At 39.4% G+C, this 134,627-nt stretch overlaps 8 protein-coding genes and 1 long non-coding RNA gene across 10 annotated transcripts; 7 read left to right on the forward strand and 2 right to left on the reverse strand.

Moving 5' to 3' along the window:
• Positions 1-23,260: 23,260 nt before the first annotated feature.
• On the forward strand, positions 23,261-44,040 carry LOC139940490 (uncharacterized). Its single transcript, XM_071936772.1, has 16 exons — positions 23,261-23,342; positions 24,920-25,200; positions 26,076-26,246; positions 33,063-33,153; positions 34,077-34,160; positions 34,682-34,783; positions 35,256-35,393; positions 36,197-36,415; positions 36,751-36,822; positions 37,471-37,545; positions 37,788-38,009; positions 38,331-38,546; positions 38,965-39,124; positions 40,227-40,561; positions 41,318-41,476; positions 41,837-44,040. Exons 2-16 carry the CDS (start codon positions 24,965-24,967, stop codon positions 44,030-44,032), a joined length of 4,476 nt encoding a protein of 1,491 aa, XP_071792873.1. The 5' UTR covers positions 23,261-23,342; positions 24,920-24,964; the 3' UTR covers positions 44,033-44,040.
• Positions 26,687-32,736, reverse strand: LOC139940920 (monocarboxylate transporter 2-like). Its single transcript, XM_071937314.1, has 4 exons — positions 32,526-32,736; positions 31,495-31,638; positions 28,919-29,734; positions 26,687-27,841 (listed from the first exon to the last, which is right to left on the reverse strand). Exons 1-4 carry the CDS (start codon positions 32,734-32,736, stop codon positions 27,711-27,713), a joined length of 1,302 nt encoding a protein of 433 aa, XP_071793415.1. The 3' UTR covers positions 26,687-27,710.
• An 8,583-nt stretch (positions 44,041-52,623) lies between the features above and the next one.
• LOC139940599 (uncharacterized) lies at positions 52,624-65,877 on the forward strand. Its single transcript, XM_071936935.1, has 3 exons — positions 52,624-54,652; positions 64,209-64,255; positions 64,628-65,877. The coding sequence occupies exons 1-2, from the start codon at positions 53,597-53,599 to the stop codon at positions 64,221-64,223; spliced, it is 1,071 nt and encodes a 356-aa protein (XP_071793036.1). The 5' UTR covers positions 52,624-53,596; the 3' UTR covers positions 64,224-64,255; positions 64,628-65,877.
• An 864-nt stretch (positions 65,878-66,741) lies between these two features.
• Positions 66,742-72,345, forward strand: LOC139940584 (aqualysin-1-like). The gene is made up of 8 exons (XM_071936915.1): positions 66,742-67,108; positions 67,980-68,123; positions 68,748-68,907; positions 69,270-69,376; positions 69,475-69,616; positions 69,998-70,182; positions 70,617-70,788; positions 71,004-72,345. Exons 1-8 carry the CDS (start codon positions 66,971-66,973, stop codon positions 71,138-71,140), a joined length of 1,185 nt encoding a protein of 394 aa, XP_071793016.1. The 5' UTR covers positions 66,742-66,970; the 3' UTR covers positions 71,141-72,345.
• Positions 72,346-72,913: 568 nt separating this feature from the next.
• Positions 72,914-89,529, forward strand: LOC139940585 (nucleolar protein 14-like). 2 transcript variants are annotated; one of them, XM_071936916.1, is made up of 20 exons: positions 72,914-73,012; positions 73,837-74,057; positions 74,920-75,054; positions 75,527-75,668; positions 76,320-76,390; positions 77,036-77,101; positions 77,884-77,979; positions 78,798-78,884; positions 79,809-79,972; positions 80,821-80,906; positions 81,389-81,606; positions 81,965-82,019; positions 82,620-82,839; positions 83,506-83,641; positions 84,640-84,804; positions 85,395-85,570; positions 86,180-86,411; positions 86,997-87,118; positions 87,850-88,011; positions 88,163-89,529. In XM_071936916.1, the coding sequence occupies exons 2-20, from the start codon at positions 73,869-73,871 to the stop codon at positions 88,269-88,271; spliced, it is 2,631 nt and encodes an 876-aa protein (XP_071793017.1). In that variant the 5' UTR covers positions 72,914-73,012; positions 73,837-73,868; the 3' UTR covers positions 88,272-89,529. The 2 variants fall into 2 exon arrangements, with proteins under 2 accessions (XP_071793017.1, XP_071793018.1); XM_071936917.1 differs by having other exon boundaries at positions 72,952-73,012; positions 73,842-74,057.
• Positions 89,530-93,487: 3,958 nt separating this feature from the next.
• On the forward strand, positions 93,488-98,365 carry LOC139940825 (metabotropic glutamate receptor 3-like). The gene is made up of 2 exons (XM_071937208.1): positions 93,488-95,509; positions 95,865-98,365. The coding sequence occupies exons 1-2, from the start codon at positions 93,488-93,490 to the stop codon at positions 96,363-96,365; spliced, it is 2,523 nt and encodes an 840-aa protein (XP_071793309.1). The 3' UTR covers positions 96,366-98,365.
• Positions 98,366-106,044: 7,679 nt separating this feature from the next.
• LOC139940587 (metabotropic glutamate receptor 1-like) lies at positions 106,045-112,428 on the forward strand. The gene is made up of 2 exons (XM_071936918.1): positions 106,045-108,063; positions 110,686-112,428. The coding sequence occupies exons 1-2, from the start codon at positions 106,045-106,047 to the stop codon at positions 111,250-111,252; spliced, it is 2,586 nt and encodes an 861-aa protein (XP_071793019.1). The 3' UTR covers positions 111,253-112,428.
• A 2,283-nt stretch (positions 112,429-114,711) lies between these two features.
• On the reverse strand, positions 114,712-116,637 carry LOC139940714 (uncharacterized). Its single transcript, XR_011786496.1, has 3 exons — positions 116,548-116,637; positions 115,637-115,691; positions 114,712-114,768 (listed from the first exon to the last, which is right to left on the reverse strand). It is a non-coding gene; the product is annotated as an uncharacterized lncRNA (long non-coding RNA).
• Positions 116,638-116,811: 174 nt separating this feature from the next.
• LOC139940712 (glycerol-3-phosphate acyltransferase 3-like) lies at positions 116,812-132,479 on the forward strand. The gene is made up of 15 exons (XM_071937077.1): positions 116,812-117,367; positions 118,461-118,527; positions 119,455-119,588; positions 120,298-120,340; positions 123,991-124,045; positions 124,277-124,342; positions 125,063-125,137; positions 125,479-125,568; positions 126,183-126,273; positions 127,135-127,253; positions 128,381-128,436; positions 128,834-128,919; positions 130,018-130,146; positions 130,736-130,815; positions 131,352-132,479. The coding sequence occupies exons 1-15, from the start codon at positions 117,155-117,157 to the stop codon at positions 131,437-131,439; spliced, it is 1,392 nt and encodes a 463-aa protein (XP_071793178.1). The 5' UTR covers positions 116,812-117,154; the 3' UTR covers positions 131,440-132,479.
• The last annotated feature ends 2,148 nt before the right edge of the window (positions 132,480-134,627 follow it).

The raw sequence follows: 134,627 nt of genomic DNA on the forward strand, positions 1-134,627 counted from the left end.
TCTTGTGGAATTTTTGAATAAAAATTGGATAAAAACGCAAGGCTATAGTCTGGTGGAATTTGAGCGAAATTGGATAAAAACGCAAAGCTATAGTCTTGTGAAATTTTTGAGAAAAATTTGAGCCAAGTTGGATAAAAACGCAAGGCTATAGTCTTGTGGAATTTTTGAATAAAAATTGGATAAAAACGCAAGGCTATAGTCTGGTGGAATTTTGAGCAAAATTGGATAAAAACGCAAAGCTATAGTTTTGTGAAATTTTTGAGCAAAATTTGAGCCAAGTTGGATAAAAACGCAAGGCTATAGTCTTATAGACTTTTGGGCAAAATTTGAGCAAAGTTGGATAAAAACGCAAGGTTATAGTCTTGTGGAATTTTTGGCAAAATTTGAGTCAAGTTGGATAAAAACGCAAGGTCTTGTGGATTTTTTTGAGCAAAATTGGATAAAAACGCAACGTTTGGGCAAAATTTGAGCAAAGTTTGATAAAGACGCAAGGCTATATAGTCTTGTGGATTTTTTTGAGCAAAATTGGATAAAAACGCAAGGCTATATAGTCTTGTGGAATTTTTGGAAAAAATTTGAGCAAAGTTGGATAAAAACGCAAGGTTATAGTCTTATGGAATTTTGGGCAAAATTTGAGCAAAATTGGATAAAAACGCAAGGCTATAGTCTTGTGGAATTTTGGGCAAAATTTGAGCAAAGTCGGATAAAAACGCAAGGCTATAGTCTTGTGGAATTTTTGAATGAAAATTTGATAAAAACGCAAGGTTATATAGTCTTGTGGAATTTTGGGGCAAAAGTTGAGCAAAGTTGGATAAAGACGCAAGGCTATAGTCTTGTGGATTTTTTGAGCAAAATTGGATAAAAACGCAAGGTTATATAGTCTTGTGGAATTTTGGGCAAAATTTGAGCAAAGTCGGATAAAAACGCAAGGCTATAGTCTTGTGGAATTTTTGAATGAAAATTGGATAAAAACGCAAGACTATAGTCTGGTGGAACTTTGAGCGAAATTGGATAAAAACGCAAGGCTATAGTCTTTTGGAGTTTTTGAGCGAAATTTGAGCCAAGTTGGATTAAAATGCAAGGCTATAGTCTTGTGGAATTTTGGGAAAAATTTGAGCAAAGTTGGATAAAAATGCAAGGTTATAGTCTCGTGGAATTTTGGGAAATATTTGAGCAAAGTTGGATAAAAACGCAAGGCTATAGTCTTGTGGAATTTTGGGCAAAAGTTGAGCAAAATTGGATAAATACATTATTTTATATAGCCTTGTTGATTTTTTGAGAAATATTTGATAAACATGCAATATGTTCATAGTCCTGAGGCTACAAAAGGTGTAAGCCTTCCATTCTGTTGAGCTTGAATATCCCTGGGTTCGTTCATTCAGGCCTCGCTTATGAACTGACACTGTTGACTTTGTGGCTGTCTCATGGATGACAATCGGTCCTGAGGAGATGCAGTTGTACCGCCACCTCGCAGTTGGTTCACATGTAAAACAAAGCAAATATTCTTGCATTAGTCTTGTTTTAATAATCTGACTGAACAAAATACGATTGTATGGCAATCTTGTAGCTAAGTACACCCATACAAGCAATATATTTCAGTTTCAAATTTGGCCTATTCATCCTGGTAAGGTTCGTCAAAAACAGGGCTACCACGTGAAGGTCCCAGGATACCTGCCCCACACGGTTTCCAGATCATCAGGGCCTTTGCACCATCCTGTCGGATGGGTCAGGTCCGCCGTCCCAGAAGGAGGGACAGTCCCCTACTGTACTAGCGCGGTCCCTAGTTGGAAAGAACTTAGGGACTACTTCCGTTGGTCAACCATTTGTGATAACACCGGCACCATCCTAGCAGATGAGGAGCCCGAATGCACCTTTAAGATCAACCACCCAGTGGCCCGAGCCGGAAGTAGGACCCCACATGCCACGTGCACGTGTCCAGGTCCCTTTAGTCTGATTCGAAATTGTCTGTGCTGTACCGTTTTTATCCGCACGCACCACCATTTTTTTCGATCCGCACGCACCACCATTTATTTCGATCCGCACGCACCACAAAGTTAGCGCAAAAAAAGGCGTATACGCTTGCTTGCTTGCAATGGTGTATTTATTTACAAGATGCCAACTGTATAGTGAGCTGTCAAAACAATCCACTACATGTAAAGCATCAAACATCAATACATGTAAAGCCCGGTTCATACTTCCTGCGAGTGCGATGCGAATTTGACGTCAGAACCCTCTTTTTTCAACAATATTCACAAGTGAGTTATATAGATTTGAACTGCTGCGAGTTATTCGTTGAGAATTTATGATGTCAACATTCGCATTCGCAGAAAGCATGAACCGGGCTTTACTCATCTAAAAAGAATATCTTACTTTTGTTCTTTCATGATCCACAGATGAGCTGCTAGGATGTCTTGATGATACTGATGTTTTCCAAGGCAGTTGATTTCCTTTTTATCCTGCAGCCTTTAATGTGTCAGTAGGGGAGACTCCACATCCGTACTTGGTTTCAGGAACTACTGGCCATGAAAGGTCAAGTTAACAGATATAATTATGCAGTTGTGAGCCAATATTTTGTCATCAAAACTCTTGCATTGGTAATTTAAACCACCTCTTTATATAATAATAACAATAATGGTGGCGTCTTAAAGCGCTCAGGTCTGTAACGCAGCGACGCTCATGGTGCAACATTATGACCCCCGGTCACTGGGCCTTAAATCATTCCTTAACCACCTCAGCTCCCTGGCGAGTATACAGTCAGTGCCCCCATATATGTAAGTTAATCAATCGCAAGAACCAACTCTGCCCTCACAGGTACCCATTTACCTCTGGATGGAAGCTTATGGTGACGTGAATAACCACCTAGATATTTCTTTGTGTATCTTGCACATGCATGCCCCTGTGGTGATACACTTTTCACCCATTAAAAGAGGGACAGAAAGTACTAGAAATAATGCAACACTTATCCCCCTTTTGCCTTACCCCCCCCCCCAGTTCCCCACCCCACAGTAGTTTGCGGCGAGATCCGCGGCAAATTGGAGGATGAAGCGCCTCAAAGCCACGAAAAAAAAAATCTGAAAAAGCCTAACGCCCCGCCTAAGGCCGTGAGTAACAAGGCGAGGAAACAACCATCGCGGACAAGATTCGCGGCAAATTGGAGGACGAAGCCCCTCAAAGCCACGGACAAAATAAATCTGAAAAAGCCTAATGCCCCGCCTAAGGCCGTGAGTAACAAGGCGAGGAAACAACCATCCTTCATCATTCCCCGTCGCCGCCCACAAAAGGCGGCCTTTGGCAGTTTTCGTGGCCGCGCCGATAACACAGCGGGCTCACGTTACCCACAAACTCAATCTGGCCAACCACGCACCCAGTCGGGTCATGGCACCCGCCCCCCGATATACCGGGGCATGGCGCAAGTGGCTTGACAAACTCCGAGCGGCCTCCCACCGACAAACCCGTGGGGGGCCGCCTCCGGAATTTTCTGGGGTCCTGGGGGCAAGTGACCTCCGACCGGTGGGTCCTCAAAACAATCGGTCACTGTTACGCGCTCGAGTTTAAGAGGACCCCCCCCCCATCGGACGTAGGGACATAAGTACTGTCCGACTTAGCAAAGCGCCGCTCCCTCGAGGGGGAAATAAACACCCTCTTCCTCAAGGGGGCGGTGTGTATCGTCCCCCGTTCTGGGACTCAGACGGGCTTCATGTCAACCTTATTCTTGACTCCCAAGAAGGAGGCTGGCATGTGGCGCCCGATTTTGAACCCCTCGACAAGTTCATCCGTCCGAAGCCTTTCCGCATGGAGACGCTCAGGACTATACTGAGTTCTATAGTGAGGCCCGCATGGGCGGCGAGTCTCGACCTGAAGGACGCACACCTACACGTCCGAGTCAGTCCGAAGCACCACAAATTCCTACGATTCCTATACAACGATACCCTTTACAAATATGTGGTGCTCCCATTCGGACTCTCTACCGCACCTCGGGTGTTCACCCAGATTGTAAAGACAATCGGCGGGGCATCATGATATTTGTATTTTGGACGACTGATATTTTAGACGACTGGTTGGTCGTGGGCGGCTCTCGGGAGGAGACGGAGGCAGCGCTCCAATATACCTGGCGCCTGACCACCGACCTCCGATTTATAATCAATACCACCTTATCCCCTCGCAGGTTCATTTCTATGTGCGTCCCTCAACCTGCGCAGGGGATTGGCCCGCCCTTCAGAGGATCGCTACTGAACCGTGGGTATGGCGTTTCTCTCTTCCTCCCGGCAGTGGTGGCCCCGGTGCTGGCCTGGCTCAGGCTGTTGGGCCTTATGGCCAGCATGGTGGATTTGGTGGACTTCTGCAGGTTGAGGATGAGGCCCATTCAACTTCACCTGCTCTCCTTTTACAGGCCAATCCGGCACCGAATCCACCACCCGGTGCTGACCACCTTCGCTGGTGGCTAGCTGATGCGAACATCTCGCAGGACCGGGCTTTTCGTCCACCCCCACCGTCGGTGACCGTCACGACCGACGCGTCACTCCTCGGTTGGGGGCAACCCTCCACCTGCGTCAAATCGCAGGCGTGTGGGGTTCCAAACACCGATCGGCCCACATCAACGTCCTCGAAATGTTGGCAGTCTCCAACGCACTACAGCATTTCCAGTCGGACGTCAGGGGCCGTGTTGTCCTGGTGAGATGCGACAACGCCACAGTCATGGTCTACATCAATCACTAGGGGGGCACCCGGTCAGGACGCCTGTGTGCACTGGCCTGGGGTCTCATCCACTGGTGCACACAGCAGGGAACAGCACTATCAGCAGTCCACATTCCGGGCGTAGGGAACGTCACAGCCGACGCTCTCTCAAGGGGCTGGATTGCCCCCACGGAGTGGTCCCTTCTCCCACAGGTGGCTCGGTCGCTCTTCCACCTGATCGATCGGCCACACGTGGACCTGTTGTCGATATACTGCGCAAGGGACCCAGATCCACACCGGATTCCCAGACGGTTCCTCCGTCTCAAGACAATGGGGCCCTAATAGCCAATTGATCAAGGGGATGTTTGTCACCCGCCCCCCCAGAACGCAAGCTTTTCCTGTCTTGGGACCTGTTTGATGTTCTGTCAACATTAGCAAGGCCTCCCTACGAGCCTATGGATTGCTCCACACTACTACAGCACCCTGTCAAAGTGGCATTTCTCCTGGCTGTCGCTACTTCGCGACGGCGCAGTGAGCTGCATGCCCTGTGGGTAGAGACCAGACATATCCGATAGGAACCAGGCGGCGTCCGCCTGGTCCCCATGTGGGGCTTCTTAACCAAGAACCAGTCAAGTTCCTTCACGCCCCCGGACATTTTTGTCTCGGACATTAAGTCCTTTTCATCAGAGGCGAAGGACAAACTGTGGTGCCCCGTCCGGGCACTAAAGTGGTACTTGAATCGTTTGAAGTCGCTTCGTACGGACCATCAGAAGCTGTTCGTGACAACAACACCGCCCTTTCGGTCAGCGTCACAGTACACCATCTCACGCTTGATCGTGACCGCCAACCTTTCCGTGCCGGACGGCTGGCCGGCGACCGAGAATCCGATTCGGGCGCATGATAATAGGGGGGTAGCCGCCTCTTGGGCCTTCTTTAAACAGGCCTGTGAGCGAGTCTTAAAAAAAAAAGCGGAAACTTGTTGTCTGGATTTTTGGTCAAAATTACGAACGTAATAAAAGGCTTTAATTAAAAACTGAAGCGTAGACAACACATTCACAGAAACAGTAGGCCACAATTCTTACATGTAACAACGTGTTGTGCATCCTCATTTTCAATATGATTTTGTAGCATTCCTTAAGAAATAAATCCACAAGCGCGTCGTCAACTGCCATTATGCATTACTTGTAGAAAAACAAAAACACTGTACACACAACGTACGGTACGTACGGACATCGCATGGGGGAAAACCATGTGTGCCTAATCTGTCTCAAGGTGTTGGCTTTTAGTAAAGCGCCCTCTGTTGGTGCAGTTGAATAATGACATTGAAGTACATCTAAAATAGACATCGCGCTGAACGAAAAATTAACAACAACGGCTCCAATGCAAGACCAAGACGGAGCATTTTACTGGGTCTAGCCCCCGCCTCATGTCAAAATCAAAAGTGCTTCCCGATTCCAGGTTTGTGCTGCTTGACGATCTATTTTGGATGTAAAAAAAAGAAAAAGCGGAGCTCACAAGAAAAACAAGGAATGGAAAAAAAGCGGAACCCACGAAAAATGCGGACTGGGAAAATTGAAAAGAGCGGAAATCCGCTTTAAAGCGGAGATTTCACAGGCCTGTTTAAAGGGGTTCCCTTAGCAGACATCACCAAGGCGGCCTGCTGGAAGTGCCCCAACACCTTCAGCGAGCTCTACCTGAAGGATGTCCTCCAGGCAGACGACAGAGCCGGGAGAGAAGTGCTGAAGACGGCCAGTCAAGTTTCCCAGAAACGCTAACTGGTGAGTCCACTTTCCTCTCTTATGCATGTAATAATTTATATATTACCTATGTGCATTGGACATTTACGAGGTGTACCTATTATGTTTTTACCCCATAATGGCGATACCCCACTAAGGTCTTGCGCACAATTCGCGGGCCCCCAGGGCCGCGTGCGTCGTTCTCGTGGTTCCACGCGCCTGGACCGACCTGTTAATCATGGTCCGGCCCTCTGTTGCGTAGCCCGCCTCTGGCCCCTTGGCACCCGCTTACCGGCGGGCGAGCTAGGGCCCTCCATTGGGGTTCTTAGGCACACCCCGTGTCCTACGCACCTGTAGACATACGATAGCCTGCGTATACCCACCGCCTACTCACTGCGAGTCTATGCAATTGTAGTATTCGCTCTACAGGTAATTAGAGTGAAGTAGACCCCCACCCCACAGTAGTGTGGGTGGGTCTACGAGCGAATACTTACCTGTAGAGCACCCTCCCTCCTACCCCACTATACGAGTGGTTTCTTGAGTACTTAGGCGCGTAACACTTGACAAAAAAGAGGAAGCCGACGCGGTGCGCATGTCACAGGGCGTTGGGGATAGGACTCTTGAGGGCGCTTTTGTGTGTAAAACTCTTAGCTTTTTGCCTGCCGGCATAGGGATCAATGCAACTGTAGTATCCGCTCTACAGGTAAGTATTCGCTCTACAGGCAAGTATTCGCTCTACAGGCAAGTATTCGCTCTACAGGTAAGTATTCGCTCTATAGGCAAGTATTCGCTCTACAGGCAAGTATTCGCTCTACAGGTAAGTATTCGCTCTACAGGCAAGTATTCGCTCTACAGGCAAGTATTCGCTCTACAGGCAAGTATTCGCTCTACAGGCAAGTATTCGCTCTACAGGCAAGTATTCGCTCTACAGGTAAGTATTCGCTCTACAGGCAAGTATTCGCTCTACAGGCAAGTATTCGCTCTACAGGCAAGTATTCGCTCTACAGGTAAGTATTCGCTCTACAGGTAAGTATTCGCTCTACAGGCAAGTATTCGCTCTACAGGTAAGTATTCGCTCTACAGGCAAGTATTCGCTCTACAGGCAAGTATTCACTCTAAAGGTAAGTATTCGCTCGTAGACCCAGAACTTATCTTGTCCGTTTGTTATACAAACGTGGCAGACAAGATAGGTTGCACCATAGTTTATCATTGTATTTGGGTATTTGGCTAGATGGAAATTAAAGCATTCTGGGTTTTCTACACTATACCCTGGCAGATTATTTATCTGCTGTGGCTAACGGCGGAGGTTCTGCGATTCATTGTCGGTGCCTTACTCATATTTCTCACAAGACAACAACAAATCCAAGTGTAAGAATGTTTTGCTGTCTTTCCTTTTGTCAAGTCAAGGTTTTATTGGTCAATTATATGTTCAAAGGCAATCCCTCAAATGTGCAAGATAATTTGGGTGGAACACTGACCTAAGGGGGGTTTTAATGGGGGGGGATGATACAGATGACCCACCATTCCCAGAAATGCAGCCACTGTTATAAATCAGCCCAATGTTTGGATGGTGTATTGTTTATAAATCAGACCTCGCTTTTATGACAGATTTTGTGCTGGTACAACACTCAGTGTGACCTTCAAACTACCTCAGTTTTGACTTAGTTGGGTGTACCAATTGTCTCTGGTCATACTTGATAGAACCTTTATATGTGAATTTAAAAACAATTGTAGTTATTGCATGGTGATTGGCCTTGAGCTAAATGAGTTTCATCTGGGCGCTAGTTCCATTTGATTTGTATACACATCCTTCAAACAGTCGTTACAAATTTTGTGTTTACCTTTTTAGTTAAAGGCCAACATCTTGTTCAGATCATTATGAGCTTTACTGGTGATCTCTTGACATCTTCATGATTGTGGCACACACACACTTCAAAGAAAAACATTTTAAAGGACAAAATAAGTTTGCATCTAAAACTGGAAAAAAATACAAGGGGTAAGTCTAGCATTTTGTCAAATTTGGGCCTAAAATTGAAAAAATCACATGAGGTTACTCCAGCAGTTTTATCAAATATTGGCGTAACAAAAAAATCACAAGGGGTAAGTGCAGCAGTTTTATCAAATTTGGGCCTTAAATTAAAAAACCACAAGGGGTAAGCCCAGCAGTTTAATAATCCTTTGGGCATTTATTATTTGAGGCTTAAAGGCAGTGGACACTTTTGGTAATTGTCAAAGACCAGTCTTCTCACCTGATGTGTATCTCAACATATGCATAAAATACCAAACCTGTGAAAATTTGAGCTCAATTGGTCGTCGAAGTTGCGAGATAATAACGAAAGAAAAAAGCACCCTTGTCACACGAAGTTGTGTGCTTTTAGATGGTTGATTTCGAGACCTCAAATTCTAAAACTGAGGTCTCAAAATCAAATTCGTGGAAAATTACTTCTATCTCGACAACTATGTCACTTCAGAGGGAGCCTTTTCTCACAGTGCTTTATATTGTCAACCTCTCCCCATTACTCGTCACCAAGTAAGGTTTTATGCTAATAAATATTTTGAGTAATTACCAATAGTGTCCACTGCCTTTAAAATGCATAGCATTACAAGGTGATTAGCTAGATGAGTTTAAACTGGGAGCTACTTCTATTTGATGTGAAGCTCCATTTGCAAACACATACTTCAAAGGCCAACAAAAAACAGTTGTTTTTAGAATTGTGTTTACCTTTTTAGTTATAGGCCTACATCATAGTCAGATCATTATGAGCTTTGTTACTGGTGATCTCTTGACATCTTGATGACAATGGCGGACAAACACTACAAAGAAAAACATTTTAAAAGACAAAAAAAAGTTTGCATCTTAAATTGGAAAGAATCACAAGGGGCAAGGTCAGCAGTCTTATCAAATTTAGGCCTTAAATTTAATAACTAACAAGGGGCAAGGTCAGCAGTTTTATCAAAATTAGGCCTTAAATTTAATAACTAACAAGGGGGTAAGTCCAGCAGTTTCATCAAATTTAGGCCTTAAATTTAATAACTAACAAGGGGTGAGTCCAGCCGTTTTATCGAATTTAGGCTTAAAATAAAACAAATCACAAGGGGTAATAATAAGTCAAGCATTTGTATAAACATAAGTCCAGCCGTTTTATCAATTTTGGACATAAAATTGAAAAAATCACAAGGCAGGTATGTAAGCCCAGTAGTTTTATCAAATTTGGGCCTAAAATTGATAAAAACACGTGAGGTAAGTCCAGCAGTTTTATCAAATCTGGGCATTAAATTTATAAAAATTAAAAGTCCAGCAGTTTTATCATATTTGGGCCTAAATTGAAAAAATCACAAGGGGTAAGTCCAGCATTGTATCCATAAGGGCCTAAAAAAACACTCAGCAGTTTAGTCATACTTGGGTCATTAATTATTTGAGGCTTAAAATGCATGACCTCACAATTTGATGAGCCTTGAGCTAGATGAGTTTAATTTGGGTGCTAGTTCTATTTGATGTGAAACTCCTTTTGCTAACTCGTACTTCAAGGGCAAAAAAAAAGTTGTTAAGAATTATGTGCTGCTTAACCAGCTGCGTTCTCTAGGAGTCTGTGGGACAGCCCTGTCTTGGTTTGGGCCTTATCTGACAAATCGGATCCAGTGTAAGGGCATCAGTGATGCCATGTCTCAAGGATTGGTAGGAGGACCCCTCTTATTTTCGCTTCGTCTCCAGCCGGAACACACAACATCAGATATCACTGTTACGCAGATGACATACAGCTGTAAGTGTTGTTTCCACCAACCTGTGCTGCAATGTCAGCGGCTAAAAAGCAAATGGACACGCGCATCAAGGACATCAACAGACTCAGCTGGTCTGAAACTCACGTACAGAAGTGAGAGTTCATCATCCTGGGCTCAAGGCAAATGCTGAACAAAGTCACCACAAAGGACTCTTGCATCCGTGTAGCGAACAACTCAGTCTACCTATCTTTCAAAACTCAACATCTTGGGTTATCTTTGACACCAGCATGTCCTTCAATGATCATGTTTCTCGCATATCCAGGTTTTTAAGATTCCAACTTCCCAACCTAAGCGTTGTCTGCAAGTACCTCACTCGAGATGCAACTGAACAGCTAGTCCACGCCCTTATCTCTTCTAGTCTTGATTTCTGCAACTCCCTCTTTTTCTGCCTTTCCCAACAACAACTGTCTAAACTTCAACGCCTTCAGAACTCTGCAGCTAGACTGGTACCCTCACCAAGAAACACCTGTTCTTCAGTCTCTTCACTGGTTACCTGTTGAAAAGCGAATCACATGTAAAGTTTTGATGCTGGTCTACCACGCAGTCCATGGCTTCTCACCAACCTACTCGCAGAACTCTATTCAGGCAATATTAACCATCTTGCAGACTACGGTCATCTCACTCTTTGCTTCTTCAAGTTTCCCGATCACAGCACTCTTGGGGTGACCACAGCTTTTCCCACGCAGGCGTATCTCTCTGGAACAATCTTAATTCTTGTTCATTGAACTGATTACCCTGCATCTCTACATACTGTCTTTGTTGTATTGATATAATTATTGTATTTTCTTTTGTTTGTATTTGTTAATTTTTTTGTTTGTACAGCGCCATGAGTGTCATGCTTGACAGACCTGAGCGCTCCATAATAGGCCACTATTATTATAATCACAAGAGTCCAGCAGTTTTCTCAAATTTGGGCCTTAAATTTAATAACTTACAATGGGTCAGTATGTCCAGCAGTTTTACCCAAGTAGGTAAGCCCATCAGTTTATTGGGTCATTAAATATTTAGGGCTTAAAATGCAGGGCACTATAAGGTGATGAGCCTATAGCTAGATGAGTTTAATCTGGGTGCTAGTTCTATTTGATGTGTAGCTCCTTATGCCAACACATACTTCAAAGGCCAACAAAAAAAAACCAGTTGTTTACAATTATGTGCTTACCTTTTTAGTTATAGGCCTACATCATACTCAGATCGTTATGAGCTTTGTTACTGGTGATCTCGTGACATCTTCCGGACGATGGATGACAAACACTGCAAAGAAAACATTTCAAAGGAAATAGTAGGTTTGCATCTAAAAATGAAGAAAAAAAATCACAAAGGGGTGTCCGGCAGTTTAAGTAAGTGTGGGTCTTAAAGCAGTGGACACTATTGGTAATTACTCAAAATAATTTTCAGCATAAAACTCACTTGCTAACTAGTTGTGAGAAATGGCTCCCTCTGAAGTGACATAGTTTTCGAGAAAGAAGTCATTTTCCACGAATTTGATTTCGAGACCTCAAGTTTAGAATTTGAGGTCTCGAAATCAAGCATCTGAAAGCACACCACTACGTGTGACAGGGGTGTTTTTTTCGTTCATAGCTATCCCGCAACTCTGACAACCAATCAAGCTCAGATTTTCACAGGATTGTTGTTTTCTGCATATGTTGAGTTACATTATTTTCTGCATATGTTGAGATACATTAAGTGAGAAGACTGGTCTTTGACAATTACTATTAGTGTCCACTGTCTTTTAATTGAAAACAATCTCAAGGGGTAATACAAGTCCAGCAGTTGCATCAAATGTAGGCCTAGAATAATTGGGCCATTAATTATTTGAGGCTTGGAATGCATGACATCACAATTTAATGAGCCTATAGCTAGCTGAGTTAATTTGGGTGCTAGTTCTATTTGATGTGAAGCTCCATTTGCCAACACATACTTCAAAGGCCAAAACAAAACAGTTTTGTTACCTTTTTAGTTATAGGCCTACATCATATTCAGATCAGTATGAGCTTTGTTACTGGTGATCTCTTGACATCTTCATGATGTTGGCAGACAAACACTGCAAAGAAAAACATTTTTAAAAGACAAAATAAGTTTGCATCTAAAATTCGAAAAAATCACAAAGGGGTATGTCCAGCAGTTTTATTGAATTTAGGCCTAAACTTGAAAAATTTACAAAGAGCAATTTGGGCAGTTATATCAAATGAGGGCCATCAATTATTTTTAGCTTAAATGCTCAGTATCTAAAGGTGATTAGCGTTTAGCTAGATGAGTTTAATCTGGGTGCTAGTTCTATTTGATGTGGAGCTCCAATAGCCAACACACCCCTTAAAGGCCAACAAAAAACGATTGTTAAGAATGATGTGTTAAGAAGGATATGCTTGATGAACCAGCTCCTATTTCTAATCATAAACACGGCCTGGACACAAGACAAAGTTCCGAAGGACTGGAGTGCGGGTCTGATCACGCCTGTATTTAAGAAAGGTGACAAGCTAGACCCAGGTATCTACAGAGCCATCTTTCTTCTCTCCATCCCGGGTAAGGTTTTCTGTAGGATGATTCTCAATGGGATCTAAGATACTATTGAAGCACACCTAACAGAAGAGCAGATGGGTTTCAGAAGAGCCCGAGGAACATCTGATGCAGTGTTTATTGCAAGACAAATATTTGAGAAAGCCAAAGAGCGACGAGTGCCCATTCACTGGAACTTAATGGACTTCAAAGCAGCTTTCATGTATGAGCAGACTAAGTGTGCACTAATCGTCAATGGCAACATTTTAGCGTGGTTTAAGGTTGGAGTTGGGGTAGGTATGGATGCCTCCTATCAACAGACAACTTGATTCAGGAGTACAAATGGGAGATACCTGCATAAACAACATCAAATATGCAGACGACACCACCCTACCGGATCTTGGTTTCGAGAAACTCCCAAGTGGCAACAGATGAACTGGACAAAGCCTGCAAGAAATGGGGCGTGAACATCAACCCAGCCAAATGCAAAATTATGACAGATGACCCAAGAGACATCACCGTCAACGGCATTCCCATAGAAAAAGTACAGGAGTTTGTATTCCTAGGAAGCAATGTTCCATCTGTGGAAGAAGACGTGAAGAGGCGCACTAGGCTTGCAGCCTGGTCATTTGGTCGTCTGAAAAACACCATCTTGTCAAACCATGAAATCTCAGTAGTCAAGATCACTTAAGACCAGAGTTTACAAATCGCTCATCCTCCCAATAGCAACATTCGGTTCGGAATCCTGGACTCTCAAAAAGGCCACCAAACAAAAACTGGAAGTCTTTGAGACGAGATGCCTCCGCTCCATACTAGGTGTCTCAATAAGAGACAAAATGAGAGATCAAGAAATCTGCAGGGAGCTCAGAACACAACAATAACGGATGTAGTGACCAGACGCCACCTGAAATGGTTTGGCCATGCCATCAGAATGCCAGCCTACAGGCTACCCAACCTGGTCTACTACAATGACTTCCACACTCCACGCCAACGAGGAATCCCGCCATTGCGCTGGAAGGTGCAAATTCAGGATGATCCCAACATTCCACTTCATGAGGCAGAGCATTCAGCTAAAAATAGAAATGAATGGGGACGGTTTTCCAAGGAGACCAAGGGACACCCAGTCCTAAGCAGCAATAAGTAAATAAGTTAGTTACCTTTTTAGTTATAGGCCTACATCAAATTCAGATCATTATGAGCTTTGTTACTGGTGATCACTTGACATCTTCATGACAATGGCTGACAAACACTACAAAGAAAAACAAGGTTTGCATATAAAATTTTTAAATCACAGGGGGTAATGCGAGCCGGGGTAGTACCAGCTATTTTAACAAATTTGGGACAAAAATGAAATAAATCACAAGAGGAAAGTCCAGCAGTTTTTTTAAATTTGGGCCTAAAGTTACAAAACAAATCACAAGGGGTAAGGTCCAGCCGTTTTATTGAATTTGAATTTAATTTGATTGAATTTGGGCCTTAAAGTTTTATCAAAATGGGCCTAAAATTGAAAAAATCACAAGGAGCAAGCAAGTCCAGCAGTTTTATCGCATTTGACCTACAATTGAAAAAATCACAAGGGGCAAATTGAGCAGTGATATCAAATTTTGGCCATTAATTATTTTTAACTTAAAACTCTTGGCATTGGAAGATGATCAGCCTATTTAGATAGATGAGTTTAAACTGGGCACTAGTCCTATTTGATTGTGAAGCGTCATTCGCCAACACACACTTCAAAGGCCAACAAAAAACAGTTGTTAAGAATTGTGTGTTTACCTTTTTAGTTATAGGCCTACATCATAGTCAGATCATTATGAGCTTTGTTACTGGTGATCTCCTGACATCTTCATGATGTTGGCTGACAAACACTAGAGAGAAAAACAGTTTAACAGACAAAAATATTTATCAATGGAATCAGTGGCGAAACTACAGGGTAACATTTAGTTGCTGAAGTGGTGGTTTGCATTTTTTGTGCCATTTTATATTTTTGTATCCCGAGAAGATGTCAGGAGGTAAAAACAAATACAAGTGAAAAAAAAAACACAAATTGAAATGGAGGGGGGGGGGTCTCAAATGTCCAGATAAATGTATCTGAATTTCCAGACTTCAAGGGGGAGGGGGTCATGGATAATTTATTGGGGTACCATATTATTGTTAAAACCAGATATCATCAGGAATGTTGCCTGCATGTATTGGTACGAAACCCTACTTGCATTCGCAAATTCATGTACATGATGATGTGGAGAACCAGCCATAGCTCTAGCAATAGATACTAACTCAGACAAAGCATATACACAGCATTAGGCCTGGGCGAATTATTCGAATATCCGGTTAATGGCGAATAGGTTTTGCTATCCGTAACCGCGAATGCCATTTTTTTCTTAACCGGATATCCGCATAGGGCGCGAATACCTATTTACAAACCGGATAATTCTGTAATTACAACCGAGTAACCGGATATTCTTTAATATCCGAATATCCACGGACGTCGGGCGACAACTGATATGAATGTTTTGTCTGAATCCTTATGAAACTTCTATTAAGAGAGCATAAAACAGCATATATTTAAGTATTTAGCTATGCTCACCTCCGTGAAGAGTTAAAACAATGACATTTCTGACGTAATTTGTTCAAAGATTACAAAAGTTTTCCTTCACGTAGAGTCAATCACGATCAAAAGAAAAAGCAAATCGCCATCTTTAAATTAGATCCGGTTATTTTTATGAATGAACCGAGTGACACTGTCTAAAACTAATATCAATCCACCCATAAGATCTCATTCACAAACGAACAGCGCCCTCTAGCGGCAAAAACAAAATATTTTTTAATTTATTTTTTTACTTTTTTTTTTAAATAGCGCCCTCTAGCGGCGAAAAAACTATTCGAATATCCGGTTAATTTCGGATAGTTGGCCAGCGGTATCCGAATAACAAAATTTCACTATTCGCCCAGCACTACACAGCATGGGTTGAGCTAGCAGATATAATTATAACTTGAGATAATAGAAATAGCATTGAAAACTGATTTCCAACCAGAAGCTCTACATGCACGATTACAAAAACAAACAGTTAATGGCCTGAAGTTTCGAGCCAAGCAGATTAGAAAAACTCTCTGGAGTGGAACGTCAGACCATAAAGTGTTTTTTTCAGATATAATTAAGCTTACCTTTTGAACATTATGAGCTTGTTACTGTTGATCTCTTGACCTCTTCATGACGATGGCAGACAAACACTACAAAGAAAAACATTTTGAAGGGCAAAATAAATTTGGATCTAAAATTTTTAAAAAGTACAATGGGTATAAGTCCAGCAGTTTTATAAAGTTGCCTAAACTTGAAAAAAATCGTCAAAAAAAGGAATCCTACTGTAAAGGGTTTTTATGGCCAGACTCAGGAAAAAATTGCTGCCGAACAACATCAACTGATTGTCCACCCATGGGAGCCGAGTGTAAGACGGAATGGTGTTGGACTGAGCCACACTACTTTTAATTGAATCACTCGTCTGGACCTTTTTCCATCTGTTCCACATCCACAACCATCATTAACTTCTGCCTACTGATCTTGCAAGAAGACATACTTTTTGTGAGTGACTTCCTGAGTCATTAGCAGTGTGATAGAGATCCAAGGTTTCTGGTGGTTCTCAGTTTGGGAATGTGTTCACCAAAGGCATCCCATGAAGCCTGCAAACTTCTGGTTTCATACCATTTCTTGAACACAAAGATTCTGTTCTGCCGTTAGCTGATCCATTGTGACACTGTCCTACCTCCATGCATGCTCTCAAGGCCAAATGACATGGGTTCAAAAGTGTACAACTTCAAGACGGTGGTGCGTCATGATGCGTGACCCTGGAATGAAACCAAAGGTATCATTCAAAACCACAAGGCTTTGGCTTTAAGATGATGCCATGCTTTGTGCTGGAGAACATGGTATGGCCATAAAAACCATTTACAATAGGATTATCTTTTTTTTACGACACCCTGTATAATAGATATCAAATTGGCATCGGGGATAAAGAATATATAATTTTGTTTTTTACCCATACACCGATGTGCGTCAGCACTGTACTCGATACTGAGTACGCTAACACGCATCAGTGTATGGGTAAAAAAAAAAACTATACTCTTCATCCCGATGCAAATTTGACAACTATTATACATCCTTGCTAACAAATACAATTGTTAAGAATTATGTATTTACCTTTTTAGTTATAGGCCTACATCATATTCAGATCATTATGAGCTTTGTTACTGTGATCTCTTGACATCTTGATGACAATGGCGGACAAACACTACAAAGAAAAAAAATAAGTTTACATCGAAAATCAAAAAAATCACAATGGGTTATTCAAGCAGTTTTAGCCAGTTTGGGCCTTTAATATCACAAGAGGCAAGTCATCAAGTAGTTTTTATAAATTTTGGGCCTAAAAATGCAAAAATCACAAGTGGTAAGTCTAGAAGTTTTATCAGATCTATGCCTAAAGTTGAAAACATTGCAAGGGGCAAGGAGAGCAGTTTTATCGAAGCTGTGCCTTTAATAATGCAAGATGATTCACCTTTTTAGCTGATCAGTTTAATCTGGGTGCTAATCTTTAAATACACTGGACACTATTGGTAATTGTCAAAGACTTGGTGTATCTAAACATATGCATCAAATAACAAACCTGTGAAAATTTGCCGTCAATTGGCCGTCAAACTTGCAAGATAATAACGAGGAAAAAAAATACCCTTGTCACACGAAGTTGTGTGCTTGCAAATGCTTGATATCGAGACTTCAAATTCTAAATCTGAGGTCTCAAAATCAAATTAGTGGAAAATTACTTCTTTCTCGAAAAACTATGTTACCTCACAGTGTATTATACTATCAACAGCTTCCCATTACTTGTTACAAAGTGAGGTTTTAAGCTGATAATTATTTTGAGAAATTACCACTAGTGTCTTCTGCTTTTCAGATTTTGCGTTTATAAGCTTTGGCTTACTGTGAAATGCCTGAACTTATTAGTTTTATTGTATCAATTCTTTTGTTTTTCTAAAGTGATTGGTGGAAATAAATGTTGATGAATTGAATTGAATTTGGGTCACGTCAACAGTTAACAGTTAACTAAGGTTTCAGTGCCATACATCTCCATCGTTGATGCTCGAATAGCTCCCTCGCTGAAAGCTCCGAACTTGGGGGTTATTTTTGATTCATCGATGACACTTCAGCCACACATCAACAACATTGTTCGTTTATCATCATATCACATCAGGAATATAGGTAAGATTCGCAAGTACTTGGACAAAAGTGCCACTGAAAAGGTCATTCACGCATTTGTTACTTCTCGTCTTGACAACGGCAATGCTCTTCTCTACAGTCTTCCTAGCAACCAGATTTCCCCACTTCAACAGCTCCAACATACTGCTGCCCGCATTGTGACACTGTCTAGAAAATCCTGTTATATCACCACCACTCTGAAACAACTACACTGGCTCTAGGCCTGGGCGAATTATTCGAATATCCGGTTAATGGCGAATAGGTTTTCCTATCCGTAACCGCGATTGCCTTTTTTTTCTTAACCGATTATCCGCATAGGGCGCGAATACCTATTTACAAACCGGATAATTCTGTAATTACAACCGAGTAACCGGATATTCTTTAATATCCGAATATCCGCGGACGTCGGGCGACAACTGATATGAATGTTTTGTCTGAATCCTTATGAAACTTCTATTAAGACAGCATAAAACAGCATATATTAAGTATTTAACTATGCTCACCTCCGTGAAGAGTTAAAACAATGACATTTCTGACGTAATTTGTTCAAAGATTACAAAAGTTTTCTTTCACGTAGAGTCAATCACGATCAAAAGAAAAAGCAAATCGCCATCTTAAAATTAGATCCGGTCATTTTTATGAATGAACCGAGTGACACTGTCTAAAACTAATATCAATCCGCCCAAAAGATCTCATTCACAAACGAACAGCGCCCTCTAGCGGCAAAAAAAAAATATTTGTAAAAAAAAGTTAATTTTTTTTTTTTAAACAGCGCCTTCTAGCGGCGAAAAAACTATTCGAATATCCGGTTAATTTCGGATAGTTGGCCAGCGGTATCCGAATAACAAAGTTTCACTATTCGCCCAGCACTAACTGGCTCCCTATCTCTCAACGAATCATCTTCAAGCTGTTGCTCATTGTCCACAAAGCTCTAAATGGCAAGGCTCCCCACTATATTTCTGAACTGCTTCAAGTTTACACTCCATCAAGGAATCGTCGATCAAGTTCCATGCTTCTCCTCATTGAACCCAAGTCTCAACACTATGGGGTGACAGGTCTTTTTCTCCAGCCGCGCCACGCATCTGGAACTCTCTACCACTTAATCTTCGATCTTGTCTTTGTACTGCAAAATTCAAGTCTCTTCTCAAAACTTATCTTATGTCACAGGTTTTCAATGACTAATTTTGTTGTGTCTGTTTTTCTTTGTGTTGTGTTTTGTTTTTGTTTTGTTTTTGGTTTTGTTTTTGGTTTTACTGCGCCTTGAACACCCAGCAGGGTGGATATGTGCGCATTACAAGTCTTATTATTATTATTATTATTATTATTAATGAATTTGACGTGGAGCTCTTTTTGCCAACTAATCCAACAAAGGGCAACAAAAAGAATTGTTCAGAATTATTTATTTACCTTCTTAGGTATAGGCTTACATCATATTCAGATCATTTTGAGCTATTACTGGTGATCTCTCGACAGCTTCCTGATAGTGGTGGACGAACACTACAAAGGACAAAAATAAGTTTGCATCAACAATAAAAAAAAAAATCAAGGGTAAGTCCAGCAGTTTGATCAAATTTGGACCTTTGATTAAAATAACCGCAAGGGGTAAGTCGCAGATTTATTAAAATTTGGGCCTTAAATTGTTCAAATCACAAGGAGCAAGTTGAGCGATTTTATCAAAGTTATGCCACTAATTATTTGAGGCCTTAAAATAATGGCATTGGAAGGTGATTAGCGTTTATAGCTTGATGAGTTTAATCTGGGCATTTGATGTGGAGCTCCATTAGCAAACACACCCTTTAAAGACCAACAAAAACAATTGTTGAGAAGTATGTTATTACCTTCTTAGTTAAAGGCCTACATCATACTCAGATCATTATAAGCTTGTTACAGGTGATCTCTTGACATCTTCATGACGATGAAACACTACAAAGAAAAACATTTTAAAGGACAAAAAGAATTATCAACGGAATCTGTGGCGAAAATAGTGTAACATTTTGTTGCTAAAACGGCGGTTTACACTTTTGTGCTATTTAATATTTTTGTATCCCGAGAAGATCTCAGGAGGTAAAGACAAATAAGTGAGCAAAAAGTTGAATGGAGGGGGGAAGGGGTTCTCGAATGTCCAATAAATGTATCTGAATTTCCAGATTTCAAGGGGGGGGGGGGGCTGTGTCATGGATAATTTGTTGGGGGTGCCATGTTATTAGGGACTTTTCATTTTCGACGACGGATGGTTCTGCGACGGTAAAAATGACATTTGACGTCATCTGCGCATGCGTCGGCTTTGAGGACGGTCGTCCCTCAATTTCTTCGACAGTGCTTGGGATGAATCTTCATTGTGCTGAAAATGACAACGTTTAGCTGAACAACCATCGCAGAACCATCCTTTGTCGAAAACGAAAAGTCCGTATTATCAAAACCAGATAGCATCAGGAATATAAATGTTACCTGCTTGAATTATTATTTATTATTATTATTATAAATCCTTCACATGATGATGTTGAGAGCCCTATATAGCCCTATCCTAGCCCAGGTTGGACTCCTCTGTAGCAGGCAACCCTACGGAGTCCAGGGTATATAAAGGTCTCGTACCATTGTGAACAAATAAACAAAATTAAAAAAAAAAATTATTAGCGTGAAGCTGAATTTATCTATGTTCCTTGTTGCTGAAACTCAAAGAACGCGTTTTTTAAAAATTGTTTGGTGTTAAAGGAACACGTTGCCTTGGAACGGACGAGTTGGTCAAAACAAAAGCGTTTGTAACCGTTTTTTATATAATGCATATGGTTGGAAAGATGTTTTAAAAGTAGAATACAATGATCCACACAAGTTTGCCTCGAAATTGCGTGGTTTTTCTTCTACTGTGCGAACTAACACGTTCAGCCATTTATGGGAGTCCAAATTTTGATCCCCATAAATGGCCGACGTGTTAGTCGTCGAGGTAAAAGGAAAAACACGCAATTTCGTGGCATGTTTGTGTGGATCATTGTATTCTACTTTTACAACATCTTTCTACCTATATGCATTTTACAAAAAACGGTTACAAACACTTTCAAAGACCAACTCAACCGATCCAAGGCAACGTGTTCCCTTAATATTTTGGTGAAAAGAAAATTTAAATTGTATTTCCCTCAAGCAAATTGTGCACTAGCCAAGGTTGAACTCCGCCGTTACAGGCAACGCGACGGAGTCCAGGGTATAAAGGTTCCGTACCATTGCAAAAAAATTTTTTATACCCATAAAAAGTTTTATACCCATAAGTTGAAAGCTGAACTTTTACTCACATGTTCCTTGTAGTAGGAAATTCAATCGCGCAGTGTTTAAAATTAAAAAAAAATCTTTTTTGATGTTGATATTTTTAGAAAAGAAAATTAAAATTAACGTTTACGCACATCGTAAACAGACTAGTTGTAAACACTTTCTTGCATTGATCACTATCGCCCTCTTGTTGCCGCTGGAGATGTGACAGTTTTTTTAATTTGCGGAGCTGCAATTTTGTAAATTAGATACTATATTATTTCATATTGAGTGAAAAAGTGGTGGCGCCATACAGAAACTTTTCCAAGGATTCAGCTATCCTTGGCCATTTTCTTTATACCCGATTTGAGAAGTTGAAATTCCGTTCATATATTCATAGTGTCCCTCACTATATATTCTCAAAGAGTTCACAGCTAACAAATATATCCATGGAAGAAAGTATATCCGAAAATATGTCAAAGTTCTGCACTAGCGATGTTGATCATCGTGTACCAATTGATGGTGTGAGCCAGCCCAAGTGCGCATGGCTTTGAGAACAGTGCATTATCTTGCCTCTATTCGCCGTCAAAACAGGGTAGGTGCCATTAACTCGCCTTCAACTCCTCTAATATACATTTTAAAATCCAGAAGGCATAAAATCTTCCAGCTAGTTTTTTTTCTTGCAAAAAAAATTAAAAATTCTAAGCGTGCAGCAAAAATGTCGCCGTCTTGCTTTTTCACATTGCTTCTTGTTCATGTGCGGACAACAGAGGGTGCTTTCCTGCGTGCGTATATATTTTTTTTCTTGGGATGGTTAGCATGCACTAATTTATTGCAAAAAGTGGCCTCATTTGTCCTAGGAAAAAAAATATGCTTCCGGCACATGGAGTCTTGGCACAAGACGTCAATGCTTGGTATCGCATAGTTCGGACTTCTGCGCTTTGTGTAAACTGCTCACTGACTATTATCCATCTGTCTTGTGTTTGGTTAACGCAGGTTGACAGCGATTTGGCTGCAAATAGTAGGCGAGAAAGTGTTTACACGGAAGTAAGTTCACGACGTGGGATCGAAACACGCTAATTTCAATTTTCTTTTTCATAAAATATTAACACCAAAGGAGGAAATTAAACAGTTTTAAATAATGCGATCTTTGAGTTTCAACTACAAGGAACATGCGAGTAAAAGTTCAGACTCCCGAGTTAGGTAGAAATATTTTTAATTTTTAATTTTATAGGGCCACCGCCAATATAGGGCTAGATAGCTCATTTGGTAGAGCGCCGGCACGTCGGAGGTCGTTGGTTTGAATCCCACTCTAGTCAATTCTTTGTTCAACCTCCAAAATCATTTAAAAATATTTTTAACAGATTTTTGAAATTTTGTACGGGACCTTTATACCGTGGACTCTGTCGCGTTGCATGCAACGGAGGAGTCTAACCTGGGCTCATGCCTGTCCTACTCCTGCCGATAGGGGGCGCTATCTAATGAGGCAGTTCAAGTCAATACATACCCCGGGCCTGTTGGAAACCTCGTGGTTTTTAAAATCAGCGCCCCTGGGAAAAACCCAACAGTAAAAGTACAGATTTTACATTGAAAAAAACACATTTTCAAATAAAATACTCAACCAAGGTAATGAGAAACTTACCTTACAAATTTTGACATGCTTTTTGCCCGGATTTGTTTCGATTAAAACGGATAAATTTATCGAAAGAAAGGAGTGAAAACTGGAGTTGTTCTTGTCGACGTCGTGAAATTTTCTCGAAAGGAAGAAGAGTGAAGGCGCTTGCGCGGCTAGTCTTGGCCCAAGACTATGGTGCTTGATTCTGGATAGTGCCAAAGCGCGCCCGCCAGCCACGGTATGATTTAGTTAATTGGACGGCTTGAAATCTAGACTACACTGGCAAGCCACCAGCAATGTGGCGGCAGCCCACCATTGGCGGCGCCCTTGCTTGAACGAGCAAAGCATTTTTAGTGGGAAATGGCATGGCGAGATACATGACTGAGGGCTAGTAAAGAATTGTGCATACTAGCGGTATGGACGGTCGTGTGTGTGATAACAAGTAGGTTCCCTCACCAAGTACATATACACCTACCATGTGTGTACACATGGAATCACACCGATCGCGTTGTTTTGGAAGGATGTGTAAAAAAGCGTAGTGTGATATCAACGTTTTCGAGAGGTAAATATTGTGTATATTAAAGATAATTACGATATTGTTTGTTGTCCAAGTAAACTGAAGAACATTACCACGATCAGGCTTGTTTTTCGTTGACGAACGAAAGCTGTCCCCAGCCAGTCAATCAACATGATCAAACCAACTGAACTTCTCGTAGACGAAAACGAGTTGCCTTGCTGATTGCTCATAATAAATGCTTGTGTTGGATCCGGATGGCATGGCCATGGATGGGAAGATCATCGGAAACAAACAAACAAAGAAACAAACTTAAAATGGTGTAAATAAACTAACTAGGTTGTTAGCATAAACCATGGAGTTATTTCATTGTTTTAGTTACTCTATTTCTTCCTCCATGCTCTTAGTCTTATACATTGATTGTTTTTAGTGAACTGGAAAGTGCAAAATGTAAAATACCCCATCAATCATGACCATCAATCACGACCATTATTATATGTCCATTGATTAATACGACTGAGTACTTCTACCTAGAGTTTTTAGAGGTTCGTTCTGCTAATGAGAAACGATAGCAGAGTTCTAGGAGTACTATAGTATATATTAGACCCAGTAACTGGGGCGCTGTACTCCTTTTAAAACAATTTTTGACTTCATCTGTCGACGACAGATGAAGTCAAAAATTGTTTTAAAAGGAGTACAGCGCCCCAGTTACTGGGTCTATGTATATATGAGGTATTCTACAATACAACTGTAGAGCTATCCTATGGGATAACTTTCCGTACGGCGCCACCACTTTTTCACTCATTTTTACAAAAAGAGATATCTCATTGAGGTAAATTAGATACTGTATTATATCATATCGAATGAAAAAGTGGTGGCGCCATACAGAAACTTTTCTGAGCTATGACGATTATGAGGGTTCGGGGACAATCCAATAGCGGAACGAACCCTATACTGCACTGGGGATACACTACATGTAGCTGAGTACTAAACTTAGGAACCCTAGATGACACTAGGGATACACTACGTGTAGCTTAGGAGTACTACATAGTACTGATAACGTTGGACTCTGAATCTGTTGGTTGCGTGATCAACAGATTCAGAGCCCAATATTAATAGACCTTATGCATTGACATCATCCAGCCGCCATCTTTGAGGTCAAACGATGACGAAACAATCGAAACGCACATCGATTGGCCAATGAATAACCTCCTTTTGACCTCAATGCGGGGGCGCCGTACTGAAATGACGTCATGTGCATAAGGTCTATAGTACTATACTACTTAGTTGTACTCCGGAGTACTCTCCTATCCTAAGCTACATGTAGTTTTTTTCCCAGTAACGATCTTCCTCCATGGAGGAACACAGTACACACAAACATGTGAAATACTTACTGTGGTTGATTACTCAGTACTAGTACTACTCATAATAGTCGTAGTCCAACGTATGTACATCAAGAGTTGCGAAAAACGTTACCCTCTATCCTCCTGACAGCGGGATGAATTACACTAGGTAGGCACCACTGAGGTCATGGTCTTTGTTGCCCCTGGTTGTAGTGTGTGTTATGGTCCATTTATAAGCTCCCATAATAATAGTTTTGAAACATGTTTTTCTTGTCGTTACAGTTATACACAAGGGTTGTTGTTTCTTGTGTTGTGTTCAATAAAGACATGGCGTACAGTGCCAGAATGGCCAACAGTGGCCTGGACCCTGGTCAGAGAGCTCGTACTATGTCTTCATTCCTGTATCAGCTATCTGCGAGGGATAGGGAGTTGGACTTAGTTCATCTGGATCATTGCTACTCTAAGTCTTGGAATGCGCATCCAGATGCTAGCCATGCTAAACCAGCAAGGATGCTGTTTGTTCCTAGAACTCTAAGGTTACGATCAGACAGGCACAATGTCATGTAAGTTTCATTTTTAATACTGAACATGTATTGAATTTTGTTTAAAGGCAGTGGACACTATTGGTAATTACTCAAAATAATTGGCATAAAACCTTACTAGGTAAAAAGTCATGGGGAGAAGCTGATAGTATAAAACATTGTGAGAAACAGCTCCCTCTAAAGTAACCTAGTTTTGGAGAAAGAAGTAATTTTCCACGAATTTGATTTCGAGACCTCAATTTTAGAACTTAAGGTCTCAAAATCAACCGTCTGAAAGCACACAACTTCGTGTGACAAGGGTGTTTATTTCTTTCATAGTTATCTCGCAACTCGACGACCGATCGAGCTCAAATTTGAACAGGTTTGTTATTTTATGCATATATGTTGAGATACACCAAGTGAGAAGATTGGTCTTTGACAATTACCAAAAGTGTACTATAAAGGTAATTGTCATAGACCAGTCTTGCCACCTGGTGTATGTCAACGTGTGCATAAAATTTGAGTTTAATCGGTCGTTGAAGTTGCGAGATACTAATGAAAAAAAAAACACCCTTGTCACACAAAATTGTATGCTTTTAGATGCTTGATTTTGCCACCTCAAAATCTAAATCAGGCCTGCACAACCACAACATGTAAGAAATGAAGCTGCTACAATTCATATAAAGCAGGTGTAACATTATTTTTGCTTAATTTAAAAAGAAACCATTTTTATCCATCAAAGTTTTGTTTGTATTTCAAAGAGTCATTTTATCCAATCAAGATCTTGTGCTATGTGGGTAACCATCGCATGATTTTACAGGATCAAGAACTCTTTCTTTGATACTGCTGTAGACGGTCTTCATCTAAACACAATTTGCATTTTATAAACCCTGTGCATAATTGATTTTCTATTTTAGAGAGCCGGATGTACGAGTTGATGTGTTGACCCCATTCCAGGCCAATGCTGTACCATATGACAGTGGCAGAGCGCACTCTGTTATGAATGAATGCGAGAGACATGTCAACTTTGCTCGTTCCAGCACAGCTGAGGAACATTCTGATGAAGAATGGGAGAAAAACTTGACGAGGTATGAATGTTATAATAATTAATAATAATTACAATATTTATAGAGCGCTAAATACGGATGTTTCTAAGCGCTAAAACCAGATTGACAAAACAGATGGGTTTCAAGTTGAGATTTGAAAGTGTCCAGTGAAGGAGCTGCTTGAATGTGGGTGGGTAGCTTGTTCCAAAGTGTTGGAGCTATGACTGAAAAGGCCCGATCGCCATAGCGTGTCATGGTGCAGGGTCCTGGGGAAAGCTGGAAGTGAGCAATTGAATAAGAGCGAAGGCGTCGTGTAGCTGATGAAAGTGAAGAAGAACGAAGGGCTATGAGGTCTTGGAGATATACCTTGGAGGTATGTTTGTGTATTGTTTTGAGGAAAAACTGAATTGTATTATGAATTGCAATCGTTTCTTTACAATAGTTAACTTCAGTCAACTTTGCTCAAACCCCAGTATCATGCTTTGGTGACTTTAAACATCCAAGCTCACACACACACAAACACGCAAGCCAAAAACAATGGTCTTTTGTTATAAGCTCTGGGCAAATCCCTTTATATTTATTGACCAAACCAACAGCTGACAAGCCGCCAAATACAGGAAAGGATAATATTAGCGATATGTGTAACTGAGTTCATTTGCGTGCATTACACAACACATGGGACCAATAGCTATAATGTTCCATCCAAAGGACGAAGCAGTAATGGTTGAGTGTCTTTCCGAAGGGCACAAGTGTCAAGACCAGAACTCAAACCCACACTCGGCTGATCAGAAACACAAGAGCATGAGTCCAGAGATCTACAGTGCAATTTTGTCAACAGAGCTGAGTTTAACGGTTAACCGTTTAGAAAAATGTTGTTTATTGATAGTTAAATAACCGTTAAGTCACCAGCTTAGTATTTATAAATAATAGTTTATAATTTACAAATTATTCACAGCGCAAAATTCCAATGCATTTGTGTTCAAAAGCGCTGAACATTAATGGCAGTGGACACTATTGGTAATTACTCAAAATAATTATCATCATAAAACCTTTCTTGGTTACGAGTAATGGGGAGAGGTTGATAGTATAAAACATTGTGAGAAACTGCTCCCTTTGAAGTGACGTAGTTTTAGAAAAGAAGTAATTTTCCACGAGGTTGATTTCAAGACCTCAAGTTTAGAATTTGAGGTCTCGCAATCAAGCATCAGAAAGCTCACAACTTCGTGTGACAAGGGTGTTTTCTCTTTCATTATTATCTTGCAACTTCGGCGACCGATTGAGCTCAAATTTTCACAGGTTTGTTATTTTATGGATATGTTGAGATACACCAACTGTGAAGACTAGTCTTTGACAATTACCAATAGTGTCCAGTGTCTGGATTGCATTGTTCTTAAATCGCTATAGATAGCATTCCAAAGACATGGACAAGGCACCGGAAGGTAACATGGCCATGCTTTGTTTATTGACCAATGAGTGGTCCCAAATGGTGTCACATGGGGAGCGGTTTCATTCATCACGTTGACCAATTAAACGAAGCCGAATCAAATCCACAAGCAAACAGACACTTGTAACAACTGAAGTGCCACAAAACATGACGAAAGTTGCTTGAAAACTTCCAGTTGCTTCATACAGCCATCCTGAAATGATACAGCAAATGATTTATTACTTTCGAATAGTTTGATTTATATAAAAAAGGGGAAAAAGAACATCTCAAGGAAAAGCAAGATTTCTTTTGAAACACGCTTATAAGTATAATAATTTTGCTGACTGAATTGTTATTATTTTTATTTAAAAATTATCCAAAGAACTTTCAAACTGTTGCTTGCATTTTGATGCTTTGATGACTGTTTTATGTAAAACATAGGACTTTTATAAACCACATGCCTGTAGCTACCGGGCAACGGTAGTCTAGTTGGTAGTCTAGTTGGTAAGACACTGCTCTGGAATTCCAAGGGTCGTGGGTATTAGCTTGGGCGATATCCAATATTATCGTATATCGCGATACTAATTTGGAAACGATTTCGATATCGGATTTATTTGGTTTTAATCACAATATCGATTAAGTATCGCAATATCGCGATGTATTTCCTAGCTGAGACACCTTGCACCCCATAGGTTTGGAGTAAAACCAGAAGAATAGGTCATTAGAACACCTCTCGTATGCTATGACTGTCTCCTCTACAACTTTCACTGGGAGTTTTAAGACTGATGATGTCAAATTTAATTAATCGCGATTATATTGAATATCGCGATATATTGTCGGCGATATATCGTGAATAAAATAAATCAATACCGCCCAAGCTTAGTCGTGGGTTCGAATCCCACCCTAGTAATATGCCTGATATATTTTTTCACAAGACTCAGGAAAGTACCGAGTATACAGTGCTAACACACATCAGTGTATGATGGGTAAAAACCAAAATTAATATTCTTTATCTCTGATGCAAATTTGTACATTATATATCGTTGCGGTACCCGCTGCCCTAACATAGGATTCAACTGCCTCTAGCTACCGGGCAATCTCGGTAGTAAAGTTGTCGAGACACTGCTATAGAGTTGCAAGGGTCGTGGGGATCGAATCCCACCCGAGTAATATGATTGTGATGTTTTTTCACAGGACTCGGGAAAGTACTGAGTATACAATGCTGACACACATCGGTGTATGGGTAAAAAAAAAAAAAATGAATAAACCACATGTTGTTTAGTTATATCACCTGCTATAATATTGCCGATTGTGCAGGATATACCAACCAGGAAACATTGCCAGCCCTGGACGTTAAACTGACGATCGTCACTAAACGGCAGGTTTCTAGTGCTCACTGCCAACGTCTGAGCTACACCTTCTGCACCGACGCCTAAAAGCGATATAATGAGAAACTGACACGTGACAGTGGTAAGGAACGGAGTTGCTGCAAAACATACGGCAGTTATCAACCCTGATATGGCTGCAGTAAGACGATTTGAGATGAATTTCCGTTGAGTGATAAATGCTGATAGAGAGAGTCCGATGATGCTGCCAAAACCCCATGCCGAAGTCAGAAACGACGCCTGAGTTGTGTTCAGTCCCAGAGATAGCCCATCTGGTACCATGTAGATAATCACTCCTGCATGTCCAATATTGATGGCCATTCTTGCACAAGACAGAATCAGAAATTCTACATTTCGAAAAACATCCAAGCCAGCAATCATCAAGAAATCATGAAAGCAGTTCACAGGACTAGATGTGCCTCGCTCGGGATGTTTTACATCGTCATTATCATTTAGTGAGACCTTGTTGTAATCTTTAACGCTATGTTTGCCTGGCCTAATAAGCAGACCACAAACGACAACGTGGAAACTAACCCCACCAAGAAGGAGCATCGTGCCTCGCCAGCCGTAGGTATCCAGAAGAACTTGCGTTAACGGCCCATACACCATCATCCCAATCGGGCCTCCAATTGTGAGAAGAACATATGCTATGGGAAACTTATCATGAAAGTAGAAAACCAGTTCAACCCTGCATGTTTCATACGCGCATCCTGCACCCAGTCCTGAAAATGATGGACATAAAATAAACTAAAATTAAAAATTACTGAAAAATAAATTTTAACATATTACGAAAGCCAGTAAGTTTGCTAAAATATTTTAAATTATAATGTTGGAGCAAAGCATTATTTTTATAACAGCTGATGAATCACTTCAATCTAATAATAATTGCACATGTGCAAAATAAATCATTTTCTATTAATTTTGGTTTTTACCCATACACCGATGTGTGTTAGCACTGTATACTCAGTACTTTCCCGAGTCCTGTGAAAAAATATCACAAGCATGTTACTCGGGTGGGATTCGAACCCACGACCCTTGCAATTCTAGAGCAGTGTCTTACCAACTAGAGTACCGAGGTTGCCCGGCAGCTAGAGGCAATTCGAATCCTATGTTTTGGCAGCGGGTACCGCAATGATATAATAGATGTTAAATTTGCATCGGGGATAAAGAATACTAATTTTGGTTTTTACCCATACACCGATGTGTGTTAGCACTGTATACTCAGTACTGTATACTCAATCATTTTCTGTTGCAATTGTTTCCACCGTTATTTTACACAAATTTACAATAGGCACTAGAAACCTTTTGGTTATTGTCAAAGACGGCCACGTGCCGCTGGTGCCAGTGGATTTTGGTCGATGGCCCAAATGGGTTAAGTGTAGCCCTCACCTTGAAGTCGCTGTCTGGCCTTGAGATTTGAGTTAAAGGAACACGTTGCCTTGGAACGGACGAGTTGGTCAAAACAAAAGCGTTTGTAACCGTTTTTTATATAATGCATATGGTTGGAAAGATGTTTTAAAAGTAGAATACAATGATCCACACAAGTTTGCCTCGAAATTGCGTGGTTTTTCTTCTACTGTGCGAACTAACACGGTCAGCCATTTATGGGAGTCAAAATTTTGACCCCCATAAATGGCCGACGTGTTAGTCGACGAGGTAAAAGGAAAATCACGTAATTTCGAGGCATGTTTGTGTGGATCATTGTATTCTACTTTTACAACATCTTTCTACCCATATGCATTTTATAAAAAACGGTTACAAACGCTTTTCAAAGACCAACTCGACCGATCCAAGGCAATGTGTCCCTTTAAGTAAGGTCTCTCCCGAGCCAATGTGGCTCATCAGGCCAGTGTGTATATCCGATTTCCTTGGCATTGAACAACTAAAGCCCGGTTCATACTTTCTGCGAAGGCGAATGCAATACAAATGATAACGTCACAAGCTGGCAACACAATTTGCGCTGAGTTGAGTTGACTCTCTGGCGAATATCACAGCGAAAGAGGGGTTGTGACGTCAAATTCACATCAAATTCGCATTCCCAGGAAGTATGAACCAGGCTTAAGACTATTTCTATTCCTCCTGGACAGGATGCTAGTTTATCAAAGAATACTCTCCAGCTCTCACCAGAAACCCATTTGTACTTCTGGGTGGAGAGAAGCAATTATGATAAAGTGCCTTGCTCAAGGACACAGGCGTCGCAACTAACCAGCCCATGAATCAAACCCACATTCTATAAATTACAATTTATAAGTCCACCAACCTACGTAGACCGGTCAGCCAGGACAAAAAAAACTTTAATGGGAGACTTTTAAAAGCTAGGTAGCAGCAGACTTACCAGGCAAATTCCCCTTGTTTACTTAGTTCTGAGCATGCACACATTACCAAGAACAATGGATTTACCTGGTCTGCTGCCACCTAGTGTTCCAAAAAGTCTGCTAGTGGAAATCGTTAGAAATTGACAAATGAAATGACATTGACATACCAGCCATCACAATGAGTGACACACCAAACAGAATGACACTGTTTGCCGTCGAAGCAAGTGTCAAACCAAGTCCATAGATCATTCCGCCAAAGACAACCAAATAACGGCTTCCTATTCGACGAGCTACTGCTCCGGCCATGGGCCCTGTTTTAAAAGTAGAAAGACAACACTGATAATAAGGTGACGATTCGACCTTGGTCCAAAGCACAGTACATGTATTTTCAAATGTATAAACGTAGGCAAGAAAGGGTAATGCTTCAAGCCTTTGCCTAAAAATAATAAAATTTCTTCCTAATGTCAAAACAAACATGTAACTTTCATCAATCAAATGAATTCCAAATGTGTACACGAGTCGTCTTTGTCTTATGAGTCATGGCTGACCCTTTGTGACCCTGGGTATGATGGAGTTCCACTTCTGTCTATCCAGTGCAGATCGATATGTACGTTTATTGATAAGCCCGTGAGTTCTACGATTCCGTCTGTCCAACAAAGTTTTTGACGGCCACGTCGGCGACTACCTGCAACTAAGCTTGGGCGATATCACGATATTATCGAATATTGCGATACTAATTTGGAAACGAGTTCAATATCGGATCGCTTTGGATTTAATCGAAATATCGCTTAAGTATCGCAATGTTGCGATGTTTTTCCTAGCTGAGACATCTTGCACCCCATAGGTTTGGAGTAAAACCAGAAGAATAGGTCATTAGAACACCTCTCTTATGATTGTCTCCGTTACAACTTTCACTTGGAGTTTGAAGACTGATGATGTCAAATTTAATTAATCGTGATTATATCGAATATCGCGATATATTGTCAGCGATATATCGTGAATAAAATAAATCGATATCCCCCAAGCTTACCTGCAACACATCCTTGCACAAAGATCTTCTCAAGGTTGTCCCCCTCTCTTCTGGATATAATACCAAAGTATGGAAGCTTGTTTTTGTCAATCTTTGACGCGTGTATGGAATGATGATCATACAAAAATTCACCCCCACCCTAACAAAATGTATTCTTTTTTTACTTACCCATCGCGTAGAATAATCCATAATGAAGAAAGCCCAGTGAACCTATCATCCACAAATCGGTGTCGAAGTCATCCTTTATTGTTATTAGAAGAACCCCAAATGCTTTCAAGGTGCCATTGAAAATAAACATGATAGTGAACCCTCCGAAAACAATGGTCCAACCCCAGCCTCCTTCACTGTAGGTTCCAATGGGCTGAGGTCTACACGCCATACTAAAAACCGCCCTGAAGCACATCCAGACTTGAACTTACTACTGTCCTGTTGCAACTGTTTAGTGTAAACCACAATGTTTCTGGATCTTTAGTAGGTTAGGGTCAATGAAATTCAATGTACAATGAAAGTAAACCCAATGAAAGAGAACCTATTCTCTCTCTGCAACTGTAGTTTTCTATGAAATCATTCACAGAGAGTTCTCGAATTCATTTTCAGGTACATAAAGCATAAGTACTGGAGTCCCCACCGCCCACAAGGTGGCCGTGTTTTGTCTGCAAAAACTCTAGTTAATTGTTTTTTTGATATTTTGTTTTCTCATTTTAGAATTGGATGGACCAGCCACCAAAACAAATTGTTTGATAAGATTATCAAGCATCTGCAGTCAGACCGGTTAGCACGATTAGCGTACGAAGGAGTGAGTACAGAGTTTTGTGCTGACATTTCAGTCGTCTTGTTATTTCATTCATCACTGGCTCAAATAGCTTTTCTTTTCAATTCCCAGAGTTTGATGATCGATTGACAAGTTTGTAATTTTATGCATACATGTATGTTGAGATACATCAAGTGAGAAGAACGGTCTTTGACAAGTACCAATAGTGTCCACTGTCTTTAACTTTTAAACCAATATAGATTTTAGTTTTGGGAAATTTGAAGTCTAGCATTTTTAATCAGCAGGCCTCACAACACAAAAAAGTACTGTCCGTACGCTAACTCATGTATTCTGGAATGGGCCTTTCAGTTTGAGTAGTACATGAATGTCTATCTCATGCTTAACTATGAGAAAACTAATTTGGCTTACCATGCTACTGTTTCATGAAATATCAAACTGATGAATTGATATGTTCATACGTGTACAAAAATCTATATGTACCAAAGAAGTGACCAATACCTTCAATTTTCATTCATTCATTCATTCATTTTTATTAAAAAACCAACTGGCAGCACGAAGCTGAATAATGTGGCATTACTAGATAATAATATTGATAAAAATAGCATAGATAAAACACACAGAAATTGCACCACCGCGGGGTACAAACGAACATTATATAAGAACACGACAATAGGTAAAAATAAATATTAGATACACCACTAAAAGACACTTAAAAATGCACAGGGTGTTGGGGAACCCTCTTATACATTGAAATCCCACTATGGAATAAACAAGCTAACCCTAGCAGTTAAAAACTGAACATATGACAAAAACAATGGAAAAGGGAAAACGAATTTGATAAAACAGAAAAGACAACAAGTAACAACACAAGTAAATGCTTAGCCAAGAACAGGAAACTCTCATTCTCATTGTTTCTTTGAATTTCTATTTATCTATTGATTGTTTAGAATCCTAACGAGCCAGTCTTAAGAAGAATTCATCTTGATAAATGCGCCAAGAAAGTACGCAGAACTCTAGCCTCCATTGGTTGGGTAAGTGGATCATACATACTTGTTAAAGGGCGACTCTAAAGTGCTCTAAAATATATTTAGTTATTATATTTTTCCCAAAACAGGAAGTTATTCTTATGAGTTTCTTAACCTTACAGGATAAAACGGACTTGTCTCTAAAACACTTAGTTGAAAGTTGAAAAACGCACGCTCAAGAAAACCACTTGACAATTGATTGATGGCTGTTTGATTTGGATCTGCCCTTATACTAATACAGAACTAACCCAAATACACTCCTGAACTTCACCATTTCCAATCAACCTGGCTGTGAAAGTGACTCTTTAAATGACAATCCACATGCTCATAAACAGCAAGGCGTTTGCCAGCGGATCATGGGTTTTTGGATTTCTTTACTTGCTTTAGGGGCAAGGCGAGTTCACAGCTTGGCTTTATGCAGTTCTTTGGTATACGTGAAGCGCTGTATACACGACAATGCAAACAAATGATTTTCTTTATACCATTTTGTATCATATAATTGTTTGTATTTTTTATTTTGTTTGCAGGATGGCAAGTTAACACAATGGTTACACAGCGTTTTGATAGATAGCCTAAGCTCATCTCTCCTGTCCATTTATCTGGATGTTTTACAGACCCTTAAATCAAAGGTAGGGTTGAATGGCAGTTACATGTACAATAATAGTAATAATAACATTGAATATAACATCCATCTTCAACTGTCCAATGGTCCACGCACGAATACCCGCTATGGTGGTAGAGCTTTCTCAGTAGTTGTTCCAACTTGCTGGAACAAGCTCCATCTTAACATCCCTGACTCGTCCTCAATCAGATCATTCAAGACTCGGCTAAAAACACAATGCTAAAGCGCTTTGAAACGCCTGTGGAAAGCGCTATATAAATGTTATTTATTATTATTATATTATAAAATATCACACCCGAGCATGTATCATAACTGAGGTTAAGTGGCAGTTACAGGTTAAGTTGGATCGGACTGGCACCCCAGAACTAAGGTGTTGACAAAGCAGGGCTAGAAAGCTCTTTTTGTAGAGCGTCAGCAAAAAATATTCATCTCATTGTCACATCACACTAGTATAATAATGATTGTTTTTCCATTCCAAGGTGCCTGGCTTGATTGATAAGATGATAAGTCTGTCCACATCTTCAAGTCGTTGTAGTGCAGCAAGCTCGGAGGCGTTGATGCTACTCCTCAAGAGGCCATGGGATCCTGCTGTGGGTGTATTGAGTCAGCATAAACCCGTAAGTTTTAAGATGCTATGTCAGATTTTTGGCCGATTTGACCTAAAAATTTTGATTTAAAATTCAATAGATATTTTTGATGGGGGTCGAGAAAGTTACAAGCTTTCATTTGAGCCATTGCTCGAAAAAGTCCGCCAATCATTAGTAGAAATAAAGTGCTCAAAATCCCGACGATATATCAAGGACCAATTCTTATGTGTTTTATAAGAAACGTTTTAAATTGTTGTCATGGTTCCTGACCATTAAAAGTAAAAGTTAAACTTTTTTTTCGTTAGAGGGGGTGATTTGAACATATTGTCATCAAAAGTTTCCTTGGACTTTTAGATTTTTCAATGGAAGTGCCCTTAGCAAAATAAAAATGGCCTTGCCCTTTAAAAGATGAAATTCCAGGCCTTTAAAACAAGTAAGTATTGACTATAGACCTTCTCTCACTCTTATCCTGCAAAGTATCGGTAATTATTCTAATCATGACGATCTTATACCTGACGATGACTAGAGCAAGCTAGTCGAAACGTTGAGACCAATTCCGAACTGACTCCGCGGCAGTACAGTCATTACGATCCTATAAGCTAAAGTAGTAGTCCAGTCAAATTTCTATACCATCCGCCCTGGTAATAGTTATAAAGCAGGACAGTTCTTTTCAGAACTGAGAAGTCTCCCGAACCTCCGCTTTATCTACTCCACGGCAGTGGAATAAAGCAAAACAGTTCCCTAAGAACAACTCTACCTGGCAAGTAGATATAAACACATGGTGTTACCGCAAACTAATATATATATTCTTATCATGTTTTCTTCTTATGTAGAAAAAGCTACCGGGTTCCCCTCTCCTTGTGATCACCCCAAACAGTCCCTCGTTCCCGTCTGCTCCGACTGCCCGCCGTGTCCGCTTCTGGAATGCTCAACTGGCAAACCTTGGTAAGGTGATTCCAGTCACTATGCACACTGTGAGTGGAGGGAGTGGCGTCAGTGTTGCTCAAAGCCTAGAGCACATGGTAGGCGCTGTACGCACTAAAGTCATGGAGGTAAGTAAGCTAAGCTTAGCTCTTACAAACTAGGAACACAAACCCAATATGAATATCACTCTAAGCCCTGACGCTAAGGGCCAAATTCCTAAAGCTGTTTAGCAGAAAATACTTCTCGGCAAATTTTTTTTCTAAGCAAAAATGAGTGGGGCATCAGCCACAACAATGCAAACTAAATGTAATTTTGGCTGGTAACCTGCTTCTACTGAGCGATACTGTTCTGAGATTAGCAATTTTGTGTGCTTATAGACTTGGCCCTGTAACAGCATATTGTCCAATCTTGAATGATTTGAATCTAAATTAAACCATTGGATATGACTTCTTTATTTCACCAGCTGAAGAGTCACTTTCCAAACCGCCAGATTGTTCTCATAGGTTGGTCTGTTGGAGCTCTCATTGCATGCCATGTAAGTTACTCATGTTATTTACATTTTAAAGGTTCTCTGTATTGCATCAAAGATTCAACATAATTAAATTTCATACTCTCTGTGTATAATTAACTTATTTGAAATTGTCCTTAATTATGAGGTTATTTTGCAATGTTTATCTTTCTCTGCCAAGTTTCAAGGGAAATGGGAAATCCCCTCCTGTGATTGTTTCCATCTGAATTTCTCATTTGCTAAATTTGTCTTCACTACTTATTAATGTTTTTGTTTTGTGTTGAATGTGTTGGCTTCACTGGTGAAACATGTAAAAGCGGTTGTGTGTACCAAGTCGTAGTCAACGTATCCCCCCCCCCCCCGTATTGGTTGCCAGGGGTGATGAAACGTGTATGCGTAAAAGGCTATTACTGGCTGGGAGTCGTGCTTAGTGAGTTCATGTTTCCATTGTTTGTCATCAAAGATTGTAGTCGGTGACATCATGTGCAATCCAACTATTACCCAAAGATGTTGTCTACTTTGACAGTATTTTATTTTGTATTAACTTTGTAGGTTTCATTGGTTGAGCATGTAACAGCGGTTGTGTGTGTTACTTTACATGTTGTCTAGGTATAAGTCAAAGATCTTGTCTATAATTATGTTGACAATACTCTTTGTATTATGTTCACTTTGTAGGTTTCATTGGTTGAGCATGTAACAGCGGTTGTGTGTCTTGGTTTTCCTGTCACTGGCATCAATGGAGCAAGGGGGGTAAGTCACAGAATGCTGGCCCAGTTTGTAATAATAATATTAAGAATATTTATAATGCCCTGGTATTCATCACAAGTGACACTCACGGCGCCAAACATGAAGATAACCCATGAATAAGAAAGTCGAGCTTCAAGTGCAGTACTACACATATCAAATTTTAGGTAAGCTGTAGGAGGATCTCAGACAAATGGGATGAAATCTTTGTAAGCTTGAAAAATTGACAAGAGTTTGTTTTTGTGTAGGGAGTCGATGAGCCACTTCTAGACAGCAAGACCCCCACCCTCTTTGTGACCGGCCAGGAGTCTAGTGTCTGTACACAAGATGATATTGAGAATCTAAGGGAGCATATGAGAGCTGAGACTGGCTTGGTGGTAGTGGGAGGAGCAGATGAACATCTTAGGATGTCTAAGATGAAGAAGAAGATGGAAGGAGTGACTCAGAGTATGGTGGATAGATGCATTCAGGTAAACCAAGACTTGTCTTAGCCTTCAATACTTTTCACATGTTTTAATAGATGTTTAATTTGCATCCGGGTTATAGAATCTAAATTTTTGCTTTTTACCTGTATACACCGATGTGTGTTAGCATTGTGTACTCAGTACTTTCCAAAGTTCTGTGAAAAAAATCACAAGCATATTACTTCAGTGGGATTCGAACCCATAGCCTTTGCAATTCTAGAGTAGTGTCATACATGTACCAACGAGACAGCTTACTTTTATTTGTTATGGGGAGCTATGGATAATGTGTTTACATTGGTATAACTTAAGATATGTTTTGACCATCAGGATGAAATCAGTGACTTCCTTTGCACCGTTCTCACCACATCAGTTTCGGAAAGTTTTGATCGATCTGAATTTGATGTTGACCATCGTAAGAAGAAAGAGAAGGATAAAGACCGCAAGAAACGAGTCCATCGAGATTTATCCTTGGAGCTGAAAGGGCGCAAGACTCCTCCAGCTGGCCGGGGAAGACGTAGCAGTCTGCCGACAACCCCTGGCGAGGTACGTATATTGATCATCTCTATTCCCAATAATTGGTTTAGCTGTTTTTCTGTGGTTGAGGTATCCTGTTCGTGTCTTAAAATTCATTCATCTTCAACCTAATGTTATGGTGTTGCTACTTTTGTTATGATGATTACCTAACCATTAAGATACATCCACATTTATTATTGACTTTTGCTTAAACCCTACCCCTACACTCTACCCCCCCCACCCTACCCCCAACACTCTACCCCAACACCCTGCCTTAGCAAAAAGATTTGTTTTGTAGGAGTCTTCTTTTTTCTAGGAAAGCCTTGTTCAATTTATTTCACCTTAATTTACGAAAAAAATGAGACGCACATTCTGATTCCATGTCTAAAAATACATCATCAAGGCAGAATCCAAATATTTATAGATTTTCTTTTGACTATTCCTCTAGAATCTTGCAAAGCCGGGGAAACTCTCTCAAGTCAACCCAGGATCTAGTTTCAGTGAGCAGTATGCGCGCTACATGGCCACTATGGCCATAAGTAAGAGGGAATCAAAGCTTGATTCAATACTGAAGAAAGAAGGAGGGGATGGAAACCAGACTAAAGCGGGTAAGAATTACAAGATCGAGTCATAAGCCATCAGTCTCTCTCTCTCTAGTCGACCGGGGTCGGAATCATGCTAAGTTTTGCCCATCCCTGTCGATCTCTCATTAAGTTGGGAAGATCAGCTGGAAGCACCCCGATGTCCCTGGCAACTACATCTGTATAACTGAGCCTTTGTTTTCCCCTGTTTCTCCTTCCATCAAGCCATCAGTAAGAAGATTTTAACCACTCCGCTATTCTGAAAAGATTTAAATAATAAATAAATAAATAATAAGAACACTTATAGTGCGCCGGTATCCACCACAAGTGATGCTCATGGCGCAAGGAAGAAACACAAAATTAATGAAAAGCAGCTGTGAAAAAAGGGGTTTTGAGGGCCTCTTTGAATTCATGAATGGAAGACATTCCTGTGCCTACTCGTGGTATTATTGTTTAAAGCTCTTTGAGTAATCTATTTCCTTTGTAAATGTTGTTGCCAATGAAACACTACCTTAAAACAAATAAACAATGACATAGGTTCTCATAATTAGCTCTGGGATTTGATGGAAAAATGAATAAATAACGTCTACCTTGAAGGCACTGGACACTGGTGTTAATTACTGAAAATAATTGTAAGCATAAAAAGTTACTTGGTGACGAGTAATGGACAGCTTTTGAGCTTGTTAGAAATTGCTCCCTCTGAAGTAACAGAGTTTTTGAGAAAGTAGTAACTTCTCACCAAAGTATTTGAATTTAATTTTGAAACCTCAAAGTTCGACTTTAAAGTCCCATTATCAAGCATCTGAAAGCACACATCTTCATGTGACAAGGTTTATTTTTCTTCTATCATTATCTGGCAAATTCTACGACCAAATGAGTTCAAATTTTCACTGGTTTGTTCTTTTGTGTATATGTTGAGATACACCAAGTGAGAACACTGGTCTTTGACAACTACCAAAGGTGTCCAGTGTCTTTAAGTCAGTTAAGAAAACCTTGGCCGAAAACATGCCACCCTTTGTGAAGTTGTTAAAACAACTTAATTGTTAAAGTTGCTGGTATTATCAATATTTATGAAAAGTACTCAAAAGTTATAAAGTATTGAATGTCTCTCTTTTATTGTCTCTGCCAGGTAAAACTGCAACTCCTAGTTCATACAAACGCAAAAGAAGTAAGAGCCCAAACACTCTCAAGCGCAAACAGATGAAACTATCTTCTCTAGTTGCCATGGCAAGTTTACCATCCAATCAAAGCCAAGAGAAACTAGGAGCTGCTCCAAGTGAACCTTCTGGGCTTTCGGTAGAAGCGTCTGATTTACCTTCGTCAACGTCCTCATCAGTGACAACGTCGTTGTCGTTGACTGCAACATCCCCCCAGCTTTCTGATCTCTTACAGAAATCAATGAGCAAAACCGGAATGATTAGCAGTAAGAGTAATCCAGCCACTCCATCCAGCATTGGAGAAATGGTAAGTGACAACAGTGTGCCAAGCGTGTCATGGCCGACCTGTTAAGAGCACCGGATTCAAGCTCTGGTGTTTGAACAGTAGAGTGTGGGTTCAAATCCCGGTCATGGCACTTGCTTTGTCAAATTGAGCAGGTAGTGCTTTCTGCTCTACCGGCCAGGCTTCTGATTGATGATACCCAAGCCTACATCCGTATGGACTGTAAAAGGGGTAACCCTGTTTCAGCCCTAGGAGTAGGTGGCAACGGCCTCAGGAAAAAAATAATTTTAGCCCACACCTTGAAGTGGCCATCAGGCCTTGTGAGTCTGGGGACTTGCAAAAAAAATTTTTTGTTTAAAGAGTTGAAGCAGTTAACGTGAAATAATATTGTGGTGCAAGAAAAGAGAGTCAAAGTTTTATTGTTGTTTCGTTGCCAGTTAGTTTATCTTATTCTACAGGCATGCAACTTTGAAAGTGATGAGCTAATTTCATATTATTATTAAGTAGTATTTATACAGGGTAGCCCCATCAGTGTAAAAACACTGTTCTCTCTGGGGGCCCTGTAGTAAAAGCAAAACACAGAACAAGAGAGAATCAAATACATGTATATAAAACCAACCCTACAAAAGCAACAACAGCACTCTATACCACCAGGAACAAAATCAGAGAAAAACAAGGCAACAAATTGCCAATTACACTTGCCTGTACTAACCCAGATTTACTCCAGCAATAACTTCGGGTGAATTGGTCAATAAATCTCTTTTCAAATTTCTCTTTCAGCCTCTTACCGTGACATCTTCTGGAACTATGGTCAGCCCATCAGTCTCCATGGCCCTGTCTGTTGGTGCAGAGGGAACGGCAAAAACTAGCATGACGTTTGCTCAGCTACAGCAGTTGGGACTACTTTCATCTCACATGGCACCGAGCACACTTCTCCAGGTAAACAAAATATTTTACTTTACGAGATTTGTTGTATAAGCCTATTCGAAATTGCAGCTGCGCATGTCCGTTACTGCTGACAAGACAATTTATCTATCTCCCGTGACCTTTTGATAATACCCACTGGTATTGTCTAAAGGTCACATGAGAAAGACAAATTGCGATGTCAGCAGTAACAGACATGCGCAGCTGCAATTCCGATTAGGCTTATTAAGAAAAAAAAAAAAAATTTGGTTTGATTTTATTTGTTTTTAAATCTGCGATGCTATATTAATACTTGTTTACATATCTATGAAAATTCTTAAGAAAGATGATTTCTCTATTGAAATCCTATTAATTATAATACTATTGTATCAACAGGGATTGAACTTCAACATCCAAAGAGGTTCCACAAAGATGTCTGTCTCTAATCGGTCTGCTTCAACAACTCTTGAAGGCTATAAGATGAATTCCAAAGTATCTACAGCCTCATCCACAGGAACAAAACACAAACCACCGAGAGCGCCCTCCGCACAGAAAGCCCCTCTGACTACAAGTACAATCCAAAAGCCTCCACTCTCTACTAGTGGCACAGCTTCGTCATTAGAGCAGAGTTTAAACACAAGTCAGCTTCAGGCGGCTGTACAACAGGCTGCTATGGCAATAGCTGGCAAAATGCTTTCCAATTATGGCCAAACTACAAGTTCTTCGGAACCTGTTAGCAGTGCTCCGTCGAATGCAAAACAAGTGGCTTCAATTGCAGGTCTCCTCAATATCCCACAGCTTGTGTCAGCCGCCTTGAAAAGTGTTCCGCCTGCAACATCCGATGTTCCAGGACGCGCCACTCTGAAGGCTCTTGAAAGCCTTGCTCAAGGGAAACTTGAAACCACATCTGGTAGTCTGGATCCTGGACTCTCCTTAGCCCAAATGGTTTCACCAGACGTTGCATTACAAGGGCTCTTTGCTGCTCAGGGTGGTCCTACAAGAGTCAAACCAAAAATGACTACAACCGCAACAACGTCTGGCCCTGACAAAAAGATGAACATTGATAAGGAACATGAGCAAGCAATCCAAAAGCTTCAGTTTCATGACTTTCCACTCACCACCGTGTCGTTAACCTCCTCATCGCGCGTACCAGGTACAGTCACCAAGGCTAAAATTCTGAAAGATCTTGAAAAGGGAAACATGTCTGGCATACCATTGACAACGCTGAGTAAGTCAGGGCCCCAACAAGCTATGCCACAGCTGGTCACTTCACAAGTATCTGCTTCAGCAATGTTCAACCAGATTACCAGCTCCTCTTCTTTGGTGTCGACGGGGATTTCTTCAAGCCTGCACAGTCTTCAGAAGGTTCAGCTTATTGACAGCATAGCTAGTCCCAAGACAGACTCCAAGCAAGCAGCAGGATCCACCAACACAACGTTTTCCTCACTGGGTAAAAGTCTCATGAGTTCTCATTTGCCATCTAGCACTACTATCTCAGTTCGCTCTCTTCAAGCAAACCAAAGTACTTCCAAAACTGCAGGCTCTAGTATTTTTGGAAAAGGGGTGTCCCAGTTCTCCACCTTAGGTAGCAAACCCGTTTCTACAACAGCAGCAAACATAGACCTTTCTGTAAAGTCTACAACTGACAAAGTAATAACTAGTAAACAACACGTTCCGCATGTCCAGCTAGCCAGAGTGAAGCTACCAGTGGGAAGAGGTGCATCCTTCGGAGATAGATCTGGAAGGTCTACATTTACGGGTCGAGCCTCACCTAACGTCATCCAGTCAGACCCTTGTAATATCAAGAAACCAGAGAGTCAATCCTCGGCATTTAAACCAGCTCCAGTAACCAAAGTTATCTCTGTTAGCAAATCAGCCGTTAAACCTTCTCCAAATCCAATCATACTGGCTGAGGTCAAAGCAATTGGCAAACAAACCTCCTTAAATACAAGTCTTAAAGTTGGCAGTACCCTCCCTAAACTACAGGCACCTGTGGTCACTGATGCCACATCTCAACAAACAAAAACTGCTACCAAGATTTTGGATCCTGTTTCCATGGATACAGAAAGGAAGATGAAACCACAGACCTCATCATCATCATCTTCATCTACATCAAGTTTTGATGATGAGAGTTCTAAGACAATAAAACCGCATGAGTCTTCATCCTCAGCTAAGATAGATGTAGGGCCAAGTGGTGATGCAGGACCAGGTGGTGATGCAGGCCCAGGCAGTGACGTAGGACCAGGCAGTGACGTGGGAGCAAGCCGTGATGCAGGACCAGGTGGTGATGCAGGCCCAGGTAGTGTTGCAGGCCCAGATGGTGATGCAGGCCCAGATGGTGATGCAGGACCAGGTGGTGATGCAGGCCCAGGTGGTGATGCAGGCCCAGGTGGTGATGCAGGCCCAGGTGGTGATGCAGGCCCAGGTGGTGATGCAGGCCCAGGTGGTGATGCAGGCCCAGGTGGTGATGCAGGCCCAGGTGGTGATGGAGAATGTGATGATAAAGGAACTCCGCTCCACCCTTCTGTGTACACGTCGACTCGGACCAGAAGAGTGCGTACTCCAAGGCAGTATTCTGACTATTTTGAGTGATCAAAGGTAAGCCCTTTTCACACTACTCAATTCCCGAGGTTTCCCCGGGGAATTATGGCCGACCTTTTCACACTATGGTCGCTTTACCCTTGCCTGCCCCTGGCATACCCTGGGGAATAGACAACGCAGCTCCTATCTGGAGTAGGGGTAAGCGGTAAAAGCCCAGGGTAATCCTGAAACTTGCAGCTGGAACCCCATGGAACACTGGCCTACATGTAAGCAGGGACAGTGTAACCGAGGGGTAAACAAACTCTCGAGGGGCCTCCCCAGGACTGTATTCCACGGAGATACAGTGTGAAAAGGGCTGTTCTGTAAATAGCTTCTTTTTTTTTGTATCATGCTTAAACCTGGAGATATTGTATGAAGTTTAACTTTGGTTTCTTAAAACAGACATATTATGTTATCATCATTTTTTTATCGTTTACGGGGAAAGTAATTTTAATCCTCCTCCAATCGGTGTTCCAAACCGCAAAAAATATGCTAAAACTTTATTAAAGTAGGAGGAAATACTTTTTTTTATATATGGAAGAGGGTGATTATGCTTTTTCCAGGGATTTTAATGCATGAACATAGTTACATATAAACATGTATTGTATGCCCAAGTTGATTCTGCAACTAAGAGCACTGAGCACTTGGGCACAAATGTCTTTGTTATGTTTTACATATTTGGAAATATGTTCCTATTTGATCATGTGTTAAGATGCCTTCCATTGCTATGATGTGTTTGTTTTAATAAGCATTACTGCTAAGTAGCTAAGTATTATTTCTGTGTGAAGGGTGTGTACATAATTTTGTATTCAGTTTTGTATAAGCCCTATGTAAGAATTTATAAGCAGCATTTTTACTGATGTCTTACAATCAGTGGTATCAGAAAATGTGATGTACACGCTTAAAGGCAGTGGACACTAGTGGCAATTACTCAAAATATTTATTAGCATAAAACCTTACTTGGTAACAAGTAATGATGACAGGTTGATAGTTTAAAACATTGTGAGAAACGGCTCCCTCTGAAGTAACACAGTTTTTTAGAAAGAAGTAATTTTCCACGAATTTGATTTCGAGACTTCGGATTTAGAATTTGAGGTCTCAAAATCAACCATCTAAAAGCACACAACTTCTTGTGACAAGGGTGTTTTTTCTTTCATTATTATCTCGCATTTTCCACGACCAATTGAGCTTAAATTTTCACAGTTTTTTTATTATTAAATGCATATGTTGAGATACACGAAGCATAGAGAATTTCTCTATGCACTAAGTGAGAAGACTGGTCTTTGGCAATTACCAATAGTGTCGAGTATCTTTAACCAGAAAACTAAATCAAACTGAATTTATATCTATACACAAATACCAAGACCTTGCAACATGGCATTTTTCTTGGTTGATAAAGTGACTCCTTTATTCCGTGACACATCTTCCATACTTCATTCTCAATCTATCTTGCCTCGTAGCGTTCTACTCTCTCCGTCCTGACTAAACCCTACAGCCAGGCAGGTGTCCTGTACACATACACAACTTGCCGTAAGGACACAACAGGAAAAAATATACATGTATGAAAACACACCATCCTTAAAGGGAAGGTACACGTTTGGTAATTACTCAAAAATTACTCAAAAACAAATATTATCTTGAAAACTTACTTGGGAACAAGCATTAGAGAGCTGTTGATAAAATAAAACATTGTGGGAAACGACTCCCTCTGAAGTAACGTAGTTTTTGAGAAAGAGGTTATTTCTCACTAAAATGATAAAAGACTTCTAGCTAGAAGTCTTTTATTCCTATCTGAAAGCACACAAATTCGTCCAACAAGGGTGTTTTTTCTTTCATCATTTTCTCGCAACTTTGATGACCGATTGAGCCCAAATTTTCACAGGCTTGTTATTTTATGCTTATGATGGGATACACCAAGTGAGAACACTGGGCATTGACAATTACCAATAGTGTCCACTGCCTTTAACGTTGGTACTGGGGGGAAAAAACCTTGAGATACAGGAATGGTTTCAATATTGACTCCCCTTAATGTTTATACAAAGAGATTGTGTGAAACTCAATTTATGTTCATTTCATTGTCTGCAATAGCAGGCATGCAGGTGTTTGATATTGCATTGCGGACATGTCCTCTGGTAATGTGCAGTGTGAATTGAGAAAGCAATTATTACTAGATGGAACTAGGAGAGTGACCGCTTCAACATTGATTCGGCCTACTCTAAATTCTGTTTTCAATTTCAATGTAACATCTTGTGTTAAATAAGGACTGTTATTGGTACCAGTTGCTTTTTAAATGATGTACATTGATGATGGCGTCATCGCACCCACTAGTGACATACAGTTGTACTTGTACTTAAAATCCATATGTTCACTCTCATACTCGACTTATCATATTGTGTCAAAATTGTATTAATATTTGTTTTTTATAATTTGGGGGGAGCAATTTCACACAAACAGTACTGGGTTGTTTTGCTACATGGATGAAACTCTAAACACATTACCATACTTTACACAAATTCAAAATGTTTGTAGCCTACATGGATAGGGTTGGCTTTTAATAAAAAATCACATGAGACATTTTGCACATTGTAAGAACCCTAATATTGCTTTCTGGGACCAATTTCATAAAGCCTGCAAGCACAGAAAAACTTGCTAAGCACATAAAAATATTGCTAAGCAGAAACAGATTAACAGCTAAAAGTCCATAGAGTTTACACTGTTTTGACTGGTGCCCCATCCATCTTTTGCTTGGCATATAAGTTTGCTAAGCTGTATTTTCTGCTTAGCAGCTTTATGAAATTGGGCCCTGGTGTCAATTTGTTAAAAGTACAGTTTTATACATTTTCAATGAAAACAAAAACATTTCTATTATATATTAATTTGAAGTGAAGTTACCAGTTTTGTTGTTGTAAGATACTGCATCCAGATGCGAATCAATGGTTGACAAAGTTGTAGTATTTATTGATGGCCTGTAGCCCGTCACCTATAATCCCTTGAGGTTTGCACAGCGCTCAATGGCAGCCGGATTGCCGTAAAATGACTTCAGAAAGCCAACATGTAAAAAGTCTGAAAACATTGCCCTTTCTGTGACAACGTGCCCGTGTCACGTCAGGAGTTATCTTTCATTTCTGAGTCGTTGGAATAATAATGATGCATGATAAATATTACATGAAGGCTTTGGTTGAAACACACCTCCTAGAGCAGGGAAATCTCAGCAATCCGTGGGGACAAAGTGACTAGGAGACAGGGGGAAGGTGTGACTCGCACATCCAGCCCTTTGATTGCGTACCTGTTTAACTTTCACAGTTGTGGCCGCACCAGAGCTTGTGTAGAATATATTATACATACATACAGGCCTGCATGTATAAGACCAATTTCAAGGTTCATTGTTCATTTATTTCAAAGCATAGTACAATCGGGGAGAAAAATTGCAGGAATCACAAGTATAGACCTTTATCACGTGTGGTCATCTTGATTTTACTCCATTCCAACTCATTGGAACCAAACTGAGGCTGGGCGAAATAATAGTCTGGTGCCATGCGCAATGAATGAAATAATAGTCTGGTGCCATGCGCAATGAATGAAATAATAGTCTGGTGCCATGCGCAATGAATGAAATAATAGTCGGGTGCCATGCGCAATGAATGAAATTACAATCTGGTGTCATGCGCAAAGAAAGAAATAATAGTCTGGTGCCATGCGCAATGAATGTTAGCATTCATTACTGTAATGGGACAAAGGGAACATGACCAAGATGGTGACAGCGTGATAAAGGTCTTTAGATGGAGAATATAAATATTAAAGGTACTGGACACGTTTGGTAAATACTCAAAATATATGTTAGCATACACAACTTGCTGCAGGCTGTTGTTGGCAGTTCAAGGAAGTAAACCCTGTTTTTGATTTTTTTTATATGATAAATGGCTTCTGTAAATTGAGGTTGAGTGCGTATTTAAAGACACTGGACACTATTGGTTATTGTCAAAGACCATTCTTCTCACTTGGTGTATCTCAATACATAAAACACCAACCTGTGAATATTTGAGCTCAATCGGTCGAATATAGTTGATCTCAAAAGTTTGCGAGATATTATTGAAAGAAAATACACCCTAGTCGCACCATGGTCACACGAAGTTGTGTGCTTCCAGATGCTTGATTTCGAGACCTCAAATTCAAAATCTGAGGTCTCGAAATCAAAATCGTAGAAAAATACTTCTTTCTGGAAAACTAGGTCACTTCAGAGGAACTGTTTCTCACCATGTTTTTTTTACTATCAACCTCTCCCCATTACTTGTAATAAAGAAAGGTTTTATGATAATAATTATTTTTTAGTAACTACCAATAGTGTCCACTGCCTTTAAGCTGCGATGCCATCCAGACAAAGATTGCAGTAGATACATTATTACCTTCTGATGCAACCCTGTGACATAACAAATACTACTCAAGTAGACAAACCCATAGGCTCATCACTGTGAGTTTTAGGACAAGAACCAGCAATTTGATCCATTATTGCTTCAAGCTAGCTTCCTCAAAACACAGCGAGCTTTAAAGGCAGTGGACACTATTGGTAATTGTCAAAGACTAGCCTTCACAGTGGGTACATCTCAGCATATGCATAAAATAACAAACCTGTGAAAATTTGAGCTCAATCAGTCATCGAACTTGCGAGATAATAATGAAAGAAAAAACACCCTTGCCACACGAAGTTGTGTGCGTTTAGATGGTTGATTTCGAGATCTCAAGTTCTAAATGTGAGGTCTCGAGATCAAATTCGGGGAAAATTACTTCTTTCTCGAAAACTATGGCACTTCAGAGGGAGCCGTTTCTCACAATGTTTTATACCATCAAACTCTCCCCATGACTCATCACCAAGAAAGGTTTTATGCTAATAATTTGTTTGAGTAATTACCAAAAGTGTCCACTGCCTTTAAGTTAGCTACCTCAACTACCTAGCTAGTCAATTGATTTGCTCTTGTTTCTTGCACTTGTCGCCCATGAATTTCAAAGAATATCGGCATCTGGAGATTTTGTTCTTTAGGGGCTTTCGATATTTGGATTGTCGTGCGATGGACAACATCAGGCTCCCTGGATACTATGCTTAAAATGAGCCAAGACCCAAGTTAGTTATTATATGCATTTATTCATGACGGAGGGGTTCGGTGGTTGAGGCATAGTTTAGTTTAGCATCACACAACTTTAGCTGTTAAAATAGACAAGGAAGCTGTGTGATAAGCTTTCCCAGTTTTAAATTTGATCCCAATATTATTTCTTGCTAATCAAGAATGTAAGTAAATTAAATGAACTGTGGGTTTTTTGTGTAAATTATTGGCAACTTTAATTGAATTAATTATAGATGAGTATTTATAGATTTAGAAACAATGCTTGGGAAGAGTGCAAGAGGTAATGATGTACAATTATTTCTGTCTCCTTTTAACTTCAGGGTGGATTTCACAAAGAGTTAAGACTAGTATTATCTCGAACTTAGGACGAGTTACTCGTCCTAACTTAGGACTACCCATACGTTTATAATATCTCCTAGGACTAGTCCTAAAGTCCCAACTCTTTGTGAAATCGACCCCAGTAGGCGTACTAAGGATTTCAAGATGTTCATTGGTCTTTCTGCTATTGAGACATGCATATTTTGATGGTTTAGCTTTTGTATAACAATAGTGAGATGTCTTGCCAACTAAACCACCGAGATTCTGCTGTAAAATGGCAAAGGTCGTGGGTTTGAATCCCACCGGAGTAAAAATGCCTGTGACTTTTTTATTCAAAGAACGGTCGGGAAAGCATGTTTTACTCACTTGTATCTGTGTATTTATGTAACCAAACTATATTCTTTATCCTGATGCAAATTTAACTTGCTAATTAGAGTTATTACGTGATTTAATTGAGGTTTATCTGTCCTCAGCATGGTAACCATTATCTTCAAAACCCTTTATGCTGAGAGTACAATCAGGAGTACCTCACCAAACCCCTACGGTAGTTCTGAAATGACACCTCGCCGTATTGCACTCGTACTTGGTTAAACTCCAACGCACAGATCCTATTTCATTTTCATGCGTGTGTATTTTACCCCGACTTCATTATTGAAGTCACAGATGGACACCTGCAAGGAAAACGAGGCACAACTCTGGTATTTTCTTGCATGTCCCAACGATATCACATTGCATCTATAACGTTGGAGTGGGCTGACTTTTAGTATTGATTTAGGATTAGGTTTTCCCGGTGTTGTATCAAAGATGAAATTCAAAGATGTATTTATCAACAACTGGCAACAACTTGGATGCTATCTTCAACCCCAAGTTCTAGTACATTGATTTTTATTGGGATTTTCAGGTGGGATTTCAAAAATAAATCAAATCATAGTTTTTTTTTCGTATGAGAATATCCTCGTATAGGAATTGATATGAAATATCAACCGAGTCGCGTCATGTGGTAATATCGCTGTGCATAATTCACTTGCCCAAACTTGGTGCCCGTGTGTTTAGTGTTATTTACTTTTATTCAGGGGTGGATCTAGGATTTTCAGAAAGGAGGGGTGTGAGTTACAGAATTGAATGGTAAGAAACAAAAATCGAGAAGATCACAGATTAACATAAAAAATACACAGTCTAATGATGATGATAGTAGAAAATTTCCCATGAATTATTATTGTCTGAAATGTCATATTTGTTGAGTAATAAATAATCTATTTCGTGTTTGGAGTTTATCGCTCAGTGAGCGTTTTATTCATTGTTTTGTTTGCATCGAATGTCATGCAATGTGAATCGGTTTTTTACTATTTTCTCGTGACCCAGATGGCTGATCGATCTCAAACTTCTACAGGTTTGTCAGCTCATACATATGGTGGATTACATAAAGTGCTTACACTGCCAGCAACTGTTTTGTCAGCAAAACCAATTCTGTAATGTTCATTTAAGTTGTCTTACCGAGGTGTGTACTATAATTCACCCTCTTTCTAACGCTTTTTTATCTACCTTGTTGTATCTTTCGGGACTAAAAGGTTATTGTCACTAGAATGAAATCTCAAAGTCCATTTGTGTATCGTGAGATAATTGTGATAAAATCTGATAACAATGTTTGATCGTTCTGAATAGAAGGTGTGACTTGTGTAACTGGTCCAGCTCGTAGTGTAAGGACACATGTAAATACATCTGTAAATTCGTTTGTACCAGTCCCTTCTGATTGTGCACGTTTCTATTATTATTCACTATGTAAATGATAAACATAATATTTCATATTGTGTACACGCGTGCTCTGTTTTGAACATTGTATAATAAACTTATAGACTAAATATAGGCTGAGATTGTTTGTTTATTTACAATAAAATATAATGCAACAAAATTTGTCATATGTGGACATTATAGGATTATAAAAGAATTATTGTACGAGTTGTTTCACCAAAACTCAAGTAATATTTATTTTATTTTAAGAAATTACAATTTGTTTTTAAAAAATGTAAAGAGAAGTTATTGGAGGTGGGGTTCTGGAGAGGAAAATCTCAATCCCAACTGGGATGTCTCTCCTGCTTTTAAGTCCACTCAAGTATTTTTGGTAGAAATTATAATATGCATTCAAAGAACAGAAAGAGAAACGATGGGAGGGTTGTGGTTGGAGGGGGGAATCTCGATCTCAACAAGGATGTCCCTTCTACTTTTCAGTCTACTAAACAAATTAGTTGGGACATTATAATTTGCATTTAAAGAACAGAAAGAGACACGATGGGACGGTTCAGGTGGGGGGATCTCGATCTCAACAAGGATGTCCCTCCTGCTTTTAAGTCCACTACAAAAAATTAGTTGAGAAATTATAATTTGCATTTCAAAGAACAGAAAGAGAAACGATGGGAGGGTTTTTTTTTTTTTTTTTTCTTCTTTTTTTTTTTTGGGGGGGGGGGGTGGGATCTCGATCTCAACAAGGATGTCCTTTCTGCTTTTCAGTCTACTATTTTTGATATTCCTAGTTTAAGTTCAACTGGGGTTACGCTGAGTGCAAACTAACCTTCACATTATCATGCATATTTCAGCCCTTCATTGCATCGCACACTCATAATTAAAGCGCAAGTCGATATGTGCCCAAACGCTTGGCGTATAGATGAAAAAGGAGATGCTGGAATATTGATTTGAATTTTCCATCAATGCTGTGATTTCTGGCCGTCTCTCCAGCAGAGATAATGATTCGCATATTGATGACCCGGACAACTTGAATGCAATACCAGATTAAAAAATAAATAAATGGTTTGATGACAATTCCGGTTTTCTTTCGTGGAGGGAATTAAATCGACAATTAAAAAACAATAGTTCTTGTTTCAGAGCAAGGTTTTTGGTTATAATTGCGAAATGGTTATATTTTGGTATTTATCGAAGCATGATCAAGGATTGTTGTTCTATGGTTCTTTTAATTATAGACTTAGGCATACACAGATGATAAGAAGTTGAGCCCAAGTTGAACCGTGGTTGAGCACAAGGCAAGCGCGCACAGCATATCAGTAATTGTAGCAAAAACCCTGGGGCGAGCTGTGTTTACTCGGCACACGGCAAATATTGTGTGATATTGACGGGGCATTGTGAGCGCCTCGGCACCCCCGGCCGTGGCAGCTTTGACGGAGGTTGATTGCGAGGCAGGCAGCGCACAGGTGGCTACGGGCCGTATGCTAATCACAGTCAAAAGCAAGCGACAGATTGAGGCGATACAATCACCGATAATAAGGCGAGGATTATGCGCTGCCATTAAACACAATATCAGCGCGGCCGTTCATCTGACATCTGGTGGCTGGGCGGTCGTGCTCGCACATGAGAATTGAGTCGAGGCCAACCCATATTAGACGTAGAGAGAGAGCGTAGGGTATGTGTGGGTGAGAAACACAAGGGCAGACAAAATACCCCTAAAACCGTCTTGTGAAACGCTGGATCACATTATTATTAGCCGGCCTCCGGGGTGTAACGACATCTATGGACGGGTGGGTCTCGCCAGCCAACTGTAGCCCACTGTCAGCTTAGCAGCACGGCTCAACTCATCCTTCACTTCCTTTCTCTCTTTCGTTAATAACACAAGGATATTTTTGAGACATTCAAACTGTGGCCCCCACAGAACCGTGTAAATGTGAATTATTGACAAGTAAATGCAGCTGTGCTCTGTGCAGAACGGAGGAGAGTGTGGTGGAACTCTAGCGAGTTGTGTCCACAACGGCAACCAATAGGCAATATTACATGAACGTGAGCGATCACTTTACCTGCCAGCTACAAGGGGTCGCCGTGTGGTAATCTGTAGGAGATTACATCCGCATATTACGCATCACATTAGGAATTCTCAGAGACTGAAACATCTGGGCCGTCTGACTCGGAATTGGCTCGTGTCGAGTGTTGCCAGGCTGGGTGAATTACCGGTAACAGTACCCTGTACACACACACACACACACTCGTAGCCTGCCTGGACAGACTGTGTGCTGCGATAGAAATACAAGTAATGCAATTTCGAACTAACGATACTGTCTCATCATTCCTGCCAGTGCCAAACAATCTGTTCTGTTTTTTGTAAGTTATATCTGACTATTGAAGGGGTGGTCTATCAGAAGCAATGTCTGGTACTGTGGTAGCCTCAACACGCCGTGATGTTGGACGGCAACGAGCGTCCAAAACAGGTCAGCAAGGGGACGGCGATACTTACTGTACAGCAGAACCATTGACCCCATCTCAACCATGTGTCTTCATCATGCAGGAACAAGATGAGGAGCAAAGTGACACAAGACAAGACGTTCATCCTCCCAAACTATCCCCAGCTGGTTACTCTAGGAGAAACAAACGGAAGCAGAGTGAACCAAGACGATTGAGTACAAGTAACCCTCTGGTTAAGGAGGAACCTGTGGACTTACCAAGTCATCTTGAAGAGGACCATTGTGGACCAGCAATGGAGTTGACCAGTGACACTGATGATGATGACGATGATGAATCTCGTTGCTATGAGACTAGTAAAGTGACACTGGTAGGGTGGGGTCATGGTGGTGAGGACGGTGATGATAGGGGCGATTGTGGTGTGGATGAGTTGATACCCGGTATGTTGGCCTTACAGGGTCATTTCAGTCGGGCCAGCCACTCCAGCGAAGACAGCCTTGACCTTAACCCAACTATCTCTAAAACTTTTGCCCAGCAATCGATGATGATGCGAAGCATGTATGGTAGTGGTGGGGTGTCTAGTGACGATGGTAAGAGTGATAACGAAGATGGATCACAAGGTACTAACTCACCGGAGACTTTAATGGATGGTGAAGACGGTAGCCCTCATCATTCCCCTGACTCGAGTGGTTCCTCACGAGTACCCCGATCTAAAAAGACTTCTCGATCCTACAAGAACCTGAGTAGATCCCGAAGAATTGTTGCGAATGCTCGTGAGAGGAATCGCGTTCATACAATCAGTGCAGCCTTTGAGGGACTTCGAAGAGCTGTGCCGTCTTACTCACACAACCAGAAACTTTCCAAGTTGGCTATTCTTAGAATAGCGTGTAGTTACATCCTTGCATTGGCGAGTCTTGCTGACATGGACTATTCCCCCGATAAGCAGCAGATGTCATTTGGAGAATGTGTGGACATGTGTACAAGAACACTTCAATCAGAGGGACGCTCAAAAAGGAGAAAGGTAGGTTTGGGTTTTGGATTTTATTTTCCGTCGGATAAAATATTTCATGTTTGCTCTGAACTTGCTTTTAAAGCTGTGGACACTATTGGTAATTACTCAAAATAATTTTTAGCATAAATCCTTACTTGGTGACGAGTAATGGGGAGAGGTTGATAGTATAAAACATTGTGATAAACGGCTCCCTCTGAAGTGACATAGTTTTTGAGCAAGAAGTAATTTCCACGAATTTGATTTCGAGACCTCAAGTTTAGAATTTGAGGTCTCGAAATCAACCATCTAAAAGCACACAACTTCGTGTGACAATTTCTTTTTTCATTTTTTTTTCCATTCTTATCTCGCAACTTCGACGACCAATTGAGCCCAGATTTTCATAGGTTTTTTATTTTGTGCAGATGTTGAGATACACCAAGTGAGAAGACTGGTCTTTGACAATTACCAATAGTGTCTCGTGTCTTTAACTTTCTTTACTTTGGAACTTTTGGCTGCTTAGTTGGTCTGAAAGTTTGAGTTGACTAATGTAGGTTGACCACCGATGATCGCCGTCAAGGTTTTTTTTTGCAATGTGCTGTGCTCTCTATTTTATTTGACCATGACCACTGATTTATACGACTGTGTCATGGCATTTTATCCATTCGTTTTCTGATACCATGCTTAGAACATTTGTTTTTATCCTCATGCTTTCAATTAAATACCATTTTCTATTCATGTTAATCTTCCTCCATCATTTGTAGCTTTCACAAATCCATAAAAGATAAATCCGTAAAAGATGGCTGCAGTGGAATACGCATTATTCTCTTGAATGTAACTTTGCCAAATAGTTTGGGGTTTTTTCTTCAGTTTGACAGACCATTCAGTTATAAACAAAATGCGAACCGTATTATAACCACGTTTAATTATTCTCGGCTCTGAGATAAAAGCTTAACGTAAAAGAAAATATCAATTAAAAAGCTGCAACAGTGCGTAATAATACAGGAAGCCTAGATTTCTAATTTGAAACAATATTTACCGATTGTTTTCCAATTTCCTTACATTGACAATATTTTCTTAGCATGTTTTTTTTCTTCCAATCAGAAACCTGTTTAGTTGCAGCGCGATGTGGCGGCCGAGTGCCGTCAATTTATTAAAGGCAGTGGACACTAATGGTAATTACTAAAAATATTTATTAGCATAAAACCTTTCTTTGTGAAGAGTAATGGGGAGAGGTTGATGGTACAAAATATTGTGAGAAACAGCTCCCTCAGAAGTGACATAGTTTTCGAGAAAGAAGTAATTTTCCACTGATTTGATTTAGAGACCTCAGGTTTAGAACTTGAGGTCTCGAAATCAACCATCTAAACGCACACAACTTTGTGTGACTACGATGTTTTTTCTTTCATTATTATCTTGCAACTCTGATGACCGATTGAGCTCAAATTTTCACAGGTTTGTTATTTTATGCATATGTTGAGATACACCAACTGTGAAGGCTAGTCTTTGACAATTACCAATAGTGTCCACTGCCTTTAAGTCTGGTCTTTCATAACACGGTTTCATCGTGTGATCGTAATAAAGTCAGAAGCAGATGTTAAACACGGATGTGACAACCGACCTGCGGCATTATTAATCATCGGACAAATAAATATCATGGGAAATGACCTTGGCACTAAACAGCCATTGTTGCGTAGCCGTCCGTGCAGAACATTTACATGAACTGGCTGATCGGGATCCATTTGCACATTGATTATTTTGCCGAGGTTTTTGTTGAGAACTAATTCAGTCAATTTAGTCCTTGGCGATGTGTTGAAAGATGGATATGACTGCTGGGTCCTTTTTGTTCAATTAAAACGTAAGAATATAATTAATAAATTGCAAAGATGATTCTGATGACGATAAATTTAATTAAAGACACTGGACACTATTGGTAATTGTCAAAGACCAGTCTTCCCACTTGGTGTATCTCAACAAATTCATGGGGGAAAAAAAATGAAAATTTGAGCTCAATTGGTCGTCGAAGTTGCGAGATAATAATGGATGAGAAAAAAACCTTGTCACACAAAGTTGTGTGCTTTCAGATGCTTGATTTCGAGACCTCAAATTCTAAATCTGATGTCTCGAAATCAAACTCGTGGAAAATTACTTCTTTCTCGAAAACTACGTCACTTCAGAGGGAGCCGTTTCTCACAATGTTGTATACTATCAACCTCTCCCCATTACTCGTTACCAAGTAAGGTTTTATGCTAAAAATTATTTTGAGTAATTACCAATAGTGTCCACTGCCTTGAAAGGCAGGGTATATGGTAATTGTCAAAGACCGGTCCGCACTTGGTGTATAAATGTAGTTCAGTCCTTATGTTAATATAAATACAGTCACATACAAAGAAAGGCTATTGACAAGAACAACTACAAGAATCTGTATTGCTGTGTTTGTTTACATTGCTGTAAACCGTGCTAAACATTAAATTCCGCCCACGGTTAACAATATTAGCTTCAGTTGATTGATTTGTTGTCAAATCTTTAAAGACACTGGACACTATTGGTGATCGTCAAAGACCAGTCTCTCACTTGGTGTATCTCAACATTATGCATAAAATAACAAACCTGTGAAAATTTGAGCTCATTTGGTCGTCAAAGTTGAGATAATAATGAAAGAAAAAACACCCTTGTCACATGAAGGTGTGTGCTTTCATATGCTTTATTTAGAGACCTCAAATTCTAAATCTGAGGTCTCGAAATCAAATTCGTGGAAAATTACTTCTTTCTCGAAAACTACGTTACTTCAGATGGAGCCGTTTCTCGCAATGTTTTATACCATCAACCTCTCCCCAATACTCGTTACCAAGTAAGGTTTTATGCAAAAAATTATTTTGAGTAATTACCAATAGTGTCCACTGCCTTTAAAGGCAGGGTATATGGTAATTGTCAAAGACTAGTCCGCACTTGGTGTATAAATGTAGATCCTTCTTTATATTATTATAAATACAGACACATACAAAGAAAGGCAATTGACAAGAACAACTGCAAGAATCTGTATTGCTGTGTTTGTTTACATTGCTGTAAACCGTGCTAAACATTAAATTCCGCCCACGGTAAACAATATTAGCTTCAGTTGATTGATTTGTTGTCAGATCCTTAAAGGCAGTGGACACTATTGGTATTTACTGAAAATAATTATTAGCATTAAACCTTTCTTGATTACGAGTAATGGGGGAGGTTGAGAGTATAAAACATTGTGAGAAACGGCTCCCTCTAAAGTATGTACTTTTTGAGAAAGAGGTAATTTTCCACGAATTTGATTTCGAGACCTCAGATTCAGAATTTTGAGGTCTCGAAAATAAGCATCTGAAAGCACACAACTTCGTTTGACAAGGGTGTTGTTTTTTCTTTCGTTATTATCTCGCATCTTCGACGACCGATTGAGCTCAAATTTTCACATGTTTGTTACTTTATGCATATGTTGAGATACACCAACTGTGAAGACTGGTCTTTGACAATAATAACCAATAGTGTCCAGTGTCTTTAAACAACACACATCGTAGACGGAATGCACTTACGATTTGGGATTCGAATGTTTTAGATTGTTGATTTACGATCTCTCATTCAAGGTTCAACAATGGAGGTAGGATTGGTTCAACTGTCACCAGATTATAAAGCAGTGCCGAAAAGGGTACAATATTAGAGGGCATCAAGACAAGTGTGTGCGTAGTGGGGCAAATATGCCATTTGCGAAATTCAAACAAAAAATGCGTGTGAAATAGCAACATTGGAAATTATTAAATTAAAGTTTATGAGATTACTCTGTTATGGTATTATTTAATACAAAAGAAGTGCAAATTTGGAGGAGGGCACGGTTTTGGACAAGTGCCCCGGAGGTCCCCCTCCCCTTATCCATCACTTGATTCGTGCCCTTGATTCTAAGGCGATAAGTATTTTTGAAAGCACTGCTTGTGTTTTCGCAATTTATCGCGGTTTTTTTTTTTTTTGCCCCTTGCATTCATGAGCGTCGGCGAGATTTTTTATCTTTCGAATTTAAGTGGGTAACATTTTATATGATTTCTTTGCATAAAAAAGTACTTTCAGTGGACAAGTGGACAATTTGTTTATTAAAAACAATAAAACCACAACAATGGTATGCCTTCTTTGAGTTGATCGGATGACTGATGGCAATTTGTCGGTCTGGGTCAAGGGTCACAAGGGGCATGAACACTTGGAGACGTGTATCAGTCGCCAAAGCTAAAAAAAACCTTGATATAGAAACTATTTGATACTGCGGTATAGCTTAGAAACGACCCTCTCGACAGAAATTAAATAAACAAGTGGGGTGTTATTCCCTGGTTGTACGCCGAGGTATGGCACCTTCTAAATTGATAGGGTGTAGGGTGACTGAATGGGCCACTCCAACTATTCCAACGGCGGCCAGAGGGTCTACTGGGGTGTAGTTTAAGGTTTAGTGATTAAGGCCACCTGGGCCCAATTTCATAAAAGCCTGTTAGCATAAACTTGCTCTGAAAAAGCTTGCTTGTTAGAAATTGGTAACAAGCCAGAATTTCACAACGTTGCAGCTGGTGCCTCACTCATTTTATGCTTAGCAAAGAAAAGTTAATTTCTGTTCAACAGCTTTATGAAGTTGGGGCCTATAGTATGGTGGCCCTGACGGGACACAGCCAGTCGTGAATATTTTCGCGACGTCGTATATTTATTCACGACAAGTCGCGAATATTTTCACGACTAGTCGCAAATATTTTTGCGACGTCGTATATATATTCACGACAAGTCGCGAATATTTTCGCGACGTCGCGAATATTTTCACGACTAGTCGCGAATATTTTCACGACTAGTTGCAAAAATTTTTTACGACGTCGTGAATAATTCTGCGACTAGTCGTGAATAAATTCGCGACTAGTCGTAAATATTTTTTCAGTAGCTTGAGTGTGTAATTCTTACACGGCACGCGTAGAGAGCCAAGCTATGAAGATTGTAGCCACTCAGCTATGTGTATGGGGCCCATGTTTTATCCAGTAGAATTGTTATCGAAGTTCGAAAAAACAGTGTCTGACTTTCATCAATATTTCGGGGGTTTTCAAGGTTGAATTACTCCAAACCCAAATAATTCTGAATGCCAAAGGATTAATCTTTCAGTTAAACTTGGTGGGGGATTACGTGATGCGTTGCACCCTGCCGTGACGGAACGAACTCGCGTTTCAAGTTGGAAATAACAACGCAAATTGCTCTAACATTTCAGGTAAAAATTGTCAAATTTATTTGCTGAAATTGTCAACACATTATAATTAAACTTATCATTGGGTTGTTTGTAAAATTTACCTCGGGTGACATATAACGTTATGTTTTATCTGAAGAGTGAAAGTGCCAACGTTTATTGCCTAGCATAGGATAGCCTACTCCTACTAAAGTACTAGTAAAACTATAACGTCAGGCCTCGTAGGCCTACCGTAAGGGCCATACGTCAACGTTAGTTTTGTTTAAATAACCCACCATCGATTTGCAAGAGTCGGAATTCTCCTCCGGATCCATCATCGTACGGGACAGCTTTCAGCTTAGTCTTACTAAGCCGTCAACGTGAATACAGTAATTACACACTCAAGCTACTGAAAAAATTTTCGCGACTAGTCGCAGAAATATTCACGACGTCATGAAAATGTTCGCGACTAGTCGTGAAAAAATTCGCGACTAGTCGTAAAAAAATTCGCGACTTGTCGTGAAAAAATTCGCGACTAGTCGTGAAAAAATTCGCGACTTGTTGTGAATAAATTCACGACGTCGCAAAAATATTCACGACGTTGCAAAAATATTCGCGACTTGTCGTGAATAAATTCACGACGTCGCAAAAATATTCACGACGTCGCAAAAATATTCACGACTGGCTGTGTCCCGTCAGGGCCACCATACTATAGCCCTGAAGTTTCATAAAGCTGGGGAGCAGAAAAATCTGCTGGGCTAATGTCTTTTGCTAAGCAAAAAAATTGCGGGGTACCAGTCACAGCAATTTTAATATACGGTGTTTTGGCTGGAAACCTATTTTTGCTAAGCAAGAATATTATGCACTTTTCAAGTTTTTGTGCTTACAGGTTTCTTGAAATTGGTTCAAAACGTTTCGCTGTTGCAGCTGCGAGTTATGTTTAGCGAAGAAAATGTATTTTCTGCTAAACAGCTTTATGAAGTTGGGGCCTATATAGCCCTGCTGAAGCTGTTGAGCAGAAAGTTCTGCTTGGCTAAATGTCCTTTGCTAAGCAGAAAAATAGCGGGGTACCAGTCACAGCAATTGTAAATGTACGGTGTTTTGGCTGGAAACTTATTTTTGCTTAGCACGAATATTTTGCTCTTTTCAAGTTTTTGTGCTTACAGGTTTTTTTAAATTGGTTTTATGAAACCGGTAGTGAGATAGCCATTCATTTTTCCAGTCCTTGAAACATAACTTAATTGTATTTTTATTTGAGTTGCGGAGGCTCATGAAATCCATCTTGAAATTGAATTGAACTAAATCAGTATGGTTCTGGTATTACGGTACAGTGTGTGAAGTCCCCAGCACGGCCACGTCATTTGACACATCCTACCGACTGTGAGTCGGTTTTCTCGGCGAAGTTTTAATGCAGCGGCACGGTCCGCTACGTGATTAATCGCGGAAGAGCGGCGCTCAGCGGGCTACAGCCAGCCCAGGTGTTCGCCACAAAGAAGAAATTATGGCCACTTGAAACCAGTCAATTATTTTTCAGGGGCATCCGATTGTACGGATGATATAGACGTACAGCTATATTTCTAAGCATTGATAACTGGCTTTGTACACAAGTAAAAACTGTTAGGGGAGAATAATGTTAAACTTGTTGATTTAATAATTCACCAGTTTCCCTTATTACCGCAATACCCAGCGATCTTTTTCGGTAGGCCTACCCCACACACCCTACAGATTTGATGTCCAAAAGACCCAGTACAGCAAGGGTGTGATATTATACACACTCTTCAAAATGAGCGCAGACTAGCAGAAATCTTGCCAATATTTATAAGGGTTATTATTTATTGTGGCTACCTTAAATTATTGCCATCTTTCATCACAAGCTGCTCGTCTAATGCATAAACTCTCATGAGACTACTCCAATGTTTCGGTATGGGTGGCCAAACCTAACCAACTTGAGACCATTGGGACCAGCTGTCTCTGTGTGGACAGTGCAGAGACAAGTGACTGAGCACTGATTTCAACACTAAATTTTATATACTGACCTATCACAAGGCCGCAACCCTGAAAGATCTTAAACGACTGTTTAAGACCACAGAGCACGGAGTAAGGCCGAGTCACAAAAAATCTGATCCACGAATGAAACTGTAAATTGTGTTAACTTTCAAATCTAAAAATTAATAATAAAATGGTGTTTCAGATGTGATAAGCAAAATGAAAAAAATTCTTTCAATATTCTGTTCACGCGCTCATGGCTGAACGCCCCTCCCCAAACCACCGCCTTCTTGAATTGCAGCTGGCGCCAGTCATTAATAAATTCATCCTTTATTATGAGAGTTTTTAATGCATTGATAATGTCCCCTATGGAGGAGTACAGGAGGATGAGACACAGACCCAGAGTTCCTCCAACCATAAACTGATTATGTACCATTAGTCACCTTGACTACTAGACAGCTAAATACAAGAGAATAATTGTAGGTGTACTTTATGTTGATCTTCTATTGTTTTAGATGTTAACATGACATAAGTAATGCTGCGCTAATTCCTACATGTTTGACGGAGAGGAACAATTGTTATATCATCGCACTTCATGCCTGTCATTTTGGTAGCATTTATTACAATGTTTTTTTTAATGATTTTGATCGACTATAACAATAAATCGGCAATTAAAAAAAAGCTGTCGACAGCCTGTAGGAACCCGTTGAGCTGTCGACAGCCTGTAGGACACGTTGGGCTGTCGACAGCCGTTGGGAACCCGTTGAGCTATCGACAGCCTGTGTAGAAACCCGTTGGGCTGTCGACAGCCTTTGGGAACCCGTTGAGCTGTCGACAGCCTGTGTAGGAACCCGTTGGGCTGTCGACAGGCTTTAGGAACCCGTTGAGCTGTCGACAGCCTGTAGGAACCCGTTGGGCTGTCGACAGCTTGGGAACCCGTTGATCTGCCGACATCCTGTAGGAATCAGTTGATCTGCCGACAGCCTATAGGAACCCGTTGAGCTGTCGACAGCCTGGAACCCGTTGAGCTGTCGACAGCATGTATGAACCCGTTGAGCTGCCGATAGCCCGTAGGAACCCGTTGAGCTGTCGACAGCCTTTAGGAACCCGTTGAACAACTTACAACAAAGAAATACTCATCTGGTTGGGCGATATAATGTTGAACAAGGGTTGATGGCTTAGTAATTAGGAGCAATTTCAAAAGAATTTTGACACTGGACTCGTGGAAGTGTTGAACTAGAGTAATGCGATCGAATGTATATAACTATGGAAGGATTCGCAATTCTAGCATTATAATAAAGGGAGGGGGCCTTACATGTTGATTACGGTTTTCCGTTTATGGCGTGGTGATCTGGGGGCGACTGGCCCGCAGTTGACCGGGCGCTCAGCACGCTCGGGAAGCTAAACTTGAATCGATCGGCCACGATGCAGATGTTCAGCCTTTGTCTGGTTCTATGGGCCTTTAAGCGTCCCTTGGGATACACTGTACTGTTATTATGATAAAATTTGCTCTTCTCTGTTTTTCAATTTTGTGATGGGGGATGAATATTGTCTTGATTGTGTTATACAGTGTACATCGTGTGAGGGTTATTCAATCCAACATTCTGGTCGAACCCATTGGTATCAATTTGTGGTAAAACATAAATGAGCTAGCTCATCAGATAATGTTGTGATAATGAACATCGTGGCAACCATTGGGGTTCAGTGGCCCAGAGAGCAGTAACGTGCAAGCACATGGCCCAGTCTTAAAGACATGCTTACAAAAGCACAACATAATTATGCTGACCAGAACACAGTAATCGGCCCAAATGCATGTGTCACATGTACAATTTGTGACTGGTTTCTTGCTCATTTGTGCTTAGCAAACGAATGTAAGCGATATTTTCTGCTTAAAGACAGTGGAAACTATTGGTAATTGTCAAAGACAAGTCTTCTCACTTGCTGTATCTCAACATATGCATAAAAAAAAGATGTGAAAATTTGAGCTCAATCGGTCATCGAAGGTGCGAAATACTAATGAAAGAAAAAACACCCTTGGCACACGAAGTTGTGTGCGTTTAGATTGCTTGATTTCGAGACCTCAAATTCTAAATCTGAGGTCTCGAAATCAAATTCGTGGAAAATTACTTCTTTCCCGAAATATGTTACTTCAGAGGGAGCCGTTTCTCACACTGTTTTATATTATCAACCTCTCCCCATTACTCGTTACCAAGTAAGGTTTTATGCTAATAATTATTTTGAGTAATTACCAATAGTGTCCACTGCCTTTAAGCAGAGCTATGAAATTGGACCATGGTGCCTCAAATATTGTACATGGATCCTAGACGTGTCAATATCCTCATTGTACTTCTGTCTTTCATGTTCAATAAAATATTGGTATGTTTTCTTTGGTTGCAGGTTCCTGTTGAATAATTCATGAAGCTGCAGATGACGTAAGATAATATGTAAGTACATGTGACAGGACCATACAACGTATTTTAGTTTAATTCAAAAAATTATATTCAAAAGAAATTCAAACATAAAATGTTTGTCTAAAATGTCAATTGAATATGTACAAATAGAGTGGGTTGCAATCGCTGTGATACTTGATGTCATCTTTTGTTTATTTCAAAGTGTCAAGAAATATAAACTGTCATCGTCTTAAAAGTGTTTTTGTAAGAGAATTTTGTTTCGGTGTTTAGGAAAAATATACATGTAAAATCAGAATAAATTAAAAACAGGAAAAGAAATGTCAAGTAAAATCTTTCATTCTATGTAGCATGTTTTCCATTGTGCTAAAGTTGACTGTAACGTATTTTTTCTCTCTAAATTTTCAGCACTGAACTTCACCAAGGTATCGAACCATTTGGAAAGGGCGACCTCAACGTCTACTCTAACTTGTCATGGCGAATGATGGCGCACTTTACTTTACCGGGTCGCCGTCTGTATTCAGTTTGAGGACTACTGCAGCTGCTATCCGGGACATCCTGTTAAATATTGTCTTTTGCATGCAGGGGATACACGTTTTCTGTAATCAATTTGAGCATTTTATAGGATGTAAAAATCAAAATTGCAATGATCTAAAACACTTGCCGTTATTTGAAAAACAAAATCTCCAGAAGAATGCCCCGTCAAATTGTTAAAGGTCTGCACTCCTAATTATGCGATAAAGTGTTGCCCGATCTTCAACATTGAAATGTGAAACAGTTACACGCGTTAAAAAGTGTTTACATTATTGGGACGTATCCCGAGTTGTGTTAAAGGTGCGGGTTTTTTAAAGAAAACATTCTTATCGCTTAGACAACTGAAATCACCGGAGTCATTCTAAGATTTTTTTTTTTTTTCAATAAACACAAACTACTGTTGAAACAATCGGTTCTTTAAAACTTGTTCTCGCTTGACTGGGGTTTATAAACTGCGTTGAAGGGAGTCCACAGATCGACAGTCATAAAACGTCTCTAAAGTCCCGTATAAAATGGAATTGCTTAAAGGGAAGGTACACGTTTGGAAATTACTCAAAACAAATATTAACTTAAAAATCTGACTTGGTAACGAGCATTGGAGAGCTGTTGATATAGTAACAGACATGTGGGAAACGACTCCCTCTGAAGTAACGTAGTTTTTGAGAAAGAGGTAATATCTCACTTAAATAATAAAAGACTTTTAGCTAGAAGTCTTTTATTTCTATCTGAAAGCACACACATTCGTCCAACAAGGGTGTTTTTCTTTCATCATTTTCTCGCAACTTTGATGACCAATTGAGCCCAAATTTTCACAGGCTTGTTATTTTATGCTGATGATGGGATACACCAAGTGAGAACACTGGTCTTTGACAATTAACAAACGTGTACAGTGCCTTTAAAGTTCATAATGATAAACCAGACATCAGTTAGAAAACCTATACAAACTAAATTAGTTCAGCATTACTGTTCCATAATGTTCATCCTAGTAGCTTGTAGACGTATTTAACTGTTTCAACGTTGGTCTGTAGTCTTAGTACCCAACTTCTTGTCACAAAGTTGTTCCAATATTTGTAGTAATGTATTATATAATAATGGTGAAGTAATTAATAAAGTATATAATTATATCCACGTTACGTTATATGAAGTCGTTTTAAATAATTATTTGTTTTCGTTTGTTTATACTAGATTCGTAATATGGTTTTTCCTTAAAGGTTACAGATAAACCCTAACTTCGAACCCTTGGTGCAAACTCTCCCCTCCCCTACCCCCCCCCCCCCCCCTGATGATTGTAACCAGCGGCGTAGCCATTGTCAGGACCTTGTCGATGGAGGCACAGGGGGCATTTCTCCAAGTTTTGGGGCAGAGTGAACGGGTTTGTTAGGGGAGGGGGTCTTCCTTTTTTTGGGGGGAGGGGGAATGCTGCAAGTGGCCACCATGGCACTTTGTGGCCGCGGTATGTAGCGATCCCGATGGCGATCTTTCACTTCATTTCGTTTATACAAAAACGCATTTTCTCTCATCGTTTTGGTTTTGTAAGCATTTTTTGATGTTTTTAGTTGTGGGGAAGGCACCGGGAGTGAACTGGAAAATTAAGCGTGGGTGTCCCCCCCCCGCCCCACCCCGGCGCTGATGTGAATGAGCAGTTCTACAATAATCGATGATCAGAACATAACCGGCCACGTATCATGAAGAATAAAACATCAATAGCATTGCTTCTATTATTGTTACCAGTGTGGTAATGCATAGTTATTTCATATATAACGTTAATAATATTTAGCAGAACCAAAACATGTTTGTTGTTTTACACACAAACACCAGCAACTTCATTAAACCCTCAAGAAATCTTGTTTCACGTCACTTTATACGGTCCAGCGATCAACGTACCCTTATAATAAGAAATACTGGTAGGAAAAAGCTACACCTTTTACCAACATTAAACAAAGCGTTTTCTACGCAGTTTAAAACCTAATGTTGACTATGAACACACCTTAAACTGGTGATACTCAACACCAGGTGAAAAACCACAACAGTGATTTTTATTTCTCAATGTAGATAAGAACTATTATTTTTACAATTGGATGCCGCAACAGAAGTCACTTCTTCCAAGTTATGTTTTATTATCTTTGGTAAAACACATCGCCGCAGTTTGATTTGGCAGAAGACACTGGCTACTTTTACGGACAATATTGTGAGTGAATCTATTTCTGAGGTCCTAGTATGGCTAATTCGGTATTGAATTGGCTACAAACCTTCATGGTAGTCGCTGTCCTCTTCCCTGGAATAGTGGTGTCTTTAGCGCCTCTTTATGGCGAAGCAGCGAGTCATCTTCAAGACAAGTATCTAGTCCATCTCAAGGTGAGTAATAGTGGCTTTTGTTTTCTATTCGACTGAATCTTTCTTGTACTTTTTGTGTTGATGCAACACACTTTATTCACGAGTACGGGCTTTTCGTAAAAACGTGAACCGGTTGTTCCTTCCCAGTGTTTTTTAAATAATTTTAGTCCCGCCACGTTAAGGCACTGGACACTCAAACTGGTAATTACTCAAAATGATTGTTAGCATAAAACTTACTTGGTAATGAGCAATGGAGAGCTGTTGATCAAACATTGTGAGAAACGGTTCCCTCTGAAGACTTCAAGCCTGAAGCCTTTTTTAAGCATCGGAAAGCTTACAAAAGGCGTTTTTTGTTTCTTGCAACTTCAATGACTAATTGGGTCAAAACTATCAAAGTTTTTTAATTTTGTGCATATATGTTGGGATACACCAATTGCGAATACTGTGTGTGGTTTACTAAAGGTGTCTTGTGTCTTAAAGGCAGTGGACACTATTAGTAACTGTAAAAGACTAGCCTTTACAGTTAGTGTATCTCAACATACGCATAAAATAACTAACCTGTGAAAATTTGAGCTCAATCGGTCATCAAAGTTGCGAGATAATAATGAAAGAAGAAAACACCCTTGTCACACGAAGTTGTGTGCGTTTAGATGGTTGATTTCGAGACCTCAAGTTCTAAACCTGAGGTCTCGAAATCAAATCCGTGGAAAATTACTTCTTTCTCTAAAACTATGGCACTTCAGAGGGAGACGTTTCCCACAATGTTTTGACTATCAACCTCTTCCCATTACTCGTCACCAAGAAAGGTTTTATGCTAACAATTATTTTGAGTAATTACCAATAGTGTCCACCGCCTTAATGGTAGCACGATGGTTTTGTTTTTAAATGTTAGGAAAACAACAATGTTCGGGAGACTATTCAAGCCATGGAAGAAATGATGACGAAACGGTCAAGGGTCGTCTGGAGAGTACATGAAACATTTGAAGAAACAATAGGAGCCTTTGTTGCTGAATTAGACCAGGATGCATTGGATGCGGTAAGGACCGGGGTTTTATTTGCTCTCATCTGTTTCTTCATTTTAGTAACACCGTCTTGTGTTTATGCGTGGTCAGCTTTCGTATTGATATAATTTTTCTGCACTGCCGGCCAGGCTTCGGATTGAAGATACCCAAGCCTACATCCGGTATGGACTGTAAAAGGGGGTAACCCTGTTTCAGCCCTAGGAGTAGGTGGCAACGGCCTCTGGGAAAAAAAGAATTGTAGCCCACACCTTTAAGTGGCCCTCAGGCCTTGTGTGTCTGGCGACTTGCATAAAAACAACAACAAAATACAAAGGAGTGTTTCATTTGTCCCCTTTGTCTTAATTTACATGCAGTGTGCTATAATATATCTTGTTAGAAATGCATTGTATAATTTAAATATGGGTAAATCAGAATAAAATTTCTTTATCCCCGATGCAAATTTAATATCTAAATAGTACTATCTTATGGATGGAAATCTGCATCGGGGATAAAGAATAAATCATTTTGCTACAAATATCACATTAATAATCCAATAGTATTCATGTAGATTGGAATATTTAGGATATCTTCCGACATTGATAACCGACTTTCCCCTTTCTGTTAATATTTCTGTTTCCCGTTTAAATTTGAATGTTTAGATCAGAGCAAATCCCAAAGTTGATTTCGTGGAAAGAGACCATGCAGTTTACATGTATCTAGACGCCTCTCAAGACGCTGAGAGTAATCTTCACCCTGAGTGGGGCTTAGATCGTATCGACCAGCGGGAACTACCACTCGATGGAGTCTTTGATGTAGAAGGTAATTTATACGACAAAATGTTTTTTGTTTGTTTGGGGATTTGTTGTTTGTTGTTGTTGATGTTGCTTTTGTTTATTTGGGGAGGGGGGGGAGAGGTTTCATGTTAACATTGGAGTTCATTTTTTAATGGATTTAACGAAACATCATGAACCATTTGATGTGTATTTAAGTGTTTATGATAAAAAATAACCCTCCATTTAAACAAAGTGTATATAATAATACGATTTATTTTCATTTTTATTTAAGGCGAAAAAGAAAGTTTGTTTTCACATTCGACCTTTTGTAATGGTCGGCTACCGCCGTGTCTTTTAAGACAAGTGTTAAAATTAATGTCATGTTAATGAGCGTATTGTTTGTTACAGGGACGGGAGATGGGGTACATGTTTATGTATTGGACACCGGTCTTCTGACGACACATGAGGAATTCCAGGGAAGAGCAAACATTGTGTATGACCACTTTAATGAAGAGGTATAGTTTAAAAACCAAACTGTCCAAACCCATTTTTCTGAAACACTCATATTTAATCATGTCGCAATCAAATAATTATTTTTTTTATCAATATATAGGGCACAGATTGTCAGGGTCACGGCACGCATGTTGCTGGTATTATTGCTGGTAAAACGTATGGGGTAGCTAAAGAAGTCTTTCTACACAGTGCAAGAGTTCTCAATTGTGAAGGCGAGGGAACAGTTTCAAGTGTACTTGGAGGTTTGTTCATTTTGTTCTTTTTATTCCAAAAATTTCGCATCCAAGCCGTATTTTGTCCTGTGAATAGAAGTTTTTTTTAAAATAAATCACCCCACGATGTCTATCTGAAAAGAACAGCTGCCATAAAGCTCTTTAGCCGAAAATTTGCTGTGCAAATTCCTTTGCTAAGCAAGAAATTAGCAGGGTACCAGTCTTAGCAATGGTAAGTGTACGTTTGGCTGGTAACCTATATGTTTTACTAAGCAAGAGTTTTCTTTGCTTGGTAAGTTTGTGTGCTTACAGGCTTTATCAAACTGGGCCCATCAACTTCTCCAAAGACTCGATAATAACAAACAGATAAGTGTCCTTTATTAATGCATATATTTTTGTCTCCCGCTTCAGCCCTTGATTGGGTAGCGAAACATGCAACTCATCCAGCTGTAGTGTCAATGTCTTTAGGAGGAGACTACTCTTTATCATTGACCAAGATGATCAAAAGAACTGTCGAGTCTGGTTCAACAGTTGTTGTGGCTGCTGGTAATTCCCATGCCGACGCATGCAGTAGTTCACCCGCCAATTCAGAAGAGGTTAGTTTAATATTGCACAAACCCATTTGAAGGGGGTCATGTATTTATGACAATGAGTTATGGTGTAAGTTATAATGATCATTGACACATGCCATTCGTGACAGTGTCGCAGATCATCACTCGATGAAACGTGGTTTTCAATGAAAGTCCCGATTTAAACTTGAATTTGACGTCCATGGGATATGTACAACTATTGCCGTTTTGTGGCAGGATACTCTGCCCCCCCCCCCAAACTTATTCGGATAGCGCCCTCTTCTGAGGCCTCCTCCTCCCATTTTGGGAGACAGAAAATCCAGGGGACGTAATGCCACCGAGACTGGCTAAAAAGCACCATACCAGCTCTCGAGTGATCAAGATATATAGGGATCTAAACAGAGAGGTTGTGATTTGGGCCTTATTTTGAAATGTCATTTTATTTATCTGTTTGCTGACAGGCCCTCACGGTGTCTGCCAGTGACATCGAGGACCGTGTAGCGTCTTTCTCCAATGTGGGCAAGTGTGTGGACCTCTTCGCACCAGGAGTCAGCATCAACAGCGCCTGGAAAAACTCCTTAACGGATACAAAAGTTCAATCCGGGACATCTATGGCTTGTCCGTTTGTATCAGGTATAATTGTCAGACAATTGTGGGGGAAAAAATTGTTTAAAATGTAGTGTAGGCCTAAACTTTGTCAAAGTTAAACAAACTACAAATAGAAACTCAATGTTGGAAGGGACTGGTACGTTCATATCATAGGCTTGATTTCTCAATCATGTTTATTTATCTGAGTGTTTTTACCGTCATGAGAAGTAATTAATTCCCAAGTTCTGTTCCTTTTGAAGGTGCTGTTGCTGTAATGCTTGGGAATGACCCTAGTCTGACCCCTACAGAGATCAAAGAAAGACTACTAGTGAAATCATCTATGGTAATGCAGTCAACGGATGCAGATACACCAAACAATCTACTGTATTTAGAGTAACAGCTATTACAGTGACTTATGGTGACGAACGACAATGGAGAGGTTCACCCCCATACCACTTTATCGCCAATGACCTGCATTAACCACAGTGACCTGCATTGAACTTAGTGACAAAGGCAATTGAAACCACCAATCCGGAAAACGATGACAGAAGCTATCTGAACTATTTTTGACATTAATTTGACTGCTTATATATAGGTCTACTCAACGTTTTAGGGAATAGATATTCAGGGACTTAGACAACTCTTGAACTTTCATACGAAACGTTCACCGAAAGTTCCATATTTCTTTATTCTGTTAAGGACATCGATGCAGGGTCACACGATACTATTATCATACGCATTCTATACAGATTAGAAGGCCAAAAAGGGATACATTGTCAACATGTTGTCTAATTGTGACCTGGGTGTTTTTAACTTCCAGTTTTTGTAGTGAATGTAGTGAGAACAGTTACGTAATAAACCATAAGGGCGTGACCGATGGCGGGTCAGCCCCGTGTAGCCCTGCTGTATGGCAGTCCGAATCCAGCCATGCTACGGGGCAACCTCGTGGCGCTGGCCCCGCTGTGTGCGGCAGTCCGAATCCAGCCAACTACGGGGCAACCTCGTGGCGCTGGCCCCGCTGTGTGCGGCAGTCCGAATCCAGCCAACTACGGGGCAACCTCGTGGCGCTGGCCCCGTGTGTGCGGCAGTCCGAATCCAGCCAACTACGGGGCAACCTCGTGGCGCTGGCCCCGCTGTGTGTGACAGTCCGAATCCAGCCAACTACGAGTCAAGGTGTGTCAATAATTCCATCTGTACATTGCTTGGACTCCAACGGACTCCGGCCAACGAGCTAAGCATGTGTAGGTAAATCCCTGTATAATAGGTCAATACAACATTGGTTTCAAGATTGATATTATTATTACTATAGTGTACTGAGAGTGAATAACTCGACGACCCAAACTCCCCATATCAAATTGAGCAGAGGATAACAGTTCACAATTCATGCAAAATTTCCCCTTTTACTGTAAAAAGCTGTGCGACTTCTATGCACTATTTTTTTCCCGAATATTTTAGAGTATTAGTAATTGCACTGCATGCTATGTTAGGTGCATCTCACATGCAAGTTTAATAGCGCCCTTTGTAGACCATCGTAGGGTGTACACAACTCAGCGCGTCAGAAGTTTTTTAAACTCAATAATTTCTGCATAATATTTAATGCATCCTCTATAACATCTTTGTGTATTGTTTTATGTTAAATGAATATAATAAAAAAGACAAAGGAACAAACTTGTTGTTTAATGTGTCTAGTGTGATTTTGGCTGAACTACCAATCCCTTCCTAGTAGTTACAGCTGTGCCTACTGGCTTTTAAGCAAGGGTTTTGAGCTACAACACATGCTCCCTTTTGTGTCCCAAGATTATTATGCTTTGGTTTTTGGAACCGTTCGATTGTTTAATCCTAAACTAAAAGGTGGTCATATTTTTTAGATGGCCGAAACTCCGGAGCGAATAATATTGTCCTCGCAGAAATAACAATACCTGAAGAGAACACAATCTGAGAAGCATTACCACGGTAACGCTCCTTATAAATTTCATGGGATAAAAAGTGAAATCTCTTATACTATCCAAAGCAGCTAATGTGCTTTTCAGAGTCATTATGAAATATAAAACGCCTTTAAATAGTAGCCCACCTCAAGCCTTTTTTCACTGTAAGTCCTGTCAGTAGTTGGCGACGCGTTTTTTTATTGGTCACCGATAGAGGGCGCAACATCGACTGTTTTGTAGGCTCTCGGCGGAAGGACTGGACAAGTCTATGAATCTTGGGAAACGACGACGGAACACATGGACGTTTCAACAACAGAACTGGACCCTACCTTTTGACTATTCTGGTAAGAAACAAGAAATAATGTGGGATTTGATAGAACTACCAAGACCCCTTTCAACAAACAAGACTAGTGGTTCGGTAGTGAAGCTTGTCTTCTTGTGAACAAGTCGCATTTTTTGGGGGTGTGCAGTTTTGCACACACACACACAAAATGCCCATGCCACTGTGTTTGTGCACTGAGTGGTGGCACACTTGTGAGTTGTGGTTCTGAATCTCCGGAATTTGTCCGAATCCTGCTACCACGTACCTGCAATCCTGCACGTGTATATCCCAATATGTGGGGATTTGTTTGTACAGTATTTCACCAAAAAGAGAACCAGATGCAGAACCACTTTTCACTAATTTTTACCAGTCCGAAGGCAAAGCAAAGGAATATATCTCATTTTTTGAGTAAATTAATTAGAGCGCGCGGACGTTCTCATAATTAGCTGGGTTCCCTTTACCATTTAAAAACAAAAATGACTGATTCCATCAATTGCTACAATAATGCAATACGATTGAAGGAACCTAACTAAAAATTATGAGACTGCCGTGCGCATGCGGCTTAAAAAATTAGCAAGTCCTCAAGATTTTTTATATCCTTTGAAAAGTTCACCCTAAACAATCATTTGATTTTACCCAAAATAGGTGATTATTTTTAAATGAATTTAGGCATAGGTCGGTAAGTTACATATTTGTTTGAGAGCTGGGACAAGCATATGGGGTGGTGGACCAATTTATGGGGCTAGAATGTAGGTAGCCCTGGTAGAGTAAGCTCGGGGCCAGCAACGATAGCAGCGTCCCTGATCAAACCCAATTCTCATTTATTCTCATTTATTCTTTTCCTAGATTAGAACAAGTATTAAGGACCTAGACATAAAATGGGCAAGTCTAAGAAAAACAAGAGGAACTTATCGGACAAAGTGCAGCGAGGGAAAACTGTACAAGAAGTTAAGAATAATCCGTTTGAGATTCGTCTGAATCGTCAGAAACATCATATCCTTGGGAAGAAGATCAGCAAACATGATAAAGGACTACCAGGAGTGTCAAGGTCAAAGGCCAACCAAAAGGTCAGTCAGAGTCAATAATGATGTCATTCTTCACCTAGGAGTAATCAACAATACATTTCAATTTGTTTGTCATTGATATTGGTCTCCATTTTTTCCTAACAAGACCACAGCGCTTGTTGCTCAACACATTTGCTGGCCAAGCATTGTTTTTACAACACTAGAACAGTTAAACAACACAGAAAATGCATACTATTTTTTTGTTAAACGTCAAATAAAGTATTGATCTCAATTGTTTTTAGCTTTATGGGCATTATGAGCTTCCTCAATACGTCATTAAGCTGCCCACCATGGGTTAGTTGTAAGAGGCCATCAGCTGCGAGTAGGCATCCAGAGTCTTGTTTTTTACTTGCACACTATTTGTACGTTAGAAAAGTCGTCCACTGTCGTCCACTGTCAGAAGCTGCACCCTTGTCTAGATGCTATTGTATATAGACGATGTGACCTCGGTCGTCACACGAAAATCATAACATGATTGCGGGCATACCGCCGGGCAAAGCCTTTGTGTTTTGGCAGCCAGCTAGAAAGTGTATGCAATCTTACCATGACTACGTGTCTTTTTGCCTGGCGAAACATGATGTATATGTACAGTGTTTTTTCAACAGAGGGCGGTTTGAATGTAAACATAGGTCACATCGTCTATACAGGCTTTGACAAATAGCAGAATAGATGATTGTACATATGTAGCAGTTATGCTGGAATAATTTTGATGAGCATTGTGACTAGGCCTATATATGACTCCCAAAGTACAGCATCCAAAAGCGACAATGGTGCCAGGAAGCGCTCGGAGGGTGTTGTTACGCTTCAGATTTCTAATCATTCACTGTAATTCATCTCTATTCATTTTCTGCTTTCATTTGTACAGCGAAAGGACACACTCCTCAAGGAATATCAACAAAGAAACAAAACTAATAAATTTATTGATAAGCGATTTGGAGAGAATGACCCAACACTCAGCGTTGAGGAAAAGATGATGCAGAGATTTGCTGTTGAGAGACAGGTAAGAAGTTTAATTTGTATACAGAATTATTAGCAATATTTCTGATTTGAATCGAAAATCTTTTTTTCAATTTGTTACCTACATCGAGCCTAAGCTCCTATTTTTGTTATCACTCCACCTCCACCATTTGGGTTTCCTAACACATATCCTGAAATATTTTATTTAAAAAGAAATCCGGAAAACGCTGTGTGCAGAAATGATACTTGGGGGAGGACCGGTGTGCCTGCCCCCCCCCCCACATGCCCCATCTGGCAATGCCACTACTGGTACACTATTTTCCTAAAGACGGTTAAGTATTCTTGAATGCAGCATTCAGCAGAAGTTTTTTCTGAGTTGTTTTTCAGTAGGTGCATCTCGGAAATTAAGCCTCGCCCCCCCCCCCTCCCACAAGCCAAAATGACATAAATTAGATGAATTGATTTTGAAAGCTAAAGTTTTCACTTTACATTTCTTGTTGACATTTTATTCGCAGAGAGGTCATGAAAGAGAGTCTGCCTATCAGCTCAATGAGGATGAAGACTTGACACATTATGGCCAGTCACTCGCTGATATCGAGAAGTTTGAAGATACAGAATTCATGAGTGATGACGAAGATCAAGATGGCAATTTGGGAGGTATGGCTCATAACCCTTGTGCACATTTTCATTGAAACAGGCCCAATTTCATGACTCTGCAGCCGAAATTCTGCACTTACAATCACCATTCTCTGCAAGCGCAGATTTTCTTGGCTAGCTGTGTAAGTGAATGATGCCTAGTAATTTGGAATACACTCGCTCACAAGCAAAAGATTTTGTGAGTATTGGCTTTGGTTTTTTTTGTCGAAATTCATTTAATAAAAAGATTTCTTGCTTATCTTTGCGGACGGTATTGAGCAGATCCTTGAAATTGGGACCAGTTCTCCATAGTCGAACCAACTCTAGTTAAGATAGATAGAGACTTAAGGCCCGGTCACACAGGCCCTGAAAAAAACGAGAACGATCAATATACACGCCCTCAATTGGTTGAAATGCTCCGGGCAGAATATGCCCATGCTCATTCAACCAATCGAGGGCCTGCATTTTTATCATTCTCGTTTTCGTTCTTGTTATCGGGGCCTGTATGACCGGGCCTTTGCTAACTATATCAGAGTCCATAGGCTTTAGTTTTGAAATATTGCATACCACAGAGTCGACAAACTTCTTATTCCAAAACTGAATTTCTTTCAAAGAAGATCTGTTGTCGTTCCTAAACCTTAATATTATCTTTAATGTTGTGATTGATTCTAGCCAAGTATGTTGCTGATGAGCACTTTGGAGGATTCCTATTAAAGAAGAAGACAGAGGATAAGAAAGAAGAGGTAGGACCAAGATGGAATATTGTTTGCAAAGGAAATCATAATAATAGTAATAATAACAACAAATTCTTATATAGCGCATTTCACAATAAACCGTATCAATGCGCTTTACATTAGTCCCCTGGTCATTGGGCCAATAACATCCCTTTAATCTTTCTCAGCTCCCTATGGGGAGTATACAGCCCTGAGCTGCCTTGGCGCTCTGAAGGCTTTTTCATTCACAATATCAACCTCTACCCTCGCAGGTACCCATTTATACCCCTGGGTGAAGAGAAGCAATTATAGTAAAGTATCTTGCTCAAGGACACAAGTGTCACGACCGGGATTCGAACCCACACTCCGGTGAATCACAACCAGAACCTGAATTCGATGCTCTGAACCACTCGGCAATGACACTCTACAATCATTTGATTGATTGCAAAGGAAATAATTTTAAATCAAACATTTTTAAGATGAGACTTTTTGTCTGATACAAACATTCAGTATTGTAAAAAAAAATTGTGAGAAAAAAAAAAAAAAAAAAAAAAAAATGTTTTAACCCGCATAAAATATTTGCACACCTTTTATGATGTTGACTTTTAATTTTAGTAAATGTTAAACATTTTTCTTTTGATATTCACATGTTTATTATAATTTGTTTATCTTCAGGATTCTAAACCAAAGTCACGTCAGGAAATTCTTGATGAAGTCATCGCCAATTCCAAGAAAAGCAAGGTAATGAAAAAAGGGGGGAAAAAACCCAAAACACAAATGATGTATGTACGGAAATAAAAGTACAGTCATTATTCGACGATATTCAGTAACCCTCCTACTGATACACCATTCAAAAAATTCACTAACATTTACAACCCCATTGTACACATGGCAGTACCATTTGAGCAAAGTTGATGACAAATCCTGTAGTGTCTATGACATAGTGTATGGTAACCTCATAACCAGAGGCAGATCGATCAACCCCACCCCCTGGTATCACACAGTCATGACATAGTGGGATCCTTGATGCACTACTTAAGACAATCCTCATAGGATTCTGTACCAGCTGCACCACCATTCAAAACCATTTGGGGAACCAACTGTCTGCACAGCTATCATACCATTCAATACCATTCACTTGAATGGTTTCAAATGGTGTATCAACATGTTTCAAAAAGGTGCCGATTGTAGGAGGGTTAGTCGTATTGGTTGTTAAGGTGGCTGAGCATGAACTATTTATCAATGAAGACCCTGTACCAGAAATTAAAAAAATTCATCTCAAAAAGAAGGTTCTTTTTTTAAACTATTGTATTTATGTATCAAAATCTGAAACTGTAAAATGTACAAAATATGTATTAATTGCTCATTGTTTTTTAAACCTGATCTGAGCAAATGTTTTGTTGAACTCCCGATGATTAATTTGGTCTATATTTGTTCAAGTTGTAACTTGTGTAATTGAGATGAATTGTGTAACTGAGCATACAAGTTTGCTGTATTTATTTTAAATCATGTGTTTACCGTAGTATGAGCGTCAGCATCAGAAAGAAGATATGCTGAATCTGACAGAAAAACTGGATGAAGACTGGATGACTGTGGCTAGTCTAATTGCCTGCAATAAGGTAAGTGCATGTTAAAGTAAACAACTTCTTGATAGGAATTACTATATAAAAAAATGCTAACAGGTACCACTCCTAACTTTTATATACTTATACAGGATAAATAACAAATAAGCTGCTCTGCTGTGTTTCTGTTCCCTTATTTTGACGACGTGTCACATTTTATCACCTTATGTATACAAAATACTTCTTTTTTGGGGGAGAAGTTAAAGACTGGGATAAACTTGAAGATAGATTAACAATAGTAGAAAAAATAGATAACAATTGTAGTGATGGATTGAACTGATCATTTCTCAAGTATAAACAACAATTCATAAATACCTCAGACAGTTTCGCTATTCCTATTGGTGGAGAGCGCGTCGCGTGGGGGTGTTTAAACGGTTGATAATGACCAGCTGGAGCTCTGTTTATAACCGGTTGTTTTCAGATACTACATGCTAGTCTTGGTGCAAGACAGTTCTTAATACGGGCGATGCGGGCGCTGTCGATGAGTCGGCTGCGCTGTGTGTGAAAAGAAAACGTGAACGTCTTGCACCAAGACTAAACACGCACGGCTCGGGCCTTTATCCATGGCAACGACCCTGCTGGTTTTAAACGGCCGTTTAAGAACTTGTCGCTACCTTTTTATTCCCTTTGTTAATTAGCCTGAAATTCAGTTGCAGATAAACTGTTGCGCTGTAATTCTTACTCTTCAGGAAGTAATATTCTTTTGACAAAACACTTTAAGACTTTTGGGAAGGGAAATATTATTGACCCTCCTTTTCAAAATGGTTTAAATTTGAAGTCGTCTTAAAAAATGTTGACGGAATAATTTATTTCAGCGTGATAAATCCACCCCAGAGGTTCGACCTAAAGCAGATGATTATGACATTGCTGTTAGAGAACTGATGTTTGACATGAAAGCAAAGGTAGGTCTGGCTTTAAGTCTCATCATTAATGTATTATTGATCTTCACTCAGCAGTTAAAACATTTTGGGAAATTTACTTCCATTGTTACTACCTCAAAACAGGACTGGATATAATTCAGTTTTTGAAATTTAATTTAGGAATACAGTTTGTTCAAATTATAATTGACTAGTGGCATTAAACGCAGTGGACACTATTGGTAATTGCTCATAATAATTAGCATAAAACCTTTCTTGGTTACAAGTAATGGAGAGCTGTTGATGGTATAAAACATTGTGAGAAACGGCTTCCTCTGAAGTAAGGTAGTTTTTGAGAAAGAAGTAATTTTCCAAAAATTTGATTTCGAGACCTCAGATTTAGAATATGAGGTCTCAAAATCAAACATCTGAAAGCACACAACTTCGTGTGACAAGGGTGTTTTTCTTTCATTATTATCTCGCAACTTTGACGATCGATTGAGCTCAAATTTTAACAGGCTTGTTATTTTGTGTATATGTTGAGATACAGCAAGTGAGAAGACTGGTCGTTAACAATTACCAATAGTGTCCACTGTCTTTAAATAGAACCACTACAATGGTGAAGGATCAAACAAAAATATGATTCTTTATCCCTGATTCAAATGTTGCAGCAATGAAGAATAACCACTTCCTTTATATATTGAGATCTACTCAACCTTTCTGATTTAAGATGGTTCTCCATTAGAGGTCAAAATATACTTTAATTTATTCCAATTATTCATAACAAGAATATTCAATTCTCGTGAAGACGATTAGAGCATACGGATTGATAACCGCAAGTTCTTTTCAGAACCACTTCTACTCAAATGAGATATTCACATGGTATTACCACAAACTTCTCTTAGTTAAATTTCCAGCGTGCAAAGTTTTAAATCCTACTTATTAACAATTTGTTTTCACATTTTTTAGGCAACAGATAGATTGAAGACACCGGAGGAGATTGCCAAAGATGAAAAGGAAAGACTGGATAAACTTGAGCAAGACAGACAACAAAGAATGCTTGGAATTACACCAGAAGACCAAGAAGAAGCAAGAAAGAACACGCATCAATCGGCGGATGATCTTAATGATGGGTGAGTTGGAAATAGTCATTAATTAGTATTGTAGGAATTCAAGCAGATGCTAATCGGTTCTGTCTTCATGAATGAGGTGTCGTAGCCGAGTGGATAAGAGCTCCGATCTCAAGCTCTGATGCTTCTGTTCAGCAGAGTGTGGGTTGAATCCCGGTCGTGACACTTGTGTCCCTGAGCAAGCACTTAACTATAATTGCTTCTCTCCACCTAGGGGTCAATTGGTACCTGTGAGGGCAGAGATGGTTCTTGTGATTGGTTTAGCTGAGTAGCGCATATAATTGTCGCACAGGCTTTATATTCCCCAGGGAGCTGAGATGGTTTAAGGAATGATTTAAGGCCCAGTGACCAGGGGTAATAATGTTGGAAGCGCTTTGAGATGCCCTTGGGTGTGAAAAGCGCTATATAAAAACTGGTTATTATTATTACGAGAGCTACTACCCCCTCTGCCATCTAATCCCTGCCCACTACCTGTCTTGATGTGTTGGTATTGTGGCAGGTGTGTGACGTCAGGGACGTCAGGGATCAGAGTTTCTTCTCAAAAAAGAGCTTATGCCCCGCGTCCTGCACCGGTCAGCTTATTCAACTAACTTGACGAGATGTCGTCACTCTCGCCGGCAAGCTGACAGCGTATATAAGAATTCAACAATCTTACTATATTTTCCAGGAATCGTGTGTAACCATGGCAGTGACTTTGTTGCTTTTTGTAACCATTTAAAAAAACTCAAATTTTAAAAAGCAAAATTCCGACCCTATCCTTCAAAAGGGTCGAATTCAGTTCCATCTATATATTATTAATGGAGACGATGCGATGAGTTAAATGTAGTCTTTAATATTGCTTTATTGTATAGGTATGCCTTGACTATCAGTAACAGAGCGCCAATAAGCTACAAGGACGGCAAGCTACTTCAATCAAACAAACTTGGTGTCAAGGCTGGTATGTCATCATTGTACTCCTATGTATAACTATTTTAAACATGTGCTGAAAAGCAACCTTAATCCATGGTCGAATATTGTATTGATTTACGGCAATTAAAGACACTTGACACTATTGGTAATTGTCAAAGACCAGTCTTCTCACTTGGTGAGAAAAAAACAAACCTGTGTTTGATGTGAACCCAATCGGTCATCGAACTTGCGAGATAATAATGAAAGAAAAAAACACGTTTGTTACACAAAGTTGTATGCTTTCAGATGCTTGATTTCGAGACCTCAAAATCTAAACTTGAGGTCCTGAAATCAAATTCGTGGAAATCTACTTCTTTCTCAAAAACTACATTAGTTCAGAGGGAGCCGTTTCTCCAATGTTTTATTCTACCAACCTCTCCCCATGACTCATCACCAAGTAAGGTTTTATGACAATAATTATTTTGAGTAATTACCAATAGTGTCCACTGCTTTTAACTTTCAAAATGGTAGAAGCTACAGATGAAGAGATCGAGGAAGAAGAAAGTGCAGATGAAGAAGAAGAAGACGAAGAAGTTGAAGATGCAGAGGAGGAGGAGGAAGGAGATGAGGAGGAGGAGGAGGAGGAGGAGGATAACCATTCTGATTTAGAATCAGACAGTTCGGAAAGTGAAGAAGAATCACCAAGAACTAAAGAGAGCTCTACAAGGATCCCATTCATGGAAAAAGAAGTAGGTATCCTGCCGAATATCCCCCTTGAAATGAGATGGAAACAGTGTCTGGGTGACGCCCTGTTTTAAATTTGAACACCCAGTTTTAGCTATCATTTACATGAAATGTATTGTAATTGAGCTATGTGAACGCCCAGTTTTTTTAATGTTCAGCAAAATTGGTCAAATCCTGGCTAATATTTTGGATGGAAATATGTAATTTTGTTTCTTAATGAAAGGAGAATTTAGGAGCAACTTGTTGAAAGGTGAACTTAGGAGCAACTTGTTGAAAGGAGAACTTGGGGCAACTTGTATAAGTGTCCAGGGTGCAAGAGGTTTTGTTATTTTTATATCTCTGAATATTTTATTTTGTCAACAGACCAGAGAAGCTCTTAAGAGAAACGCTAAAGCAGAGCTTCCTTACACCTTCAAAGGTTTGTAAAAAGTTTCAAATAATGTTTCACTTACTGAATCAAAAGAGCTCATTTTTTTATCATTAATTCCAACAATAACTTCTGATCTTTGCTTTAAATCATACATTTCATACAATTAAACAACAACCAAAATGTTGTGGCGTATTGTGGCCTGGTGCTTAGGCGCATCAAACTCAAGCTGTGGTGTTTCGAATCGGCAGAGTGTGGGTTCGAATCCTGATCGTGACACATGAGTCCTTTATCAAGACACTTCACTATTATTGCTTTGTACTTCATGTGGGACTTAAAGCCGTTGGTCCCGTAAAAGAACCCAGTGCACCTATAGAAAATGGAAGAAGTTCACCCAGGTGTTCCTGGTTTGATTGGCTACATATTGAGCACAGCACAGCACCTTGTAAACCAATACTTGGTTTATTTTAAAAGGAATAGGTCTCATACTTTAAATGTAGTCACCATACCTTGCAGGAAAATACTGAATGTTGAAGCACCTTTAGGGTCGCTGAGTGTCTATTATGAGTGCTATATAAAAAGCCACTATTATTATTATCATTAAATTGTTGAATTTTGTAAAGATTGTGTTATCTCTATCTTGTATAACAGCACCCGAGAACCATGAGGAGTTTTTCAACATGATGGGTGGTCAATCCGACAGCAATCAACTTCTTATTATTGGAAGAATACGAACCTGTCATCATCCGAGCTTAGCGGAAGGAAATAAAGACAAACTGGATACTCTCTTGACGATATTATTGCGGTATTTTGGTGATGTCTTACGTCAGAAGAAGATGCCAGGGATAGAGTATCTGGATGGACTCACAAAGTAAGATTCTAAACTATAGAATAGTGGACACTATTGGTAATTACTCAAAATAATTATTAGCACAAAACCTTACCTTTTTTTACTCATTTCTCAAAAACTTCAGCACCTACGTAAGTAATATTTGAAGGGAAGCTTTCCACTATCATTATCTTCAAACCCTGTAAGTTTAATGTAAATCTATGGACATTTTGAAAAAGAACCAAATCCTTTAAAGACGGTGGACACTATTGGTAATTACTCAACAATTTTTTTTGCATTAAACCTTATTTGGTAACGAGTAATGGGGAGCTGTTGATAGTACTAAACCTTGTGAGAAACGGCTCCCTCTGAAATAACGTAGTTTTGGAGAAAGAAGTATTTTTCCACGATTTTGATTTCGAGACCTCAGAATTAGATTTTGAGGTCTCACAGTCAAGCATCTGAAAGCACACAACTTCGTGTGACAAGGGTGTTTTTTCTTTCATAGTTACATCTCGCAACTTCGACAACCAATTGAGCTCAAATTTTCACAGGTTTGCTATTTTATGCATATGTTGAAATAAACCAAAAGGGAAACTGACTGGGTACATTTTAAAATCTTATTTACTGGTAATAACTTCTTTGTTGTATCTTAGACAATTCTTCAAATCTTACTTATCGGTACAAACTTTCTTTGTTGTATTTAAGACACATCTATGAACTTGCCCAGCAATCATCACTTCATGCTGGGCTGAGTATGCAAGCTTTAATTCAAGAGCATTATGAGAGATTTAATGAAATGGCTAACGCAAGAGGTCGAGGCGTCTTCCCACAAGTTGAGACGGTGAGTACTAAGAAAGTTGATGTTGCAGATTTTTGCCAGTAATGGCACTATATAAAGCTGTCACTGTGACTGTACCATGACAGGCTCCCCAATGATGATGTTGCCGATTGTACATGCCAGGGGATGACATTAAACAAAGGTGTCACTGTGATGTCACCGACATGGCCACCCATGAAGTGTACACATGATAACTTAACTCGTTTGCATCTCCATTAGTGTTAAAGGAGCGTTACTGAATTGGTATGAAACAAAAATCGTGAAGATCACAGATTTACATAAAACTTACATGGTCTCATGATTATGATAGTAGAAAACATCCCTTGAAATATTTCTTATCTGAAATGTCATATTTGATGAGAAATAAATCATCTAACTTCGCGTTTGGAGTTTATCGCTCATTGAGCGATTTTATTCATTTTTATTTTGGCATCGATGCAATGCAAAATTTGTAATAGTTTTTCACTATTCTCTCGTGACCCAGATGGCCGATCGATCTCAAACTTCTACAGGTTTGTCAGTTTATGGTGGATTACGTAAAGGGCTTACACTGCCAGCAACTGTTTTGTTAGCAAAAACCAATTCTGTAATGTTCCTTAAAACTTATGCCAGCGCGAGCATGACTTTAGTACCCATTACAGTAATGGAGCCAAATATGTCACAATCAAACATCTTATATCAATGTCAGGGCCCAATCTCATGAAGCTGTCAAGCAGAAAATACTGCTTAGCCAATTTCTATGCTTAGCAAAAAACTTGTGGGGCACCAGTCAGAACAATGTAAACTTTATGGACTTTTGGCTTGTAACCAGTTCATGCAAAGCGATATTTGTCTGTACTCGAAAAGTTTGTGTGCTTACAGGCTTTATGAAATTTGGGCCAGATAAGTGTATCGTCTTGAGCTTAATGGAAATCAGATGTGAACTTGTGCCAGGTGACTGTCTATGTAAAGGTTATTTAGATTATAATTGAGAATCTTGCTTTATATTAATTGAATCACAGCTGATGTACTTCCAATTGGTGAGTTTACTTTTTTCAACGTCTGATTTTCGACATGGAGTGGTGACGCCAACGATGCTATTTATGGGTCAGATCTTGACACAGTGTCCGGTTCGTTCATCCAAAGATGTTGTCTCTAGTCTTTTCATCTGCAATGTGTTTCTCAAGGTAAGTCTCAGGGTACAGTAATTAATTCAAGATTTGTTGCAAAATTGTTGAAGTGAAAATAATTCTGAGAGATGTTTTGTTCTAATTTTGAAATGTATTTCTTTTTTTATCTTTACCCTCAAATATTCACGTCTTGTATATTTTGGAGGAATTGTTCATGTCAATATTCTGCTTTGTCCTTTTGGAAGAAGTCTATTTTTAAGCGGGCGTGCGTAATCTTTTTCTTAGCGCATGTAATCTATTTCTAAGCGCGTACACACAACCTGCATCAAACAGATTCTTCACAAAGTTTTTGAAACAAACACTTCAAACCTCAAATTTTCAGTTGTCAAAGTGTCTACAATTGTATTTTTAAAATGTTTTTTAACAAAAGGGCATTTTATGAATGGGAATTAAAGAGTAGTGACTCGTTCTTAAACGTCCATTTATAACCTCGCAGGGTCGTTCACACAACAATTCGACCCTGCCGGCTTTAAATGGCTGTGTAAGAACGGTCGCTACCCTTTTGTTCCCTTATTAAAAATAGCGGGCACTGTAAGAGTTAAGTGTTGATAACCAATATTTAGAAACTTGTTTGATTTTCCCCCCAGTATGTGAGATTATCTAAGAGGTTTGTTCCAGAAGTCATCAACTACTTACAAGGAGTTTTGTTCCTTGCCTCCAAGAAGGAGGCGGGTCAACTCTACAATGTCATTCCACCCTTCAAGCCGATTGGTCGTAATATTAACATGTTGACATTACAATCAACGAGCAGCGAGATTACAAGGTAATTACTCAATTCAGTTGTGATGATTGGGAAATGTGACAACGTAAACTTTTTAGGTTGGGAGTCTTAGAATTGTCTTAAATCAGAACACCATGTCTTAAAGTGATTTACTGTTTGGCAGTTTTGCCCCGTTTGTATACAATTTTGTACACTTGATAGTCTCCGTCTTGAGAAATGCTGTTTCCAATACGTCACTTCGAAATGCCTCAAGCTACCGGGCAATTGTAGTGGTCTAGTTGGTAAGACATCTGCTCTAGATTGGCAAAGGTCGTGGGCTCAAGTCCCAGCCGAGTTGCATGAGTTTTTTTCACAACACTCTGGAAAGTACTGAGTATTCAGTGCTTACGCATATCGGTGTAAGGGTAAAATAAAAAAATAAAATGCCGTTTGAAAGAATTTCTTTAGCTAGTTTTTATAAACTTGATTCAACCCTTTATTCAATATGTGAGATTGGTTTTTAGTATGTTTTTCCTAAAATTACCATGAAAACAGTTTGTATGAACCACAAAAGTGATGCTTGGATAAAAGATGAAATCCAAAAAGTGATTTGTCTGAAATGTCTACTACTAGTCACTCACCAGTATGAAATGTTTGTAAAAATTTATTTAGAAACATGAAGATCCAGCCTGTACGTATTCTGGAGGTTCTTTCCCAAGCTGACCATCAGGAACTAGACACAGATGAGTTCAGATGTTGGTGCCTTGCCACCAGTCTAAGTCTTCTGTCACAGTGTGTAGAGCTGTATAAAGAACTAGCAAGTGCTAAAGAGATTTTTACACCAGTGAGGGCGTCATTGGACAGTGGACGTATACCGTTCCAGAGATATCCTGAACAGATACAGGTATGAAACAGGCATGACATTCTTCCATGGAATCTAACAGTTGAATTGTTTCTGGCTGACCTCCCCAAACAAAGACAGTGACAAAATAGGGAGAACGCCAATATAGGGCTAGATACTTGTAGCTCATTTGGTAGAGTGCAAAAATATTAAACTGGAGGTCGTAGGTTCAATTCCCACACTTGTCAATTCCTTTTTGTTCAACCATGGAGGAAGGAAGAGAAGGAGTTCGAACGAAGGGACTTCGCGGTCGTTTAACGACACCTCGTAATCACCCACATACCTTACACAAACAATGGGCGACCTGGCGTATGTGAGTTTGCGCATGTGCACTTAGTTGTATGGGTATAATAAAGAAAAAAATAGTTTTTGGAGACCTGATAAAATTTGTGACCACTCTCGCCCACCAAAACGAAAAACACAATTGAATACCAACTACCCTCGTGTGCTTGTACCCAAGTTTTGATCCACCGCTAGTGACCGGAAAGTTGCCAAAAATGTAAAATTATGCTATGATATTTCCATTTTTTATTAACCAACTATTGAGATACCTTTTGAGATAATTTATAATTTAACCTTTGACCTTAGGAGCTGTATGAGTCTTTGAGTACTGAGCTGAAGTCACTGGATGAGAAACCCAAGAAATGCTTACAGCGACAGAAGAAGAAACCATTCACTCTTCAGATGTTTGAGCCCAAGATTGAGGAAGAGTAAGTTATAGAAGAGGATAAACGTAGATGACAAACCAAGATATGTTTGTATGGATCTAGAAGGGGATTCATTCATGAAATGTGGATCTGAAGATCTGTCTCATTCTTAGATTACTTGGTTTTTGTCTTGGTCTTTGTATAGACCTTTATCACAGTGTGGCCATCTTGAATTTAGTCCATTTCAACTCATTGTACCCAAACTGAGGCTGGACGAAATAATAGTCTGGTGCCATGTTTGCGCAGTGAATGTTAGCATTCATTACTGTTATTGGAAACAGGGAACATGGCCAAGATGATAAAGGTCAATTAGTCTTAAAGGATATGGGTACCTTTTCCATAGATTTACATTAAACTTACAGGGTTTGAAGACAAGGATAGTGGAAAGCTTCCCTTCAAATATTACTTATTGAGGTGCTGTATTTTTTGAGAAATGAGTAAAACAATGTCATGAAAATATGTTTGTAAAATCATTTTCGTCTCATTAGACGAAAATTATTTTCATGACATTGTTTTACTCATTTCCCAAAAACTACAGCACCTCAGCACGTAATATTTTCAGCAAGCTTTCTACTATCATTATCTTCAAACTGTGTAAGTTTAGTGTAAATCTGTGCACATTGTGTTTTTTGTCCTACAAAAGTTACATAGCCCCTTTAAGGTAGTCATATGATATTGGACCCAGAAGTCACTAGAGGATACTAAGTCGGTTTTTTGTTTGTTTCTTGATGCAGCTATGATCCAATCCGCAAGAAGAGAAACAATGAAGGAAGTGAGAAGAACGAGAAGCAGAGACTTTTACACAACTACAAACGAGAACTGAAGGGTGCCATGAGAGAAATCCGGAAAGATACTCAGTTCTTAGCGAGGGAGAAGTTGAAAGAACAAATCGAAAGGTAATATTATTTCAAACTGAGTAATAGTTAGTTTGTATACATTGTATTTGTATATAATTAGTTTGTATACATAGTAGTTTGTATACATTGTAGGCCGTTACAAAGCATTGTCGGACAAGAGTGTTCATGAATATCTTGTTTGTCTTTACAGAGATACGGAGAGGAAAGAGAAGGTTAAGAGAATTCATCAGCTGTTAGCGGGGCAGGAAGGCGACTATCAAGCAACCAAGCGAGGGCGCATCAACTTGAAACCTCAATAATTGTGTTTCAGGCTAACACTGTAAGGTGCGTGACTGGGGCCATGATTAGAACATTCTCCCCCCCCCCCATGAGAGCAATAAAATGAACGAAGTGATGGTTGGATACATTAAAAAGCCTCCCTTAACAGGGTATTTTCCACTGACCCCCCCCCCCCCCTCCCCCAATAATCAGATTGTCTGGTTTTGCCACTGAACATAGTTACCTATATTCAGTAGTTGTTACAGCATGAACTTCATTAGCATAAAACCTGTCTTGGTGACGAGTAATGGGTAGAGGTTGATGGTGTAAAACATCGTGGGAAACGGCTCCCTCTGAAGTGCCAGAGTTTTTGAGTAAGGGGTAATTTTCCACGAATTTGATTTCGAGACCTCGGATTTAGAACTTGAAGTCTCGAAATCAACCATGTAAACGCACACAACTTTGTGTCACAAGGGTGTTTTTCTTTCATTATTATCTCGCAAGTTCGATGACCGATTGAGCTCAAATCTTCACAGGTTTGTTATTTTCTGCTTATGTTGAGATACAAAAACTGTGAAGGCTAGTCTTTGACATTTACCAATAGTGTCCACTGCCTTTAAATTAACAATGATTGACTGTTGGGCTTCTGGAAAGTATGATTTTCTTGTCATCAATATTTGAAAGAAAAATGACCAGATAATTCTTCAAACTTATTGCTACTGGAGTACATGTACATGAACATTTCGCAGTGTCTGATTCATATCATTCATAAACTGTCCAGACTTTAAAACACTGTAGGCCTAGGGATAGTTTTATGTAATAACAATAGTACAGAATATTTAGAGGGCGCCAAAATCCACCAAAATGAGGTGCTCAAGGCACACAGGAGGGGGAACCACACACAGCAAGGAAAATAAGACAAATATACCAGTTACATGTAGGCGAGATTAAACAAAGGGGTTTTCAACTGGTAGCCAGTGCAGTGACTTCAGAACCGGTGTAATGTGATTGTGTTTCCTGGTAAGAGTGACAGTGCGAGCATTAGTAATCGCAATACTTTCACATGCTGCTTTATATTAGTCGCCCTGTTTTAAAATATGTCTCGTTTGGTAAATTTTTCACAATGTACAGTGAGTGAGCATCTAAAACCAACACATGGAATGAAAATGCCTTGACTGAATGAACATTTTCAACAAAAGTAAATGGGACCAAATGTGCCATAGAGGTGTATATCAGAATATATGCTGATTCAGCAGTACACAATAAAGTAGCACTACAGTGTGCTGGGTTGAATTGAAATATTACGATTTGAACGGTGTTTGCATTTATTTATAGTTGATTAAGATTGTTCAGCTGGCAGTTCACTATGGCTAGATCACGTAGCCACAGCTCTATTCTTTATGGCTAGATCACGTAGCCACAGCTCTATTCTCTATGGCTAGATCAAGTAGCCAAAGCTGTATTCACTATGGCTAGATCACGTAGCCACAGCTCTATTCTCTATGGCTAGACCATGTTGTCACAGCTCTATTCACTATGGCTAGATCGCGTAGCCACAGCTCTATTCTCTATGGCTAGATCACGTAGCCACAGCTCTATTCTCTATGGCTAGACCATGTTGTCACAGCTCTATTCACTATGGCTAGATCGCGTAGCCACAGCTCTATTCTCTATGGCTAGACCACTTAGCCACAGCTCTATTCACTATGGCTAAGCCATGTAGCCACAGCTCTATTCTCTATGGCTAGACCATGTAGCCACAGCTTTATTCTCCATGGCTGGATCACATAGCCACAGCCATAGTCACCAGATCACATAGCCGCAGCCTTGTTTGCAGCATCAATTGCCGTAGATACAGTTGAGAAAGGATTGGCGTGGGATAGTCTTTAGATGGTCCTAACATCACAGAAATGATGATAAGCAAAATATGAAAAGAATAAATTTTACATTATAATCTACGGAACATCAATTTTTTTTGTATATTCAATTTGTGCACTTTTCTTTGCCTTGTTTACCTTATTAGATCGTAGGCGCTATAATCGTTCTTCAACCACAGCTAGGGGCTTTCAACCCATTTTTTTTTAATCAACGTTTCAGTCGAGTATTAAGTTTAAAAACACCGTCCCTATGTGGAACTAGGAGATTGAGAGCTCAATCTTTCTTGTTCAAATGTAAGAGTTAAATTTTGCTCTTACTATTCATCACTCTAAGGGCGTGAGTCGCATCTTTCTTACTGTTTACAAGCCACCATTCTTATTGTATGGTAACTGACGACTATTTTGTTAAAAGAGTTGAAATACGTGGTACTGCAATAATAATTGCAAATCTGTGACTCCATGATTCTATTAAACATCCCATGCCCTCTATACAACAGAGTTGATTGTATTTTTACGTCCATTAGAGCCCCAGAAACTGACCACCTCGTTTCTTCTAATAATTGAGATTGAGATTTTCAGACAATTTTAAGCATACTTTGTGTGACTTTGCAAACCAAAGTCTGAAGATGAAATGTTGTACTTTGTTGCTTGGTTACTGACTGATTAAGTTGTCCAGAAATGTTTCTTCACGCACGAGGCGTTCCCCATAGTGAGCCATCCCTATCACATACAATTATAAAACTCAATCATATTCAGTCAATAGAAAAACGAGTCTAAAGTTACCGTTGGGCAAATAAATCAAGCCGTGAATTTGTTTACATTAGTGTTTTCTGGATGTCGTCTTTTATCCAAGCATCAGTTTTGTTGTTCATACAAACTGTTTTCATGGTAACTTACGGAAAAACATATTAAAGGCAGTGGACACTATTGGTAATTACTCATAATAATTATTAGCATAAAACCTTTCTTGGTGACGAGTAATGGGGGAGAGGTTGATGGTATAAAACATTGTGAGAAATGGCTCCCTCTGAAGTGCCATAGTTTTCGAGAAAGAAGTAATTTTCCACGAATTTGATTTCGAGACCTCAATTTTAGAACTCGAAATCGACCATCTAAACGCACACAAATTCGTGTGACAAGGGTGTTTTTTTCTTTCATTATTATCTCGCAAGTTCGAAAACCGAATGAGCTCAAATTTTCACATGTTTGTTATTTTATGCATATGTTGGGATAAACCAACTGTGAAGGCTAGTCTTTGACAATTACCAATAGTGTCCACTGCCTTTAAAAAACAATCTCACAAATATTGAATAACACTGTATACACAAATCGTCTCCATATACACAAATCGTCTCCATATAAATGATATGTTATCCATGGTGTTTAAGGCTTGTTTTAGTAGTTGATTTTATTTGACCTTTCCAAAAAGACATCTGCTATTATTATTTAACTTCCTAACCCTGATGGACAGAAGTATCTCCTATTGATTGCTATTTAAAAATGAAGGATTACACACACAGCATGGATGATTAAAAAACAAGTGGGTAAAACAAATTTTGTAAAATATTGCACGATTTATGTAAAAAATTCCCCCCCCCCAAAAAAAACAAAAACAAAAACAAAACCAAAACAACAACTCCATGGTAAAGTTTTAGTTAGTTATTGTTATGTAATGTTATACTTTTACATGACTATGTCAAGTTTGACATTGCTCTTAAAAATGTTTGACATAATTATCTGGTACTGTCTGGAGACTACATACTTAAAGAGTAAGGACATCATTATCATGTGTTAATATCAAAAAGTCTATATTTTGCCACTCGTGTTTCCATGGTCATTATAGACTTCATCTGTGAAGATTGCTTTATGGAGACAAATGACCTTTTAGCTCAAATAGACACAATCAGTTGAAGCTCGACTGGATGTATTTCCGCATCCTTCACTGGCTAATGGGCTAATACATCCGCAAAGACAGACAGCGTTAGTCCATAAGTCCATCTCGCCTATAGTCTTGGTTCAAGTCGCCGATCGAGTTGATCGCTGACCAACCTATACACAAAGACAGCGTTAGTCCATAAGTCCATCTCGCCTATAGTCTTGGTTCAAGGCGCCGATCCAGTTGATCGCTGACCAACCTATCCACAAAGACAGCGTTAGTCCATCTCGCCTATAGTCTTGGTTCAAGGCGCCGATCCAGTTGATCGCTGACTAACCCATCCACAAAGACAGCGTTAGTCCATCTCGCCTATAGTCTTGGTTCAAGGCGCCGATCCAGTTGATCGCTGACTAACCCATCCACAAAGACAGCGTTAGTCCATCTCGCCTATAGTATTGGTTCAAGGTTGACCCAGTTGATCAATCCAAGGCCCTCTTGGGTGTCCCTCTTGCGCGACCTGCCAGGACCTGGGGTTGACTTTCTATAAATTGATAGAAATTGTAGCTTTCTGAAACACTGGTTAATGGAAATCTTATCAAGCAAAAAACGGGATTATTTGATTTGCATAATGTTATCTTTTGAATCTCATAAGCCGTTTAGTTGAATGGCCACGTTTCCGCCGAAATAAATGTTTTGAGAGTGTGATTTTTTTTGCTGAACGAATTTTGACAGAAGATGTTTTTTATTTTTAAAGGATTCCTTTGTTTAAAAAACGATTTAGAAGAAACAACTTTCCCATTGAAAGCACTAACGACAGTAGCAATTTCGTAATACAGAACAAAAAATGCTGCCTAGCGACGGTGCGGTCTTCCATTCTGAAAAAAAAAATCACGCCCCCCCCCCATTTGGAAAATCCTGGATCCGCCCCTGGTTTCGAAACGAAAAAAAATAATGGTTGATAACGTATATGGATCCTGACATTTATTCATTTTGTGTTTTTAATGAATGACCAGGTATCAATTGGTGGATTATTTCCTGTGTGGAAGCTTATAACTTCCTCGAATATAAAAATAGCTAGGCGGCTAGGCCTATTATTTTGTTGAATTGTGTCTTGACTTTTGGTGTCAGATCGGCCAACAATCAGACCTAGCATGTTTAAGATAAATGTTAACTCATCTTTTAGTTTCATGCTGTATTGGATCAGTCAATATGAGTCTCGGTTAATTTCCGTGATATTTTACAATGTTGACTTCGTGTAGTATTAAAGTGCATGTTGTGTGCTCAAGGGGACAACGAACTTCCGGTAACGTGGCTTTGCATACCTGATAGGTTTTGATCGTTTCTTGCTAACACAGGTACAAACTGTTAATATAGATTAGTTTTTAGCTGTCTGCTTTCAGTTGTTGTCTTTGACGTGATGCGCCGAGCATAGAATACTTCAGGATTTCAACTGATGATATATCATTTTTATTATTTTTTTAAGTACTGAGCTCCTCATTTCATAATGATGATGTTTGGTTCTGGTATCCTCCTCCTGACCAGTCTCATCCTACAAGTCTCATTTTCTTTCTCAGCCAAATGGATGAATTATACCCAAGACGGTGATATCATTCTCGCTGGAATGGTACCGTTTGAATATGAACCGACTTGTACAGGAGAGATGGGGATATATTCCATACAGATTGTTGAAACTTTTACCTTTTCAATCAGCGAAGTGAACCAGCGCCAAGACCTGCTGCCAAATATCACTTTAGGTTTCGATATCAGAGATACTTGTAACAATGAAGATGTGACATTATCATTGGTGCTTTCTCTAATGAGTCGCTACTCAACTGCCGACACAATCTACGAGATACCAAGCTGCGACCCAGGGCCTAACCTCAACGGTCAACTGCTCGGTATTGTCGGTACATCGAAGAGTGCAACGAGCATGATCGCCGCTCAAGCTACCAATCTGTACGGTGTCCCAATGGTGTCCTACTCCGCTACGAGTGTAGAACTAAGTAATAAGAACCGGTTCCCGTTCTTCTTACGAACTGTACCATCAGATAAGTTTCAAGCCCAGGCTATTATTGACATCTTGGCTCGTTTTAAGTGGGTTTATGTTGGGTTAATATACTCCTTGGACACTTACGGAATTCGGGGAACACAGGAGATCTTGGCATTGTCGGAGAAAGCTGGTATTTGTATCGCCTTTTCGGAATCGATTCGAGATATTAATACCACACCCTCTTATATTAAGGCAGTTGCTAAGAAGATCGCAGCATTCCCAAAGGTGAAAGTGTTGGTGATGTTCGGTGGATTTGCTGGAATGAACTTAGTCTTGCAGGAGTTTCAATCTACGCATACTAAAGAAACACGGGTCCTGATTTGCAGCGATGCTTTCGATACGTCAGCCATCAACAACGACCTTGCAGGTATGCTCCAAGGGAGTCTGAAAATAAAACTGAACTATTACGAAATCCCTGGCATTAAATCTCATTTCAGTCAACTGACGAGCCAGAGTCAAGTCAGTCCATGGTTTCTTGCTTATTATGAATCCTGGTTGAAGAACAACAACTGCTCAGATATTACCTTGTGCCCAATTCCTTTCTCAGGAACCAACATGCCGATTTACATGTCTGTATATGCGTTTGCTCACGCGTTTGACGATATGCTGAGATCAAGATGTCCACAAATGACGAAGGACTGTCTGGCCATAGTACGTAACGTCACTGGTAATGACGTCACACCATATCTCTTCAATGTCAAGTTTAATGGACCAACTGGGACCTTTAAGTTCAATCAAGATGGCGACTCGGACGGAGCATACATCATTAATGCTCTAACGGTAGTCTCAAACGGATTCGCATGGCACGAAGTCGGTTATTGGGACACTCAAAACCTTGACATACCATTCTCGATAAATGAATCGGCAATAACATGGCCAGGAAGTGAACCTCGGCCACCGATTTCAGTTTGCAGTGATGAATGTCCACCAGGTTACCTTGTCATTCCAACAGAGGAGAAATGCTGCTGGGAATGCATTCAATGTGACCCGTATGAGTTTGTGGATGGTGACATCTGCTCTCCGTGTCCATCACTTCTCTGGCCGACCACTGATTTTACATCATGTGAGATTATTCCAGCAACTATGATCAATGCACAAGATGCGATGATCATTGTTCTCATTGCTTTGTGTGTAGCTGGTGTCCTCCTTGCATGCCTCAGCATTATTGGTTTGATATCTTATCGTAAACACCCATTGATAAAAGCCACCGGTCGTGTACTGAGTCTTCTAGCCATCTGCGGCACCGTCTTAGCTTTGTTGACAACCTTTGCGTTCCTCATCTACCCATCCACTGCATCCTGCTCAGGGTGTGCTGCTTTGATTGCTATGTGCTTCACCATGACGTATGCTCCCACCTTACTCAAGGTAAATCGAATCCATCGGATCTTCAAAGCAGCCAAGAAGTCCACAAGACCACCTTGTATGATCCGCCCAAAGGATCAAATCATTATGTCCACTATTCTCATGACGATTCAGGTAAATACCCTCAAGGCTGTTATATAGACCCTTTGTATTTGACGTCACAAGCACCTCCTCTTACCCCTCCCCAAAACACCCCACCCCTCACTAAGGTCAATAAAGAGCTCTCATTGGTTGAGAGTCGTGCGGCCAATGCAGGGGGGATAATATGGACCCATGTTTAAGTTAATGACCAAGTATATTTTGAACTGTTTACCTCAGCGAAGCAGAATCATACGGAAGATGTTTGTGTCTTTTGAAAATAATAATGTTTGCAGGGTGGGTTGACAAAGCGAGACATTTAGGCACAAGTTCATGGGGGTGACTGAGAAGGGCATTTAGTCTTAAAGCCTTTATTATTGTCTTGTCACAGGTTGTGATCGTGATTGTATCTGCTCTGGCAGGAGACCTAAGCCAACCACAGCGACTCATGCCCGACAAAATGAGCAAGTACGTCGAGATTTACTGTCAGTTCGGGAACGGTTTTATTGCCTCGTGCGTGTACAACCTGCTCCTGATCTTGGCTTGCTGCTTCTATGCCTTCAAGACCCGTAAGGTACCCAGTAACTACAATGAGTCCAAGTTCATCGCCGTCAGCGTCTACTCCACGCTGGTATTGTGCTTGGCCGCTGTACCCGTCTACACTACGGCAGTTGCAGTCATACAGAAGGTGGCGACGCTGTGTATGGCGCTGGTTCTTAACGCTTACCTGACGTTGGTCTGCGTCTACTTGCCCAAGCTCTACGCTGTACGTTTCGTTAAGAACATTGACATACTGAAGTGCAGTAGTATGATGACTAAAGAGTCTGTCTTTAAGATTCGTGATTTACCTGGGTCTGTGGAAACTAAGACAGTTCCATCGGTGATCATTTAAGACCTCAGTGGCGCTGGTTATCCTTTATTGTCATAATTAAGAAATTAAAATACACAAACTGGTTCTGAATTTGTGATATTGCTTTGAATGCATCACTCATGGAGTAATGCATGTATCAGAAAACAATATTTTGATTGATAGAAGAAAAGAAAACAGAACAAACAAACAAACCCAAACTTGTATACAAATAACACAGATATACGTGTAGGTGCCTAGAGCTGCTCGAACGTTCTTTATATTTCTGCGAGGGGGACTATCGAAACTTGACATTCTGAGCTAGCTGCATCGGATAAATGGATGCACTTAACTAATGGTTTCCGAATCGATACGGCATTTGCCATGCGCGGTTAAACTGGGAAACTAATGTAGGCTCAGCATCTTGTCATGACAGATTGTCATGACTCTTAAACTGAATTATTGCATCTGTGTTCGACCATACTGACAGTTACTGGCGTGCTTTATGCTAAATCGCCATCATTGCCCTGCATAATATCAGTCACCGAGTTCTAAGAGAGATGCACTAACCTGTAACATGCAGCGGGAGGGAAAACTCATCAGTTTGTGTCTTTGGAAAACAATCTCCACAAAAGATTCAATTTTTGCCTAGATCTGAAATCTCATTCACCACCCAAATTAAAGTTAAGTTAATATTGTATGGTTTTACGATGTGTTTGTTATAAGAAGTTCTGCCTGCTGATTGGTTCATCAGTGAGTATTTCGTAAGATTTGGATTGGTTGATGACCGATCACGTTGTATACATACATTAGTTTAAGGCTGGCTCACACTATGATGAGTAGGGGGTGCGGCAATTACGTTAAGCTGCGAATTGCAATTTTGAATTTGCCGCCAATCATCGTGAGTTGTCGTCAATTGTCGCTGACTTATCCGCTAGCGACCGCAGACGGCCGCAAAAAACAGTCGCGTCCGTCGGCAAATATTCAACATGTTGAAAATATTGCGACGGCATAAAAATCTTTGTAATTCCGTTCCGAATTCGTTGGAGAACGCAACCCTCATTGTTTTGACGCAGGCGGCCGAATTTATCAGTTGCTTGGCGTTTCCATGCCGTGCGAGTCCGTCTCTAGTCGTTTTGAGGTCGTCACATTTTCGCTGGTAGTCGTTGCGTGAGTGGATGACCAGAACATTGTGAAGTGTGGGAACGCCAAACTAGACTATTTATACGACGGTGTCGGCCGTTGAGTCACGTCATCGTCGCCGCAATACACCGTCAATACACCGTCATCCTTTTGCCGTCGCTTTGCCGCCAACGTTTTGGGATTTGTACGTTCGTCACCTGATTGAAACGTCGAGTTGAAACCAGCGGTTCTTTTCAGAATCACCCCAACTAATTTAGAGATAGTCATTACATGGTGTTACCGCAAACCTTTCCATATCGTATTTCCACCATGCAAAGTTTCAAATCCTACTTAAATAACAAACATAAGATCATGTTATTGACAGATCGTGCTCTCGGCCTGGTCAGTCGGTCAGGGCAAAACAAAGGATGACGGTCAACCTTTTAGCTTGTTAGATATGGTTCAATTAATATTTCATTACATTTTGTGTCATGTTGAGATACTCTCTTAATTATTGTTTATGGTTAACACGGACACCAACGGCAATTGGTGTTATATTATTCAACTTTGTCTATAATTGGTTTTGCTTTTTTTGGCATGACTTCTCGCACGAGGGTGAGTCAATTCACCCTTAGGATGTGATTGGAAAGTTAATGACATCCTTTGCGTTCATGGTTTTGACATCCTTCATGTGCGATTACAAAGCATCAATACAATCATATAGCGACGACTGACTGGATGAGGTTTACAAGGCTGTCGTGTATAAACTTCATCCCAGAGAAGATTATACGCTGGTGTTACCATAGAAACCAATACCTGTAGTTAGATCCGTTATTAAAGGAACACGTTGCCTTGGATCGGTCGAGTTGGTCTTTGAAAAGCGTTTGTAACCAAGCGTTTGTAAAATGCATATGAGTAGAAAGATGTTGTAAAAGTAGAATACAATGATCCACACAAACATGCCTCGAAATTGCGTGGTTTTCCTTTTACCTCGTCGACTAACACGTCGGCCATTTATGGGGGTCAAAATTTTGACTCCCATAAATGGCCGACCATGTTACTTCGCACAGTAGAAGGAAAACCACGCAATTTCGAGGCAAACTTGTGTGGATCATTGTATTCTACTTTTAAAACATCTTTACAACCATATGCATTTCATAAAAAAACGGTTACAAACGCTTTTGTTTTGACCAACTCGTCCGATCCAAGGCAACGTGTTCCTTTAACTGCGTTACCTCGTCAATGCTCAGAGTCGTCACGACTACACCCCCCCCCCCCAAAAAAAAATATATATAAAATATATATATATAATATATATATATAATATATAAAAATAATAAAAAAATAAAAAAACAAGGCACACGCACGCAAAAGGAGATTACATATATAAATCGCAACGCAAGCGAGTTTCGAGTAAGAGTTTAATTTATTTTTAAAGGCAGTGGACACTATTGGTAATTACTCAAAATAATTATTAGCAACTTGGTAAAGAGTAATGCGGAGAGGTTGGCAGTATAACATATTGTGAGAAACGGCTCCCTCTGAAGTGGAGTAGTTTTCGAGATAGAAGTAATTTTCCACGAATTTGATTTCGAGACCTCAAGTTTAGAACTGAGGTCTCGTAATCAACCATCTAAACGCACACAACTTCGTGTGACTAGTGTGTTTTCTTCTTTCATTACTATCTCGCAACTTTGATGACCGATTGAGCTCAAATCTTCACGCAAATGTTGAGATACACCAACTGTGAAGGCTGTCTTTGACAATTACCAATAGTGTCCACTGCCTTTAAATAAACAATATATCACCCCCATATAAAATAAAATAGATTGACAAAAACACATAATATAGATTGACAAAAACATATAAGTAGTAGTCCCAGCCTATTTCTATACCATCCGCCCAGGTAGTTAATAAGCAGGACAGTTCTTTTCAGAATTGAAAAGTCTCCCGCTGAACACCCGAACAATCTACTCCGCGGTGGTAGAATTAAGCAAGACAGTTCTCTGATAACAAACTCTACCTGGCAAGTAGATACACACATGGTATTACCGCAAATCAAATATATATTGATACCTCACCATGCAATGCCTCAAATCCTATAAAAACACATAAGTTGTTGACGGCCTGACGTTTCGACCATATTATATGCAGAGTATATTTCGATGTGGACCCGACTATATGCCGTAATCAGCAAACTAATAATACGCCAGATTGCAAAGTGGCTAAGAGCAATAATTAACGTTGGAATAACATGTGTTTGTCGAGGGTTTTCTGCAGACGACAATTTGAGGATACGATGACAGGAAACGAGTTTCCTCGTTTATATAGGCAGGGCTGGCTTTATGAAGTCTGGCATAAATAAGCATGTAGCCTTGCTTATTAGGTTTTTATTAAGATGCAAAAATATCAAGCACAAACAAGTGTGCGTTTATCTTTTTAGTTTTGCTCTACGCAATGGCCTCACATCAAGCACAAAAAGACTTTGCTAAGCAACACACAAAAATACGTATAATTTCACCTGTAACGCAACTGGGATTCAATTCAAATATTTAATATACATATAAATCAATAAACAAAACCGTCTCTTTCCCAAAAGCATTCTGAGTGGTTTATGATGTTCTTCATAAATCCAACCATAAATAATGTTTTTATGAAATTATTGTCAATATTATAATTCCAATTTCTGTGCTGACAATGTCTGTGCTGACAGTCATATTATTTTTTCTGATGTATTAAAACCCTGTGGTGCTGTCAATCCAACCATAAATAATGTTTTTATGAAATTATTGTCAATTTTATAATTCCAATTTCTGTGCTGACAATGTCTGTGCTGACAGTCATATTATTTTCTGATGTATTAAAACCCTGTGATGCTGTCAATCCAACCATAAATAATGTTTTTATGAAATTATTGTCAATATTATAATTCCAATTTCTGTGCTGACAATGTCTGTGCTGACAGTCATATTATTTTTCTGATGTATTAAAACCCTGTGGTGCTGTCAAGGCCGTTTTGGTGTTAAATTTTAATATTTCCACTGTATTAAACACATTGGTCAGCTCATATCAGATCATATTGTGATGGACCATGTCACACGTCCAATAGTAGACTTGATTCAAGTCCCATGCTCGTGTGAGAGGTCCCTAAAAGCATCACAAAACATTAGTTTTCTGGGGATGGCACGGGATTGGGACTTGAGTCAAGTCTAGTCCAATATTGGGTGTCAATCCACATGCGACATTTCCGGTGGATTGATTTAAAAAAAAAAATGCCAGCATCCTTAGTGTACAGAACCGGTCATGTCTATTACAATAGTATAGATTGAACCACCTGAAGCAAACCATCCCCTGACGATGACTTGAGAAAGCTAGTCGAAGCGTTGAGACCAATTCAAGAACTGACTCTGCAATGCAGTTATACGATTCTATAAGCTAAAGTAGACCTAGTAGTCCCGCCATTTTTCTATATCTTCCGCCCAGGTATTAGTTAAAAAGCAGGACAGTTCTTTTCAGAACTGCGAAGTCTCCCGAACATCCGATAAATCTACTCCGCGGTGATAGAATAAAGCAAGACAGTTCTCTATAAGAACAAAACTCTAACAGACAAGTAGATACACACATGGTGTTACCGCAAACCTAGTGTATATTGATACCTCACCATGCAATGCCTCAAATCCTATGAAGCAAACATGTCACGATATAAATGTTAAAGACAGTGAACACTATTGGTCATTGTCAAGACCAGTCTTTACAGTTGGTGTATCTCAACATATTATGCATACAATAACAAACCTGTGAAAATTTGAGTTCAATCGGTCGTCGAATTTGCGAGATAATAATGAAAGAAAAAAACACCCTTGTCACACGAAGTTGTGTGCTTTCTGATGCTTGATTTCGAGACCTCAAACTCAAATTCTAAATCTGAGGTCTCGAAATCAAATTCGTGGAACATTTCTTCTTTCTCGAAAACTACGTCACTTCAGAGGGAGCTGTTTCTCACAATGTTTTATACCATCAACCTCTACCCATAACTCGTAATCAAGAAAGGTTTTATGATGATAATTATTTTGAGTAATTACCAATAGTGTCCACTGCCTTTAAACAACAAATTGTTGAAAACGCATAACAAACAATATCTCTGGGGAAACATTTCGAGTATGCGCCGATAACGTACACTTAGTGTATTGTAACCAAACAGGTCCCTCACTGCAAAGAATGATAATTGTTTTTGTTGGATGTACACATACAGGCACGTTGTGATACGATAAGTTATCGTGTACGTATACGGACTTATCGTGTACGTCACAAATAGACTTTGTAAAGCAACACACACAAAAAAATGCATTTAATTTCAACTGTAACGCAACTGGGATTCAATATTTAAAAAATAGAAAAAAAAAAAAACAATTTCCAAGACCATCTCTTCCCCAAAAATATTCTGAGTGATTGATGGTGTTCTTAATCAATCCATAGATCAATCCAACCATGAATAATGTTTTTATGAAATTATTGTCCATATTATAATTCCAATATCTGTGCTGAAAAGACAGACAATCATGTAGTGCTGTCAAGGCCGTTTGGTGTTAAATTTTAAAGTCACCTGGAAATGGTAGTTTGTCAAAATAAAGCTGTTGTCACTAAAATATGTGTTTTGATGAGTGGAATATGAATAAACAGTTAACTAAGGTTAAACAAAATAGTTTCCATGTTATTTACAAATTTGAAAACAAGCCCGACCCGAGAGGGCGTTCGTGACGTCAATCGAGGCGCGATGAATCGCATGCAGTGCCAACACAAGCTAAAAACATGCCCTCAAAGTTGAAATAATACCTGATTTTTTTTACGTCAGGCAAATGCTCCTATAGGTTCGTTTTGTCTTTCAGGTACCTTCTTCGACTTCCCCACCACCAAAATTGTTGGGATGGCGTCATATTTTAGAAAAGAACTTTTCTCTTCATGTCAAACTGTGTAGTGTATTCCGGACTTTCGAATCACGACGGCTCGAAATGTTTGCTGCACGGCTCTGGAAAAGACTTGCAAACTTACCCCCCCCCCACCATCTTTAGCTGTTTTGCTGCATCCAGCAGCAGTACACCTGGTCGACATTGCCAGAAAAATGCAAGAGAAAACCTTTTTCGAAACGTACAAACTCACGACTAGGACGTACGTGTGTTCGATGTGCGATCGAGGCAAAGTCTGCCTCGATAGACGTCACAAAAGGGGTAGGCGGAGTCAACAAACAAGATCTCTGGGGAAACATTGCGAGTATGTGCCGAGAACGTATATAGGTGTATTTCAACCAAACATGTCCCTCACTGTATGATAATTGTTTTTGTTGGATGTTCACACACAGGCACATTGTGTTACGATCAGTTATTGTGTACGTACTCGATAAGCCCGTGTACGTACACAATAACTGATCGTGTTATACAATGGTTATTATTATGCGTACATGATAAAAGAAAGAGACCTTTTGTGCCGGCAATAGCCGTAGGGAATATTGTTTGTTTTAGTTCGTTTCACAGTGTGATCAGAGAGGTTTGAAGTCTATGCATGTTTGGCATTAAGTCTGATACGGTATTTCTATGGGATATCTTTTAAGATCCTTTTCTGTGACAAACACAATTTTCCCTCTCGGTGTATTTTCGTAGATGCTTAAGATCAATCTAAATGAATTCCCATGTGCCCTTCAGTTAACCAAGTCTTCAGTTCGTTGGGAGCTTGATCTAGTCACATGGGAGCGAATGGCATTTCGTAATGGTAGAAGTTGATGCTCAAAAGTCTGATTGACAGAATATATATAGGTTACATGAAAGGGATCGTATTCGTTTGGTAATTGGTATTCAGACATATAATAGATGTTAAATTCGCATCGGGGATAAAGAATATTAATTTTGGTTTTTACCCATACACCGATGTGTGTTAGCACTGTATGCTCGGTACTTTCCCGAGTCCTGTGAAAAAATATCACAGGCAAATTACTCGGGTGGGATTCGAACCCACGAATTCGACACTGCTCTAGAATTGCAACGGTCGTGGGTTCGAATCCCACCCGAGTAATTTGCCTGTGATATTTTTTCACAGGACTCGGGAAAGTACTGAGTATACAGTGCTAACACACATCGGTGTATGGGTAAACCCCCCCCAAAAAAAAAAAAAAAAAAAAAAAAAATTCATTTCGAAGGGTGTAGCAAGTTCGAGATATTGCATAAAGACACTGGACACTAATGGTAATTGTCAAAAACCAGTCTTCTGACTTGGTGTATCGCAACATTTGCACAAAATAACAAACATGTAAACATTTTAGCTCAATTGGTCGTCAAAGTTGCGAGATAATAACGAAAGAAAAAACACCCTTGTCACACGAAGTTGTGCGCTTTCAGATGCTTTTCGAAACCTCAAATTCTAAATCTGAGGTCTCGAAATCAAATTCGAGGAAAATTACTTCTTTCTCAAAAACTAGGTTACTTCAGAGGGAGCCGTTTCTCATAATTTTTTACACTTTCAACCTCTCCCCATTACTCATTACCTTGTAAGGTTTTATACTAATCATTATCTTGAGTCATATTATCAATAGTGTCCACTGCCTTTAAATTCTGGGGAGGATATATCCACGCAGGAAGAATAATCTGCAATTGTACACAATCTGATAAATGTTACCGCAGTAAACGCTTCTCGGATTAACAGTTTGGGGGATAAAAAGTGAAATCTTTTTCCATAACTTCAGAACTGCGAAGTGAAAAGTTGCTCAACATGCATTTTATTTACCAAGTAAGTGTTTTTTTCCCAACAAAGTCATGACCAAAAGTATAAAGACCCTTTAATGGGGTGAATTTTATAATGAAAATGAATGTCACCGTTAAGTTAAGAAGACCTCTATTCGCAATCCACTCTCCGCATTAAGTACTGGATAATTATTCCCGCCGATCACCTTAAAGTGTCGGTTCTATCTTATTCTCAAGTAGTCTGCTCTGATCGTCTTCTTTTGTTGTTTCATTTTCATAAAATATCACAAGTTAGACAGTTAGTTCTTTGAGACACACCGAGATTATTTTAACATCTTGTTGCACTACTTTTTATAATTTTACTTGTCAATTACTTTTTTTTTTTAAATGAACTGACTGAAACGTCAAGTATCTATAACTATTTCAATTTATATATAAATAATATCCTTCATCACAATTAAATTGATATTAACAATAAATGTTGAATTTATGTCGGAACTTCGCAAATCTTATTTTGTGTAAAAACAAAGCACGAAGTATTGTTTATACAGTCTAGGTCCCATACGAGGCAAATTATAGGTAGCAAGTTCGAGACAAGCCCGTAGAAGAAAAGACACTCATTAATTGAATATTCACATTTTAATCTTGAGGGTCGTATGATCATTGTCTGAAAAAATGACTTCCATGGTACCAAAGTAGTCCTGCAGCATTTACTGTTGTGGGGTCCCTCCAGGTTGCCAGCCAAAGTTTCCTCGTGACATATACAATTGTTACGGGGAAACGTGACCCAACTGATACCGTCAATGATTAAATGAGCTTTCATAGAAAGTCGGTTTACCTTGAAAACCTATATAACGTGAGATTTAAGATGTTCATTCTTATTTCAATTTAATATTAACCTATATACAATTTAAATTGGAAAATCAAAGACAATTATTCAAATGTTGGACTACAATGAAAAATAAACATTGTGTTTCAAACAAAGTCGTGCACAGTGCTTGTTCAAAGTCACCTGGAAGTGGTATTTTTTCAAAATAAAGCTTTTGTCACTAATATATGTGTTTTGATGAGTGGAATGTGAATAAACAGTTAACTAAGGTTTTAAAAAATCAGTTCTTATGTTATTTATAAATTTAAGAGTAGACCCCGACCCGAGAGGGCGCTGTTCGTGACGTCAATCGAGGCAGACTTTGCCTGTAATGCGTAGAGTAAACACAATTGCAAAGTACATTTTTTTTTCCGGCAATGCCGACCAGGTGTATTGCTGCTGAATGCAGAAAAACACTTTTTGAAATGTACCAACTCACGACTTGGACGTACATGTACTTTGCACGTGTGTTTACTATACGCATTGCAGGCAAAGTCTACCTCGATTGACGTCACAAAAGGGGTAGGCGGAGTCAGCCCCCCAAACAACTTTTATATTTTTTAAACATAAATCGTGACAAACAATTACTAAAAAAATTGTTTTATTGTACGTAAGCATATACTCTTATGTTTGAAAGAAAACAAGTTATATTTCCAGGTGACTTTAAAAACTACATAAGCTGGGTGATTCATTATTGTAATGATATGATTGCTACGGCAGTGTGCATCGTCGATGATAAAGCAGTGACATTTTGGCATCCTTCCTAATATAGGCATATTTTCTACATGTGTAAGTATTATCTATACAATCAATATGGTGCGCAGGCAACATAAACCTTTCCCCATTTCGTAATATCGACAACGGACTCCAAGGTTGTCTGCAAGGAACGGACTTGAACAATCAGCCGCGCAGAGGAGACTCAACGTGAAGTTTTATCACTTCACACTGCTCGCTAGGTCTGATCATTATACGAGCATACGAGTAGAAACGACAACCAACCCTCAAGATGATCTCCTGGTTGAGTCCAAGCGTCTTTTTCCTTTTTATTTCATCGGTGAATATCGTTCCGAATCTCGGCTCGCTTCCACCGGAGGCTGAAGTCAGTTATTCTAAATCCGGTGACTTTATCATCGGGGGTTTGTTTTCGATGCATTTCTCTATCAGTGATTTATGCGACTATGGATTGTTAAAAGACGCCGTACATCGATCAGAACTCATGATATTTGCTATTGAACAAATCAACAATCGCACCGATATACTGCCAAATGTCACTTTAGGTTTTGCTATTCGCGATTATTGTGGGCTCGAGTCGATTGTGGCGTCCGTAGCTCTTTCCCTGGCCGGTATAATTGGGACAGATGACGGTATACCCGAAACTCCGCAACACGGTCAACTCCTCGGAATAATTGGCACTGGAGGTAGCGCAACAAGCGTGGCTACGGCACTCGTTACGACTGTGTATAAAATCCCAACCATTGGATACAGTGGATCCACCATCGAACTAAGCGACCATGATAGATTCCCATACTTTCTGCGAACCAGTCCGCCTGCAAATCTTCAAGCAAGAGCGATTGTTGACATCCTCATACGATTTGACTGGGTTTACGTTGGACTCATATACTCACTTGACAGCTACGGCATTCATGGAGCTCAAGAGATCCAGAATTTAGCCGAAGAGAATGAGATCTGCCTGGCGTATGCAGAGACAATTCGCGAATCAGCAACCGAAAACGAAGTTCAAGAAATCGTAGATAAGATTCTGAGATTCAAGCGAGCATCTGTGATTGTCTTCTTCTGCTCTTCCATTGGCGGGGCAAGGGGAATTCTACCAGCTTTGATTCGCACTGCACCCAGTCACCCTGGAATTACTATAATATCCAGTGACAGCTTTGCATCATCTGCATCTCTGGTTGAATGGGGAGTAGCACATCTTGCTGAGGGGAGTTTCTTGATCAAGAATTACTACAAGGATGTGCCTGGGTTTCAAGATTATTATCGGTTGGCCAACTTCGGTGACACTGATCCTCTAAATCCATGGGTCAATGCGGTTCTATCAACATGCAGACAAGACAACACATGTTCGAAAGTGACTTGGGGGAGTCACCACGTTGCGGATGCTGTTTATGCCTTTGCCACTGCCCTTGATGAAATTCTGCAGGAAGATTGTGAGGGAGATGTTGACTGTCTCTTGAACGGTACCGTCACTGGGGAAAATGTCATCTCACATCTTAGAGATATCAAATTTGAAGGGGTAGACGGTTTGTTTGAGTTTGATGCTAATGGAGATCCTGTTGGGAAGTACAGAGTAATGAGTACGCAACAAGCCATGGACAGTTCATATAACGGTGTTGAGCTTGGTGTTTGGGATTCACGAGGTACGGTGGGAGACCGTTTAGATATCCAAGTAGACGGATTGAGATGGTCTTACGGAGCTGAGAAACTACCAAGGTCCATCTGCCGGGATGAATGCCGTCCGGGGTATAAAATAGTCCCGCTCGAAGAGAAATGTTGCTACGGCTGTCAAAGATGTCCCCAAAATGCCATCGTGACTAACAGCACAGAGTGCGTGGAGTGTGATGAATTTCACTGGCCAACTTTGAACTTTACAAGGTGTACAATGATGATTCCATCCTATATTGACTTGCAGAATGGTATAACTATTATTGTACTGGTTTTGTCTTCTTTCGGGATCATTCTCTCATCCATAGCTGCTTCAGGCATACTCTACTATCGTCAACATCCTCTGATCAAGGCAACAAGTCGGGAGCTAAGCTGCGTCAACATTATGGGTCTCTTTGTAGCATTCCTGTCTGTGTTCTTGATTCTGAGCTATCCTAGCAGTGTATCATGCTTCATATCTGATGCATCTATCGCTTTGTCTTTAACTCTGACGTACGCTCCGACCTTTCTCAAAGTAAACCGTATCTACAGGATCTTCACATCAGCCAAGAAATCTAACAGAAGACCAAAGTATGTCGGGCAACGTGCACAGCTCAGTATCGTGTCTATCTTGACTCTTGTTCAAGTAAGTACATTACATGTTGCCCCTCTTGACTCTGGTTCAATGAAGTACATTACATGTTGCCCCCTCTTGACTCTGGTTTAATTAAGTACATTATATGTTGCCCCCTTTTGACTCTGGTTTAATTAAGTACATTACATGTTGCCCCTCTTGACTCTGGTTCAATGAAGTACATTACATGTTGCCCCCTCTTGACTCTGGTTCAATGAAGTACATTACATGTTGCCCCCTTTTGACTCTGGTTTAATTAAGTACATTACATGTTGCCCCCTTTTGACTCTGGTTTAATTAAGTACATTACATGTTGCCCCCTTTTGACTCTGGTTTAATTAAGTACATTACATGTTGCCCCCTTTTGACTCTGGTTCAAGTAAGTACATTACATGTTGCCCCCTTTTGACTCTGGTTCAAGTAAGTACATTATATGTTGCCCACTCTTGACTCTGGTTCAAGTAAGTACATTACATGTTGCCCACTCTTGACTCTGGTTCAATGAAGTACATTACATGTTGCCCACTCTTGACTCTTGTTCAAGTAAGTACATTACATGTTGCCCCCTCTTGCCTCTTGTTCAATTATTGCCCACTCTTGACTCTTGTTCAAGTAAGTACATTACATGTTGCCCCCTCTTGCCTCTTGTTCAATTATTGCCTACTCTTGACTCTTGTTCAAGTAAGTACATTACATGTTGCCCCCTCTTGCCTCTTGTTCAATTATTGCCCCTCTTGACTCTGGTTCAAGTAAGTACATTACATGTTGCCCACTCTTGACTCTGGTTCATTGCATTATTGCCCACTCTTGACTCCGGTTCAATTAAGTACATTACATATTGCCCCCTCTTGACTCTCAAGTAAGTAGATTTCATTTCAAAAGGTGTTCGCGATAGTGAGATATTGCCGAGAATCCGGAGCGAATAATGTCCACGCAGGAAGAATAACCCCTAATAGGAGAACACATATTGAGAAACAATTCTGACAGAAACTTTTCTCAGATTCAAATTTAGGGGGGATTCAAACTAAATGTTTTTCCATAACCACATTTTCTTCGAACTGAAATGATTCACAGTTGGTGTATCTCAACATAGGCATAAAGTAACAAACCTGTGAAAATTTTAGCTCAATCGGTCATCGAAGTTGCGAGATAATAATGAAAGAAGAAAACACCCTTGTCACACGAAGTTGTGTGCGTTTAGATGGTTGATTTCGAGACCTCAAGTTCTAAACTTGAGGTCTCGAAATCAAAATTACTTCTTTCTCCAAAACTATGGCATTTCAGAGGGAGCTGTTTCTCACAATGTTTTATACCATCAACCTCTCCCCATTACTCGTAATCAAGAAAGGTTTTATGATGATAATAATTTGAGTAATTACCAATAAAGTGTCCACTACCGTTAATGTACACACAATTATTTAACAGATATTTAAAACCAACGTCGAATGTGGGTTTGATGATTTAATTTGTTATATTATGTATACATTTGTAGAAATTTTTGTATACATGAACGCGTGACAATAATTATTTTTTTCCTAATGGATTGTGACACGAACAAGCCACAGTTACAATTAAAGGCAGTGGACACTATTGATAATGACTTAATCAGCATAAAACCTCATTTTGGTAGCGAGTAATGGGGAGAGGGTTGGGAGTATAAGACATCGTGAGAAACGGCTCCCTCTGAAGTGACGTAGATTTCGAGAAAGAAGTAACTTTCCACGAATTTGATTTCGAGACCTCATATTTAGAACTTGAGGTCTCGAAATCAACCATCTAAACGCACACAACTTCGTGTGACGGGTGTTTTTTTCTTTCATTATTATCTGGCAAGTTCGATGACCGATTGAGCTCAAATTTTCACAGGTTTATTATTTTATGCAGATGTTGAGATACACCATTGCCTTTGAGCACACTAGGGTATAGGCCTACTGCTTAGGAAATAAAACTCGCCTAAGCTTCATGAATTGAATTCAGAAATGATTTGGGTAACGGGAGATAAAACGCTCAGCGGCAACTAGGGGACACAAAGAGATGTACGGTTTTTCTTTACAGGATTTCATCTCTACCTTAGAAGAAAAGGCGGCACTGCTTAGGGAATAAAAGCTTGATTGATTGAATTCAATGATTCAATTTTGAATGACAGTCGGCATTGATGTACAACAATCAGCCAGGAAGCTACGGTTATTGTCTGCGGGCACAACGGGATGAACCATTAATTGTTAGGGGGAACTTCTTGCCAAATCTATAGCTCAGTGCTCTTGTTAATTTACTGTTTTAAAAACAATCTGACGTGGAGGTAAACAAACTAAACCGTTTGCCTGTATGAAATAGAAACTACCGCATGAAAGCTTTTAACAAATAAGTGTAAAATTGTATTATGGATTTATTAAATTCAAAAGTCAAAATTTCAGACGTCATTTTGGGACATAAATTGCACTCCTACCTCCTTTAAAATAAATGTTTCCCCATGTCTTTACATAAATCTCTTTATTTTGCAGGCCTTGTGTGACAATTTCTCTTGCCCCCTCGAATGCATATGAGTTGTTTTTATGTAAGAGTAAATTCATTGTGAACCTCTCGTTTTATAATTTATTCATCGTGACTTATTCATTCTTATGTCCGTATTTACAGCTGTTAATCAGCATCGTGTCTGTCATCGTGGCACCAACTTTACCAAAACTGTACCAACCCTCTAAGTTCGACAACTACTTGGAGATATTCTGCAACTTCGGGAATGGTTTTATTGCCTCGTGTGTCTACAACCTGCTCCTGATCTTGGCTTGTTGCTTCTATGCCTTCAAGACCCGTAAGGTACCCAGTAACTACAATGAGTCCAAGTTCATCGCCGTCAGCGTCTACTCCACGCTGATATTGTGCCTCGCCGCTGTACCCGTCTACACTACGGCTGTTGCAGTCATACAGAAGGTGGCGACGCTGTGTATGGCGCTGATTCTTAACGCTTACCTGACGTTGGTCTGCGTCTACTTGCCCAAGCTCTACGCTGTACGTTTCGTAGATGATTTAGAGATATCTACAGGTTGGCGAGGCGCAACGGGAGCTACTGCAGCTACGGGTGATGCTGCAGGCCCGAGAGCGGTGTCAATTACTCAACCTCGCCATTCTAGCAGGGTCCACCCATTCCCTTTGGCAGCAAGTTTTCCTGATACTATGGAGTCAGAAGTCTCCGGCAACTTGTAAATAAGTCACAACATAGGATAAACTTCAAGCACATTAATTGTTGTTTTGCTTCAAGAGTAAACTTATAATTCGCAATTTATTGGACAAAGTTGAATGGTACTTTAGTTTAACGTGACTTTAAAATTATCTGCACCGTGCAAGAAACATTCAAATGTTGCTTACTGAAATGGTGTCTTTTTCATGCACAATAGAAAGAAGCCTTCGTGTGACGTCAACATTTAAATGTTATTATGTCAGATTTTTGGGCCCCAAACATTAAAAAATAGATTTTTTTGAGTGAATTGTATTTCAAAGAGTATCACCCGCTCTAAAAAAAAAGTTTAACTTTTACTTTTAATGGTCAGGAACGATGAACAAAATTTAAAACGTTTCTTATAAAACACATAAGAATTGGTCACGTGATATATTGTCGGATCCCGACTAATTTTGAGCACTTTATTTCACAGTGACTGCTACTAGTAATTGGCGGACTGTTTCGAGCAATGGCTCAACTGAAAGCTTGTAACTTTCTCGACCCCCATTAAAATACCTAATGAATTTTAAATCAAAATGTTTGGGTCAAATCGGCCAAAAATCTGACATAGCATCTTTAAGTACTATAAGCAACACAGCGAATTTCCAGGAAAAACCTACTTCAATTAAATTTTCGAATCGAATACAATAGACCTTATGCATTGACGTCATCACTCTAGTCATCACGCCGCCAGCTTGGAAGTAAAATTTATGAAAAAATGGAAAACGCTTAAGCGGCGCAGCGCAGAGGATTGGCCAACAAGCAACCCACTTTTAAACTGTTGCTGGAAGGTGCCATTTTCTCAAAATGAAGTCATGAACATAAGGTCTGTCGAAATAAAATAGTTGTTATGAACTTCGTACCAGTGGTACGACCCTTCAGTTTCACTTTTTAATAAAATGAAAGTGTATATTATATTCAAGTAAACATCATAAACACTTTTTTTGAATCTACTCATATGACACGTAACGCCCCTTTGCGACTTGTACACGTTTATACTATAGACGAACACCATCTTACACGTGTGATTGTAACCGGTATGTAATCACCTTTTCGTTTTGTGACTAAATGTCTCTGTGGAAATTAATATCAGTGTACTGTATGAGAATAAATACACCATTCAACACACAATAGACTTCCATTATTGTTCATCTATTTTTGGATCCATGCAGGTGTGACAGTCTGTCCCCCCCCCCCCCCCCCCCCCTCTTCCTCCATACCCCTCCATCACTCTAAAAACTCCCGGGTCATAATTGACGCGGATGTGGGTCCCAGGGGGCCAGACCCATTTCTGGGTCAGTTTGACCCGCAATCCGTGTCAATGTGACCAGAGTCAAAATCCCCACTTTTACCAAAATTTCTAGTCACAGTGACACAGATTCCGGGTCACATTGATACGAATTCCGAGTCAAACTGACCCAGAGATGGGTCTGGCCCCCTGGGACCCACATCCGGGTCAATTTTGAACCGTGAGTTTTTAGATTGCATACCCTCTCCCCCCCCCCATACCCCTCCCCTCCATATATCGAACCATATCGAACTGTGTAAAAGCTTCTTTTGATAGCGCCCTCTTTTGAAACATCTTCCCTCAGCCTATTTTAGTTTCCTGTCACATTACAGGCACAGAAACTCTGGGGGTCAGATTCCCCTATGACACAGGAAACATTGTCAAATCAACAAACCAATAATAATTCAGGTTCAGTCTAAATAATTCACATTGTAAATTTATTTTGTTTTTTTCAACCAATTAAAATTATTACTTTTTAACACAGAAACTTCAAGCAGTAACTCTATTATGGGTTCGTTATCAAATAGTTTGCCATTAGAGGAAAACAGTTACTAAGGTTACCAGTTTGTTAAGTGTGCTTGATTCTTTGAATATTCAATCTAGAATGTCCGATATATATCGATATGAACCAGTTATCCGAATGAAACCATAAAACTGACTGCAAACATCAAGCTACTCATTATGAAATAAGTTTATGCCGTTTCGTCAGGTCATTATTTGAGTAGGCATTAACATACAGTTGTGTGGTTCCAGGTTCCATGTTTTATTTGTACTGTCTTTTCAGAATCAATTTCTTATTCTACTGGTGATAGTCACATCAGATTAGATTGTTGTAAACTTTTCAAAGCATATTATGACTAACAAATGGCTGTACCAACCACATGGCTCTTTTTGATGACCGCATATATTTCTGACTTTTGGGGTTTTCGGACAAGCTAGTCGAGAAAACACTTTTGGTGAACATGCAAAGCTAACTCAACAAATTGGGCATGCACTCTTTTCCAACAATAACTGTCTCTATTTGTAAACCATTAAAACAATAATAATAACAACAATTTGCACACACACAGATCCATCAATGCAAGAAAACCATCTGTGATGGATGACTAAACCCAATCAAACAGATATCAATAATGAAGAATACTCCAAGATGTGTCTTTCCCAACTAATAAATGAAAATTACTTTTGAAATTAAGCAAAGTAATCTAATGAAGAGACGACAGTGAATGTGATGTCAAACTGTTGATTCTGCTCGTGTAATGTGCCCCTCTGTAGGTAGGCAGTCATGACTGTCATGTCAAACTGTTGATTCTTGTTGTGTAATGTGCCCCTCCGGTGGTAAGCATGATTGGGACCAGTCCATCTTGAAATACTTGAGGTTAGATTCTTGTCATCTCTATGCAAAGATTGAGTCACTCGCTGGAGATTCTGAAATAAGAAGTAATATATAGAGTCATCATCAGTTCCGTTGATTGGAATTCAAATCTACGATAACCATCTAGTAATGCCGAGAATCAACTGATGATAGCGATTCATGACAACAAGAACTTTGTCAATTCAGAGAGTGGGAGGTAATTGTATGAGAGGTTCTCTACAAATCGCTGAGATCAGGAACAATTTTGCTTAAATTCTATGTAATTATTAGGGATTTGGGATTTACCCAGTCAGTTTGAAAATTCCCTGTGGTCTGCCGCTTTCCAGGTTGTATCCAAAACTTGGGCGTGATCTTTTGCAACACGGCAGTTAATGGCTGTATGGCTTCTGACTGGCACCCAGAAGAAAGATATTGACAAAATAGGGAGACCACCAACATAGGCCCGGGCCAAATTTCATAGAGCTGCTTAAGCAGAAAATATTGCTTAACAATTGTCTGCTAAGCAGAAGTGAGCAGGGTACCAGTCACAAATAGCACATGTGACAATGAAGTTTGGCTGGTTGTCTTATTCTAGTAAGCATAACTTGTTTGTGCTTGGCGACTTTTTATGCTTAAGCAGCTCTATGAAATAGGGCCCTGAACAGCTCAGTTGGTAGAGCACAGGCACGATAAACCAGCGCTAATTGATTCAAATCCCACTCTAGTAAATATTCTCTTTTTCTCAACCCTTAACCTATAATGGTTTCCTCTTACCCTTAGCTACAGCTGCTCGCTTAGCCTCTGCTTCTTTTCGTTGTTCTTTCAAACTCAGTAATTCAGCTTCATTCTTTGTATGACTCTCTAGTATGAGAGAGAAAAGAAATAATACATAATCATGAAGGGAGATTGTAACTTGCTAAGTCTTTCAAGATAATTTTAGTTCTTCTGTGTTAAAGAGTAGATCTGTCATTAGAAGAGAAACTCCTTAACTCCATGTAACATTAGTAATCTTCGCTGCAACCAACAGAATAGACCAACAACTCCTCAAAACCAGACCCTAAATTATAACACCATCTCATCAAACAAAGACTGCTAGCATTATTCCTTGTATCTAAGAACTATACCAATCTGGAACTCACTCTCGCCACAAGTTAAACCAGCCCCTGACGCCAATAATTTTAAGTCCCTCCTTGAAAATATAAAATTTGAGTAGGAGCATGCATACATGAGGGTCTGCACGTTTATAGCCCAGTGGCGGCGGTTTGTGCAGTAAAGACAAGACAAGACATGCACTCAATGACCTCCCCTTCTTTTGTTTTGGTACAAACCAGATTTGATCTACATTGTACACTTGATTTCAAACTAAATTCAGCAGAAGTGGAGGTCCCCTCCAGACATCGAATGATAAAGAGTAAAGACTCCTGGGGTCGATTTCACAAAGAGTTAGGACTAGTCCTAACTTAGGACTACTCCTAGGAGATATACAAATTGCATTGACAGTCCTAAGTTAGGACGAGTAACTGGTCCTAACTCGAGATAAGACTAGTCCTAACTCTTTGTGAAATCCACCCCTGGCTTGACGTTGTGAATGGGATCTCAGTTGTGACTACTAGATGATGATGATGGTCATATTTTAGGGTATGTTTTTTTTTTTAAATGAAGGACAATTCTTGAGTATCAAATGTTTTTTTAAATTTCAATTCAGTTTCAATACTGAAGAAAGACTTACTGTTTCTTCTTGAGCCATATGCGATTCCAACAAGCAATGCGGAATATCTTGAAAACTGAAAAGATCAAAAAACGTAAACGTAAACCATACAATACATCAAATTTAAAACAAAGGAAAATTTCCTGTATCTCCCAGCACTTTTTGATTGTTATGAAATAAATTGAATAACAAATGAAAAAGCAGTGGCAAATGATTGACAAATGAGATATTTCTTTTTAAAAGAGGTCAAAAGTAACTGCAGGCTGGAAATCTTTAGTATATCAACTTCAATTTCAATGGTCATTTTTTTTTAAATTTAATTATTGTTTGCACTCCTTTTGTAGTTTGTTACTGATCCGTTGACTGTTGCATCAATAAATAGCATTATTCCAACAAATTCAAAATCAAAGTTAGAGTTGCTTGTTCATGCTGGCTAAATTCTATAAAAATGGCGTCACATTTCACATTTCTACCCATGTTAGTGTTACTCATCTTGCCTGCTCTGTGGCCTTGAGGGGGTTGAGTTGACTTCTTCTTGACACAGTTAGTATGCACGCCCCCCCCCCCTCTACTATCTTACTGCTGGACCGCGGCGGCGTCGTCCCAGCTACTTGCGTTAAAATACAAGGACTTGTAGTGCAGACACATGAACAGCATGCAGCCGACACCAGAGAGCCAGTGCAGTACTGCAGTGCCAGTGCAGTTACGGCAGCCAGAGTGCAGTGGCAGTGTAGTCACGACGAAGCCAGTCAGTCACGAGTCGTCAGTGCGAACGAATTTTTTTCAAGATAAATGTCAGATTAAAGACCCTTAAAACAATGACTGGCGTAAAGTAAACACAGTATATGATAGTAAATTGTTGTGGGAACAACATATACGTCAAAACCACCGACAATTATTCTGAATAAGACTTTAATTCACGTTTTTTTTACCTTGATCAGGGGCGACACTGCTACTGGAAGGGGCGCCATCTTGGATAACAGTTAGTTGGTTGCCACAGAGTCGCATACTTTTCCGTGTACAATGCACCAAGTACCAGTCAAATAGTTGGGCACCTTTTATTTTGTTATTAAATTACTATGAAATGAAAAGGGAACCGTCATCGTTACTTTTCATTACGTTTGTTCCCTTGTAATTCAATACACGGGATCGATCGAATAAAACAAAACCGTTGGTAGAGCACGCTGCATGCTTATACCGCGTGATTTTAATCAAACTCGATCTCATCACAAAACGGAGTACACATTTCATCATCAACAGCATTGCACAGTGACAGTGAGAAGTAAAGGTCACCTACAGATATGATGTGAAATCTTTCTTTTTATTGTGAAACGGCTTTTCCATTCATTAAATGGTTTTAGTCAGTTCCTAGCTAGAGGGATGGAATGTATGTATGACATTCGCTAAATTGCTGCCCTTTCGAGAAGTCCAATGCAAGGGACTTACATTTACAACTTTTTAGGGACTAAGTTCGTTGTAAAATAACTACACGACAGTTGAGTTTACCGAACGAACGACTGAAGACACTACCCGGCCACCATGGAGCAGTTATTGTTTGTCATACTCGGGCTGTTTTTGACACCATTCTCGTGTCTAGTTATGTTGATTGTTCTACCAGGATGTTTCGGCATTTCTCTGGGAATCCGTCATTTCTACATCAACTTTCTTCTGCGAATGTTTGAGCTTGGCTATCAAATTGGACAAAAGCCCGAGTCAGATTCAGAATTGATTGATCAAGGCGTTGGACATGAGGTAAGTTTTAAAATTGATCAACCTCCATCCGAGTCCATGTCCAGTGCCAATCCACTAGGTTTTCTCTTGGAAAAGTTTCCGTATGGCGCCACCACTTTTTCATTCGAAATAAAATAATATAGTGTCTAATTTACCTGATTGACATATCCCTTTTTGTAAAAATGAGTGAAAAAGTGGTGGCGCCATACGGAAAGTTATCCTTTCTCTTTTCCTCCTTTTTCATGGATAGTTACTTATTACTTCTAGAAACTAGTTTCTAGAAGTAATTTAGTTACTTATCACACGCCTGTATTTTATTTAGTTAAAGTGTTACTTTAAAAAAAGTGTTTTTATAATAATATTAGGCCTAGTACTTAGTGTCGCCAAACATTACCTAGGCTTTGGGGCCGAGGATCATGACATGGAGATTGGCCAGGATGCAAGAGAGCCTTTTTGCCAAACAGTGAAACTAGGGGTTATCCAGGGAAGTCAGGTTGGCGCAGTGGTGTCTTGCCTAGCCTTCTGCACCTCTCTGGGGACCCCGGTTCGAGTTCTACCGGGGGGCAGGGTCGCACTAAATACTGACAACTCACGACCCCTCACGACAACTCACGACAACAATTTTTAAATGCACTTTAACAGAACAGTTGAACAGTAAGTCAACCGTTAAATATATCCGCAAGAGTCATATGCACCCAAATCACTTTCAAACTGTTGAATAATTGTATTTTTAACTGTAAAAAAGGTGTTTTTTTTACCCTGAATTTAGTAACGAACGGTAATATCCGCCATTGAGCAATAACAAATCACTTTCAAACTGTTGAATAATTGTATTTTTAACTGTAAAAAAGGTGTTTTTTTAACCCTGAATTTAGTAACGAACGGTAATATCCGCCATTGAGCAATAACATCACAAGGCCAAGTGGTCAAAATATTATTGTTTTTGTTAAATGAATGTCTAATGACGTAATTAATGAAAAAAATATATTTAAAAATCTACATTGGTTAAAGCAAATACTATTAAGTAGACCATTGTTCTCTACCATTTTGCTGGCAGACTTCATGACTTGTTCTTTGACTCGTTTGTTTGTTTGTTTGTTTTCTCTTTGAATAGGATGATGATGAAGAAGAAAAACGAGATGATGAGAAAATCTTTGTTCCAAATGCGTCCTCAGCAAATGGTTGGTATTTGACAAAGAAACTTTGTGGTATTCAATTTTAAAATGTCTAATGTCTGTGTGTTTTTCAAATTTTAGAGTTGGTCTAAATTTTTAGCAGTATTCTACTCAAACACCAGAGTTGAATGTCCTTTGGAGTAACTATAGAATACAGGGCCACACTCTGCAACAGCCCTAACCCTAAACATAACCCTCACCCTAACCTTAACCCTAACCCTAACCCTGGAGTGGCCGTGTATTCTATAATTGTACCTGACCTTTCTCTGTTTTGAATTTTATGGAAATGTGTTAATTTGTTCGTAAAATACTTGCATGGTATACATACCTTAGGTAATTACTCCAAAAGTTAATAACTGGCCGTACAAGAATACTTGGTAAGAAGCGCCTCAGGTATTGGTAATGTATCACTTTGAGAAACGATTCCCTTCAAAGTTATGTTGTTTTTAGAGAGAGAGGAACTCAAACACATTTCAATCTGAGAACCACTCCTGCATGAACTGTTTCTCAGATTGTGTCTATTAATTGCGGATTATTCTTTCTGTGTGGACATAATCACTCTAGATTTTAGCAATGTCTGAAAAAACAGTTCACATTTTAAAACAAACTTTTCAAAGGTCATTTATTTTATCACATCTACATTTATGTAGGATTAAAACAACAAGCATTTTTGAGATATAGCGACACAATGCTACAACACTGTAAGGTTTGGGTAAATTTGTGTGTATACACCCAAACCAAACAGTACACTCCTATCACGTCCCCCATACCTCAAATAAGCTTGTTGGTATTCTTGGCCTTAGAATCTGACAACCTATGTTCCCCCTATTAAATTTAGTTTTGATTGAGCTTTTAAGGTGGGAGGTGTACTCTCCAAATTCTGTCCAATGTTTTAATTTGCTAATAATTTCCATCATGAATCTTCTATTTTAGTTCTTATTGTAAAAGACTCAACCAAACATCTAGCGGATGGCGTTAAGTCAGTTGTCAACCAAACTGTGGAACGTATCGGCAAAGAAAACTTCCAGTTTTCTGATGTATTCTACTTCTGCAAAAAGGGAGTTGAGGTAGGTACTTGTTATTCAGTTATACTTTGCAGAATAGTATTCACAGAATACTTAGCATAGTTTGGGAGAGGCCTTCACCTCTCTGTGAAATAACATGGGCTGATGATGAAGATGATTTCTATTTGAGTGATTTTTGCTTTAAACAGACCATGGAAATGTGTACCTTCATGGTTTACATGTACATGTATACCAAGCAAACCTACCTACAAGCGTAATGTATTATGTGCTGTCAGTAGACAAAGCCCATAATTTTTCCATAAAAGGAGTAAATGTAATATTATTTATTTATACTAGTGGCTCTTCTTTCCCCATTATCTGGTACTTTGATTCTCACCAAAGTATGTAAAGAAATGACAGTAAATTAAATCAATCAATCTAAGGTCAGAGTTCAAGGGCAATGAGTAGGGTTGGTAAAAGCAAGGCTGTATTGAGAGAGTGACTTGCTGATAGCCATTTCGTGTCCAAACGTAGCACAACCTAATGTGCAGTCTAGTCTGGCACCCAGTGTCCCCTCATGCTTTTTTATTTTGCAGGTCTCTCAGTTAAATCATATTTCAATCAATATAGCATTTAAATAAAAAAAATTAATATTAATACAATTTTTGTAGTTGCTGGGCTCCTCTGAAAAACAGTGTTTCACAGAGAGGTTTCACCAAGGTTAAAAAAAAAATATTACTCAATCGGAATTTGTTATCCCTATTTCTTTTAGGCCATTATTGAAGATGAAGTTACAAAGCGGTTCACTGCCGAAGGTAGGTACAATGTACTCTTTCACTCAGTTAAAGCCATTGGACACTTTCGGTAAACAGTATTGTCCAAGGCCTACACTTTGTGTATCACAACTCCTATAAAATAACAAACCTGGGTAAATTTAGGCTCAATCGGTCACCGGAGTCGGGAGAAAATAACAGGAAAACCCACCCTTGTTTCTGCACATTTCGCCTTGTCATGACATGTGTTTAAAATAAATCCGCAATTCTCGATATCGAGAATTGATATTGTTTTACTGTTTTCTCAAAAAGTAAAGCATTTCATGGAATTATATTTCAAGAGCAGTCTTTCACCACTACCTTCTGTAAACCCTGTAAGTTGTTTGTAAATATGTGAACTTTTTTTTGTTCTGTACCGAAGAATGGGTCCAATGGCTTTAAATGAGATAGTTGACAAACCCACGAATATCCTCAAAACCTTCATTGTCTTTCAAAATGTGTAGCTTACTTTTCAAAGGTTGCTAAAATCTTGAAAATTTGTGAGTGCTCATATGATGGGTCCATAAGTGAAAGTGAAAGGATGAAGAAGACAGTGTTTGTAGTTTGTACAATTGATTATGATTTTGTCTATCGGTTTCATTCTACTAAGTATATATTGGACTTAATTAGTTTGTTCTGTGTGAAACTTCACATTTCTTTTTACATTCCAAAAGAAATACGTGGCATGCATTAACTTCCCACGATAAGTAGAAACTAACAGGATATTAAATCAACCTTGTTACTTTCCTGCCACCTCACATCAAGTTGAAAGTTTTAATCTCTTGGCCTTTTTAAAATGAAATTTCCTGATGTATTGATGCTTGAAGTGATATTTGTACTATTTTGTTGCGGTTAGTATAAAGATAGTTTGTGAGTATTATTATTTACTAACTTAAAGGCAGTGGACACTATTGGTAATTACTCAAAATAATTATTAGCATAAAACCTTATTTGGTAATGAGTAATGGGGAGAGGTTGATAGTATAAAAGACTGTGAAAAACGGCTCCCTCTGAAGTGACGTAGTTTTCGAGAAAGAAGTAATTGACAAGGAATTTGATTTCGAGACCTTAGAATTAGAATTAGATGTTAAGGTCTCGAAATTAACTTACTCGAAGTCAAGCTTCTGAAAGCATACAACTTCGTGTGACAAGGGTGTTTTTTCTTTCATTATCATCTCGCAACTTCGATGACCAATTGAGCTCAAATTTTCACAGGTTTGTTAATTTATGCATGTTGAGATACACCAAGTGGGAAGGCTGTTCTTTGACAATTACCAATAGTGTCCACTGCCTTTAATACTATTCTGTTCTGTCAGGACAGGCCCAGTATTTCCACATTTTATACACATGAACTTTATGTTTCCAGTGTTTTGGGCTTCCATGTTACATAAATTTATATTTACCAGGGCTTCTAGAAGCTAACCTTACAGAAGAGATTTAAATCAAGGATTCATCCCTCCGCTTATCAAATTCCTGCTTCTCTGAGCTGATTGATAAGTTCCTGTATCTGCTGAAGAGATTAAATCCTGGTTATTTACGTTGTAGCCTTGTATTTTGATTGTTTCAATTATATGTTTTTGAATGAAGCTTGCACCGTAATCTTTTAATGTACAGATTTCATGGACATAATCAAACAATTTTTTAAGTGTATATTGTGTACCGGACAATACTTCTCATTTATTTGTATTACATAATATTGTCTTCATTTTCTGTGGGTATATGTGAAGAATGGAGATCTAGTTACTTCAGACGGAGCCGTTTCTCACAATGTTTAATACCATCAACAGCTCCCCATTACTCAGTACCAAATAAGGTTTTATGCCAATAATTATTTTGAGTAATTACCAATAGTGCCCCCTGGCTTTAAAGGCAGTGGACACTATTGGTAATTACTCAAAATAATTATTGGCATACAACCTTTCTTGGTGACGAGTAATGGAGAGAGGTCGTCGGTATAAACATTGTGAGAAACAGCTCCTTCTGAAGTGCCATAGTTTTCGAGCAAGAAGTAATTTTCCACAAATTTGATTTCGAGACCTCAGATTTAGAACTTGAGGTCTTGAAATCAACCATCTAAATGCACACAACTTCGTGTGACAGGGGTGTTTTTTTCTTTCATTATTATCTCGCAAGTTCGATGACCGATTGAGCTCAAATTTTCACAGGTTTGTTATTTTATGCATATGTTGAGATACACCAACTGTGAAGGCTAGTCTTTGACAATTACCAATAGTGTCCACTGCCATTAACAAGTATCTCTGTATCAGTAATCCTTTATTCCCAGCCCCACTTTCTACACAACTGCCACTCCCCTCTATATACTCCTTTGCTAAAATCTACCAGTGAACTCTAGGAAAAACTAACAATCTTATCGGTTGTGTGATCAGTTTTTCAGACATTCTATTATTCTCTTTGCTCCTTTGGTAAACCATAAAGGCTTTCTCTATGGTTAAAGGCAGTGGACACTATTGGTAATTACTCAAAATCATTATTGCCATAAAACCTCACTTGGTAACGAGTATTGGGGAGTGGTTGATAGTATAAAACATTGTGAGAAACGGCTCCCTGTGAAGTGACATAGTTTGTGAGGAAGAAGTAATTTTCCACGAGTTTGATTTTGAGACCTCAGAAATAGAATTTGAGGTCTCGAAATCAAGCATCTGAAAGCACACAACTTCATGTGACAAGGGTGTTTTTCTTTCATTGTTATCTCGCAACTTGACGACCAATTCAGCTCAAATTTTCACAGGTTTGTTATTTTGTGCATATGTTGAGATACATCAAGTGAGAAGACTGGTCTTTGACATTTACCAATAGTGTCCAGTGTCTTTAAACTCTGCCAGTCAAGACTAACAGTTTTTTCAACACACTGTCATGTACACTGTACATCTCTAGAATCACCACAATGTGGTCAGACTTGAAATGTATTTTGATCCACCAGATAAGTTGTTTTTCTTTGTAGGCCATTTATGTCAATACAAAGAGAAGCCATGGGTAAAGATAAGCATTGTCTACAAAAAGCCTTTATCATCTAGCAGGTTAAATAGATAACAAACCAGGGGCCAATTTTATAGCGCTGCTTAACAGTAAACAAATTTGTGTGCTTACTGCAGCAGAAAAATTTGCTTAAGCCTTAGCGTATTTCACAGGTTAGCAAAAAAATTGGGCCCTATATCGCGCGTTTACCATGGATTTGCATTGTGACGTCATTTATTTTTGTGCGGTAAGCACCGATCGGTTTGCATGTGTGACGGTTTTTGTGTGCTTACGGTTAGCAGCGCTATGAAATGGAAATCGCACAGTGAGCACAAAATCGGCCGCTAAGCAGCGCTATGAAATTGGGCCCAGGTCTCAATTAATGTACCCCCAAATAAGCTAAGCACAACAAAATTCAGCTTAGCACACAATGTTTAAATACAAGTTAGCAGGCAAAACAATATATATTAGTTATTTTGTAACCCCCAAAATAAGCTTAGCACAAAAAGTTCAGCTTAGCCCACAATGGTTTCATACAAGTTACCAGGCGAAACAATATTTAATGGTTGGTTATTTTGTACTTTCTTGTATTTAGTTACATTTGTAGAATTATTTACAGTTGTGCTCTCAGGTTTAAACATTTAGAATCAAGTCTTTTCGTTTCTTGTTCCTTTCAGAACTTCCCTCATGGAATTTACTGACAAGAACAAGTATGCAGTACCAGTACCTCAAGTGAGTAGCAATGTCTCCACAGGATATATTTTTAAATTTTTCATGGGAGACCTTTGGTTACAGAGATCTCATTTTGTGTTAAATAAGGTTTGACTACTGCTCAAGGGGGGGGGGGGGCATAATTGAAAAAAAATATATATAACTCCCATTATTCTGAACATGAAATGTCATTATTTGACCTCTGAACCATTTTGTGTTTCTTTGCTAAATTTAAACAAATTTATTCTTCAGTATTCGCCTGACCTTGCTGTGGATGGCTGCTTTCTTTTTCCGATATATGGTTCTTTTGCCAGTAAGGTAAGAAAGTCTTTCCTTGTTAATCTCCCTTCTATAACTCAGTAAGGGAGGTATCTCCCCCCTTAATGGAACACGTTTCAGAACTTGGATCGGACGAGCTGGTCTTTGGAAAGTGTTTGAAACCGTTGGTTATAAAATGCATATTGTTAGATAGATATTTTAAAAGTAGAATATAATGATCCAGAAGAAGAGCTTTTTTCATACTTAGTCTGCTGCCACCAAGTGTCAATAAAAGTCTCATTTAGATATAGCATTCTACCTATAGGGTGGCACGGTTGGCTTGTGCATAAACGCTCGCCTCTCACCAAGGTGACCCAGGTTCAATTCCCGGACAGGGCTACATGTGAGTTGAGTTGTGTGTTGGTTCTCTGCTGTGCCAAGAGGGTTTTCCAGACCATCAGGTTTTCCTCCCTCGGGAAAAATCAAACCTTCGATCTTTGCTGTGCTCCGTGGTCATAATGGGTTGATGTGGCTGGCAGCCAAAGGCGCCCTTGGATGCCTGCTTCTCGAAAACGTTTGTAGCCGCATCCATCGCAATTAAGCTCTTAGCTGCGAGTAAGGATGATTAGCCCCCCAATTTATTTTACCTCCATGGATGTAGAGATTACTCCTAATTAGTTTTTCAGAGCTGCCCTTGGTCCATCAGACTCAAATCTATGTGTAGGATTAGTAAATGAGGATTCATGACTAAAAAAAGAGTATGTAATTTTTCTTTACTAGACTTGCTGTGACTAGTATCTGTATGGTGTATCTACTAGTGTCGTCTGCTTTCATTGGTTACCTACCAGATTCCAGGTTAGTATCTTCGCATTTTATCCTTTTTGTGTTTTAAGTATTTAGAACCTCCTTGAATCTAAACCACTAATCTGCAAGGTTATTTAAGCTCAAAATCACACGACAACCATTTCCTGACAGGCTATTTTAAAAGTTTTCCCCGGTCATTGTGCTTTGTAATGTGCTATCTGGAGTACCAGATGTAGTTTTTTGTTAGTTTGCATCAAACTGAAATAGAACAAAAAAATCATTCAGGTATTGGTCTCGTATTTCTGAATGATAACCAACCAAAATCAAGATTGACTCTTTATTTCATCAAATCACAGGAGATTTTAATCATGTAGTTTTGCTGATCTTTCCAGGTTTAAACAGATTTTGAATAAATACAGTTCCCTGACACTTCATCGGATGTTTTGCCGATGTTTCTCTGCAATCATTACATTCCATAACAGGTAAGATATATTTTAAACTTTTTTATTATTTTTATTGCAACCTCCTCAAGGCTTTGAAGCTTTGATTTCTGAATTAATAAACTAATCAATAAGACGCCATCATTAAATAAGTGCAGCTGGATTGTGTTATTTGAAACTTTGCATGGTGTGTTGGAAACGTCGAGACCACACCAGCTCTTTCCAGAGCCAACACTCATACAAAAGTGATCTTCACATGGTTGTATGCGCAGAGTTTCTTCCCTCAACTGGATTGTTGGCCAATAATGCATTATGAGGTTGGATTTCTTGAATCCAAATAAATTTAGATGTCACCTACAACACATTTATTTTAGTTTCCTTGTAGCCATCAGTTACAACTGTAGGAGCTTTGTCAGATTTGTATCCATGGCCACTGCTCAACTGCCTTTGATACCCATTCTCGGCACCATAGAGGGCGCTGTACGGGTAGTTTGGATGTTCTGGAGCTTGTATACCCTTCGTCTTGTTGAAAGTGTCCAATAAAGACACCACTGCTCTTTTAACCGCATTGATAATAGTTATATCATTTTAATAATGGAAAAAGCAAAAATAACACCAGATAATAAGGTTATTCATCTTTTCAAACTTTGTTGCAGGGAGAATCGAGCTAAGGGAGGAATATGTGTAGCGAACCACACCTCTCCAATCGATATAGCCATTCTTTCAAGTGACAACGTCTATGCTTTTGTAAGTCATTCATATTGATTCAACTATTTACTATGAACCAGTTACACAAATGGATGTTCTTTCTTGATGGGGGAAGCCCACTTTTACATCATGTATTTATCTTATTGTTAGTTACTTCTTTGGGGTGTATAATTACACATCCACAGCGCAGTAGACTATGCAAGTCTGATGATGGGAAGACTTTGGTTCTATATACATTGCTTTGTACACTATTGGTAATTGTCAAAGGCCAGTGTTCTCACTTGGTGTATCTCATCATAAAAACTGTGAAGTTTTTAAGTTAATATTTGTTTTGAGTAATTACCAAACGTGTACCTTCCCTTTAAGGAAACAAACATGCGCACTTTAGCAGGTCCCAAAATATAATACTTGCACAGTTTGTTAGCACCAATAACAGGATGAATAGAAGCTGAAGTGGAAGTGTCGTGGCCGAGCGGTTAAGAGCACCGAATTCAAACTCTGGTGTTTCTCTTCAGCAGAGTGTGGGTTCAGGTCCCAGCCATGACACTTGTGTCCTTTAAGCAAGACATTTAACACTTGCTTCATCCTTCGGATGGGACATAAAGCCTTTCGTCCTGTGTATGTCTGAAAATAGAAGTCTGAAAATATGTATGTCTGAAAATAGAAGGGGGTTGTTCCGGTGTTCCTGGCTGGATTGGCAGCATATTGCGCCACAGCACCTAGTAAACCATTACACAGCGCTATATAAAAGGAGTAGGTCTCATACATGTAATTCAAACGTAGTCCACCATACCCTGCAGGAAATACTGTATGTTAAAGCACCTTTAGCGTCACCGAGTGATGGATATGAGCGCTTTATAAGAAGCCACTGTTATTATCTGACTTGCTTGATTATTTCAGATTGGACAGCTACACACAGCTTTCATGGGAATGCTTCAACGAGCAATGAGTCGTACTGGAACTGATCATATCTGGTTTGAACGCTCAGAGATGAGGGATAGGATGAAGGTCACACAAAGGTCAGACATAATGATTTACCAAGTCACCTCTTAGAAGCCCCTTTCACACGAGAGCACTTTACCAAGGGTCCCTTGCTAAATTGTAGCATGGTTGTAAAATTTTACAAAATGCACCTCGTGTGAAAGGACAATAATTTTTGGAGTGTCCAGGGTCCCTTGTAAAATCTTGTCCAACATTGCTACATTTTGATTAACAGGGATGAGATTGTTCAGACTTTTGGCTGAACTCGGACTTTTTATGTCGGCCTGGTGCAGAAAATTAGACAATATATTTTTTGCCACAAATAAAGAAATCCTGGTCATTGGTCTACTTCTCTATTGCTTTGGATACTGTTTCTAAAAGCTCCTTGGAATCTATAACCTCAGTGGTTACCAAATGGTAGAAATGCCATCATTTCCCTTTAAATTTGTATCCAAGCTTCAGACTTTTTCTTTGGTAATGACTCTCACCCCTTGATTTACCAAGTAGCCTCTGATATTTGACCTGATCATATACCCCTTGTCCAACTTATTTTCCATTCAGCTCTCAAGAATTCATATTACAGCTTTGTAATTTTATGTTCAGCATCGCTTTAGTTTTTATGAAACTTTATTTAACAAAAGTTTACCTTCAAATACCTCCACTTTATATAATACATAATAACAATAATAATTATCGTATTTTTTAATGCGCCTCTTGCCAAAGGATACAAAGCGCCAGCAGCCGATTTCACAAAACGCTAGGATTAATCCTGTCTCGAGTTAAGACGAGTAATCCGTCCTAACTTAGGATGGGTTAAATGAGCCCTAACGTCTTTGGATACGGAATTTAACTCATCCTAAGTCCTAAGATTAATCCTAAGTTAGGAAGGGTTTGGTGAATTCGATGGCAGGTGTTATTACTGCAAGGAGTGGAACGAAGTTTGAGATGTAAGACCTAATCCTTAAGCACCGTGTAATGGTTTACAAGGTGCTCTGGCGCAATATGCTGTGAGAAACTTTAGTTTCAATTTAAATACTTTTCTCGTGTTCAAAGGTCCAGACCAGCGCAATAAAAGGTCCTGTTCTTTATTAACAGTCTGCATTTTTACATAGATTCCTCCCTCAGTGCTTACACTTAATTGATTTGCTATTTTACTTGTCTACAGATTGAAAGAGCATGTTGATGATCCCCACAAGTTACCCATATTGATATTTCCAGAAGGTAAGCTGTTTAATCCTTGTTCATAAAGACCCAGATGGTTTAACGGGCAGGGTCGTGGCTGAGCAAGGTTGCACAACCCTGCAAGGTTTTAAACGGCCGTTTAAGAACGAATCACTACTCTTTACTTCCCATTCATAAATGCACTTATAAATGTTAAAAAACTTATGACACTTCTGGCAAGTGTTTCTAAGTTTGCAAATTTTCAAAAACTTTTGTGAAAATGTTTTGTGTGCGCATTTGTGTGCTGCACATTTTAAACAGCTATTTGTTTATTTATTCCCTTAATGAAATATAATGCCTTTAACCAGTAATGAATCAAAGTTTCCCTTGACTGATTTGTGTATATGCACATGAGTGTAGAATTAACTCATTTTCTTGTTTGTTTATTATTATTTAGGAACCTGCATAAACAACACATCTGTCATGCAATTTAAAAAAGGAAGTTTTGAGATAGGAGGTACCATCTATCCAGTAGCCATCAAGGTAAGACTAAAATTGTTCACGGGACTACCAGCTAGAGGTCAATGGCTCCAGTGCCAGGCCAGTAAACTCAAGACAGACAAGTCCGTTGGTTCTTGTAGTTTTCAATTGAATATCTTTGCTTAAAGACACAGGACACTATTGGTAAATGTCAAAGACCAGTCTTTTCACTTGGTGTATCTCATATATGCATAAAACAACAAACCTGTAAAAATTTGAGCTCAATTGGTCGTGGATTCACGAGATAATAACGAAAGAAAAAACACCCTTGTCACACGAAGTTGTGTGCTTTCAAGATGCTTGATTTTGGTCCCGAAATCAAATTTATGGAAAATAACTTCTTTCTCGAAAACTACGTCACTTCAGAGGGAGCCGTTTCTCACAATGTTTTGTGCTATCAACAGCCTTTTACCAAGTAAGGTTTATGCTAATATTTGTGTTGAGTAAATAACCAGTACAGTAGTGTCCACTCCCTTTAAGTTTGAGTTTGAGTTTCATAAATAGCTTCCGATCCTGCTGAGTATCACCCATAAAGCAGAAGAGATACATCATCTCATAGTGTTTGTGAAAATAAAACAGTTCAAGGCAGTGAACACTATTGGTAATTACTGAAAATAAATATTCGCATAAAACCCTACTTGATAACGAGTAATGGGGAGAGGTTGATAGTATAAAACATTGTGAGAAACGGCTCCCTCTGTAGTGACATAGTTTTCGAGAAAGAAGTAATTTTCGACGAATTTGATTTCGAGACCTCAGACTTAGAATTTAAGGTCTCGAACAATGTTGAGATACACGAAGTGAGAAGACTGGTCTTTGACAATTCCCAATAGTGTCCAGTGTCTTTAATAGAATCTGTCTTCTCATTTTGATTCTAGTCTCTTCTAATATTTGACTCTGTTCTTGTAAATAAGGTTTCGGTCCAGTACAGATTCTGAGCTTCAAGTTCTGTATGTGGAATTTTCCCCCAAATTCAAGCCATCCCTAGAAATGAGATTTTTTGAAACATTTTTATTATGTGCCATTTATATTATTATTTTATTTTGCAATCCATGAAATAGGGCTTTTTATGTACAGAGTTTTTTTATGTTTTTGTTATAGTACAACTCCAGTTTTGGTGATCCGTTCTGGAACAGTAGCAAATACTCAATGGTCCGGTACCTACTGATGATGATGACCAGCTGGGCTATTGTGTGTGATGTCTGGTATTTGCCTCCCATGGTTAAAGGGGTAAGTATGTAATGTCTTTAGACTACCCACCAATACTTTTTTTTGTGCTTGACTGGGCTACCAATTCTCCCACCACTTAAGCAAATCTAGCACAGTCCCACACCTTATAGTAACTCATCAACCAAAACTTTGAACTCTGTTACAAGTAAGAGTAACTATAAATATAAATATGAATAGTAAACTCGCGGGTACAAACATGAGTAGAATCTCTATTGAAGGAGTTGTGCATTTTTCGTTGTGGATTAAGGCATTGCGGCGGTCGAGAGCTTTAAAAAAAAATAATAAAAAATAAACGGCTCTTTTCAGAGCCACCACTCTTTCAAAAGAGATTTTACATATGGTTGTACCCGCAAGTTTACTATTCATATTTATTGTTATAGTTACTCTTAAATCTCCACACCATGCAAAGCTTCAAACACCATTTTCTGTTAACAAGTGTTGAGCTTGGCCATATAGGAAGTGGGGCTTTGTTTGGTATAGCACAGCAAAATTGAGTACAAAGTCCGTTATTAAAGTCAAATACTGACATTGTATACTGTTAGTTTTTGGTTGTTAGATTGATCAAATGTTTGCTTGTTATTTTATTCAGGAAGATGAAGAGGCTATTGAGTTTGCTAACCGGGTCAAAGCAGCCATTGCTAAGCAGGGTGGCTTACTGGATCTAACATGGTAAGCAATGTATACATATCTCATTTTAGGTATGTTAAAGGCAGTGGATACTATTGGTAGTTACTCAAAACAATTATTACACCTTTCTTGACGAAGAGTAATGAAGAGAGGTTGATGATAGTACAAAACTTTGTGAGAAACAGCTCCCTCTGAAGTGACCTAGTTTTCGAGATAGAAGTAATTTCCCACAAATTTGATTTCCAGACCTCAGATTTGGAATTTGAGGTCTTGAAATCAAGTATCTGAAAGCACACAACTTCATGTGACCATGGTGCGACAAGGGTGTTTTTTCTTTCATTAATATCGTGCAACTTCAATGACCAATTGAGCCCAAATGTTCACAGGCTTGTCAATTTATGCTTATGTTGGAATACACCAAGTGAGATCACTGGTCTTTGACAATTACCAAACGTGTCCAGTGCCTATAAGTCTCAAACTTCTGAATATTGAAATGTCCAAATGTAAGTTTCATAATTTTTGTAGCATAAAAAAAAGGAAAATAATTGAAATGTGTTTTGTTTTTGTTCTGTTTACAGGGATGGCCAGTTAAAGAGAACGCGAGTTAAAAGCATATTCAAAGCCAAGGAACAAGAAGAATATAGCAAGATTATAAAAACTGACTGAGAAAATTGCCTTAAATATAAACTCATTTGTCTGGATTTATTCAACTGACTTTTTGATATCGTTTTGTTATTTTTGCAACAAAAATGGACTTTGTTGATACCGTAAAACAATGCAAAGTAATGTGTTTTACAGCTATGGCCACTCTTGTGAGTTGTTGAGTTAATTAATTGTAATGTTTAAACTCTGTAGTTATACAAGAGATTTTAAGGACCGTTCAATGTTTGTATAATTATAAGGTGTTTTTGGTGCATTAACTATAGAAGAAAGCACTCAATTCATGTTACATGGATGGAGGCATATATAGTTGCTTACATATCACTTGAAGACACTGGACACTATTGGTAACAGTCTTCTCATTTAGTGTATCTCAACATATGCACAACATAACAAACCTGTGAACATTTGAGCTCAATATGTCGTCAAAGTTGCGAGATAATAATGAAATAAAAAACACCCTTGTCACTTGAAGTTGTGGGCTTTCAGATGCTTGGTTTCGAGACCTGAAATTCTAGTTCTGAGGTCTTGAAATAAAATTCTTGGAAAATTACTTCTTTCTCGAAAACTATGTACTTGTAACTTCAGAGGGAGCCGTTTCCCACGATGATTTATACTATCAACATCTCCCCATTACTCACCTCATAGTAGGTATGCTAGTAATTATTTTGAGTAATTACTAATAGTGTAATTTTATGCATGTGTGGAGATACACCATGTGGGAAGACTGGTCTTTGACATTTACCAATAGTGTCCATGTCTTTAAGGAGTTTGTACTTCTTAAAATAACAAGTATGCATAAAACATGGAGTTAACAGGAGTTCTAAGTTTTTGAAAATAAAAATGTGTGTTACAGTTAGACAACTAATTGTTTTTACTCTTGAGTTTTAATTTAATTATTAGAAGAAAATAATCGTCAGAGAAAGTATTATTTTGTGATTATTTATAAGACTCATTCTTGTCAAATATAATATTCTCAAGAATTACAAATTGCTAATGGATTACTAAAATTCTAGGAATGATAATAAATTGTTTGATGGGGGAAAACACCAATTGTGTGAGAATGTAAAATTTTTCCTGTTGGCTTATTTAATTTAAAGATGCTTTCCAGTTCATTTGATGCATCACATTGTCAATTATTTATGGTGAGTTAAGGTATGGACACCTTGAGTGATTATTGTCAAAGACCAGTATTCTCACTGGGTGTGTCCCCCAACATTAGCATTAAATAAATCATTATTTGTGATTTGTTTACTCAACTGGTCATCAAAGATGCAAAATATTAATGAAAGAAAAAAAAAACACCCTGTTGCACTTTCAGATGACTAAAAATTTGCTTCCCACCCGAGCCTCTTTCACTATTTTACTTCAGAGGGAGCCGGTTCTCACAGTCGCATCTCGGCAGTTGCCAAGCAAGTTTTTATGGAGACTATTATTTTGAGTAAAATACCAATAGTGTCCAGTGCCATTAAAACAGTGACTGACATCCCCATCTGACTCTGGAGTTACGAGACGGCGTCCTGAACTCGACATGTGAAGCTGTTTTCATCAATAGAGACTTGTTTTCCATCTTGACCTTAATGTCTCTAATAGGGGTAAACCATGAAAAATCTAAATAATAGTGTACTTTCATAACTGTCAAATGAACCTAAATCTGGGATTTGTTCTACTTCGCACTTTTCAGATTTTTGTTGTAAAATTGGAGTGCGTTTAGATGAGAATGACAACAAAAACGGGCCCATTTTGAAAAAAAATAATTTTTCAAGATTGCATTTTCAAACTTGTTAGCCCAAGGCAACTCTTGTTTTGCAAGATGAGTGACCTAGTCCCCCCCATTGATGGCTTACGTCTCAGCTACACCTCTTGTACTCAATGTCCTTGGTACTTTCGATTTCTCATTAATTATTTATAACATGATTTAAATACAATAAAGACCATCAGCATTATTCTATTCCACCTTGACGTCCGAACGGACGTACTAATTTATTAAGTCGGATGTTACTTTACTTATGAATTCATTTATGCATTGTTTATTGCTTGCGGATGCTTGCATTTACACAAACTGTTTGGAAAGAGCAACCATTGAGGAATAAATTGAACAACAATGGTTATAAAAGAAAGTAAACTCAAGACTTATCCGGTTCGGTCGGGAGATAAGTTTTTGTCTTCAACCTTCTGGATGCAATCTTTTTAAAAAACCTGTTTGCTGTCACATTATTCAAAATTATGTTGTTGTTGATTTTCTGTACCAATCATTTGTGAGTTTATATAAATAAGACCAAACCCCCCGAACAAACTGAATTAAACCAGCCTAATAAAACATCATGAGTCAACCGAAAAATAATCGTTATAGCGCCCTCACGCTGGCATGCTATCGCACCGCCGCTTGCCTCCAAGGATAGAGATCATTTGGCCCAATTTCACATTTCTGTTTTATATGGTAGAGCTGCTGCATAACATCATTTCGTGAACTAGAACTAGGTTACCACCCAAAGTTAACTACCAAGTCATACTATGTAAACAATTTGACTGGTATCTTACTCATTTTTGCTAAGCAGGTAATTGTTACGAAATATTTTCTCTATCAAAAATGGCCCCAGGCCGCAGTTTAAAAAATAAATATTTTCAGACTAGACACAGTTCCTCTCTTTTAAGGTACAGTAGATCGGACTAATATTATTGGGTCGTTTCCTTATCATAAGCTGGTATTCAAAGGGTACAATTTCGAGAGAAAAAAGAAGCAAATACTGCAGTTCTTTCGTCGTGTTTCTTTTTGGAACATGGAGCAATAAACTAAATAATAGAAGTTTAATAAAGTTGATTGCTCCAAAGAAAGATGATACAATTAGGGTCTCTAGTCTTCACATCTTAATAACAACTCTACTACTCTGTACATAATTTTTCTAGGATGAGTCTCAACCCCAACCTTTTCCCCATTGATTTTATTGATTAATTTATGGTGTCATCTTAATTTTCTCTTGATGACGCAAAGAGTAAGACAAGGTCAGCGCAACCGTAAAAAGGTCACGTATAACGGTCCGACAAAAGAAAAGATGCAATTTCATACACAACTGAAAGCTAAGCCGGTGATAAACAGACCAAGGACACGTTGAGTGTGTGAGTCAAACAACTTTGTGCCCTTTTTGTGACCTTCCATTGTGTTTTAATCAATCAGTTTGCACATCCCTACCCCT

Source organism: Asterias amurensis, chromosome 8 (assembly GCF_032118995.1).
Source record: "Asterias amurensis chromosome 8, ASM3211899v1".
In the NCBI taxonomy this organism is placed as follows: Eukaryota; Metazoa; Echinodermata; class Asteroidea; order Forcipulatida; family Asteriidae; genus Asterias; species Asterias amurensis.

Bases quoted from the DNA above. Each gene is read 5' to 3' on its own strand.
- LOC139940490 (XM_071936772.1), top strand. From the start codon at position 24,965: ATGGCGTACAGTGCCAGAATGGCCAACAGTGGCCTGGACCCTGGTCAG. The intron at 25,201-26,075 runs GTAAGTTTCATT...TTTCTATTTTAG, and splicing joins TCAGACAGGCACAATGTCAT to AGAGCCGGATGTACGAGTTG. The intron at 36,416-36,750 runs GTAAGTAAGCTA...TTATTTCACCAG, and splicing joins TACGCACTAAAGTCATGGAG to CTGAAGAGTCACTTTCCAAA.
- LOC139940585 (XM_071936916.1), top strand. From the start codon at position 73,869: ATGGGCAAGTCTAAGAAAAACAAGAGGAACTTATCGGACAAAGTGCAG. The intron at 82,020-82,619 runs GTTTGTAAAAAG...CTTGTATAACAG, and splicing joins GCTTCCTTACACCTTCAAAG to CACCCGAGAACCATGAGGAG. The intron at 83,642-84,639 runs GTGAGTACTAAG...ATTGAATCACAG, and splicing joins TCTTCCCACAAGTTGAGACG to CTGATGTACTTCCAATTGGT.
- LOC139940599 (XM_071936935.1), top strand. From the start codon at position 53,597: ATGTCTGGTACTGTGGTAGCCTCAACACGCCGTGATGTTGGACGGCAA.
- LOC139940920 (XM_071937314.1), bottom strand. From the start codon at position 32,736: ATGGCGTGTAGACCTCAGCCCATTGGAACCTACAGTGAAGGAGGCTGG. The intron at 29,735-31,494 runs GTATGTCAATGT...CATCATTTTCAG, and splicing joins GTCACTCATTGTGATGGCTG to GACTGGGTGCAGGATGCGCG. The intron at 27,842-28,918 runs GTGATATAACTA...GTATCATTTCAG, and splicing joins AATCGGCAATATTATAGCAG to GATGGCTGTATGAAGCAACT.
- LOC139940712 (XM_071937077.1), top strand. From the start codon at position 117,155: ATGGAGCAGTTATTGTTTGTCATACTCGGGCTGTTTTTGACACCATTC. The intron at 128,437-128,833 runs GTAAGCTGTTTA...ATTATTATTTAG, and splicing joins CATATTGATATTTCCAGAAG to GAACCTGCATAAACAACACA. The intron at 130,816-131,351 runs GTAAGCAATGTA...TTCTGTTTACAG, and splicing joins GGCTTACTGGATCTAACATG to GGATGGCCAGTTAAAGAGAA.
- LOC139940587 (XM_071936918.1), top strand. From the start codon at position 106,045: ATGATCTCCTGGTTGAGTCCAAGCGTCTTTTTCCTTTTTATTTCATCG. The intron at 108,064-110,685 runs GTAAGTACATTA...CCGTATTTACAG, and splicing joins CTATCTTGACTCTTGTTCAA to CTGTTAATCAGCATCGTGTC.
- LOC139940825 (XM_071937208.1), top strand. From the start codon at position 93,488: ATGATGATGTTTGGTTCTGGTATCCTCCTCCTGACCAGTCTCATCCTA. The intron at 95,510-95,864 runs GTAAATACCCTC...GTCTTGTCACAG, and splicing joins CTATTCTCATGACGATTCAG to GTTGTGATCGTGATTGTATC.
- LOC139940584 (XM_071936915.1), top strand. From the start codon at position 66,971: ATGGCTAATTCGGTATTGAATTGGCTACAAACCTTCATGGTAGTCGCT. The intron at 68,124-68,747 runs GTAAGGACCGGG...TTGAATGTTTAG, and splicing joins ACCAGGATGCATTGGATGCG to ATCAGAGCAAATCCCAAAGT. The intron at 70,183-70,616 runs GTTAGTTTAATA...GTTTGCTGACAG, and splicing joins CACCCGCCAATTCAGAAGAG to GCCCTCACGGTGTCTGCCAG.